The 144,179-nt window shown below is 37.1% G+C and overlaps 1 pseudogene; it reads left to right on the top strand.

Annotated features, from left to right (window-relative positions):
• The first annotated feature begins 51,562 nt into the window (after nt 1-51,562).
• Nucleotides 51,563-105,366, top strand: LOC110217603 (sperm acrosome-associated protein 9-like; annotated as a pseudogene).
• The last annotated feature ends 38,813 nt before the right edge of the window (nt 105,367-144,179 follow it).

Below are 144,179 nucleotides of genomic sequence, written 5' to 3'. Positions count from 1 at the left end.
TCTTATCTATAAATCTGAGTAGTAACTATTCAATTCTCATCTAATTTGTTTATAGTATCCTTTATTTCTAAATCATGTACTAATTTTGCCTTTATCTTGACATATGGTGTAAGCTGTTGCTCTATATCTAGTATAGACCAAACTGATTTCTATTTTTTGCAGCAGTTTTTTGTTTGTTTGTTTGCTTGTTGTATAATAGTGAATTCTTCTTCCAAAGGTTTAGATCTTTGGGTTTATTAAATACTAGATTACTATGGTCATTTACTGCTGTGTATTCTGTACCTACTCTATATCAGTGATGCATGACCCTACTTTTTAGCCGGTATCAGACAGTTTTGATGATTACTGCTTTATAATACAAGTTGACATCTAATAATGCTAAGGAACCTTCTTCCACATTTTTTTCATTAATTCCCTTCATATTTTTTAATTTAAAAATGGATATTTGACAAGTTGACAAACTTTCTAGCATTTTTGAGAAAAAGATCAGAATTCAATGGATATAAATTGGTATAAAAGGTACAGAAAAAATATAAGGAAAACATGAAAGACTAATTATAAGGGGCTCATTAAGGTCAAACTGTTTAATACACACACACATACACACACACACACACATATAAAAGGAGTAGTTATTTTATAAAAATGGAGTGTGAAAGGAAGAACTGATACCAAGAAAACAAGTGGGGTGGAAGATTGATGTTATAAGCTTACTCTCATCTGTGTTGAAGAGGAAACAATGTATATATCTAGAGAGTTGAGAAAACTGAGGACAAGGTAAGGGAGGGATTTTTAGGAGAGTGTATAGAGTAAAATAGCAGAGGTTAGGGAAAGAGGGTAAGGGAGATACTCTTAGAGGGGTGGATATTATTAGGAATAGGAGGGAGAATAGGGAGAACGTAAGGTAACAAGGACAGGATAAAAAAAGAGGCTGAGAAGTAGAATAGTGACTAAAAGTAAGTCAGAGGGAAATTCACAAATGGTAATTGTAACTTTGAATGTGAATAGGATGAACTGAATAATAAAATGGAAATGGATAGCAGAAGGGATTACAAATCAGAACCTGACAATGTGTTATTTACAAGAAACACATTTAAGAATGAGAGATGCACACTGAGTTAAAATAAAGGTTGGAGTACAATTGATTATGCTTCAGCTGATGCAAAACATACATACAAACAAATAAACAAAAAGCAGGGACAGTCATTATGATCTTAGACAAAGTTATGGCTAAAAAAATGTTAATTGAAAGAGATAAACAGAGTAACAACATTTTGATAAAAGGTACCATAGACAATGAAACAATATCAACATTGAATCTACATGTACCAAATATTATAGTATTCATTTTTTAAAAAAAAAGTTAATTGAATTACAGGTGGAAATAGATACTAGTACTATAAAAATGGGGGGTTCAATCATCCTTTCTCAGAACTAGATAAATCTAAACAAAAAAAAAAAGAAAGAAGTCAAGGAAGTGAATGGAATTTTAAATAAGCCTGATATGATAGATATCTGGAGAGAACTGAATGGAAATAGAAAGGAATATGCCTTTTTCTTAGTGGTTCATGGTACCTTTGCAAAGATTGACTAGAGATTAATACATAAAAACTTTATAGTTAAAAGTAAAAATGTTAAAAGAATCATATTCAAATAACAATGAAATAAAAATATATTTATTAAGGGCACACAGAAACATAGATTAGAAACTAATTGGGGATTAACCAACCTAATCTTTAAAAAAAATGGTGGGTTAAAGAATGAATCATAGAAATAATCAATAATTTCTTTGAAGAGAATGATAATAATGAGACAGCATATGAAATCCATAGAATAGAAAAAGAAGCAGTGATCATAGGAAAATCTCCATCTCTAAATGCTTACATTGATAAAATAAAGAAAGAGCAGACCAATGAATTTGGTAGGATTTAGAACATTTTTTTCATATGAATATAGATAGCCTTGATTTCTTTGAAAACTGACTGTTCATATCCTTTGACCAATTATCACTTGGGAGATTATTTGAATTCTTAAAAATTTGACTCACTTCTCTATATATTTGAGAAAGGAAGATTTTCTCAGAGATTCTTGCCAATTTTTTCTCAAATTTTTTTTTTGCTTTTCTTCTAATTTTGGTTACGCTGGTTTGGCTTGGGCAAAACATTAATTTTTTAATTTTTTTTTACCAAAATTATCCATTTTATGTTTCATAATGCTTTCTATATCTGGTCTTGTCTTAAATTTTTCCTTTATCCATAAATCTAACAGGGAAAGTATTCAATGTTCTCTTAATTTGTTTATGGTATTATCCTTTATGTGTAAATCACGTACCCATTTTGACCTTATCTTGTTACACAGTGTGAAATTTTGGTGTATACCTAATTTCTGCCATATAGTTTTCCAGTTTTCCCAAAATATTTTTTTTGTCAAATAATGAGTATATGGCCCCAAAACCTGGATCTTTGGGTTTATTAAACATGGAGGCCAACTTCTGCTTCCAGGAGCCAAGATGATGGAATAAGATATAAGTAGCTCTTACCCTCCCTAATTAACCTCTGAAAACCCAGTAAATATCACCCCAGGAAGTCTCTGGAACAGCTGAACCAGAAGAAAGAAGGGGTGCAGCAGTCAAGTAGCCCAGGTAGCTTGAGGGACTAATGGGAAAGGCCCATCTTGCCCTGGGGGAAGGGGAACAATATAGAACAGGGGGTGTCCTAAAAAGCTAGCTAAAAGCCCACCTCAGCATACCAAAAGGAGATCCTGCAACCCAGGCGGTAGAGCAGGCAAATATCAACACCAGGACCCTCAAGTGCCTCAGTAAGGGTGGGGTAAACAGTGGAAACCAGCTTGGAAAACCACCAGGTGCCTCAGCATTCTTCAGCATCCAGGTCTCCCAGTGCCTCAGCAAAACTAAGGGAGGTACAAAATCTAATAGAAGAAAACAATTTATTAAAAATTAGAATTGGGTGAATGGAAGCTAATGACTCTATGAGAGAAAATATTGGTGAAACAGAAAAAAAAATGAAAAAATATATGAAAATGTGAAATACCTCATTGGTAAAACAAGTGACCTGGAAAATTAGTCTAGGAGAGACAATTTAAAAATTATTTTTCTACCTGAGGTCCAAAAACCAGAGGGTAAAATAACTACAGAAAGAATCCACAGATAACCTCTTGAAAGAGATCCCTAATTTAAAACACCGAGGAATATGGTAGCCAAATTCCAAAATCACCTGGTCAAAGAGAAAATACTGCAAGCAGCCAGAAAGAAACACTTTAAATATCATGGAATCACAGTCAGGATTATACAGGACCTTGCAGCTTCTGCATTAAAAGGCTGTAGGGTGTGGAATATGATATTCAGTAAGGCAAAGGAGCTTGGAATACAACCAAGGATCAACTACCCAGTGAAAATGAGCATGATCTATGAGGGGAGGAGATGGATATTCAGTGAAATAGGGGACTTGCAAACCTTCCTGATAAAAAAGATCAGGGCTCACCCAAACCCCTCCAAATACCTGTTAAAAATGTCTCTAAACAAATTAAAGCAGCAGAACCCACAAAAAGACAGAGAGAAACAAATTTCCAGCCCAAGACAGCCTGGATGGTTGAACAGAAAGATGTATCACACAAGGCTGGGAAAGAAACACAGTTCAGTGTGGACATGCAGGCAAGGCAGGCTTAAGCAAACCTTGAGCAGGCGTCAGAGGACTTAATCATGGGCAGCTGTTGCAGTTTAATGAACACCAAAGACAACTTAGAAGGTCAGTGGGCAAAATCTGTGTCTATGGTGAGAGAGAAGTGTGGGATGTCCTGGCCCCAGTCCCCGAGGCAGCAGCTGCCTCCTGAGCTGCCAGCACACTGACTGAGGGGAAATCAAGTGGCTGATAAGAGGGGGATGACAGGTAGCTCTTTGCTGGTGCTGAGGCTGGATTTACTTGCTTTGCCTGATCTAGGTTAGATCTCTGGGTGGCAGTCCTGGGGGAGGAGAAGTGCTGGTGTGGTGGAGCTTGTAGTGGCTGTGGAGAAAGAATCCTCACAGTTCCAAGACAGAAAAAAGTTCCTGTGATCACTCATAGACCAGAGCATAGGCCAGGAAAGGAGTAAACACCTCACCCTTGATCATAGTCCCTTGGAAGAACTGAAAATTTACAGGTACTAGAAGTATCTCTGAAAACAGTTGTACAAAACCCCCCAAGTTTGGGACAGTATATTCTCCACACTAGGAGCAGACTCTCAAGGAATTGCCTAGGATCATAAGGAAGTAATGCAAAAAGAATCAGACCACAGAATCTTACTTTGGTAACAAAGAAGATCAAAACATAAAACCGGAAGAAGAGAACAAAGTCTAAGCTCCTACATCCAAAGTCTCCAAGAAAAATATGAATTTGTCTCAAGTTATGGAAGATCTCAAAAAGGATTTTGAGAAGCAAGTAAGAGAAGCAGAGGAAAAGCTGACAGTGATACAAGAAAATCATGACAAATAAGTCAACAGCTAGCTAAACGACACCCCAAAAATACAGAAGAAAATAATGCCTTAAAAAAATAGCTTAACCCAAATGGCAAAAGAGGTCCAAAAAGCCAATGAGGAGAAGAATGTCTGAAAAGGCAAAATTGGCCAAAAGGAAAAGGAAGTACAGGAGCTTACTGAAGAAAATACTTCCTTAACAGTTAGAATGGAGCAATCAGAAGTTATTGACTTTATGAGAAATCAAGACACTGTAAAACAAATTCAAAAGAATGAAAAAAGAGAAAATAATGTGAAATATCTCATTGGAAAATAAAAAACTGGCCTGGAAAAGAGATCCAGGAGAGAGAATTTAAAAATGATTGGACTATCTGAAAGCCATGATCAAAAAAAGAGCTTAGACATCATCTTTCAAGAAATTATCAAGGAAAACTGCCTGATATTTTAGAACCAGAGGACAAAATAGAAATTGAAAGAATCCATTGATCTCCTCCTGAAAGACATCCCCAAAGGAAAACTCCTAGGACTATTGTAGCCCAATTCCATAATTCCAAGGTGAAGGAGAAAATATTGCAAGCAGCCAAAAAGAGGCAATTCAAGTATGGTGGAAACACAATCAGGATAACACAAGATTTAGCAGCTTCTATATTAATGGACCACAGGGTTGGAATAATATTCCAGAGGGCAAAGGAGATAGGATTACAACCAAGAATCACCTACCTAGCAAAACTGAGCATAATCCTTCAGGGAAAAAAAATGGATATTCAGTGAAATAGAGGACTTTCACACTTTCTTGATGAAAAGACCAGAGCTAAATAGAAAATTTGACTTTCAGATACAACACTCAAGAGAAGCATGAAGAGGTAAACAGGAAATAGAAATCATAAAAGACTTATTAAGGTTGAATCGCTTACATTCTGTATGAAAAGATATTTGTAACTCATGAGTCATTTGTCAGTATTAGAGTAGTAGGAGGTAAAGAATGTATATGTATGTATGTATGTATGTATGTATGTATGTATGTATGTTTGGATAGATAGATAGATAGATAGATAGATAGATAGATAGATAGATGGCATAGAGTGAGTTGAAGACTAAGGGGTGATAGCTGGAGAATAAAATTAAGGTGTGAGAGAGGATTATAGGGAGAGAAAGAGAAAAGGAGAGGTAGAATGTGGTAAATTATCTCACATATAACAGACAAGAAAAGGCTTTTTACAGTGGAGGGGAAATGGGAGAAGGTGAGAGGGAATGAGTGAAGCCTATTTTCATTGGATTTTTCTTAAGGAGGGAATAACATATGCACTCAATTGGGTATTGCAATCTATCTTGCCCTACAGGAAAATAGAGGGGAAGGGGATAAGAGAACAGGGGGATGATAAAGGGGAAGGGAGATTGGGGGAGGAGGTAATCAGAAGCAAAAGCTTCTAAGCAAGGACAGGGTCAAAAGAGATAGTAGAATAAATGGGAGGTGGCATAGAATTAAGGGAAATATACTTAGTTTTCCACAACATGACTACCACAGAAGTGTTTTACCTGACTACACATGTATAACCTCTGCAAGGCGCTTGCCTTCTCAATAAGGGTGGGTGGGGAGGGAGGAAGGGAGAAAATTTGGAACCAAAGTTTTAAAAATAAAAGTAAAAAAAATGTTTTCACATGCAACTGGGAAATAAGATATACAGGAAATGGGATATAGAAATCTATTCTGCCCTATAGAAAAAATGAAGAGGAAGGTGATAAGGGAAGGGGGGAGAGATAGAAGGGAGGGCAGATTAGGTGAAGAGGTATTCAGAATGCATGCCATCTTGCAGTGGGGGGAGGGATGAGATGGGGAGAAAATTTGGGACTCAAAATCTTGTGGAAGTGAATGTTGAAAACTGAAAATAAAGAAATTAACAAAATGTAATACTAAACAATTAAAAAAAATAGACCAGAGCTCAACAGAAAATTTGATCTTCAAATACAAGACTCAAGAGAGACATAAAAAAGTGAACAGGTCTGAAAGAAACAAAATGTTATTGATAAGGACAAACTATTTACATTCTTATAAGGGAAGATGACACTTGTAACTAGTGAGAACTGTATTATTATTACATCATGTTAAAGAGGTATACATAAAGGGGTGGGTATAAATTGACTTTGATGTAAAGATTAAAAAAAATCAAATCAAGTGCATTAAAAGGATCCAGATAAGTGGATTAATCTGATCTAAGAAAATGTACTGAGAGAAAAGGAAAGGAGGAGGCAGACAAGGGTAAATTCCATTACAGGAAAAGGCACACACACACACACATACACACACACACACACACACACACAACTATTCCAGCAGTGAGAAAGAAAGGAGAGAGATGAGCATTGTTTCAACCTTACTCTAATCAGATTTGGCTCAAGAAGGGAATAACATAATCAGTTAGGCATATAAATCTAATTTGCCCTATAGGCAGTAGAGGAGGGTAAAGGAAAAAGAAAAGGGAATGGGGATGGAAGGAGGGAAGAAGTAGTAAGGGTAAATGGGAAGAAAAGGGAGGGGGCTAATAGAAGGGAGGTAGTACTGCAGGAGGTGGTGGTCAAGAGCCAAATACTAGTAAGGAGGGAAAAGGAGAAAGGAGAAAAAAAATCATAAATTGGAGAAGGGGAAGGATGGAGAGAAAGACATAGATGGTAATCATAACTGTGAATGTGAATGGGATGAAATCTCCCATAAAACAGAAGCAAATACTGAAAAGATTAAAAACCGTAATCCTATAATATATTGTTTACAGGAAACAAATTTGAAAAAGAGTGACATACACAGGGTAAAAGTAAAAGTTTGGAGCACAATATATTATGCTTCAGCTGAAGTAAAAAATAAATAAATCAAGAGTAGCAATCCTGATCTCAGACAAAGCAAAAGCAAAAATAGATCTTGTCAAAAGAGATATGGAAAGAAACTACATCTTGATAAAAGGCATCATAGACAATGAATTAATATCACTACTAAACATATATGTACCATATACTATAGCATCCAAATTCTTAGAGGAAATGTTCAGGGAGATACTGGAAGAAATACACAGTAAAACTATACTACTGGGGTACCTCAACTTCCCCATCTCTGAACTAGATAAATCTAACCACAAAATAAACAAGAAAGAAGTTAAGGAGATTAATAGAATATCAGAAAAGTTAGGTATGGTAGACCTCTGGAAAAAAAATTGAATGGGGATAGAAAGGAATATACTTTTTCTCAGCTCTACATGGCATATACACAAAAACTGACCATGTACTCAGGCATAAAAATCTTACAATCTAATGCAGAAAGGCAGAAATATTACATTCATCTTTTACAGATCATGATGCAAAAAAAAATTATATGTAATAAAGGGTCATGGAAAGAAAGACTGAAAAATAATTGGAAACTAAATAATCTAAGCCTAAAAAAAGTGATTTGGTCAAACAACAAATCATAGAAACAATCAATAACTTTATTCAAGACAATGACAACAATGAGACAACATACCAAAATTTACGGGATGCAGTGAAAGCAGTTCTTAAGGATGTTTTATATATTTAAATGCTTACATGAATAAAATAGTAAAAGAGGAGATCCATGAATGTGGCATACAACTAAAAAAAAACTGGAAAAAGAGGAAATTAAAACCCTCAATTCAACACCAAATTAGAAACATTGAAAACCAAAGGGGAAATTAATAAAATTAAAATTAAGAAAACTATTGAAATAATAAATAAAATTAAGAGCTGGTTTTATGAAAAAAGTGAATGAAGTAGACAAACTTTTGGTTAATTTAATTTAAAAAAAGGAAGAAGAAAACCAAATTACCAGGATCAAAAATGAAAAGTGTTAATCCACCAAGAAGTAAAAGGAAATTAAAACAATACTTAGAAACTATTTTGCATAACTGTATGCCAATAAATTTGACAATCTTCATAAAATGGAGGGATATTTACAAAAACATAAATTACCCAGATTAACAGAAGAGGAAGTGAAATACTTAAATAATCCCATCTCAGAAAAAGAAATTGAATAAGCCATTGATGAACTCCCTAGAAAAAAAAAAATCTGCAGGGCCAGATGGTTTTACATGTGAATTCTATCAAACATTTAAAGAACAATTAATTCCAATACTATGTAGAGTATTAGGGAAAATAGGTGAAGAAGGAGTCTTAGCAAATACTTTTTATGATATAAATACGGTGCTGATACCTAAATTGGGAAGAGTCAAAACAGAGAAAGAAAATTGTAGACCAATTTCCCTAATTTACATAGATTCAAAATTTTTAAATAAAATATTAGCAAACAGATTACAGCAACTTATCACAAGAATAATACACTATGAGCAGTTAGGATTTATACCAGGAATGCAAGACTGGTTCAATATTAGAAAAACTATGATATGATCAATTATTGATCACATCATATTGAAGGTATTAGAATAGGCAAAGAAGAAACAAAGCTATCACTCTATACAGATGATATGACAATATATTTAGAGAATCCTAGAGAATCCAGTAAAAAACTACTTGAAATAATAAACAACTTTAGCAAAGTTTCAGGCTATAAAATAAACCCAGATAAATACTCAGCCTTTCTATATATTATCAACAAAACTCAACAGTGAGATAGAAAGAGAAATTCCATTGAAACTTATTGTACACATTGTAAAATATTTAGGAGTCTACCTCCCAAACAAACCCAGGCACTATATAAACAAAATTACAAAATAGTTTTTGCACAAAGTCAGATGTAAATAATTGGAAAAAGATCAGTTGCTCATGGGTAGGCTAGGCTAATACAATAAACTGACAATTCTACCTAAGCTAATTTACTCATTCGGCACCATACCAATCAAACTACCAAAAAATTATTTTATAGAGTTAGAAAAAATAATAACAAGATTCATTAGGAAGAACAAAAGGTCCAAATATCAAGGGAACTAATGAAAAGAAATACAGGGGAAGGTGTCCTAGCCATTCCAGATCTTAAATTGTATTTTAAAGGAGCAAATATCAAAATTACTTGGTACTGGCTAAGAAATAGAGTGGTGAATCAGTGGAATAGGTTAAGTATGCTAGACACAGTAGTTAATGACTATAGTTATCTATTATTTAATAAACTCAAATACCCCAGCTTCTGGGATAAGAACTCACTCTTTGGCAAAAATTACTGGGAAAACTGGGAAAAAGTATGGCAGAAACTAGGCATAGATCAAAATCTCACACAATACGCTAAAAGTCAAAATGCATTCATTTAGATATAAACGATGATACTATAAGCAAACTGGGACAGCAAGGAATAGTTTACTTATCAGATTCATGGAGAACAGAAGAATTCATGATCAAACAGGAGACAGAGAACATTATGAAATGCAAAATGCATAAATTTGATTACATTAAATTGAAAAGGTTTTGCACAAACAAAGCCAATGCAACCAAGATTAGAAAGAAAGTAGAAAATTGGGAAAGAATTTTTTACAACCAGTGTCTCTGATAAGGGCCTCATTTCTAACATATGTAGAGAATTAAGTCAAATGTGTAAGAATATAAATCATTCCTCAATTAATAAATGGTCAAAGGATATGAACAGACAGTTCTCAGATGAAGAAAATAAAGACATCTATAGTCATATGAAAAAATACTCTAAATCACTACGGATTAGAGAAATTCAAATCCAAACAACTCTGAGGTACCACATCACACCTATCTGATTGGCCAACATGACAAAACAGGAAAATGAAGAATGTCGGAGAAGATGTTGGAAAATTGGAACACTAATGCATTGTTGGTTGAGTTGTGAAATGATCCCACCATTTTGGAGAGAAATTTGGAACTATGCCCAAAGGGCTATAAAAATGTGCATACCCTTTGACCCAGCAATAGGACTTCTAGGGCTGTATCCCAAAGAGGTCATACAAATGGGAAAAAGACCCACACATACAAAAATGTTCACAGCAGCTCTTTCTATGGTGGCAAAGAATTGGAAATTGAAATGATGCCCATCAATTGGAGAATGGATGAACAATTTGTGGTATATGAATGTAATGGAATACTATTGTGATATAAGAAATGATGAAGAGTCCAACTTCAGAGAAACCTGGAAAGACTTGTATGATCAGATGCTGAGTGAAGTGTGCAGAAGCAGGAGAACATTGTACACAGTAACAGCCATGGTGTGCAATGGCTAATATTGATAGACTTAGCCTTTCTCAGCAATACAAGGATCTAAGACATTTCCAAAGGCCTCATGATGGAAAATGCTATCCACCTCCAAAAAAAGAACTATGGAGTTCGAATGCAGATAGAAGCATAGTATTTGTTATTTTTTTCTTCTGTTGTGTTTTGCTTCCTCTTTCTGGTGGTTCTTCCTATTGGTTCTAATTCTTCTTTTCAACATCACTAATGTGAAAACATGTTTAATAGCAATGTATAGGTATAGCCTATATCAGATTCTGTCCTGTCTTGGTGAGGGAGGTGAGGACTTAGGGGGAGATAAATTTAAAACTCCAAAGCTTATGGAAATGATCGCTGATAAATCAAAATAAGTTAATTTTTAAAAAAAGAAAAATAAAGAAAAATAAAAAGTGGAAGTCATTTACGATAATATATATAATATATATTACGATAATCTCTACCACTGTTCTACCACTCTATATCTTAGCCAATATCTGATAGTTTTGATGGTTATTGCTTTATAACACAGTTTGAGATCTGGTATAACTAGCACATTTTCTTTCACATTTGATCTTTTGTTCTGCCAGATGAATTTTGTTATTATCTTTTCTAGCTCTACAGAATGTTTATTTTTTTGGCATTTTAATTTGTATGGCATTGAATAAATACATTAATTTAGGTAGAATTGTAATTTTTATTATATTGGCTTGGCCTACCCATGAACAATTGATATATATATATATATATATATATATATTTCTAATTGTTTGGACTTTATTTGTATGAAAAGTGTTTTATAATTACCTTCATATAGTTTCTTGGCTTACCTTGACATTTAGATTCTAAAGTATTTCATATTATCTACAGTTACTTTAAAAAGTATTTTCTCTGTTTCTGCTACACTTTGTTTGGTAATATATAGAAATGCTGGTGATTTATGTGGGTTTATTTTGTGTTCTGCAACTTTGCTAAAGTTGGTAATTATTTCAACTTGCTATCTAGTTGATTTTCTAGGGTTCTCTAAGTATACTATCATATCATCTGCAAAGTGATAGTTTAATTTATTCATTGCCTGTTCCAATACCTTCAATTTCTTTTTCTTCTCTTTCTGCTATTACTAACATTTCTAATACAATTTTGAATAACAGTGGTAATAATAGGCATCATTGTTTCACCCCTGATTTCATTGGGATGGTGTCAACCTTCCCCTTATTATAGATAATGCTTGCTGCTGGTTTGAAATAATTATTACTTACCATTTTAGAAGGTTTCACTAATTCCTATACTTGCTGTTTTTTTAATAAGAATGGATGTTTTATTTCATCTATTGAGATAATATGTTTTATTGTTTTTGTTACTGATAACTTCAATCATGATGATATTTTTCCTTATAATGAACCAGCCCTTCATTCCATTATGAATCACACCTGCTCATAGTGCATGATCTTTGTGATACATTGCTGTAATCTCCTTGTTAGTATTTTATTTAAATTTTGTAGTAGTATTCATTAGGGAAATTTTTGTTTATTTTCCTTTCTCTCTTTTATTTTTTTCCTGATTTAAGAATCATTACCATATTTGTGTGATAAAAGAGACTTAGTAGGACTCATTCTTTGCCCATTTTTCTAAATACTTTTTATCATTTTAGAATTTTTTTTTAATTTTATTTATTTTATTCTGAACTTAATAAACATTTCTATAACATAGTAGAATAGAAAACAAAAGATAACTGTACATGAAACTGTAAATTTATGTACAGCTGACATGAACAATAATTATTTTGTTAATGTACAAATTACATTAGTTATATTAATTTGTTATTTTTTAAAATGTTGGATAGTATTCACTTGTAAATCTGTCTGACCCTGGAATATCTTTCTTAGGGAGCTCCCTTGATGCCATATTCAATTTTATTTTGGAAGATAGGGTTACTTAATTATTCCATTTTCGCTTCTGTTTAGTCAGAGTTGATTTTATTTTTTGGTAGGTAGTCTTAATTTCACTTAGACTGTTCGATTTACTGGCAAATAATTGGGCAAAATGGCTCCTAATAATTGCTTTAATTTCATCTTCATTGTTAATGAACTCACTACTTTCATTTTTTTTGTGGCTGGTAATTTAATTTACTTCTTCTTTGTTTTTTAATCAAATTACCTGATTGTTTATCTACTTTTTTTTTCATAAAACTAGCCCCTAGATTTTTTTTTTCTTTTAGTCCAATGGTTTTCATACTTTCATTTTCATGAATCTCTCCTCTGGTTTTCAAAATTTCCAATTTAGTATTTAATTGTGGATTTTAAATTTGTCATAGGGGAGCCACTATGATGGAGTAAGAAGTAAATTGCTCTTACCCTCCTTTATTAACCTCTGAAAGCCCAGGAAATATCACCCCAGGGAAAACTCTGGAACACCTGAACCAGAAGAAAGACAGAGTGCAGCAGTCAAGTAGCCCAGGTAGCTTGAGGGAAAGACCCCTCATTGGGGGAAGAGGAGTAAGACAGAATGGGAAATGTCCCAGCAAGCTAGCTGAAAGCCCCACCTCAGCATACCAGAAGGAAATCCTGAAACCCAGGTGGTGGAGCTGGCAAGCACCAACAACTGGACCTCTAAGTGCCTCAGTGAAGGTGGGGGAAACCAGTGGAAATCAGCTTGGAAAACCACCAGGTGCCTAGGCATTCTTTACCAACCAGGTCTCCCAGTGTCTCAGCACAACTAAGGGAAGCAGCACTCCAAGAGGCCCCAGGTGGATACACAGCCTTCAACATCCATTTGAAAGGAGCTGAAGAAATTGAAAGAAAGGAAAGGCCCAGGTGAGCAGGAAATCCCCAGGGACTACACTACTCAATCCTACCCCTAGAATTCCAGTGTTGCTGATTCCAGCACAACACCAGCTGAGCTGCCAGAACCCTACAGACTCTAACTGCCAACATCGGAGGCCCCAGCACACAAAGCCAGCGACCAGACCTTAGGCTCCCAACACAAGAAGCTTGGGTTAGTGCCCTTTGCTCCCCAGCAGGGGATCTAAATTTCTTATAATTTTTTGTGGTTGTTGTTGTTGTTGTTGCAGGCTCATTTCATTGATCTGCTCTTTCTGAAACCATATCAATTTTGGTATGTTGTCTTATTATTGTCAATCTCATTAATGCATTTATTGATTGTTTTTATGATTTGTTCTTTGACCCACTCATTCTTTAGGATTAGATTAGTTTGTTTCCAGTTAATGTTTAATTTATCCTTCTACAGTCTTTTGCAGAATATAATTTTTTATTGCGTTATGATCTGAAAAAGATGCATTTATTATTTTTTTTTTACTTTTCTGCATTTGATTTTGAGGTTTTTATGAACTAATCATGGTCAGTTTTCATGTAGCTGTCATGTACCCCTGAGGGGAAAAAAAAAGTGATTCTATTCCTTTCCATCCCCATGTATTTTTCTTCAGAGGTCTACCATATCTAACTCTTCTGAAATTCTATTTACCTCCTTAACTTCTTTTTTATAATTTTTTTTGTTAGAATTATTGAGTTCTGAGACAGGAGAGTGGAAGTCCCCCACCAGCATAATTTTACTGTATATTTCTTCCTGTAACTCATTTAACATATTTTTTTTCCATATTTTTCATTCTCTTAGTGTTGTTTCATTGTTTCTTGATGTCCCCTGGAGTTATTAGCTTCCCCTTGGCAATTCCAATTTTCATGGAATTTTGTTTTCAGTGAACTTCTATACCTTTATTTTCCCATTCAGTTAAGTTTGCGTTTTAAGGAGTTCTTTTCTTCAGTGAATTTTTGTACATCATTTTCTTTTTGGCCAATTATGATTTTTATTGTCCTTCTTTTCAGTGAATTTTTGTATATCATTTTTTTCCATGTAGCCAATTCTGCTTTTAAAGGAGTTTTCTTCCTTGTATTTCCGCCTTTTTTACCATTTGGAATATTTTGTTTTTTAAGGTGTTGCTTTCCTCAATAATTTTTGTGCCTCTTTCACCAAGCTGTTGACTCTTTTTTTCATGGTTTTCTTGCATCACTCTCATTTCTTTTCCCAATTTTTCCTCTACCTCTGTTATTGAATTTTTAAAATTCTTTTTGTGACCTCTTCCAGGGCATTATACCAAGTTTTGAAACTTTGCATGCACCTGCTTTGATTTAATTGTCATCTCCTGAATTTGTGTTTTGATATTGTCATCAGCATGTTCGTTTTCTATGGTCAGGTTCTTTTTTTTTTTTTTTTTTTTTTTTTACCATTTTTATGACCTATTTCTTGACTTTCAGCTTCATATTAAAGTTGGGCTCTAGTCCCAGAGTGAAAGGGATACTATCTCATGTTTCAATTTTGCTTTTTATCTTGGGAGGTCTGTAAATTTTCACTTCTTCCATGATAGTGTGACCTAAGGACCCCTTCCCCTGCCTCCACCATGAATCATTGCCATTTTTTATTTAGTAAATCCTGTCATGTGAATGTGAATCACTTCTTAGGATCCTCTGTGACTAATTTTAAATAATAATGTTTGTTTTTGCCTTTTCTCTGTATGGTACCAAGTTCTCTAACTAGTGACTGTGAGAAACAGTGTGGGGCACTGGAAAGAGTATTAGATTTGTGGTTAGAGAAGTTGGGTTTAAATGCTCATTCTGCCATTCACCTTAGGGTCTTATCCACTTTACTCTGCTTTTCTCAGACTTAGTTTCCCCTTCTGAAAATTGGGTGTTACGTTACTTGATGTCTGAAATCAACCACTTCTAAATCAATGATACTGATTTTGACAATAACTATGTTTTATGTTTGTTTGTTTTTCTCCACTGGCCCCATCTCTCCACTCTAAGGATTACATTTATGGATATTCTGGACCCCTTCCTCAGAAGAAGTCACAAGAGCATATATTTAACATTGGAATAGGCCTCAGAGATTATCTAGTACAATTATCACTGTAAAGATAGTGAAATTGAGACTCACAGATAGGAAGAGGCTTCCCTAATATCTCTTACAGAAAGTAAATATCTGATGCAGTATTTGGATCTCTGACTTCCTGACAACAAAGTAAGCATTTGACCAACTATTTGAATATATTCTATGAATTATTTGAATTTGTTCACTTTACTTTGGAAATCTCTCCTGGGGTTGAGCTGGCCCACTGGCTGTGTGAATGAAAGCAAGCTCACAGGACCCACTCTAGCAATTCCTTGGCAACACTTCACATCAATCTGCCCTGGATATTCATGACGTCCCCTGTTGCTACATGCACCTCCCCCACTTTGTAATTCCATCCATCCTATTTCATGCTCTTAGAACACTCATCATATCAATGTCACTATTGCTTTTGGAAAGGACCTGACAACTCACAATAGCATCTCTCAAATTTCCCTCCAAACTTGTTCCCAGATATAAGCTTCTTGAGGGCAGATACTTTTTTTCCTGTGTTCTTTATGCTTACTGCACTGCTGGCATATAATAGGCACTTTAGTTATCATTTTTTCATACAGTAACTTATTGCCCTCTTTACTGATAAAAAAAAACCTTTCAGAATAAATTTGAAACTAGAAAAGTCTTTGAAATGATTACTTAAAAAACAAATTCATGGACTTTTATTTTAAACATTCAATATATACAATGGGTTAATTATCAGTTAGAGGGAAGGAAGAATCATACCTAAGGTCTATTTAAGATCTCTTCTTTATAGTTCTTCCAGAGGAAATTAAATTCGATTGAGCTACACATTGAGCCACAAGAAAATAGTCAGCCTGATCAGTGGGATAATACCAGCCAACTAAGGGCTTCCAGGGCTATTCTGATGCCTTGTGCTGCCTAAGTGGGAAAGGAAAGTAGGCATTTTGCCTCCATTTCTAGGCATGAGACCATCATAATTGTGATAAGAGAGAGAGAGAATGAGAGAATGAGAAGGATGGTAGATATAGATATATTATGTGTGTATGTGTATAGTTGGTATCTATGTATATATGTTGTATATCCACACACGTCTATGAACATATATACATATGCATGCACATGCACATTATGTATGCTTATTCAAAATTTGACATTAAATATCCATGTAAATAATTAAATTTGTTAAGTATTTCTTTGCATTTAAAACTATATATGTGCGTGTGTGTATGTGTATATACATATATATATATATATGTATATATACATATATGTATATATATGTATATGTGTGTGTGTATATATATATAATATGATATCCTATTTTAATTTCTTCCCTCTCGGTTGCAATTAGGCATTTTTGTCCATCAACTGCCTTCTTTTTTCCTTTGAAGATCACAGGGAGCAGGCATTCAACTCCTTCAGTCCTGCTCTTATCACCTCATGTCATTTCACAGAAGTCTTTCTGATATCTCTACATTCTGCATACTTGCTTCTCAGCACAGTGCCTTGCACATGGTAGGCATTAAATACATGCTTATTGTATGAATGGTATAAACTAGATTAATGTAATCCTTCACCTTACTTTTCTTCTCATATTTTATTCTACTACCTCTCTATTGTTGGGTTTGTAAGTTGCTTTCACTTATTTTTTTGCTTCATGTATGGTCATGAAGCATTTTAAATAAAATCATGTCACTGATTCATCTATATAACATAATTATCATTTGGTGAATATTCATCAGTTTTTCAGTGACTTTAAGTCATATTTTTTCTATGATGTCTATAATGTCATCCCTTGAGAATTCTTTCACCCTTAGGTATTCCAGAATTTTAGTCTTCTCCTGCCACCAGTTAGTTATCTCTGAGAGCTGCCATAAATAGTCACACCTAAAACTAACCTGGGGATTAACCAATAGCTTGGCCTCCTTGCCATGTGTGGATGCCTTTGCCAGAGCTTTGGGATGTGCTAGTTGGAGTTGATTTACAGTTCCATAGGATTTTGTCAAGCTGATGGAATCCATGAGAGGATGGTGGTATATTTTTAATCATCTATATTCAGAGCTGAAAATTAATTTTTCTATGGTTTTTTTAAACATTCACTGATTAAAACTTAAGCAGCCAAACATCTTAGGCATTTAACTCCGATGTTGTGTCCTCCTCTATCAGAGCAAAATTGGGCACTTTCTCCACACAATAGAAGGAAAAAAGCAATTACTATCAATCAGTGACTAAGCAACAGATTGGAGTATTTAGAAAGACTCATTCAGAGGCAGATTTGCAGCCGTGTTCAGCTCCTCTGATTAGATTCCATAGATTTTAAATTGTAGCTAATTAGCCTGTCATAGGTTCATTAATGGCTCTACTGATTCAGCACTCCCTCACCTGCATGCATATTAAAGCTCATTAGCTCCCTTGTCTCAAATACCACCTGCATTAATCGCTGCTACTGCTACTGCAGCATCCCTAGGACTCTCCAGGGGGCTCTCCTGTCTATCTGCCCCCAAACCTATCTGTCCATCCCCAAGCACTTCAACAGGACCCAAACCATCCCTGGGAAAGTTTGAGGTCAAGGACTTTCACATGGGATCAGAATGCAGGTGTGCAAAGACAGCCAAGTTGTTTAAGGGTAAACAGCAGGATGAACGGAAATATCCAGTAATGTTTGAGCTGGAAGGCTAAACAGGATGCCATTGTATGCCATTCTTTAGTAAGCTAATATTGTGTGTTACCAGTACCCATGCACCAAGAAAGTAGTAGAGTTCTCCTTTAATAATTTTAAATGGTGCCTTAAATATAAGTCAATGAAGAGGAAGTGACTAAGTCTTTCCATGGCCATAAAGTCCCTTTTGCTCATGGAACCTCAGTTTCCTTGTCTGTCAAATTGGGATGGAGTGGCCTAGGTAGTCCCTAAGGTCCCTTCTGGCTCTAAATCAATCACCTCATGAAGCAGAGAAATTTATTTTTACTTAAGGGAGGGGAGCAGCTTGGAGTGGTAGAAAGAACCTTCATTTTCAAATCAGAGAACTTGGGTTCAAATACTTGTTTTGACACTTATGACATGGGACTTTGGCAAGACACTTAATCTATCTAATCCTTAGTGTTCTCATCTATCAAATAATGGGGTTGAACTAAATGACCTCTAAGGTCTCTTCCAACTCACAATCTATGGGCCTATGGCCAAAGGGCTCTTCATCATGTTTGTAGGTTGTACAACAGAATAAAATTATTAAACCCACCCATCCATCCACCCATCCATCCATTTAACAAGAATTTTTTAAGTGCTTATGATATATTGCTGAGAGCTGTGCTGGATGCAGGTCAGAGATAAAATCTATAATGACTTGTTTTTTCTTCTTTTTAAAAATTAAAAGAAAAACCTTATAACAACAGCTTGAGCATTCCAAAGGATGTCCCAAGAGATAAAATCTCCCAAAACAGAAGTGTCCAAAAATTGAGGTAAGAAGGGAGTCTTCCCCAAGATACAGGAAAATTGGGACCTCTTGGAAATTCTTGGCTGTTAGGGAAGTTCCCTCCGGTTGCCATCATTTGGCAATACTTTACTGGGTATTCATTACACAATCTTCTAATAGTGTTCTCCTGGTGATACTTTAATGTTCAAAAAGGGTGTCCTTCCACAAAAGAAAGTACACCATAACTACAACACTATAAATGTAAAGAACAATCATACAAACAATGAAAAATGAAGGCAACAAAATTCCAAAAATTAAGCAAATGTCAAATGAAGGGATATGAGAGTACTCCACCAAGCCACCACTTTATGTTGGTGGGAGCTCCAGATGCGTAATTATACATAGCATATGTTGTTGAATTTTTTTCAATGTATCTATCAAGTTTTCATTTTTCTACCTATTTAAAAAGTACTATTTGTTATATGGGTTGGGTCTTGAGGAAGGGAAGGCTAATTTGAATAACTCTGATGGCATAGGAAACAGAAGATTTGAATAATAACTTTCTAAGTTTGGTCCTTTTTTGATTAAACAAATTGAGGTAGATGAATGTAATCAAATATTATTGTGATGGTAGAGCAATGAAAGTTATAAATTCAGAGAACTATAGGAAGAGTTACATCAATTGATGTATAAAGGAAGGAAGCAGGGGCAGGAAGGCAATAGATATAATTACGAAATCAAAGAAGAAGTACAAAACAATCAAAGGTGAATGGTGTGAAAGTATAAAGAGCAAGCTGAGTTCCAAAGAAGACATAGGAGAGGGCATCACCCAGACTTCTTTGCAGAGCTGTGAGGTCCATGGGTGTGAAACATGGCATGTAACATCAAATTTTTCTGGGTTTGGTTTTGCATGACCCCCCTCCTTATTTTTAAATTAAAAAAAAAAGTTTGTCAGCAGAACTAGTTTTCTGGGAAAGGAAAGGCAAGACATGTGGGGGGTGGAGGGAAACTAGCCTATGTAAAAATAAAACATGTCAACAAATTTGATTATTTTTTTAAAAGTTTTCCTTCCATTACCATTGACAGCTTGGAGCTAATTTCTTTTTTCTTGAAGAAACAAACCACAAAATATACATTCAAAAATAATTTAAAAACCAACTTTCTTTACAGATGTTATTCTCAAATTGAAATGAAGTGGTTTCACAAATCAAAGAGGTGATTTTGGGGACTTTAGTGCATTCAGTACCTGAAAGAAAAAGGAGGGGAGCTGCTTCTATTTAGAGACCATTTCTAATGCTTTGAAACTTTGAAGTGAAGGGACCAGATTTGAGAGGGAACTGTCCTTTACCAAGCTATAGATTATCCTTCCCATATGAAATTTTCCTTTCAAAATGTTATCTACAGATTAAGACCTCTTTGTGTTTTCTTTTCATAGAGAATTCATATATATTAACTGTTTTTTTTTTTGGTTTTTGTTTTAGTATAAGATTATTTCATCATAATTAAGATTATTTTGTTTGGTGGGGGACAAAAGGGAGCGACCTTCTGGAAAGTTAGCGTCTATCTCCCTCTTATCAAAATGACGGTGATAGCAATAATGAGGATGATGAATTCAGTAGTGATGAGAACAGTAACACATGCTTTCTTAAACAAAGTTGAAAGAAACAGAAAAGTACTCCAAAATTGTCTATTACATGACCTTTGCATAATAAACAAGGGGGCACCTATGGTTATTTCAACATATCCTATCAAGCCACATGTTTTCATTATCAGGAATAATCAAACTAATTCAATAGTATTGCTTTTAAGAGGCTAATAATTACCATAATTTGAAATACTTTTTTGAAGGCTCTTGTTTCTATTTTGTATTTAGCGGAGGTTTGACTTTTTTTTTCTCCCCATGATCGATGATGTATTTCCAAATTAAATGTTTTATAGTTGGAAAATTATATGGATGTGCCCACGTCATAATATTGCTTCTTGTATACTGTTTGCTTAAATATGGGTCTAAACACATTCCTTATATTCAGCAATGTGATTTCCCTCTCTCACTAGAAGAGAAAAATAAACATAAGATGGAAAACTGTCCTTTTGCCACTCCTCTCCTCTCACCAAAACAATGTCAGAATCAGCTCCCATTTGATGTAAATTAATTGTAATTAACAGGAAAAAACAATAATTATCATCATAGCATTCTTTGGTGAAAAGAGTACTAGCCTTGGAATCAGGTTCTTTGGACTGTGGACCCACTACATCCTTGCTTTGTGCTTTTGAGCAAGTCATTCAACTCTAAGTATCCCACTGTCTGCAGATTGGTGAAAATAATGAGAGTAAAGACAGCCATAATGCTGTTGGGTGTGCAAAGTATTTTCCATTCAGGAGCTCATTTGAGCCTCCCCATAACCCTGTGAGGTCACTGCTGTAGCCTCCTCACTCTCATTTTATCAAATAAGAAAATCAGTCTCAGGGAGGTTAAATAAGTTTCCATGTTGACACAGTTAGGAAGTGTCAGAAGTCAAATTGAACTCAGATTACTACTATTATTTTTAATTACAAGTCTACTACTAACTTCTTAGTCACTGCCTCCTTTGGAAGGTTTCTGAGAGAATTGAGACTGTGTTTGTCAAGAGCCTTTGTAAATATAATGAACTCTATAAATACAAGCCAGCCACTATTACCATTATCTGACAGACATGACAAAACCATTGAGTCACTCCCCTCTCTTAGGGCTGCCCTAAGTCTTCCAACTAGTTTCTATCCAGAGGATCTTTTCTAACTAGTGAAGATAGTTTCTCATTGGTTTCCAGTCAAGTTATATTGTAAGCAGAGAACAAATTGACCTAAGAGATATTAATTCCAGCTAAATGAATCTGCCAACTGACTCAGAGCACAGTGGGGAGCCATGTGAAATGATGCTCCAACAAAAGAAGTAAAGAAGAAAGTGAAGAAGAAGCCATATATATGAAAGCATAATAACATAAGCTTCTTTCTCTAGACTTATGAGATTTGCAAAGTGCATTATACACACTATTATTTGAGCTTCAAGACAACTCTGTGAAGTAGCCATTATTATTTCCTCCATGTTACAGCTGGGAAAATTAAATCTGAGAGAGGTTTAGATTTTTTCAGAGATGGTAGGGTTCCATGCATCGCTGTTGTACATTCTTGTGCAGTATCACTGGGAGAATCCTGGGTGTTATAAAAGCAACTCTAACTATGATCATGTGTGTGAGCCACTCGGGATCAGTAAAAGTACTTTACTATGTCTCAAATATACCACAGCTGTTTTCTTCCCGCTCCCAATTTTGGCCACGCTCCATGATAATTTTTACAGTCTTCCCATGATCTACATGATGATGAGTTCACTCACCCAGGCACCTTCCTCTACTTATCTGGCACTAGACATTTCTTCATCCGTTTCTATTTTCCTGTTTGGAGTAATAGATTGACCTCTCTCAGAAGTGCTTTTGAGGTTAGATAATGAGCGTGTGTAATGGTCGGGAGCTTGATTCAAACAGTCCATTATTATTATCCACAAATATGAGGAGCTGGGAGTCCTCACCATTTGTGGGTAATCAATTTGTACTGAGCTTCCTCCACTACTGTGGCAAAAATATTTATGATCACATATTGCCATGCTACATGCCCCACATGATATTAATAATCAGAGGGAAATTGAACAAACCTATCTTGGTCTTATCTGTGAATGAAATTTTCAAGTAAAATTTCATCTTAAAATATCTTTGGGTGAAATAAAGTATTTAAAACCGATTTTTCTCATTTGGGGTAATTTTGTGACTAAAAATAATAAAAATCAAATATTTCCTCTACTATGCCCTCTATTCTCATCTCAGATGATGAGGTGGCCCTATTCCTAGCCAAAGTCAACCTCTTTTCGTAGACCTTTATTCCCATCATATCCTAATGGATCCAGGAAATTAAAGCAGTGCTTGTGCCCAACTTCTTACTGTTCTTCAATCTTTTCTTTCCTCTATATCTCTTCCTACCATCTCTAAGCATGATTTATAGAATCCTTCATGAATCCCAAATTGAAAGGACATAAAATGAAACAAAATGATTGTAGGTTTCTACTATCTTTTCACTGGTTGTCTCCCATTTCTTATGTTTCTCTTTTGGTTTCTCTGGTTTCCTTCAAGATTCAGTTCAAATTCCATCTTCTTCAGAATGCTCTATCCAGTAATTCAGCTGCTAGTTCCTTCTCCCTTCAGATTGCTTTCCATACTCTCTCTATTTATCTTGGGTGTACTTGCTATTTTCATGATACTTCCCTCATTAGAATATAAACTCCTTGAGAACAGGGACTTCTTTTCTTTTTCTTTGTATCCTGTCACTTAAAACAATGCCTTAAACATATTAGGCACTGAATACATGCTCTGTGTGTGTGTGCGTGTGTGTGTGTGTACGTATACATGTACATATACATACATATATGCATATATGCATTATATGAGTGTATATATATATATACACACACACATACACACACACACACACACATATATATATGTATACACACACTCTATATGTGTCAGTCTGTTTTATGTCTATGAATGTGTTATGGTCTTCAAAATAATGTAACAAGTTCAATATGCATAGAAATTTGTATAAAATCAGCTATCCTCTATTCCTTGTTATCTATTCACTAAGGTTATGATTAATATATGGCTAGACGATTATTACAAACATTTTCCAAAAAAATGACAAAGTAGAAATATGGCTTAGTAATTGCAATTATTAATATTTATTATTTTACAATTATTTATCATTAGCCATCCTTGGGGATATACTGAAAATTGGTACTTCAATGACATTGAAATTTTGGGTTCTCCAACACAAATTTCTTTAGTGTATAGTTAACCCGATCCATCTGCATTTCCTCTTTTCCTTTTCTTAAATTCTAGCTCCTTCCTCTCATAGAATCATAGGTGATATACAAGTAGAATTCAAATACAGAAGATCTGCAATCTCTGATGAAAGCAGACTGCTTTAGAAATGCGATCATAATAAGTCTTGTTTATAACCCTCACTTATTTCTGTGTAGGTATCTTGGATTGGCCTGCCTTGCTTGACTGTCTAGGCAATTTTTCTACGGATTATTTTTTACCCTTTACCGGTTTTCACCATTTTGTAAGCTAGTGTTACTCCTAGTCTTTCATTTTCGTCATCAATATTGGCTCACAAATGTGGTAACCCTCCAAAGTGGTAGCTGTTGTTACATGTGGCTGCTACATCAACATCAACTTATTGCTGCTCTCCTTGTTATTGCTATTGTTTGCTTTCAAATAAAAATGGTAATTTCTGGATTATTTTGGCTTTCTAGTTGTGGCAAAAATTTACCGAAGAATGGTGGTAATGAGCACCAATGCAGATTTACTCATTTCCCATTGTTGTGATATAAGCAACTTTGGTCAATCAGTTAGTGGGAGAATGCTTTACTTGCATAGGGTCTTCTAATCTTTTCCTTTCCAATTTTATGTAAATGTCTGCCTTGGGTCTCCACATTTGTGCAAAGGTGCTTATTCAGCAGTGACTCAGCTTAAGAATCTCATGTATTGTTTTTGTTTTTTGCCTAATATGACAATTTCATTGTGTTTGTGTGTGTGTATGTGTGATGTTGTTTTGTGCTCCCCATATGTCAAATCTTGCAACTCATTTCCTGAAAAAGGTGATTATGGAATTGAGGATTTAGGCTTCTGTGTCATCCGTCCATTAAACTCTGACTTGTTTCACTTACTAAAATTGAAACATATTTTCTAAAAGAGCTTTGTTCCATCCTCCCTTGTGCTAACTTCTGCTTTGAAGTCAACAAATACTGAGATATATGGAGATTGTTTGGGAAGGTTTCTTTTTCTAATTTTCTCTGGAATTTCTCAATTTCATTTTCCCCAAAAGGTGTTGGTGCATAAGGTGCAACTGTGTTTGTAATTTTTACACCTATATTTCACAGAGAGAAGATAAGAAAGTATCCCTAGAAAAATTGGGAAGATGCTCAACCAGTGGTCTCCTCCCACTCGTGCACTGGAGGTGGCAGAATGGGGAGAAAGGTCAAACATCATCAATTCTAGACCATCCACAAATACAGCTTTAAATGCTGGTTTTCCTAATGCCTAATTCATTATGCTAAAGGGGAAATATTATTGGAGAAAATAAAGGCTATCCATATGGTAATTCTTGCTAATAATGAAATAAGAGATAGAAATGAACAATATCAGAAGTAAAGCATCGAAGTTCTCATTGTTATTATGTAGCTGATATTTTGTGTTAATTTATTTTGATTTATCAAACCACTTCCATAACCTTTTGAGCTTTAATTTTTTTTCACTTTCCCATCCCGCCTCCCTCCCAGATATGGTGCACAATCTGATATAGGCTCTACCTGTGCATTCCTATTCAACATATTTTCACATTAGTTATGTTGTAAGGAAGAATTACAACCAATAGAAGGAACCACCAGAAAGAGGAAACAAAACAGAAGAAAAAAATAGAAAATAGTATGCTTCAATCTTCATTGAAACTCCATATCTCTTTCTTTGGATGTGGATAACATTTTCCATCATAAGACTTTTGGAGATGTCTTAGATCCTTGCATTGCTGAGAAAGGCTAATTCTATCAACATTAGTCATCACACAACATGGCTATTACTGTGTACAACATTCTCCTGGTTCTGCTCGCTTCACTCAGCATCAGACCATACAAGTCTTTCCAGACTTTTCTGAAGTCAGCCTCCTCATCATTTCTTATAACACAATAGTATTCCATTACATTCATATACTACAACTTGTTCAGCCATTCCCCAATTGATGAGCATTCCCTCAATTTCCAGTTCTTTGCCACCACAAAAAGAGCTGCTACAAGTATTTTTGTACTTGTGGTTCCTTTTCCCATTTGTATGATCTCTTGGGGTTACAGACCTAGAAATGCTATTGCTGGGTCAAAGGGGATGCACATTTTCATAGCCCTTTGGGCATGATTCAAATTTCTCTTCAAAATAGTTTAATCATTTCACAACTCCACTAACAATGCATTACTGTTCCAATTTTCCAACATCTTCTCCAACATTTATCATTTTCTTGTTTTGTCATGGTGGCCAATCTGATAGGTGTGATGTGGTACCTCAGAGTTGTTTTGATTTGCAATCCTCTAATCCATAGTGATTTAAAGCATTTTTTTTAATAAGACTGTAGATAGCTTTAATTTCTTCATCTGAGAACTGCCTGTTCACATTCTGTGACCATTTATCAATTGGGGAATCACTTATATTCTTATAAATTTGACACAATTCTCTACATATTTTGGGAATGAGGCCCTTACCAGAGACACTGGTAAAAATTCATTCCCAGTTTTCTACTTCCATCCTAATTTTGGTTGTACTGGCTTTGTTTGTGCAAAAGCTTTTCAATATAATGTAATCAAAACTATCTGTTTTGCATTTCTTAATGTTCTCTATCTCCTGTTTGGTCATGAATTCTTTTCTCCATAAATCTGACAGGTAAACTATTCCTTGCTCTCCCAGTTTGCTTATAGTATCATCCTTTATATCTAAATTATGAACCAATTTTGACTTTATTTCTGTATATGTTGTGAGATTTTGATCTATGCCTAGTTTCTGCCATACTCTTTCCCACTTTTACAAGCAGTTTTCCATCAAATAGTGAGTTCTTATCCTAGAAGCAGCCGACATTTTTAACAGGGAACCATGTTCATATTGTCTTGAGGTCCCCATGATGAATAAAATAACAAAAAGAAAAAAAAAACATAATAATATGTATAATTTATGCACAAACTTCTACTACATAGGATGCCAAGGCAGGGAATGTCCTGCAAAAACTCAACAGGATTGTCTAAACTTTTCACATGTGCCTTAATTTTGAATGCTTTCAATAGGAAGACAGACACTGGGAAGGACAGAAAGAAATATGCCAGAGAACATTATTCAGGATTAACAAATACAAAAGGGCAAAGAAATAGGGCCAGTGCATAAACCTCAAGGTCATCCATACTTTTTAAAAAAGAGAATCAGGAGACAATAGCTAGGAAAAGCACCAAACATAACCCTACCCCCCAAAAAATTAAACTGTTTATGACCCAGGTGGGGTCTGCATGCAGTCACTTTATAGATATTACAGGCAAAATTAACCACAAATTCCAAAAAAAGGAATATTATGAGAAGAAATGATTGGCAATTATAATAATTTCAACCTGGCTTATTCAAACAAGATACTAGCATTAACAGATGGAAACTAGATAAACGAAAAGGCATTATGAGCCATATTTTATAGGATATGCCCCTTTATCACATTAGGGCTTTTCTCAGTCCCTCAGTGATGTGAAGCAAGGGTTAAGACTGACTTCCTACCTGAAGATTTGCTCCTTCTGACATTGAATGGCCTTTCTCCAAATACAGAAAAGTTGTACCCAGACCACTTCCTTCTTTGTTTTTCTTCTTGTCCTTCTGATTTCAAGAGACAAAGCCAGCAGAGTCTTTGAGCTGAGATCCTGGTCATTCCTTACTATTTGTATTTGTTTTATTTTAGTTTTCATTTTTATCACTTTTCTTTCTTACATTACCTTCATTTCCAAATACATCAAATACCTAGAAAGCCATTGTTAATAAGAAGGGATTAAATCTGCCTTGTGAGTTCAGACTCCTAGGTAAAACCCCTCCAGTCCTATAAATGTTGCTAAGGATCATGCCTGGATATATGGATTTCTCAGGACAAAATTGTGCTTCACTCTGCCCTGCATGCCATTCACTATCTATTTTGTATTTCTTTGTTTCTTTTCTTCTTTTTCTTCTTTCCTTCTCTCTTTTTTATTAAAAGAAAAAAGAAGTTCCTCTAATTCTGAAATTCTGGCTTTTTCCACGGTAAAAATCCTCTTAACTTATTGCTGTTATGTGGATCATTAAACAAAGAAACAAAAAGAGAGCAAGAAAGGAAAAGGAGAAGAAAGAAAAGGAGTAGGAAGAAGGAAGGAATGGGTGAGAGAGACAGAAAGAGAAAGAGAGAGAGAGAGAGAGAGAGAGAGAGAGAGAGAGAGAGAGAGAGAGAGAGAGAGAGAGAGAGAGGAAAGAGCCCCCCTCCCTTCCTGCCATGCACAGACTGTGCAAGCCCTTAAAGAAACCTGACCTGAAGGACAGGGCTTTGAAGTCTAGAAAACATGTATAATCTACTTTTACTTAGTCTAACAGGAGAAGTCGATTTTCCATGCTCATGTCATTATAGGCTTTTTTTATTTTGTTCTGAAGATGAGATGTATGGTAGTTGGAGATTACCAATTTGGGATACATTTGAAAGTTGGCTTTGATCTCCTTAAAGCTATCAATCTCAGCCCAGGAAGGAACAAAGAGATAAGAGAAACTGGAAACCTAATTTGCATCCAATACCTTGGGAAAATACAACAGAGAAACAGAGAGCTAAATAACCAGAAAGCCCAAAAGTCCTCCAACAGTGACAGGACTTTTGTAAAACTGCTTGTTTTTATAGCCAAAGAGACTCCACTGTACAGTAGTGAGGAAAAACTTTGGAGCTCAATTACAACCAAGAGCCAACTTATTCTATATAGGAATCATAAAAGGGAGAGTTGTTTTTAGTGCTTAACTACTGCTTTTGTCTTTTGCAACGGGGTCACTGGGAGCTGCTGAAGTGCGCATTTATCTGGACTTTGGAAATATATAAATGGAAATGGAATGTCAGTTCTTGATGGGAAATAAAAAATTTCCCATGCATGTTGAAAGCTTGTTGGAAAAGATTACTTGGGATTAAGCTTTCCAAACTCTTTACATCAGCTTCACCCCAATTTTTCATTATCTTGGAAAAGAAAGAAATTCTCCAGCCAAGATCATAGAATTAGCTAGTCAAAAAGAAGAAATCTTCGGCACAATTCCTATAGCTGCCCATTCATGAGAAGGTAAGGACCAATAATAATCTGTCAGAAGTCTGATACCTCAATATTGCCAAATATTTGTCTTTCTGGGAATATCCAATTGCTTACTCACCCCACCGTTCCATTGCCTAAGCTGCCTACCATCCAGGAAAGCCTCCTTCCTAAGGCCGAATGCCTGGCAATGTTGATAATCTACTTAAATTTATTCATCAGTGATCAGACCTGGTCATACCTTCCCCATCTCAGTGATTCTGAATGCCAGCTATCTTTATTTGAATCTCTATCCTCCACTGCTTGCTCCCTCATTCCTATCCCCCTCCTGGTGGGTCTCCCTGTCACAAAGAACTTCACACTACAGTCCACCATCTATTTAACTTGCAAAGTGATCTTCCTAAATTGTAGGTCTTACTATGTCAACCCCTTAATCAATAAACTACAGTGCCTCCCTATCACCTTCAGGAGCAAAAATAAAATTATCTGTTTGCCATGCAAAGACCTTCACAACCTGCCCCAGACACATACCTTTCTAGTCTTCTTACATCTTACCACCATAAACTCTGTGATCCGGTGACACTGGTCTCCTTACTATGTCTTGTACAACAGACTCCATATCCTGACTCAAGTCATTTTTATTAGCTGCCTCCCAATGTCTGCAATTCTCTATCTCCTCAACTCTCCCTTATTTTTTCCATGCTTCCTTCAAGTCCCAGCTACAATCCTGTCTTCTACTAGAAGCCTTTCCTAACCCCCCTCAACACTAAGGCCTTCACTTTTTTATTATCTCCAATGTACACTGTACATATATACACGCATGTACATTTTCGTACACTACATAAACATATCTTGTTTGTGTGTATTTGTTTGCATGTTCTCTCTCCCATTATATTGGGAGCTTCTGGAGAGCAGGGATACCTTCTGTATTTCTTGGTACCCCCAGCACTTGGAGCAATGCCTGGCACAAAATAGGTACTTTATCAAATATTTTTGACTGAATAAGTGACTGCTGAAAACATAGCTTTGATGCTTTATACTGACAAGAGTAATAATTTTTGTAGTTACTATAAATATCTTGCCTTCTCTATCTATGCCTCCATCTCTATCCCCTGCCTCCAGTATTTCCTGTTCATCCTCTAAGTTATCATTCAGTCTTTCCCCTATGGAGAGAATGCAGCCTTCCATACTCTGCCCTCTCCTTCTCAGCATTTTAGGAAAATCACAGGAAGTGATGAGGCAGTCGGCAGCAATCTCATTTCTGCCCTTCCCCATCTTTACTCTCATCCAAGGCCTACTCCAGGGAGATTTTCTCTATGTAAATACCATGCTAATCCTATGCACTGTCCTCTCTTTTATCCATCCCTCCCTTATGCGGAGGGAGTAGCAGTGCCAAAAGAAAGACCTGTATGTTCTATACCTTTGTATTCCTTGTCCTTCTAGCTCAGGGATCCATGATAGTACAGTTTACTCACTTCCCCCATGCCTTCCTCTGTGTGTTACTGAGCCTCCCTGGGAATCTGGGCAGGAGGAGATAAAAGCCTGGGAAGGCATTTTCCCTAAGTTCAGCACTTCACCTGTCATGGAACAGACAAAAGTATGACTTATTTTTCTAAATGTGCTTTTAGACAAATTTTTTTAAATGGAAGCAGCTATGGCAGGGGGTAGAAACTGAATTAAGAAAAGTGAGAATAATGGCATTGGGAAGAATACTTGTCAATGTTCTCTACAGTGGCTAGACAATCATTTAATAGATAGTGATTCAGTATAGATAGAAATCATTTCTTCTCACTGGTCTGGGAATGGCTGATGTAGTTTGTTTGGGCCTACAGATCCTGGCAGTATTTGCTCTTAAGGTGTTCACTTGACAATATCCCATTTCCTCTTTTACGTAAACTGTTTTTTTATTTCAGTGTAATACAGGATTGCATGATTGCACTATTTCATTCAATGTCATTTGGTGACATCTTTAATTTTGGCTGGTCTGTAGTCTTGAAGTCAAGACTGTGCCTACTTCTTCGTATCAGGCCCACTCAGGGGCCAGGACAAAGCCTTGCATATGTAAGTTCATAGAGATTGAGTGGATAGATGGATGAATGGGTCAATTAAGTCTAACAGACAAAAAAGAGAGAGAGCTCATGGTACTGAAAATGAACATGTGAAAACTCTGGAGAGCCAGGATTCTCAGCCAAGTGGGAGACTTGGCTTTGCTTAGATTTCTCACCCCAAAACTGTGGAGATCAAAACTTGGAGATCAAATAGGATGGCTTATGGAAAGTTCTTTGTCACCTCTAAAATGCTATATAAATGCTATCTGTAGTTGTTATTGTTATTATTATCATTGTTATATTAACTAAGAGGCAGAGCCAGGATGGGCCACCATGGTCTACCTTGAAGCAATGGGGTATTTAAGCTAGTTAGGTAAGAGTTGCATGCAGCAGGAGGCATTGGGAATGGAAATTTAGCCCCAAGACAAGCTGGATTGTTCAGAAGACTAAGACAACACAGGATACAAGGCTAACTGCCATCTCCAGAAAGTTTGAAGGTTTTTGAAGTCCTCTTCCCACCACCAATTTGTACACTAGGTTGCGCAAGGAAGATTATTGCCTCTTTATGGAAGAGCACACTTAGTCTTTTTGGAAGGTGATATGACTTGCTGAAAATCATCCAATTAAAAAGTTACATGTGAGAGACAGTAAGGGGAGAAGGATGAGCTTCAGCTGTCTGTAACAGAGCCCAGCTCACTTCCTCAGGCCCACTGGTGTGTCCTGACTCTATATCTGCTGTAGTTCAGTCATCCCTTGTACTTGGGATATCATCAGTGATGGCACACACCTAGAGCTGTAGAGTTCCCATCATCCATGTCTTCTGATCTTGTGTGACTCTTGTTCATGCCTTCACTGAAATCCAATAGACTGCTATTCCAATTCCTCAGTGCCTTCTTCTTCTGCATCTCTGCACACTACCTTTGCCTCTCTCTCTGCGTATCTGCCTCTCTCTCTCTCTCTCTCTCTCTCTCTCTCTCTCTCTCTCTCTCTCTCTCTCTCTCTCTCTCTCTCTCTCTCCACACACACACACACTCACACACACACACACACACACACACACACAAAATCAGAAAAGGGTAATAGAGCCAAGATGGCAGAGTAAAAGCAGTGACTTGCTTGAGCTCTTCCCCAAACTCCTCCAGAAACCTGTAAAACATGGCTCTAAACAAATTCCAGAGCAGCAGAACCCATAAAAACATAGAGTGAAACAAATTTCCAGACTACGACAACATGGATACTTGATTGGAAAGGTCTATCACATTGGGCTGAGAGAGGAATGCAGTTCACTGTGGGCGCACAAGCAAAAAAAAGGCCTCGGAAAACCTGGAGCAGGACTCAGGGGACTGGATCATGGGCAACTGTGGTGATTTCCAGACTTCTCAACCCACAAATGCCAAACACAACTTAGAATGTCAGTAGGAAAAGTGTATGACCGCTGTGAGAAAGAATTGGTCCCAGCCCTAGTCCTGGCTCAGTCTGAGGGTAGTGGCTGCTTCTGGAGCTCTTCCCATCCACTTAGGGGGAATCAAGTGGCTTATCAGAGGTGGATTGTAGGTAACTCTTTGCTGGTGCTGAGGCAGGATTCTCTTGTTTGGCCTGTGTCTGGGTCACAGTTCTGGGTAGCAGTCCTGGGGTGAAGATGAGCAGTGGTGTGGTAGAGCAAAAGGAAGCTAATGACTGCATGAGAAATCAAGAAATTATAAAACAAAACCAAAAGAATGAAAAAAAAGACAATGTGAAATATCTCATTGGAAAAACATTTCACCAGGAAAATAGATCCAGGAGAGAGAAATTAGAAATTATTGGACTATTTGAAAGCCATGATAAAAAAAAAAAAAGAGCCTTGACATCTTTCAAGAAATTATCAAGGAAAACTGCACTGATATTTTAGAACCAGAGGGCAAAATAGAAATTCAAAGAATCCATCAGTAACCTCCTAAAAGAGATCCCCAAAGGAAAACTCCTAAGAATATTATAGCCAAATTACATAGTTCCCAGGTCAAGGTGAAAATATTGCAAGGAGCCAAAAAGAAATAATTCAAGTATTACAAAAACACAATCAGGATAACACAAGATTTAGCAGCTTCTACATTAAAGGACCAGAGGGCTTGAAATATAATATTCCAGAGATCAAAAGAGATAGAATTACAACTAAGAATCACCTGCCCAGAAAAATTGAGCATCGCCTTCAGGGGGAAAAATAGACATTCAGTGAAATAGAGGACTTTCAAGCATTCTTGATGAAAAGGCCAGAGCTGAATAGAAAATTTGACTTTCAAATACAAGACTCAAGAGAAACATGAAGAGGTAAACAGGAAAGAGAAATCATAAGGGACTTATTAAGGTTGAATTGTTTACATTCCTTCACAGAAAGATAATATTTGTAACTCATGAGACATTTCTCATTATTAGGGCATTTGGAAGGGAAAAAATATGTTTGTATAGATAGGTAGATAGATAGATAGATAAATAGATAGATAGATAGATAGATAGATAGATAGATAGATAGATAGATGACACAGGATTAGTTGAAGATAAAGGGGTGATATCTGGAGAATAAAATTAAGGGTGAGAGAAGATTGTGCTGGGAAAAGGAGAAGGGGAGAGGTAGAATGGGTAAATTATCTTACATAAAACAGAGAAGAAAGGGCCTTTATAGTGGAGGGGAAATAGGGGAAGGTGAGAGGGAATGAGTGAATCTAATTCTCATCAGATTTGGTTTAAGGAGGGAATAACATATACACTCAATTGGGTATGGAAATCTATCCTACTCAACAAAGAAAAATAGGGGGAAAGGGGACAAGAGAGTAGGGGACTGATAGAGGGGAGGGCAGATTGGGGGAGGGGTAATCAGAAGCAAACACTTCTAAGGAGGGACAGGGTCAAAAGAGAGAAGAGATTAAATGGGGGGGGCAGGATAGGATGAAGAGAAATATAGTGAGTTTTTCAGACCATGACTACTGTGGAAGTGTTTTCCATGACTACACATATATAACCTGTATTGAGTTGCTTGCCTTCTTTATGAGGATGGGTGGGGAGGGAACAAGGGGGAAAATTTGCAACCTAAAGTTTCAAAAACAAATGTTAAAAATTGTTTTCACGTGCAACTGGGAAATAAGATATGCAGGCAATGGGGCATAGAAATCTATCCTACCCTACAAGAAAATAAAAGGGGGAGGGGTTAAGAGAAGCATAGGAGATAGAAGGGAGGGCAGATTAGGGGATGGGGTATTAAGAATGCACACCATCTTGGGGTGGGGAGAGGGACAAGATGGTGGGAAAATTTGGAACTCAAAATCTTGTGGAAGTGAATGTTGAAAACTAAATATAAATAAATTAATAAAATCTGAAAGAAAAAAATATGGTAGAAAATTTGTTATTTTTAATTTACTGAAACCCATTTAAACCCATTTTTCTCTTTCTTGTCCCAATGGTGACATCAAACTTGAAAATTGTCATATCCTCTAATCTACGATCATATGACATGGGAAGAATAATATTCATATGAAATTTGATTTCTGTTTCAGCTTAGTGTAACAGCAAGTGCCACACGAACTCTAAGATACATATTTTTATCTAAAGGCAGTCATTTCTAGCTTGGGGAGTGATTTAAAAAGGGGAAAAAAAAGTAAAGTTACATAATAATTTTATATATTGAAAAGCAACAGCAAGATGTACATAGCACATTTGCAGTTTAATGTGCAATCATTTTTTAAAAAATTATATCATGTTATAGAAATGCCTGTTTTATTTCATAAACTAAACATTAAATAATTTAGTTTTGTTTAAGGAAAGCTACATCTGTAGTTTCCCAAGGTGAATGATGATGACAAACTCTTCTGAGTGATTGTGGAGATGCTGAAGAGCCTTCACGTAACTAGCATAATGTCATCCACAAACAGGAGCAGTTAGATGACTCCATGTTCTCTGGTTTCTCTTTAGCATTAGTCAATAATGGATGAACAGAAAGAAGATTGTCTACCTATGTCTATCAAGCCTGATAAAATCTAGAGAAGCTATGAGAACAAAGAACACAGACTGAGATACCCACTTCACAGGAGCTGAAAACTAAGCATGAACAAGGAAGAAAACTTATAGTTTTAAATGTTTATTCATTAATCAATCCATCAACATTTATTAAGTGTCTATGTGTCAGGCGCTGTGCTGTGACCCATGTTTAGTCTAACAGCAAGGAGAAGTAAAGGAATCAACCCACATAATGATAAATGATGTCACAGAAATGATGGCGAATTAGTAGGATGTGGACAATGACTAGACCATGGCTCACAATAGGTCTGCTTATTCAACAGAAACAGGATAGGTAAAGAGAGTAGGAGACCATTACCTATTCATCTAACCCTGAACCTAACACCATTATGGAGGGGAGCAACCCCCATGGGGAAGGAGCCAACAGCTATGCCATAAGCATTCCCAACTGAAGAACAAATGCCAGCAGTTGGCAGGTAAGTTCAACAACCCAGTAATGGTCTAGATCCCTGATCACTTAATCTGCTTCTAGTCCAGCCCTCAGGGGCCCATCAATGAAGGAAGCAACCCCATGGCAAATTCATTGATTTTTGTGATGAAAAGCAAGAGAATATGGATCAGACCAGTGGTGTCAAGATGAAAGAGAAATGTGGATCATTAAACCATACATAGCAACAGCTTGGTAGCACAGCCCTGAGCCTGGAATCAGTTTTAATGAGTTTAAATCTGGACTCAGACACTTATTAACTGTGTGACCTTGGGCAAGTCACCTAAGCCTGTTTGTCTCAGTTTTGTCATCTGCAAAATGGGCTGGAGAGATAAATGCCAAAGCACTCCAGCATCTGCCAAGAAAACCCAAATAGAGTCATGAAGAGTCAGACTCAACTGAAAAACAACTACACAACAACAAACCATATATAAGGATCCCCAAGAGAATAGTACACATTAACATTATCTGTGCTTTCTTGTATTTTTCTTTGTTTTATTAAATGTTTCCTGATTACATTTTATTCTAATTCAGCTTATACTCAAGAATGTTATGGGCACCATGCTGTGTATGTGATCTCCGAATCAGACAAGAATATTTGCAGATGAATATAGAACTGCCTGGAAAGACTCAACAAGTGATTGGTGATAATTCAATGTCAAGGTGGCAGGAGTTTCCTCCATTGATCTTCATCCAGGGAAGCTGTCTTTGGCCCTGAGCTGTTATACTGATAATGTTGTTCTTCATCCTTCAGTTTTGAATAGGATCCATGACATCCCAGGGCAATGTAATGACTCCTGAACAATTGGATTTAAGTGAGACAGAGCTGCATGGTCATGAGCCTTTTTCTTCCAGAGTCATCAAAGTCCAGGGGCAGAATAAAAGTCAAGATGACTGGTGATGGCCCAAGATGCAGTGGAAACCCTTGCTGTCTTTGATGTCTGACCAAACTCTAAGTTCTCCACAATACTTGTTTCAGCCTCCTTCATGGCTATTGGAACAAACTAATCTCTTCAGTCCATTCCACCAGGGGAGGTCTTCACATGCTTGTGGCAAACATTCCCGTAACTCACCAACAGTTTTCATGCCTGTCAGCTACCCTCAACCTAGTGCAGTCCATCTGCTGAGAAGGTTTTAACTGAGTGCGGCTACTATACACTTGCTTCTTGGAGCCACAGGTGAGAGTTGGGTGGCAGGTGGATGCCAAACATAGAAAGCAGCCCTGAAAAGGACTCAGGAGCCCTCACACCAGAGGTGCTAGGCCTCCCTAATAATATAACTCTTAATATAATGCCAACAATAATAATACATAATAACAATAGTAAGTATAAGGATTTTTGTTATTGAATCATTTCATTCTTGTCAGATTCTCTATGGCCCCATTTAAGGTTTTCTTGGTAAAAATACTAGAGTAGTTTGCCATTTCCTTCTTCAGCTCATTTTACTGCTGGGGAACTCAGGCAAACACTTGCCTAGGGTCACAGAACTTGCAAGTATCTGAGGCCAGATTTGAAATAAAGTCTTCCTGACACTAGCGATGGCCCTCTATCCATTGTACCACCTAGCTGCCACAAAGTATAATGATAATGTGTATAATAATACTACATAATATTAATAATGATGATTATTATCATAATTGTTATTAATTATTATAATTGTTATTATTATTATTATAGATATAGAAAGTATGCTCATATGCTCATAATATTTACAGATGATACCAGGCTGAGAGGGGAAATCTAAGTAATGGATAGCAGAGTCAGGATTCCAAAGAAGATTGACCAAGTAGAATATTGGACTAGATCTAACAAGACTGCTTTCATGTGGTCTTAAGCCTATGATGCAATAACCCTAAACCACCTGAGGTTGTTGATCATTGCTTCTTGATGCTTAAATATTCTCACAGAAGGTGCCTGTGATTCTGAAAAGTGCACAAAAATTAGGTGGAGGTTGCAGCTGGTGCAGTGGATAGAGTGCTAAGCCTGGAGTTAGGAAAACTCATCTTCCTGAGTTCAAATCTGGCCCCAGATACTTACTAGTTGTGTAACCCTGGGCAAGTCACTTTATCCTGTTTGCTTCAGTTTGCTCATCTGTAAAATGAGCTAGAGAAGGAAAAGGCAAACCCCTTCAGTATCTTTGCAACTACTCCATTACCTTTGCCAAGAACCACAAATAGGGTCACAAGGAATCAGACTCAACTAAAATGACAGAACAGCACAGCAGAAAAATCAGAATGGCAATATTGCATGGAGGGCAAGGCCACATTTCTATGCATGCACACCTAGAAAAATCTCAAGAGATTTTGCTGTTGCAAAACAATTCCTCTTAGCTGAATTCCCTCATTGGAGCATTACCAAACAATCATTCCTGATCAATAGAAATGTCCCATTAAAATAAACAAATCCATGGGTCAGTTAGGTTGAAATCAATGAAACATTTTTACTAAATGCACTTTTGAATTGAGCTTCAGGGTTCAATGGAGTCTTAATTATAAAAATATAAATAACAAAAAAGATTATTTTAGACAATGGGACTTTAATTAATTAAAGACATATGGCCTGTACAAATATCCTTATATATTTAAAGAACATATAACATATATCAAGGAGGAAATTCTAAGCATTTGATCCTTTTTTATGTCATTATGGTATAACCACTGATTGAATATTTCTAAAACTTCTTAAATCTTGTTGAACTGAATTCAAAAAAGTACTGCCTGATGCAGCTGAGATTTAAAGAAAAAGATGACATTCTACATAAAGCATGTGGTTTAAAAGAGTATCACTTGCTTTCTCTGTGACCTTGGTCTCTTGGAGCCCCCATTTCCTCATTGAGTGGAGATAAAAATCATCCCCAATACCTGCCTCAGGAGATATTTGTGAGAAAGATCATTTGGAAACCATAAATTGGTGTGGAAATGGTAGCTCCCTACAAAATCCGCTGTCTTTGCATATCTCCACTGAAATGGCATGTCTTCTTTCTGTTTCTCAGGGCTGCTGCCATAGTCATCAGACACCACACCCATGAGAGGCTTTGTAACAATAAACCACTAGGAAAATGGATAGTATACTTTGATGTCTTCTCCTCCAGAGCCAACCTGCTAAGCATAAAGGTCCCACAAGGTTCCGTCTTGGTTTTCGCTTCTCCCTCTAAACTATTTTACTTATTGATCTCATCAACTCTTATGGATTTAAGGGCCATTTCTATGCTGATGATTCTCTAGTCTGTCTCTCCTGTTCTAACCTTTCTGCTGACTGCTAATCTCATGTCTCCCATTGCCTTTCAGTCATCTCAAACTGGATAATCAGTAGATATCTTAAATTCAATGTCTAAAACTGAACTCACTATCTTTCCCCAAAATCCTTCCCCACACTTAACTTCCTCATTATGGTTGAGGGGAATGCCATCCTCCCAGCTCCTCAGTCTTGAGATCTAGGTACTATCCTTGACTGCTCACTATTTAAACCCCCCCCCATGTTTAATCTACTAACAAGGCCTGTTGAGTTCAGTTTTGCGACATCTTTTGAGTATATTCCCTTCTCTTCTCTGACACTGCTACCACGCTAGTGAATTCCCTCATCACCTCATAGTTGGACTATTGCAATAGCCTACTGTTGTGTCTGCCTGCCTCAGGTCTCTACCTACTCCAATCCACCATTCCTTCAGCCAAAAAAATTATTTTCTAGATCACATGTCTGCCCATGTCACCCCCTTCCCCTAATAAATAAATCCCAATGATTCCCTATCACCTTCAGCATCAAAATCTGTGTGATGTTCCAAACTCTTTGTGTCTTCATCACTTAGCCCCCTTTCCCTTCCTTATACCTTATTCCCTCCCATTCACTCTTCCACCAGGTGATGCAGGCCTATTTGCTCTGCCATAAACAAGACACTCCATGTCTTGGAGCTGGGCATTTTCTCTGTCTGTTCCACATGCCCATAAGACTCTCTCTCCCCATTTCCATCTTCTGATTTCATTAGGTTCCTTTAAGTCCCAACTAAAGTCCCACCTTCCATAGGAGCTTTGCCTCTCCCTTTTTGTTCCAGTGCCCTCTCTCCTTTTGATCCTTGTGACACTGTGTATTACCTTTTCATGCTTTTTTTTGTGTGTGTGTCTCCATTAGATTGTTTGAGGGCAAGGATAATTAGTTTTCTATCCTTAGCACTTAGCACCATGTCTCAACACATATCAGGTGCTTAATAAACATTTATTGACTGACTGATAAGTAGTCTGACATATTTCTGTATCTTTAATTGCGTGATGAATGAAGAGATGGACTGGAAAGTGGACCCCTAAAGGCACTTTGAAGGCTCCCCTAAGTACTAGCAGGCCTTGCTGCCTCCATCTTCAACTGCCCTTAGCAGGAAAAGGTGGTTGAGGATAGAGTGGCATGAGTGTTAAGCAACATAATCATTTCAACTGATCAAATGGGCTAAGTAGCATAATAATCCATAATACAAGTTATGGCCAGAAAATTTAGCTTCTAGGAAATTGTTATTTTAGTTAAGACAAAGAAAGATAGTGACATCATTGTTATTTTAGTTAAGACATAGAAAGTATAAAGACATCACAAGTGAGAAAACTTCTTGTACCAATGTAGGTTGGTACCTTACTTTAACGTATAGTCTAAGAAAGAATTGCTGTGACACTAACAGGTTAAGTTTCTTACCCAGGGTCATCCATACAGTGTCAGAGATGAGCCTCAGGTCCTCATGATTGTGAGCCTAGCTCTCTATGCTGAATCATAACATGAGATCTTATTTTTATTTAAAATAATATAATAAATTACTAGAAAGTGACTATTACATGCAACAATGTCACAAGAAATATTCCTTGGGTGAGACTTTGAGAATTATAAGGTCTATGTGGTTTGGTGGAGGTTCAAGGAACTGGTAAATTCTCATTTGATATTAATATTCACAGGGATGCAATCAGCATAACAACTTTGTGGGGAGATTTACTAAGCTACAGTCATTTCAATAAGATCAGTGGTAAAGCAAGGATTTTTTTTACCACTACCATTTGATATCAGGCTGGAAATGTTATAGTGATAAGAAAAAAAAATAATGAATAAACTTAGACAAAAAATCACATCTCTTTGCAGATTATATGATGGTACAATTAGAGACCCTTAGACAATTATAAATTAATTGAAACAACTGAACTTTACGAAAATCCTTCCAATAAGATAGGGATTTGCTGGCACCCGAGGCCCCCTAAATTCTAATGCCCAATGGACATAGAAGCACCCACCTGGAGGAAGCAGCAGGACTTGTCCATGCAGGGCCATTCAACGTTGATCTCACATGCAGTTGGGAACATCCTTTTCCCAAAGGCTGCATTGCTGGAACTGTCTTTATCTTTGAATCTGTCTAAGTCAGCACAGTCTTATGGCTTTGGACTTGAGCTTACTGGGACTACTGGTATGTTGGAGCTGAGTTAAACTGTGAGCCTGATTTCCCTCTCTTCACCAGACACTGAGATGGTGAAGGAAGATTATGACCCTGAGGTATTGGGGAAAATAATGGCATTTTTTTCCCTTTGATATATCTTTGAAGTAAATATTCCTTTTTAATAGCTAAGCTGATGTAAGTGAGTAAATGAACCTGGGGTACTTGTACTCCTAAAATTCAGGGGATGCAATTGGTAAAGGCTCTATATAATGGTAGAAAAGATCCCTTCAAAGTACCAGATACCTTTTAAGTGGCAGTGATTAACACGCAACATAGTCAGGCATATATTTCATACTATGATAGCAATGCCACATGTTACATAAGTATAGTGAACCAAAACAAATTCTCACATTGGTCATAACCCAAAATACATGTCTTCTTGTGCTTACTTGTCCCCTCACTTCTGTTAGAAGATGGCTAGTATTCTTCATCATCAATATTCTGCAATCAGAGTTGAGCATTATACAGTAAGGACTTGAAGCTTTTCAGAATTGTCTATTTTTCCAAAGTTGTTATAATGTAGCATTGCTTTGCAAATATTGGAAATGCATTATAATATCAAAATCTGTAGAAGAGAACAATTCCCTCTTTTTTTTTTGTCAAATAATCTTCCATGATCCATTATCCCTATAGTATGGGCTTTTCTACACCAGTGGAAAACAAAGCCTACCCATCCATGCCTTCCATCCTGCTCAAATGTCTACATCTTGCTCTAAATGGGTTGCTGTACTTTCCTCCATGTCTTGGATGCCCAATATTGTGAAAACACTTACAAAGGTATTGGTTTTTCATTTCCAAGACTTTTTCATTTGCTTCCACATGTAATTTACCAGCCAGTGCCTTATAGTAGTTCTCTTTTTCACTGGTCTCGTTGCTATAGCCCCAGTCTATACATTTAGAACTTTTCCCAAGGTTCACATTACATTTATGCCTCCAAATTCTTCTCCTTCCAGTCTCTTCTCTCTGCAACTCTTCCTCCATCTGATTGTCTTGTTTTCTCTCTGAATCATAATGAGGACTATTAGGAACAGGCCTTCTGACTCAGTTTCCTCATTTGTTATAAAAGAATAATAAGACTAGTTATACCTACCTTGTAGGCATGTTGGAAGATAAGCACTTCACATATCTGAAAGTGCCATGGAAATGGGTGATAATAATAATGGTGATGGTACTAGTTATGTGTTTGTGAATGCCTGGGACACCTTGCAGGGTGTTTTTTAGGAGTAGGTGCTCAGGCAGTGGTGACTAGCTTCATATCATGAAGAGGGAGCCTAATGAGCTCTTTCTCAGAACTGCTTTCACTCCACTTGAGGTCCTCTTCAGAAGAGTCTTTACCATCACCACCCCAATTTCTGAAGCCTTCTGGTCTGTTTGCCCATGGTTTTCATTAACCTGTGCGCTTGTCAGCAGTGACCTGAGAGTTGACCCAGCTCCAGGATCAAATGAGATTCAGAACCAGCAAAATAAGTGGGAGAAGGCACTGAATCCAAAAATTAGGAGAGCTTTATTCATACGTCCTGTATTTATTCATACTTCCTGGTATTCATACTTCTTGTAATAAAATATATTGTCTACTATTGAGACAAAATGTAAGGATGAAGCCTCCTGGAATGAAAAAAAAATATATTCACCATCAATGGATAGGACCAAATATATCCCAGACGGATCCTTCCAGTGGGTGTATTTTCTTTCATTTTTTTGAAATGATGAGCAAGTAGAAGCAGCAGCCTTGGGGTGATGCCTTACGGTGACCCAGCTTCTCATGCTAAAGGGGACAAGCATTTGTGGTTCCTGGGAAATCATTGAATGACTTCATTCTACTTCATTACATGGAGAAAAATTCCCCCAAAAGACTGGATTATCCTCATACTTTGATAAATATATGATTGGTGTGTGGCTCAATTAAAATGATGCTTTTAATCACTTTGAAAACCTGAGAGTGCTATGGAAATGCCAGTCCCCGTTACTGATCCCGACAAATGTACCATCAGGGAGTTGCCAACTGAGCCCCACAACAGTTCTGAAGCCTTTGTTGGGAGGGCAGAATGGAAGGCTCAGGGAAGGCGACGTTTGATCTAAAGGGAATAATAGTAAGTCAGATTGGAAAGGCACCTTGAGGTCATTTTGTGAGAAGCATCTGAGAAACAAATGAAAAGGTTATGCTGTGTGAGGATGAGCATGGATCATTGGGAGCATGGAAGCATGAAGGGGATGCTGACAATCCTCTCCTTGAGAAAGCTGAATATTCCAGTTAAAAATAAGGGAGGTCAATATTCAGGTAGAGGAGGAGTAGATTAGGAAGAAGAAATAGCACTATTGGACTATATACCCCCTCCCTTTATCAGTCAAGCTTCTTGAAAAAACTATTTATACTGATTGCTTTGTTTCATTTAATCTCACTCATTCCTCCACCTTCTGAAATCTTGTCTCCAACCAGATCACTCAACAAAATATGCTCTTTTCAAATTGACCAATGACCTAAATTATTGATGGTCATTCCTTGTCAGTGGGTGTATCACACACACACACACACACACACACACACACACACACACACATATACACACACACACATATGTATGCATGTGTGTGTATATGTGTGTATGTATATGTGTGTGTGTGTGTGTGTGTGTGTGTGTGTGTGTGTGTGTATTCAGGTCCCTGGATAATGATTAAACAAAGGAATAGTGGAGTTATATCCCACACACAAATGACTTAGAAAACAACTCCCTACTTGACAAGAACTATTAGGCAAACTGGAAAGAAGTCTAGTATGAATTAGCCTTGGATCAGCCATGTCCCACAATAAACTAAAAATACATATGTGACCCAACTATTATAGATTCTATCATCAAAAATTAAGAGATTATATGTTCCACAGCTGTTGGTAGGAGATGTATTCTTTATCAAATAAGGGTCAGTAACAGCAGTGAAATATAAAATCCAGTATTTTCATTATTTTTTTAATTGAAAAGCTTTTTGTAAAAATAAAAATAATGTACCTCAGATAAGAAGGTAATTAGTAAAATGGAAAATATTTCCATTAAATTCACTAAATAAGTAATATGTGATTATATGTATAAATAAAAATATATGATATATAATTTTATGTTGATATATATACATCCTTCATAGATAGACGGATAATAAATGCATTACACCACTACCTATTTTCCAATACTTAAGTGGATAAATGTTAAAAAGAAATAGATTTCAAGTAAATCGTTCTAATATACTAACATCCTTATGGAAGAATGATCCAAATCACTAATAATAAGGAAAATGAAAATCAAAACAATCTTAAGCTTTCACCCCATACCCAATAAATTGGCAAAGAAAGAGATAGTAAATGCATTTTGGTAGAGTTGTAAATTAGTTCAAATAATGAAGAAAATCCTTCAGAATTATTCAAGAGTGACAGAAATGACTCTAACATTTAACCATGACAGGCATCTACTTGAAGGAGGTTATTCATTAAGAAAAGGAAAGGAAGAATTTCTGAATGCAGAAGCAAAATGGCAGAGGATGAAAAAAAAACTGAGTGAGCTATTCCAACATTTCCCTTAATACAACCTTAAAATAATGCCTCCAATCAAATTTTGAAGTGGCAGAGCCAATAAAAGATCAGAGTGAGGCATTCTTCAAGCTAAGACAACATAGGAGGAACGAGGGAGAGAATTTCAAACAATTTTTTTAAAGTGACTATTAACTTCATTTGCATGTGAATTGAATGAATGTTTTTACATGTAAGTGGGAAATATCTAATGAATAGATCATAATATATTAATTTAAAAAAGAAAAAGTAAAGATTCCATATACACCAAATTATTAAAAACAGCATTTGTTTTTAGTAGCAGGGAACTAGAGCCAAAGTAGATGCCCATCAATGAGGTATTGGCTAAACAAATCAAGGTAGAGGAATGCAATAGAACATTACCATACATTTAGAAAAAATGAAATATGATAACTACAGAGAAGTATTGAAAGATATACATTAACTCACACAAAGGCACATTGGGTTAAGAAAAAAATATACACAATAACAATAATATATGAAAATAACATTGGTTAAAAGTAGAATGATTGTTGCAGGGAGGCAGAGCCAAGATGGTGGAGTAAAAGTAGTGACTTCTTTGAGCTCTCCCACAAACCCCTCCAAATACGTGTAAAAATGGCTCTAAACAAATTCTAAAGCAGCAGAACCCACAAAAAGACAGAGTGAAACAAATCTCCAACCCAAGAAAATCTGGATAGTTAATTGGAAAGATCTATTGTGTTGGGTGGGGAGAAGAACACAGTTCAGCATGGGTGCACAGGCAAAACAAGCCTCAGCAAATCTGGAGCACCCCTCAGAGGACTGAATCATAGGAAGTTGTGGTGGTTTCCAGACTTCTCAACCCAGGAATGCCAAAGTTGACTTAGAAGGTTGATAGGAAAAGTCTGTGATGATGGTGAGAGAGAAGCTCTTCCCAGCCCAGGGACAGTGACTGCTTCCATAACTTTCAGCCTATAGACTGAGGGGGGAATCAAGTGGATGATCTGAGGGGAACTGCAGGTATCTCCTTGCTGGTGCTGAGGAAGGATTCTCTTGCTTTGCCCATGCTTGGATCTAGGTCACAGTTCTGGGAGGCAATCCTGAGGCAAGGAGGTGCTGACATGGTAGAGCTTGCAGTGGCAGTGAAGAGGAAATCTTCCTCACAGTTCCAAGGCAAAAAAGAGTACTTGTGGTCACTCATAAACCAAAGCACAGGCCAGGAAAGGAGTAAACACCTCACGCTTGAGCATAGCACCTTGGAAGACCTGAAAATTTACAGGTCCATAGAAGTAACTCTGAAAACAGCTGCACAAAACCCCCAAAGCTTGGGATAGTACATTCTCCACTCTGGAAGCAGTCCCCTGCCTTAAAAATGAATTTATAACTCAAGTAATTGGCTGGGATCATGAGGTAACCTCACAAAAATGTCAGACCATAGAATCTTTCTTTGATGACAAAGAAGATCAACACATACAACCAGAAGAAGACAACAAAGTCAAACCTCCTATATCCAAAGCCTCTAAGAAAAATATGAATTGTTCCCAGGCCATGGAAGAGCTCAAAAAGGATTTTGAGAAGCAAGTAAGAGAAGTACAGGAAAAACGGGGAAGAGAAATGAGAGTGATGCAAGAAAATCCTGAAAAACAAGTCAATAGTTTGCTAAAGGAGACCTAAAAAATAATGAATAAAATAACACCTTAAAAAATAGCCTAACCCAAATGGCAAAAGAGGTCAAAAAGCCAATGAGGAGAATACCTTAAAAAGCAAAATTGGCTAAATGGAAAAGGAAATCCAAAAGGTTACTAAAGAAAATACTTCCTTAAAGATTAGAATACAGCAACTGGAAGTTAGTGAGAATGAAAAAAGAGCAAGCAATGTGAAATATCTCATTGGAAAAACAATTGACATGGAAAATAGATCCAGGAGAGAGAACTTAAAAATTTTGGACTATCTGAAAGCCGTGATAAAAAAAAAAAGGGGGGCCTAGACGTCATCTTTCAAGAAATTATCAAGGAAAACTGCCCTGATATTTTAGAACCAGAAGGAAAAAATAGAAATTGAAAGAATCCACAGATCTCCTCCTAAAAGAGATCCCCAAAGGAAAACTCATAGGAATATTGTAGCCAAATTCCAGAGTTCCCTGGTCAAGGAGAAAATATTGCAGGCAGCCAGAAAGAAACAATTCAAGTATTGTGGAAACACAATCAGGATAACACAAGATTTAGCAGCTTCTACATTAAGGGACTGGAGAATGTGGCATATAATATTCTGGAGCTCAAAGGAGATAGGATTCCAGCCAAGGATCACCTACCCAGCAAAACTGAGTTTAATACTTCAGAGGGGAAAAAAATTAACATTCACTGAAATAGAGGACTTTCAAGCATTCTTGATGAAAAGACCAGAGCTGAATAGAAAATTTGACTTTCAAATACAAGATTCAAGAGAAACATGAAGAGGTAAACAGGAAATTGAAATAATAAGGGGTTTATTAAGGTTGAACTATTTACATTCCTGCGTGGAAAGTTGATACTTGTAACTCATGAGACCTTTCTCAGTATTAGAGTAGTTGGAGAGAAAAATTATATGTTTGTTTATAGATAGATAAATAGAGGGCACAAGGTAAGTTGAAGATGAAGGGGTGATACCTAGAGAATAAAATTAATGGGTGAGAGAAGATTATGCTGGGAGAAGGAGATAGGGAGAGGTAGAATGAGGTAAACTATCTCACATAAAACAGACAAGAAAAGGCTTTTGTAGTGGAGGGGAAATGGGGGAAGATGAGAGAGAATGACTGAATCTTATTCTCATTGTATTTGGCTTAAGAAAGGAATAACATACACATTCATTTGGGTATGGAAATCTATCCTACCCTATAGGAAAATAGGGAAAGAGGAAGGGGAGAAGAGAGCAGGGAGATGATAGAGGGGAGGGCAGATTGGGGGAGGGGGTAATCATAAGCAAACACTTCTAAGGAGGCACAGGGTCAAAAGAGAGAATAGATTAAATGGGGGCAGAATAAGATTAAGCAAAATATAATTAGTTTTTTTTTCATGACATGACTACTATAGAAGTATGTTGTGTAATTACACATGTATAACCTGTATGGAGTTTCTTGCCTTCTCAATGAGGGTGGGTGGGGAGGGAGGAGGGGAGAAAATTTAGAACCCAAAGTTTTAAAAACAAATGTTAAAAAAATGTTTTCACAAGCAACTGGGAAATAAGATATATTGGCAATGGGGTAGAGAAATCTTTCCTGTGCTACAGGAAAATTGAAGCAGAAGGGGTAAAAGAAGGGGGGGAGAGACAGAAGGGAGGGCAGATTAGAGGAAGGGGTATTGAGAATGTATGACATCTTGGGGTGGGGGGAAGGTTGAGATGGGAAGAAAATTTGGAACTCAAAATCTTGTGGAAGTGAATGTTGAAAAGAAAATTAATACATAAATGGACAAACAAACAAACAAACAAATAAATAAACAAACAAATAAATAAATAAGATAGAAAAAAATGACATAGAATGATTTTACTAAAAAACAGTATACTTGAGGGAAAAGAAGGAATACAAAAGGAAACCAAGAAAATGATGTGGAGAAATGATATAGAAAGAACGTTGAATAATATGTCAGATTTGCAGTAGAAAGATAGAAGAAAAAAAAATAAGTAATATCAGTTCTCCTTAAAATGTGAATAAGAAAACAAATTGACTCCTGTAGTTCATGAAATAATAGAAGAAAATATCCTAGAATTAGTGAAAAAACGGAAAATAATTTATGCCTACCTTGAGAGGTGTGCCCCAAATTCATTGAAACCATAGCAAGTATTATGAATCATTAAGCCTATGATAATCTTATATGCAATGAAAAATAAATACATACATATTAATAGTATCTATAAACGTCAATTTCAATTTGAATTTCGTAATTTTTTTTTTAACAAAAACAAATGACAGGAAAAAGTGGGCTTGAAATATAACACTTTATCTTTAAATCAATTTCTTAGGAAACCTCAGCATTCTTTTCCTTGAACCAGGATGGAAATGTCAAAATGAAAATGAATTTGGACAACTTAGTGTTATGAAATAGCACCCATAGGATCCTGAGGGTTTGTACCCGGACGACAGCAGCTGAGATGAACATAATAAAGTCATAAGAAAATGACATCAACAGCTTTAGTCACAGATGGGAGTTGACCCGCTCATGCTACTGCATGCCCTTTTTGCATATTCCCAAACCAGTACATGCAGAGTAATATTGGACAAATTAGAGAACTGAGTCATCCAGTCCAAAAGTCCCATTTTATAAATAGGGAATTGGAAGCTTATAAAGAGGCAAGCTCCAGTTCATATGGCTAGCAAATTGGAGAGTTAGCATATGAACACAGCTCCTTTCTCAATAAATTCAATGCTGCCTTGCCTGTAGAACATTGATTACATCTAGCATGCTGCTCACACCTTATAACCCAAGTTGTTATAACCAAGGCAAGTACAGAAAGTGGGTCAGCTACATGGTAAGGTGTATAGACTGCTAGGCCAGGAATCAGGAAAACCCTTCTTTTATAATTCAAATCTAGCCTCAGGCACTTATTAGCTCTGTGACCCTAGGCAAATCACTTAACCCTGTTTGCCTTAATTTCCTCATCTATAGAATGATCTGGAGATGGAAATAGCAAACCACTTCAGTATCTTCCTCAAGAAAATGTCAAAAGGGGTCACAAGGAATCAGACACAGCTTAAAAGCAACTGAGAAATGTTCAGAAAGGAGTGCTTGATCTGGAATAAAACAAGTCCTTATGCAAACAATTATTTAAAGAACAGACCTGACCCTGCACATCTGGTCTTTGCCAGTTCTCCTCAGAACTCAGCACCCTCTGCTCTGGTGGCTGTTTAAGGGCACCTAGAAACATGATTTCTAATTCTCTCCATGGCAGAAGCTTGCTCCTGGCCCATAAACCTCTTTGTTCTCTTCCTTTTTCTTTTGCCTCATTTCTCTCACCTTCTCTGACTCTCTTTCACCTTTCTGCAATTTGCCTTAACCCTGATGCTGAGAACTAATAAGGGTGCTGGCATTCACCTAAGACATTGGATAGTACTGTAAAAGTTCAGAGGAAGTGGTCCATCCATATCAGGAGTGAGACACGGCCTTCCTAGTGCTACCTGCCTGCTTTCCTGTGCTCATATCTTTTCAGAAAATTCACAAGAAAGGCTTCTTTTCTTTTCTTGGGAAAGGAGGGGCCAGGGAGGATAAGGACAAATCTCCACAAACACAGACTTCCATTCTGGGGGAAGGGAGCTCTGGGCTTCAGTTTGGAGGTTCTTTTTGACATGCTCTGTGGCATGGCAGTTTTTTTTTTCCTTCTTAGTGCTAAGAAAAATGTTTAATGACCTTAAGGTCAGGAAAACAAATCCATCCATCTGTCTGTGGCACACATCACTGGAATTCTTTGATGTTTGAACAAAGACATTCTAGTAGAAACAGAAAACTCTGTCTTTGTCTTTCTCCTCTCTTCTAATAGGTTATGGCAGGGCAAGAAGGATGGAATCAAAACAGAATCAGCCTCTGTGCTGTTGAACTAACAGGTACAGACTAGCAGGGGATTCTGACCAAAAGAGCTTCATCTCGGGAACTTACACATGTTTGAGATACTAAAAGTGCTCAGGAGTTCCCCAAACTGGCTACGGCACCAACATAGGCTACATCTCTAAACCCTGAGAGTATAGCTATTGAGTCAGCAAATGAGCTGAGAAAACCATCTATTTTCTCAAGGTTGACCCTAGCTACATTTGGTCTTATTTTTTTTCTTGTATTTCAGTTATGATTTCATTAGTATAGGAAATTCCCACTGAATAATTCCCATTGCCAAACCAGATCATCGCTGGTTTTGCAATATATAGTCTTAGAGCATTCCCTATAGTCACTAAGAGGTAAATGGATTTGCCCAGGATCACACAGACAGTGTTTGTTCAAGGTGCAACTTGAATGCAGGTCTCCTTGGTTTTAAGGTCAGATCTCTATCCAGTAAACAATGCTATCTCTCAACCACACAAAGCACATTATTTGATTATAGTATGGGAGGAGCAGGCAGGTTTTGTCATATGATTTGTTGGAGAGAGCACCCACATGGGTGGAATGGCAGATGTGTTGGAGTATCTGGATATTTACCACTAAGAGCAGATGGTCACAATTATAAATAATCTCATCCTTCTAATGCCAAGACTTACCTTGAGTTGTTACAAATACCATATGTCACTTGACCCAGAGAGAAATAGCCCACCTCTTCATGCAGAATTTGACTTTTCCTTCATTCTGTGGTCACACATTTCTTTGGAATTTTGATGTGCCTACCATTCTTTCAGGAGCCAAGACCAAGAGAACTGCTGATATGTAATATAGGACTTGGGATTCATATAATGGAAGGGCATTCTCTTCTGAAGTTAGCATGCGTATGTGTGTGTGTGTGTGTATATATAATATATGTATATACATATATACATATACTCACAAACATACATACACACACATATATGCACACACATATATACATACATACATATATACATATATGTACATATATATTTATATATATGTATAAATATATATGCATACATACATATGTGTATATATATAAATATATACATACACATAAGTGTACACACACAATATATTTCTAATTTAGCTATGGTAAAGTCTATCTTGATTTAGCCAAAAATATCAAGTCACACTCACATTAGAGAATACACAAAGTACTGAAAAGGCGGTTCCAAGGAACATTAGAATCTACCTTGGACACCCCACTTTATAAGCTTATCTTAAAGTACTTTTAGGATTAGTAGGTATATATACCCTGGCATCAAGGTTGCCAGCTTCCTTTAGATAACTATTGGTTCAAAAGAAGAAGCAGAATTAATTTCTTCTGTATTGTTTTTGCATGTTGATCACTGAGTATGCACCTGTGTGATCAGAGCAGAAATGTCTGTTTTTCCACAGGGCTTTCTGCAATGAAATGCACACTTTCAAAAGTAGAGTCCACAAAAGCTGTCGCACAAGAAAATAAGGAAATGAAGTTCTTACTCTCCCTAAAGGAGACCATTACTACTGGTATCCAATGAATCTGTTAAAAATTAAGGATATTTGAAGGATCACTTTAAATTACTATTATTAGTAGTAATAGTGATAGTAGTAGTAGTAGTGGTGGTGGTGGTGGTGGTAGTGGTGGTAGTAGTAGTAGTGATAATGGAACTAGTAGTGGTACTAGAAGAAGTAGTAGTGGTAGTGGTGGTGTTCGTGCTGGTGCTGGCGGTGGTGCTGGTGGTATGAGGAGGACTGGCAGTAGTGGTAGTAATAGGAAGAGAAGGAAGAGGAGGAAGATCTCTGTCCTTTTTTTCCCCAACTTGGAATATGCTACCAATAAACACACCCAGTTTTTCTAATAAAGTGAGTGACTTTAAACAGAAGAAATAAACATTCAACATGGCAGTCAGGTTCTGGGTCCTGAGGTACAGTTTGCTCAATAGCAGGTTATGTTTAGGAATCCACAACAATGTATCATCCAACTGGAGCCCTGCATCTCACTGCTTTGCACTGCCAGTGCCATGTTTCCATGGAAATAATTCACTGAAGAGTGGGGAGGAAGGGGAGTACGTGGTGGTAGATGGGTAGAATGTGCCCCCTCCTACCACAGAAATGAAAGGGTCACCTCATGCTGTGATGAGATGAAATGGCTGTTACAATGGAGCCCTTTAGCTTTAAGACTAAGGGTTAATGATCACATTTGTTAAATCACTTTGAACAGATAGCCCTTTGCCTTTATTTCTCCATAAAGCATTTCTAGTAGAGAATGGCCAACAGGGTACCCATAAGGCCAGTTCCCAGAAGTGCTCTAATTACCTGGCCACGGTGGCCGACTGGGCTGTCAAAGTGCTGCTGCTACTCTGGCACTCGCAGGCTGTCATGTATCATTGTTCGGCAAGTGACGGCAGTCAGGTTATTAGAGGTGTAGACATTAAATTAACAACAGTAGTAAACCTTGTAGCTGCACTCCCCATCTAGGCTGAGCTGATGGAGTGGATGACATGGAATCCATGCTGATAGGCGGTGATGACAGATGGGCATCATTTACCACAATCCATCAGTGGGCAACCCACGTACCACAGCTGTCCCCCACTAAATGAATTAGATCAGGGTAATTAATCTAAGGCAGAAAGTGTTACTAAAGTGGGGCCTAAGCAGAATTAGGAAATAATAAAATCTCTTACTGAAAAAAAAAATGAGAGGGCACATTACATTAACAATTTCAGTGCTGACTTGGAAGGACTGCCAGAAGGATTCACTGCTCAAAGAGGAATAGATGAAGCTCCCTCCTGCTGACAGGATGCAGAAGCACTATTTTATACTCAAATGTTTTTATGCTCAAATTTTATACTCAAATACTTGACATCCCCCATTATCAATAGCCCCAAGGAACGAATCAGAGTCAGGCTTCAACAGAAGGATCTGTTCCTCAACTATGAAGAATCCCATCAGCTTTTATCATTTATGGATACACCGACTAGCACTATTCTTTGGACTAGAGATTCTATTGCTATTGATCCAGATGTCAATTTCCTATTTCAGATAAGATAGATTCCCACACCACCCCTTCCCTTCCTACCAGGCTGCAACTGCTTTTTAGGGTCAAGATTATTTCTGACTTATAGACTTGTCTTGACCCAATTGAAAAGAGGGATACCAGACAGACAGAAAGTCAGACAAAGGCGCAACGAGAAAAACAGAGATGAAAAGATAGGTGAAAGGACACCTGACTTTTAAAATATAGGAAGGGTTTCTTGTACATTTCAATGGATTTGAAAATCCTGGCAGGGAGTTGCTATATTTCACTCTATTTGTCCAATTCCTGCAATGTAAACTATTTTCCTTGTTAAGATAGTTAAGAGAGATTCACAATCAGAGAAGGAAAGGAACCATGTTTTTAGAGAAGTACACATTGGGCAACCATTGCATTAGTCCTTGGGAATTTTAATTTCCAGAATTCTGAACTGGAATATTGACCAAATGAGTGTACTTGCCCTAGCAGAGTACTCTTGGACAAAAACAATGCGGTGCACTAAATCTAGGATGTATTCAGAAAATGAAAGCCATATCAGCTGGACAGACAACCCACTCCAGTGCTCCCCAGGACGTGGGAAGGTGCCTAACTGGGCAGAACACAAACCATTGTGAATTCTTGTTTCCCTTCAGGAAGCCAAACATCCCAAGGATGAGGCACAGTGTGCTCCTCGCATGTGCTTTGTGCATGTGGCTTCCCGGGTTTCCCTGGATGAAGTTGCAGACTTCCTGCCACAGCATCCTGCTCTAACAATCGAGGCCATTGATCAAGCAGCATGTCATCTGCTCAGCTGCATCAGATTCCCTCTAGTGCCCTCTTTCTTTCCTTTTCTTTTGCTGGGGGCCTCCTTTTTTCCTGCCTTTTCTAGGGAGATGGAACGGGCTGATGCTAATTATTATTGCTGAAGCCTGCAGCCCAGCGGGGGATGCCCAAACCCCACCCTCTTTATGGGGAGGCTGGGTAAGCTCCTCCTTAAGTCAGCATACCCCGGCTGGATGCCCTGCTGGCCATGTCAAAAATAGCGGGTGCTCATTGTACTCCCTAGAACAAAGTGCCTCTGGAAGAAGTTACCACATGTGCAGTATCGGATTTTTAAACCTCATTATCTTGATCGTCTGTGATTAGAGCAAATCACAGACTAAATGCTTGTCATATTTGAGGAGTGAAATCGAAGACGCTTATGCAGTAGAGAAGCAGCAAAGCCCAGACTGTGTTGCTCTCCAGCTTCCCTCTCTCTCTCTCTCTCTCTCTCTCTCTGAACAGGCCCACCCACATCTGACACTGAGAACAAGAGTCAGAATTGACCTCCAAGTAAAATCTTCTGACACAAGGTTTGCCTACTGTGGGAAAAATGATGAAACATATTGTTTTAAAAAATGGTGCGCAGGAAAGAATTGATTTGAAATTCCTGTAAAATTAGTCAGCCAATAAACCAACATTTCTTAACTACTGAGGATACAATGAAAATGGGAAAACCAATCATTCCTCCAGGAAGGCACTGCCATTCTGATGGGTGCTATCATTGATTCACTTTAGGATGAACTTTGTGATTTCATCAACTTAGGGAGATTCAGAGAAGGAAACTCTATTGCTCAATGCAGGTCTGCACCTTCCCTGGAACTTAGAGTCTTTAGAAACTACTTTTCCAAGACTTTCAAGGCTTTCAAAGGCTTCCCAGCTTTGGAAATGCATAAAGGGTTCCTGTCGCTAAAGTGTTCTTGTGTCATGTTCACATCCTGACTAGTTCTTTTCGGCAGCTCTTTCTTATAGTTCTGTTTGGTTGTTATTATTGATGTCACTGATGCTATTGTTGAGGTTTAGCTGTGTGGAATTGCAGTTTGCCAGAGAAATAAGGAGCCATTTTTTCAGAAGTAGAATTAGAACTAGAATTTCTTACTTTTATTTCTATAGTTAAAACTCCTCCAGGTTGGTTAGGCCTTATGCAAAACAAAAACAACAGCAACATAAGGGCTGATCAGTGGCCTGACTCTCTGACATAGAACAATAAGCCCAGAAACATCTGAATAGGTAGCCCTAACATGGAAAGTCTTCTTAGCCTCAATAAAAAAATTCTATTTTCCTACTTTAACGGGGACACATTTAAGAATTCCAATTCAAGGTTGGTATAAAGCAGGTTGAATACACATATGAACATTGCCTTTTTGCTCTTGATACATTATGTATCTGATTCAATGACTTGAATACCCCATTCAGAAGGCAAGCATGGCATAGGGCATGGAGACATCCTCAATAACATGTACAATGATATCTAATTTGAGGATTCCCCAACATCATACCATAGGCTTTGTTTACTTATACTTACGTATTCTATCTTTTCATAAAATCACTGGACCCCATGGATTTTAGTATCATCTCAACATGACTCCCAGATCTCTATGTCTAGTTCCAATCTTTCCCTGAGCTTCAGTCCCACATCATCAATTGCCTATTAGGTATTTCAAAGAGAATGTTCCAGAAATATCTTCAACTCAATGTATCAAAAACTAAACTCTTTACTTTCTCTCCTGACCCTCCCATCCTACAAATTCCCTTATTTCTATGGAAATCAATAGCATCCTTCCAAACTCCCAAGTTCATAGCCTTGGTATCATTCTTAGCTTCTCATTTTCTCTCTTCCTACATATCCAATCAGTTTCTAAATCTTTCTGTTTCTACATTCACAAGCTCTCTCACATCTGACCCATTTTCTCCAATCACACAGCTGCCATCTCATTTCAGGCCTTTATCACTTCTTGCTAGATTATTGCATGAACCTCCTAATTAGCATCTCTAAATCACATCTGTCCCAGTCCAGTTCATCCTCTATTCATATAGCAAAAAGTTTTCCTTAAGCATCGATCTGTCTACATGACTCAATCAGCTCCAGTGAATTCGTATTACCTGTAAGATAAAATGGTATCTCCTGTGTTAGAGTTCAAGGTTCTTTCCAACTTGTGTCAATCTATTCCAAGCCTTAATGAACTTTACATACACATATACTCTGTGATCCATCCAAATTGAACTGCTGTCTGTTCCTCTTGCTTGCCACTACATTGGCAATTTCCATGCCTTTACAATGATCATCCTGCTGGAGTGGAACACACCCTCTCCTTACCTCTGCTCCAGGTAGACCTCCTCTGACTTTAAAATGGAGTTCAAGAGCCACACCACTTTCAGAATTAAACCTTTGCTGATGTCCAAAATTATAGTTCTCTCACTCCCAAATGATATCCTTTTTATCTACTCTGTGTGTACCTGTATGTATACACACAGAAGTATACATGTATAGGAATACATACACATGCATGTGTGTATATATTCATTTTATATCTGTTTATGCTTGTTTCTCGTTAGAATATTCTGTTACTGACAACTAGGGAATGTTTCATATTATTTGTATTTGTATATCCAGAACCTCATAGAGGAAATCTTGACCTGGGGTGGGGGAAGGAAGACATAGAGGCAAGAGATAAAATTTTCAGTTTTTGGAGCAACTAGTGATCCAGTTGATTAGAATGGCTAAGTCAATGAAGAGAACACTATGAAATGGATTGTAAATGCCATGTAGAGGATTTGATATTTTATCCTAAAGACAGATCAGAACCACTGAAGCTTTTTCAGTAGTGGAGTGACAGGATCAGATTAATTTCTCAGGAAAAATCAGTGTGGTAGTCCTTTGGAGGATGAATCAAGAAGGAGAGAGACTGGAGAGATTAGAAGCAATGAACTGCCATATTCAACTTCCATGCCTTTCATTGCTGATGACATCATTTTGTCCACTTCTTGGCTTTGGAGTAATTAGGCCTTTTATCTTCACCTCTTTTACTCACTGTTATTGTCTAGCTTTCTTCAAGGTTCTGGCCTCAAAAATAAATCTTTGAATTGAGGTACCCTATTGATTAGACTCTAATAACCAATTAGAGGCAGCATTTAGATTTTTCTCATGCAATAAATTTTATACCTTATAAAATATAACATGTTGTTCCATGAGAACAGTGTGGGTATCATTCACTTCTTGATGATTTTGGAACCATGAAGCCTATAATCTAGCAAACCTTAATGTCTTCAAACTCTTCCACTAGAAGCTTGGATGCTAACTGTGGTACAATTCTGTGCTCTTCTGGATGAGCTTTGACTTTTTTACTGAAAACAAGTCTTCCACATCATTTCCCAGTTATTTCCAAACCATGATCAACATAGATAGACTTCCTTCTCCATCCCCCATTCTTTCTCCCCTTTATGTATTATATTTCCCTACTAGAATGAAGGCAACAGAATTTAGAGCAACGTGATCAATACGATAGAGGCCTAGGCCTTTTATCTGATCCTTACAACCTCTCAAATCTCTAAAAATAAGAATTATAAACAAGAGATAAAGCAAATTTCATTTCTCCTGTGTTCTACAACAGCAAAACTACTAAAGAGGTGAAGATTCAAAAAACTAACAGGAGAGAAATTGAATTCCTAATTTCTAGCATGTTCACTCAGCACCTTACTTTCTTTTTTAAAATTTTTAAAATTATTTATTTTAATTTATCAACAATCACTTCTGTAGGCTTTTGAGTTTAAATTTTTCTCCCCCTCCCTTCTCACCTCCCTCCCCAAAATGGCTTACAATCTGATAAAGCCTATATATATACATTCCCATTAAACATATTTTCACATTAGTCATGTTTTAAGGAAGAATTAGAACCAACAGGAGAAACCACCAGAAAGAGGAAACAAAACAAAACAGAAGAAAAAATTAGTAAATAGTGTGCTTTGATCTGCATTGAAACTCCATAGTTTTTTCTTTGCATGTGGATAGCATTTTCCATCATGAGACCTTTGGAGATGTCTTAGATCCTTGCATAAATGTGAAAATATGTTTAACAGCAATATGTATGTTCACCCTATATCAGATTGCAAACCATCTTGGGTAGGGAGGTGGGGATGGAGGTGGAGAAAATATTTGAATTTCAGAAGCTTATGGAAGTGATTGTTGATTACTAAAAATAAATTAATTTTTTTAAAAAAGGGGAAAAAAGGTTCTCCTAAGAACTGCTTTCCTTATATCCCATAAGTTTTGGTATGTTGTCTCATTATTGTCATTCTCTTGAATGAAATTATTGATTGCTTCTATGATTTGTTGTTTGACCCATTCATTTCCAGGATTAGATTATTTAGTTTCCAACTAGTTTAGTCTATGTTTCTGTGGCCCTTTATTACATATAATTTTTTTATTGCATCATGATCTGAAAAGGAAGCATTTAATATTTCTGCCTTTCTGCATTGGATTGTGAGGTTTTTATGTCCTAGTACATGGTCAATTTTTGTGTACGTGCCATGTACAGCTGAGAAAAAAATATATTCCTTTCTCTCTAATTCTATTTGTTTTTCCCCAGAGGTCTATCATACCTAATTTTTCTAATATTCTATTCACCTCTTTAACTTCTTTCTTGTTTATTTTGTGGTTAGATTTATCTAGTTCAGAGAGGGGGAGGTTGAGGTCTCCCACTAGTATAGTTTTACTGTTATTTCTTCCTGTACCTCCCTATACTTCTCCTCTAAGAATTTGGATGCTATACCATTTGGTGCATATATGTTTAGAAGTGATATTACTTCATTGTCTATGGTGCCTGGTGCCTTTTAGCATGATGTAGTTTCCTTCCTTATCTCTTTTGATAAGATCTATTTTTACTTTAGTTTTGTCTGAGATCAGGATTACTACCCCTGATTTTTTTTTCCCTTCAGCTGAAGCATAATATATTCTACTTCAGTCTTTTACCTTTCCCCTGTGTGTGTCCCTCTGTTTCAAATGTGTTTCCTATAAACAACATATTGTAGGATTATGGTTTTTATTCCATTCTCCTATCTCCTTCTGTTTTGTGGGAGAGCTCACCCCATTCATATTCACAGTTATTATTGCTATCTGTGTCTTTCTCTCATTCCTACTTTCCTCATTTATGCTTTCTTTCTCCTTTCTCCCTTTTCCTCCTCACTAATGATTTACTTTTGACCACTGACCTCTTTCTATTGGCTTTCTCCCTTTTCTTCCCCTTTACCCTTACTACTTCTTCCTTCCCTTCTAACCCCCACCTTTTCTTTCCCCTTTTTCCTTCTACTGCCTATAGAACAAGTTAGATTTCTGTACCTAACTGATTATGGTATTCCCTCCTTGAGCCAAATCTGATAACAGTAAGGTTCAAACAATGCTCATCTCCCTCCCTCCCTTCTTTCACTCTACTGTAATACGTTTTCATGCCTTTTCATGTAAACTAATTTACCCATCTGTGCCTCCTCCTTTCCTTTTCTCCCATTAAATTCCCTTAGTTAAATCAGATTAATCCACTTACTTAGATCCATTTAACCCACTTGATTAGATTTGTTTTATCATTACATCAAGGTAAATTTATACCCATCCCCTCTAAGTATGCCTCTTTAAAAAGGTACAATAACAATACAGTTCTCAAGAGTTACAAGTGTCATCTTCCCTTGCAGGGATGTAAACAATTTACTTTTATTAGTAACATGATGCTTGCAAATCAAAACAACTCTGAGGTACCACATCAGACCTATCAGATTGGCCAACATGACAAAACAGGAAAATGATAAATGTTGGAGAAGATGTGGGAAAATTGGATCACTAATATATTGTTGGTGGAGTTGTGAAATGATACAACCATTTTGGAGAACAATTTGGAACTATGCCCAAAGGGCTACAAAAATGTTCATACCCTTTGATCGAGCAATAGCACTTCTAAGGTTATATCCCAAAGAGATCAAACAAATGGGAAAAGGACCCACATGTACAAAAATATTCACAGAAGCTCTTTTTGTGGTGGCAAAGAATTGGAAATTGAGAGGATGCCCATCAATTGGGGAATGGCTGAGCAGGTTGTGGTATATGAATGTAATGTAATACTATTATTCTATAAGAAATGATGAACAGGCTGACTTCAGAAAAACCTGGAAAGACTTATATGGTCTGATGCTGAGTGAAGTGAGCAGAACCAAGAGGACTTTGTACACAATAACAGCCACATTATGAGATTGCTAATATTGTTAAACTGAACCCTTCTCAGCATTACAAGAATCTGAGATGTTTCCAGAGCCTCGGATGGAAAATACTTTCCACATCCAAAGAAAGAACTATGGAAGTCAAATCGCTATCACTTATTTTTACCTTCTGTTGATTTTTGTTTCAACTTTTTGACAGTTCCTCCTATTGGTTTTAATTTTTACTTACAACTTCACTAATGTGAAAATATGTTTAATAGGAAAGTAAATGTAAAGCCTATATCAGATTGTGCACAGTCTTGGGGAGGGTGGGGGGAAAGAAGGGGGAGAAAAATTTTCAACTCAAAAGCATATGGAAGTGGTTGTTGATAAATCAAAATAAATTAATAAATTTAAAAATAAATAACATGTTGTTGTTTTTGTTGTTTTCTGTCCCATTTACCTTCTTATGTCTTCTTTTGTCTTGTATTTGAAGATCAAATTTTCTGTTGAGCTCAGGTCTGTTTGTGAGGAAGGTTTGGAAGTTCCCTATTTCATTGAATGTCTATCTTTTCCCCTGAAAGATTGTGCTCTTTTTCACTGAGTAATTGATCCTTGGTTGTAATACAAGCTCCTTTGCCTTACTGAATTTTGTATTCCATACCCTACAATCTTTTAATGTAGAAGCTGCAAGGTCCTGTGTAATCCTGACTGTGGTTGCCTGATATTTAAATTGTTTCTTTCTGGCTACTTGCAGTATTTTCTCTTTGACCTGTTAAATTTGGAATTTGGCTACTACATTCCTTGATGTTTTAATTTGTGATCTCTTTTAGGATGTGATTGGTGGGTTCTTTCCATGGATATTTTATCCTCTGGTTCTAAGACCTCAGGGCAGATTCCCTTGATGATTTCCTGGAAGATGCTGTCCAGGCTCTCTTTTTTTTTTCCATCATGACTTTCAGGTAGACCACTAATTTTTAAATTGTCTCTCCTGGATGTATTTTCCAAGTCAGTTGTTTTACATATGACAAACTTTACACGTTGATCTATTTTTATTTTCATTCTTTTGTTTCTGTTTAACTTATTCTTGCTGTCTCTCATAAAGTCATTAACTTCCATTTGCCCAATTCTAATTTTTAACAAATTGTTTTCTTCTTTAAGATTTTGTACATTCTTTTCTATTTGGCCCATTTTATATTTTTAAGGAATTCTCCTCAGTGAGTTTTTGTGTCTCCTTTTCTGTTTGGCCAATTCTGCTCTTTAAGGAGTTGTTTTCTTCAGTTAATTTTTATACTTCCTTTTCCAAGCTATTGATTTTCTCTCATTTCTTTTCACAATTTTTCTTCTACCTCTCTTATTTCACTTTTAAAGTCCTTCTTGAGCTCTTCCAAGAAGGCTTTTTAGGCTTCAGACCAGTTCATATTCCCTTTTGAGTTTGCAGAAGTGGGTTGTTGACAATGTTGTCCTCTTCAGAATTTCTGCCTTGGTCTTCACTTTTCCCATAATAACAATCTGTAGTACATTTCTTTTTGCTTGTGGTGTTTGCTTATTTCCTGGCTCCTGGGAGCAGGGGGCACTGACTCTAGCTTATTGTGTTAGGAGCCTGGGGCCTGATTACTGGCTTTGTGTGGTGAGGTCCTAGTGCTGGCAGTTGGAGGGTGCAGGGTTCTTGCAGCTTACCTGGTGTTGGGCTGCAATCAGCAACTCTAGAACTGTAGGGGTAGCATTGGGTAGTCTGGCCTCTGGAGGTGGGCTTCTCACCTAGGCCTTTCTTTCATTTTGCTTTCTTTGGCTCCTTGCAGATGATTGTTTTGTTGCTGTGGGAGGTTTCTCTGCCTAGGCCTTTCTCCCTTACAGTGCTTCCCAGAGTTTTTGTGAAACACTGGGAGACATGGCTTCTATAGAACCCAAGGCTCATGATGTTTTTTCCAGCTTCTTTCCATTGGTTCTCCTGCCCATTCTGAGGCACTCAGGGGTCCTGGTGTTGGTGTTTGCCTGCTACACACATGGGGTTCAGGATTTCCCTCTGGTTTGCTGAGGTGGGGCTTTCCACTGTCTTGCTGGGACACCTCTCTTTCTGTACTGCTCCCATTCTCCCAGGGCAAGAGGGGCATTTCCCATTAATCCCTCAAGCTATCTGGGCTACTGGACTGCTGCACCCTGTCTTTATGATGATTCAACCATTCCAGGGTTTTTCGTGGGCAATATTTTCTGGACTTTCAGAGATTAAATAGAGATGTTGAGAGCAACTTACTTCTTACTCTGCCAGCTTTGTTCCCAGAATTGGAATTCTCCTCAGCACCTTATTTTCCACAACCTTTCCTCTCTTCCTGTCAATGCCTCAGTAAATCAAAAGGCAGAACTTGTCCTTAGTATAATCACATTGAGGCAGTATTCAATGCTAGAACAAAGCTCAGCCAGAGAAGCAAAGACAAAGGAAACTATAGGAAATTTATATGTAGTCATGTGATATTCTATGCAGCCTGAGGGGGAAAAAACCCTAGAACCCATATGAGGTCAGTTCTATGACCCTAGACCAGATGTGGTGAAATGCTAACTATCCAGTATAAGAGGAAGATTTTTGATGTTTAACCCCTATGGAAAATGCCATCAAAGAAAAAAGTCAGACAACGAATGTTAAAGAAAGTAGATAAAGCAATAGGGAAGATATTAATAACAAAAAGGAACGTGGCTCTCAGATCACAGAAAATAGTTTAGACAGATTTGGGAAAAAATACTTCCAGACACCTGAATGGACACCTGATGAATTAGAGGAACCTATATGTTTTCAAGAGAACATTCAACTACAACAACAAGTTCTTAGAAGTTTAAAAAGAGAAATAAAAATTATGAAGGTAAAATATATTGTTTATATAGCAGAAATAATTAATACAAAAATAAACCCTTGAAATCATGATTGTAAATTTCACCAAGAAAAACAAAACCTAGAAAAACTAATTAAGAAGTCAAATTCACTGAAGTGAAGGGCAATCTGAAATAAGAATAACAAAGAGAAATAATATTAAGAGCAATATGATCTCCATACATGTAAAATATCAGGAAGATAGAACGTATAAAGACAACTTGAAGGTGATAGGTCTCTCAGAAGAATATGACAAGTTGAAAAAACTCAATATCATAATGCAAGTAAATAATACAAAAAATTACCTCAGAATTTCTGAACACAGAAAACAAAGTGCACATTGAAAGTAGGTACATATTGCTTCCAGGAAAAAAAAAAAGTGCTACAAATTGGAAAACACATAGTAGATACATTTAACAATTGACTCAAAGAAAGACATTTAATAAAAAGTAAAAGAACTTTGAAAATACAAGACTATTCTGTACCAACCAAAAACCTCTAGAGGAAATAGAATAAGATTTTCTGAAGAGTGAAAGAGTTCTAGGCACAGCCCAAACAAGCTATCCTGGAAAATTGATCCTAACCATTGATGGGGGGAAAAAAAGATGAATATTAAATTTATAAAAAATATTTTTTGAAACATTATCAGAAAAAAAAACAGAGCTATGTAATCTCTTTATTTCTCAAAAAATAAAAATAGAAAGGGAAAATAAATATAGCAACCAAGAATAACAGAATGACATAGAAACTGTGAAAAGATTTCTTTCTAAAACTTACCTGAACTGATGCTGAGTGAAGTAAGCTGAATCAGGAGAAGATTGTACACCATAGCAGCAACATCGTGTGATGACTGACTGATAGACTTTGCTCTTCTCAGCAATACAATGATCGAAGACAATTCCAAAAGAATCATGATGTAAAAGGCTATTCACATCCAGAGAAAAAATTATGGAGTCTGAACACAGATGGGAGCATATATTTTCTCCTTTTTTTTTCTTGAGTTTTTTTCCCTTTTGTCCTGATTCTTTTACCACATTACTAATGTGTAAATATGTTTAACATGACTTTACATGTATGAACTATATAATATTCCTTGATGCCTTGAGGTGTGGGAAGGGGAGAGAGAGAGAGAGAGAAAGAGGGAGAAAAAATGGAATTCAAAGTCTTAAAGTGACTGTTGAAAATATACGTGTAATTGGAAAAAATAAAATATGAAAAATATTTCTTTCTAAATTCATACAAGAAAACAAGATGAAAGGAGAAGTCAAATAAAAGAGAGCAAAGAAACAGTTTGAAAATTAATGGACTAAAGCTCACAACACCCTGAGTATAGGTGAATCCATAGTTTTTACAAGCCTAAATTACAAGATGGTAGAGAGTATCAAAGAAATAATCGGAGGAAGAAGTTGGGGGAAAAACATATGATGTATGCTAATGAAGTCAAGGCTAACAATGAATATAAAATAATCCTCATAGTCTCTCAAAAAAAATCTGTAGGATAATAGGTGAGGAGGCCAATGCAGACATTGTAAAAGAGAACAGAAATGAGGAAATCTTATTTCAGTGTTGGAAGAAAATAATAATGATGGCTGTTTCCATGTTGGTCAGAAAAGTATTGAGTAATTGAGAGATGGGGACCTTACAATAAATATAATCTACAGGGATTTGGTACTTAGATCACTCATTCTGTCACATGACAAAGGTAATGAAAGCTTTTGGGGAAACCAAAACCTAGAAGAGTGGGAGAACATACATATAAGGAGGAAATTCCATAACAAATAGAAAAAAAAAGTCTGTGGAAAGGACAAAAGTAAACAAGGGACTGAAAAATCAAGGACATAGGAAAATTCTTTCTATGAGCCAATTCCCTCTCTCTCACCTGCAGAAAATGTATTTTAGAAGTGAGACCAAACAGAATGAGAGGGACAGTGGGCTATATAAACTAATCATATAAAAGTACTTAGAAGTGAAATTCTATAGTAATTTTAATAGCATGAAGAACACAGAGACTAAAGGGAAAAAAAACCAGCAGATAATTATAAGGGCTAGGAATCAAAGACTAAAAAGCTAGAACACATTAAAAAAAAGATCAATAATTGAGAGAAAAAGGAATGAAACTGCTTCGGTTTGTTTTAGAAAAGGGTAGGAAGAAATGAAATTTTAAGGACAAGTTGAAAGGAAGAAGAACCATAATTTTATTTCACTATGTAATTGAAAGGGGAAAAAAGATCAAGTTGAGGAAGAATTAAATAACTTAATAAGAAGAATTAAGTTAAACAAAGCTCCAACATCAGAAAATTGGGTAAAAAAAATGGGAGTGGGTTGAGGGGGAATGAGAATCAGTGGGAAAAAGGTTACCTTATTAAAGTAGATTAAGCTAATTTACACTCATGAAAAAATGCTCTAAATCACTATTGATTAGAGAAATGCAACTTAAAATAACTCTGAGGGACCACCTAACACCTGTCAGACTGATTAATATGACAGAAAAAGAAAATGATAAATGTTGGAGAAGATGTGGAAAATTGGAACACTAATGCATTGTTGGTGGAGTTTTGAACTGATGTAACCATTCTGGAAAGCAATTTGGAACTATGCAAAAAGGGCAACCAAACTCTGCATTCCCTTGAACCAGTAATGCCACTACTAGGTCTATATCCCAAAGAGATAACAAAAAAGGGAAAATGAGCCACATGTACAAAAATATTTATATCAGCATTTTGTGGTGGCAAAGAACTGGAAATCAAAGACATGCCTATCAATTGGGGAATGGCTGAATAAACTCTGGCATATGAATGAAAAGGAATACTATTGTGCTATAAGAAACGACGAGTAGGTGATTTCAGAAAAACCTGGAAAGACTTGTATGAAATGATGCTGAATGAAGTGAGCAGAACCAAGAGAACATTGTACATAGTAACAGCTATGTTGTGCAATTTTCAACTTTGATAGACTTAGGTTTTGTCAGCAATACAATGATCTAAGAAATTCCAAAAACTCATGATATAAAATGCTATCCACATCCAGAAAAAGAACTATGGAGTCTCAATGCAGATGAAAGCATTATATTTTTCTCTTATTTTGGTTTTTTGTTTTTGTGTTCTTTTTTCTTTCTCATGCTTTTTTCCATTTTGTCCTGATTCTTCTTTCATGATATGACTAATGTGAAAATATTTTTAATATGATTTACATATAACCTGTATTGGATTGCTTGCTGCCTTGGGTGGGGGAGGAGAGGGAGGAAGGGAGAAAAAAATGTGGAACTCAAAATCTTATACAAGTGAATGATGAAAACTATCTTTACGTGTAATTGGAAAAAATACTACTAAGTGGGGGGAAATGAAGAGAGAAAAATAAATAAACAATTTTAATAAAAAAGTAGAATAAGCTAAAATAACTGATGTGATTAAGTGCTATATATACAGAGGAAGAGAGAAAAATTAAAATTTGGGGAAAATAGCAGAGACAAACTGGAGGAAAATATAAGCTGAATTATTATAACTTTAAATGTGAATGGATTAAATAATCCAAAAATGGGGAAAAAGTGAGGAATTGAATAAGAAAAGAACCCCACTAAATCTGTTTTCATAAGAAATGCCAAAATGTATATCAATATTAAAATAAAATTAATAAAAGAAATGCAATCATGCTATCAAAGGAAAAAACAATATTCATAATATAAAAGGGGTAAAAAAAGAAAATACTTTATGCAAAGATTAACCAGATAACAAATCAATACCAGTATTAAACTTTCATTCTCAGAATATCTTACCATCAAAATAATAAAGGAAAAAAACTGAGTTTTTTTAAAAAAGACATAGACAGTAATATAATACTTTCAGGTGATTTCAATATCCTTTACTCAGTTTTGGATGACTCCAAAGGAAATATTAAAAAAAGAGAGAGAAAATATACAGTTTGACATATTACTGGGGAGACTATATCTAAAAAATAGCATCTTCTAAATGATACTACTAATAACATACATATTTCTCAGTACCAGACTGACCTTTTACAAAACCTAAAGATATATTAGGGCAAGGGATTTTAAGAACAAATGTAAAAAGGCAGAAATACTATACATATCCTTTGTTGATCATGACACAATACAAATAGTGATCAGTTGGGGAGCACAAACAAAAGATACAGGGTCAAAATGAAACTTTATATTAAAATTCTAAATAATGACTTGGGCACAGAAAAATTATAGGAACAATTAAATAATAAACATGAAACATAATACCGAAATTTCTGGGACATTAAAAAAAATCTTGAATGAGAAATCATATCCCTAAAACACACATTCAGATGATAAAGAGATGATTTAAAAAATGGATATGCATTTAAAAACTAGAAATTCAACAAATAAACAAGGGCAAATTAGGCTCAATAGATGATATATTTAAAATAGAGTAGATATACATAGACTTTGTTCCAAAAATCTGTAGAATTGGCAAGATGAACAAAACTGGTTCTTTAAAAAAAAATCTAATAAAACTGATGTCTATAAAAAGAAGCAAGAAGGAAATCAAATAATCAGACTAGCAAATGAGCAAAATGAAGTCACAGTAAAGCAGAAGAAAGAAAAAAACATCATCACAATATATTCTATGCAGTTATCAGCTAACAAAACTGGGGTCATTAAATAGAGGGATACCTCCAAAAATGCAAACTACAGAAACTGGCAGAAGACCAAATAGAAATCTTAAATAACACACTCTCAGAAACAGAAACAGAACTAACAATAAAGGAATTACAAGAGAGGGAAAAAAACTACTTTTTCTAGTGGATTCACAGAAAGAATTCTATCAAACCTTTAAAGAAAAATTAACACAAATATTTTGCAATTTATTCTCAAAAACTGAAAAAGTAGGCATCCTATATATTTTTTTTAAATGAGGAAAATATAGTCCCAATACCTAAGTAAGGGAAAGGTAGAGCACAGAAGGAGAAATATAGACCAATATCATGAATGGATATTGATGCAAAGATTTTAAATAAAATCCTGTCAGACAGACTGCAGAGATTTATTTAAGAAATCTTTCATCATGATATTCTAGGGATTCAAGAATGGAAAATAATTAACATTAGTGAAATAATTAAAATAATTAATCATATTGAAAACAAAAATGATGAAAAACTATACAATTGTCTCCATACATGTAAAAATAGCCTTTGACAAAATACAATAGTCATTTCTGCTTAAAATTATACAAAGTATAGCTTTAGAGGGACTCAATATCATAAAAAAAATCTATGTAATCAAAAAGCAAGCATCATATGCTTTTTTGCAACCTCTGAATAAATACAGGAGTAAAGTAAGGATATCCACTCTCTATACTGTTATTGGATAAATAACAATAGCTACTTTGAAAATAGCAATAATTCTAACAACAATAAGATAAAAAGAGAGCAATGACACAAAGATAGGGAAAATGGAGATAAAATTATCCCTTTTTGCTGATGATATGATGTTATACTTGGAAAATCCTGGAGAATCAGAAAAGATGTTAAATGTATTAAATGAGACAATAGCGTCTGCAAAAGTGTTAGCTTCAAAATAAGCCTTCAAAAATCTAATGAATTTCTATATAATAATAAAATGTAAGAGGCAATAACAGAAAAAGAAATACCATTGCAAATGAATATAAAGTTTCTGGGAATGAAACTATTAAGTTTCTGGAGAGGAATCTAGAAAATCATTTTATTTACATACACACACATATATATGTATATGTGTATGTGTGTATATGTACATAGATAGATAGATAGATAGATAGATAGATAGATAGATAGATAGATAGATAGACAGATGGGCAATGTCAATATAACAAGAATGGCAATATTCTCACTTAATTTACAGTTTTAATACTCTACATCAATCAAATTATGAAAGGAATGCTTTATAAATGTTGGTAAAATAATAACAAAATTATTTCAAAAAATAAAAGGATCTAGAATCAAGGGAAATAATAAGACACATGGACAAATGGAGGAGAGAACTTTCAGAGCTCCAAGTATATGACAAAGAAGTCATTATCCAAAATATCTTGTATTATTTCAAAAACTCATGGGAAGATCTAGGGAACAGACTAGACAAGTAAGAATTAGAAACAATATTATTTAATATCATTTTCATTTAGTGAAACAAAAACATACATCACTTAGGAAAGAATTCCTTATTTGATTAAAAATTAATAAAAAAAAAAAAGTCCCCAGAAAATCAGAAAGCAGAAAGGCTGGCAAAAATTAACTTCAGATGAAGACCTTATACCTCAATACTTAATACATTCTAAACTGGAATAAAACCTTATTATTAAAGATCATACTATTTAAAATGTTATAAGAGAAGCAAAATAACCTCTAACACAATGGAGAGCATAATCAAAAAAGGGATGTAGACAGTTATGGAAGATAAACTTTGACCACATGATACTGAAAAGCTTCAGCACAAAATTAATGCACTTAGGATAATGAGTAAAGTAGTCACATGGAAAATATCTTTGTATAAATTTCTCTGATAAGAATTTGCTATCCAAGATGTATAAACAAGCAGCAAATATATACACAACCAAAAGCCATTATGCAATAAATATATTTATCAAAAGACATGAAAAAAGCAGTTCTGAAAAGAAAAGCATACTATTAACAGCCATATAAAAGAATGCTCTGAATCACTATGAAAATAAACAAAAATCAAAACATTCCTTAGGCTTCTATATACACATGTACTGCAAATTTGAAAAAAAAAAAATGACAGAAAGATGGGAATAGTCAATGTGGCAGGAATTATGGGAAGTTAAGCACTCTGGTGTATTATTAGTGGAGTTGTAAATCAATTCTGAAAGGGAATTTTTGATTGTGTAGTTAAAGTCAGTATAATGTCCATAACTCCTTGAAACAAAGTTTCTATTAATTGCACTTACATCCCAAGTGGGCCATTGATAAGAAGAATGTCCCAATATACATTGACATGTTTATAGAAGCATTTACTGTGAAAACAAGGAATTGTAAAAAAAAAAAAAAAACAATCCATTGGTTGGAGAATGGCTAAACAAATGCTGACACATGGTTGTAATGGTTTATTCTTGGGCTGTAAGAAATGATGAATGTGATGAATACAGAAAAGCCTAGGAAGAGCTGCATGAACTGATGCAGAGTGTAGCAAACAGAGCCAGAAAAAAAAATAATGTACAGAATGACTACAATATTAATAGAAAATGACCAAAAAATCAAAAATGAATGTTGAGAAATAATAAAGAAGTAAGACTTAAAAGAAGCTAGGAGAAGACATCTTCACCTCTTGTGCAGAAGGTTAAAGATCCTCTTTTTTTTTCTTTTTTTGGCCTTAAAAAGATTATTTGTAATATAGAATGGCCCTCTGGAAGGGAGTCAAATGTGTGTTGGCTCAACTTTCTAAGTTAGCAAGAAACTGTTCACATTTCGAGAAATGATTTAATATATTGACATTGTCTTCTGATGTTTGTCATGCCTGGCGCTGCCACTTCTGTTGAGTACTAATGTTTAGTTTGGAGAGGATAAAGCTATGACCATTCCAGAACTCTGTGGAACAGATCTACTTCATCACGCTCACATCCTGTCTCTTCTCCTTACAATGACATAGTCTATTAAATGTCAATATTTCCTGTGAGGGTGCATCCATGAAGTTTTATGGCATTTAGGTAATTAGAAGACAGTGTTGGTGATGAGAAGGTCATTAGATATACAAATCTTCAGTAGTAAGTGACTTTTTTTTTTTTTGCTTTCTGACTCCATTTCTCCTAAGGGCTCCCTGCTATGTCTGACACTGCCTACTGTGGCAGTAAAGTATCCAGAATTACAAATATATTCTCTTTCAGCACATCGATTATGAGTGACTCCAGATTTCATAAAATTTTTCTATGACCTTTTCAGGGCTTATGATGATGGGATCACTGACTGTTGGTGATAGCATGGTGTTTTCCTGCATGTGGCCATCACATTGCCATGAGCCTCTCATTCACTCCTGTTGGGAGGCATGAAGCTTATTGACTACATCAGTTTTAATTTTAAGACCTATTTCAGTTTCACAACACTCCCCTTCACTGTGGCCACTCCAGAAAAACAAACAAACAAACAAACATGTATCCAGCTCTGACTTTAATAAGCTGGCCTTCATTTGGCAGCCTTGTTTCATTCAAGGCTGCTATTTGGATATAATACTCCCTGAATTCTCTCACAACAAGACCTGTTCATCTCTCAGATCTACTGGATTTCTTGTCATCCATAAGCATGCACACATTGCACGTACCAAACTGCAAAAAAAAAAAAAAAAAGCTTAGAGGGATGCAGGATTATTGGTTCAGTAAAAAAGGTAGATGAAATTCTGTTTTCTGCCGATAGTAACAATCCAAAGTACTTTTATCATGCCCTAAAGGTTATTTATTGGCCAAAGACCTACGTTGCATCTCACCTACTCAACACTGATGGAGCCACATTGATTAGTGATAAGGACATGATCCTAGAGAGATGGGCTGAACACTTCCATGGTATTCACAATAGAACAATGTTGATGCCATTGACCCTTTACCTCAGGTTGAAGTCAGTCCTTCTCTAGCTGAAGTTCCAACTGAAGAAGAGGTTTTGAATGTCTTTATGCTCCTCTTGTGGGGCAAAATTCCTGGTGCTGCTTGAATTCCAGCTGAGATTTACAAGGCAGGGGGTCTACTGCTCACTAAAAAAGCTGACTGAAATTTTCCAGGTTATATGACAAGAAAAAGTTATCCCCCAGAAGTTCAAGGATGCCTCTACTGCCCGTCTCTATAAAGGAAAAGGATATAAGTTGTCTTGTGACAATCACAAGGGGGTCTCTTTCTTAGTCATTGCTGACAAGAGTCTTGCCAGAGTCCTCCTTAAGAGGATGATCCTTCACGTGGAAGATGGTCATCTACTGAGAGCCAGTGTGGCTTGAGAAAAGGCCTAGGAATGGTCAGTATGGTGTTTACTGCCCAACACCTCCAGGAGAAATGCCAGGAGCAGAACATAGGTTTGTCCATAATGTTTGTTGATCTAACCAAGGACTTTGATACTGTCAGTTGTGAGGGCTGGTGGAAAATGATGTCAGAATGTGGTTGCCTGGAGAAGTTCATCAATATTGTCTGACATTTCCATAGTTTCACGCTTGCACAGCTCTGGATAATGGACAATACTTGCACTCTTTGCCAGTCATTATTGGAGTGAAATAGGATTTTGTGCTTGCTCCCTTTTACCTTCATGTTTTCAGAAATGTTGCCAGATACCTTCCACAAGGATGAAATGGCATCAAGGTCAGACAGCACGATGACAATCGTTTATTTAACTGAAAAGGCTACAAGCCAAGCCTGAAGTGGAGAGTGGGCATGCAAATTGTTGTCAAGATGATTGTGCACTCAATGCAGCCTCTGAGGCTAGGATGCAATAGCATATGGATCAGTTCTCTGCCACTTGTGCTAATTTTGGCCTAACAATTAACTCCAAGAAAACATAGGCTCTCCACCATCCCGCACCATACCATCCAAACATAGAACCATCAGTTATGGCAAATGGAGAAATGTTGAATGTTGCAGAGAATTTCTCCTGCCTTAGTAGTATACTTTCCAAAGGTGCACATATAGATGATGGTGTGTATGCACAGATTGACATAACTAGCTCAGTGTTTGGGACATTCCAAAGGGAAGTGTGGGAAAGAAGAGGTATTAGGCTGACCACCAAAATTAAGTTCTACAAGAGCCATTGTGCTGACCTCATTGTTGCATGCCTATGAAACCTGGACGTTATGCCAGTGCCATGCCAGGAAAGTGGAATGTTTCCATTTCAATTGTTTTAAGTAAGATTCTGAAGATCACGCAAGATAAGGTACTAGACACTGAGGTTCTTTCTTGAGCTGAACTGAGAAGCATTCAAACTCTACTACAGACAGCACAACTCCTGTGAGCTGGCCATGTTGTTTGAATGCCAAATATACATTTTCTTCAAAGGCTACTTTATGGAGAACTCACACAGGGCAAGCGTTCACACGGTGGTCAGAAGAAGAGATACAAGGACACTCTCAAGGTCTCTCTGAAGAACTTTGGAATCAATTGCATGACATGCAAGAGACTGGCATAGGACCACCCAGCATGGTGTGCTCAAACTAAAGAAAGCACTGTGTTCTATGAGTGAAATAGAATTGTAGTAGCTCAGAAGAAATGAGATATGCACAAATTCAGTCATCTCCACTCCAAATGTTCACATAGACTACTTGTGGATGAGCTGTGGTAGAGTGTTCTGGAGCTAATATTGGTCTGATCAGTCACAGTCAGACATCACTGTACCTTAACTCCAGCACAGTAATGTCATTTTGGTCCTCTTTGAGAATGAAGGACAACAACACTACTCCTCTCAGTGGCCAAAGTGCTCTGAGTCAAAAGCAAATTCTCTACTATTCCCTAACAGAAAGGAACTGCTGTTCTAAAATTACCAAGAGGAGTGCCCTGTGGCTCTCATTCCTGTCTACCAAAGATCAAGAGGAAGTTATCCAAGGGCTCTAAGGAGCAGGGACAGAAATACACCTCTAAATCCGTTTTCCCCATTATTAGTAACAGACATGAAAGTTTGGCTCAGTCATGTTTTTGTCTCAATTTTGGAATGATGGAGAAAGAAAGATCTTATTATTTCAAAGAAGTTCTATGACTGATTGATGCAGATTTCCATATTTTCATAATATATCAAGAAGCTACACTGTTCTGGGGAATAATATTGGAAGTGCAGATATTCTCCTGCTTCTGGCTAAACTTTCCATTAGCTCTTCAGCTATGAGGCAAGGAGGAGATAAGGGAATGCATTTTCAAGTGTGCTTTTCAATAGGTGTTTCGGTTTAGAACTTAGAAGTTGAAATCAATAGCTAGAAACAATCCTGGCTCATGTTTGTGGACAATTTTGTAGTTTAAGAAGCACTTTTCTCTAAACAATGCTGTGAGGAAGACAGTACAGTGAGGCTCACTGAGGGCTGGTAACTTGTCCGTGATCACACAGCTGGGAAAGGGGCAGGTGTCCTTCTGAGAGTCTTCATCCTTGGTTTATAGTTTCTGAGGGTGTTTTTCCCCCTTTTATTTATTTTGAAACTCATAACTAGCCATAAAAAACATGCAATAGAGAAACCTAAAATCACATAACCTTTATCATTTTAATATATTAAATTAAACAATGTCTATGTTCACTTTAACAAAATAATAATAGGTGGTGGAGCCAAGATGGCAGCACGAAAGCAGTGATTTGCTTGAGTTCTCCCCCAAACCCCTGCAAATACCCATAAAAAAAATGGATCTAAGCAAATTCTAAAGCAGCAGAACCCACAAAAAGACAGAGTAAAACAAATTTCCATCCCAAGACAGCCTGGATGGTTGATCGGAAAGGCATACCGTGTCAGACGGGTAGAAGAGCTCAGTTCAGCATGGGCACACAGGCCACAAGGAACCTGGAGCAGGCCTCTGAGGAAGGAATCACAGGCAGCTGTGGCAGTTTCCAGACTCCTCAATCCACTAACGCCTAAGGCAACTTAGAAGGTCAGTGGGATAAGTCCGCTTTTGCAGGGAGACAGGTGATAGGTCAGAGCCAGCTCCAGAGTGCACAGCGCAGGTGCCAGGGCAGTGGCTGTGTTCTGAGCTTCGGCCCACAGACTCAGGGGGAATCAAGTGGCTCATCAGAGGGGGACTGTGGGGATCTCTTTGCTGGTGCTCAGGCAGGAATCTCTTGCTTTGCCCGTGCTTGGATCTGGGTCACAGTTCTGGGTGGTGTTTCTGGGGTGAGAAGGAGCACTGGCATGGTGGAGCTTGTAGTGGTGGTGGAGAAGAAACCCTCCTCACAGTTCCAAGAGAGAAAAGAATGGTCGTGGCCGGTCACTCAAAGACCACAGCACAGGCCAGCAAAAGAGTAAACACCTCAACCCTTATCATACGACCTTGGAAAAACTGAAAATTTTCAGGTCCCTAGAAGTATCTCCGAAAACAGTATTACAAACCCCCGAAGCTTGGGACAGTACATTCTCCACATTGGAAGCAGACTCCTACCTTAACAAAGAGTTTAAAAATCAAGTAATTCTCTGGGATCATGACCAAGCAGAGCAAAAAGAGTCAGACTATATTATCTTACTTTGGTGACAAACAAGAACAAAACATACAACCAGAAGAAGACAACAAAACCAAAGCTCCTACATCCAAAGCCTCCAAGAAAAATATGAATCCACTACAGACCTTGGATGAGGTCAAAAGGGATTTTGAGAAGCAAGTAAGAGAAGTAGAGGGAAAACTGGGAAGAGAAATGGAAGTGATGCAAGAAAACAATGAAAAACAAGTCAACAGTTTGTTAAAGGAGACCCAAAAGAAATACTGAAGAAAATAACACCTTAAAAATAGCCTAACCCAACTGGCAAAAGAGGTCCAAGAAGTCAATGACAAGAATGCCCTAAAAAGCAAAATTGGCCAAATGGAAAAGGAAGTCCAAAAACTTACTGAAGAAAATACTTCCTTAAAAATTAGAATAGAGCAATTGGAAACTAGTGACTTTATGAGAAATCAAGACACTGTAAAACAAATTCAAAAGAATGAAAAATTAGAAAACAATGTGAAATATCTCTTTGGAAAAAAAAAACTGACCTGAAAAATAGATCCAGGAGAGAGAATTTAAAAAATTGGACTATCTGAAAGCCATGATCAAAAAAAGAGCCTAGACATCATCTTTCAAGAAATTATCAAGGAAAACTGATATTTTAGAACCAGAGGGTAAAATAGAAATTGAAAGAATCCACTGATCTCCTCCTGAAAGAGATCCCCAAAGGAAAACTCCTAGGAATATTGTAGCCAAATTCCAGAGTTTCCAGGTCAAGGAGAAAATATTGCAAGCAGCCAGAAAGAAACAATTCAAGTATGGTAGAAACACAATCAGAATAACTCAAGATTTAGCCACTTCTACATTAAGGGACAGGGCATGGAATATAATATTCTGGAGGGCAAAGGAGATAGGATTACAACCAAGAATCACCTACCCAGCAAAATGAGTATAATACTTCAGGGGGAAAAATACTCATTCAGTGAAATAGAGGACTTTCAAGCATTCTTCATGAAAAGACCAGAGCTGAATAGAAAATTTGACTTTCAGATACAAGACTCAAGTGGAATATGAAGAGTTAAACAGGAAAGAGAAATCACAAGAGACTTATTAAGGCTGAACTGTTCACATTCCTGCATGGAAAGATTATATTTATAACTCATGAGACCTTTGTCAGTATTAGGGTAGTGGGAAGGGGAAAATTATATGTATGTATAGATAGATGGATAGATAGATAGATGGAGAGAGAGAGAGAGATAGAGAGAGAGAGAGAGAGAGATGGATAGATAGATGGCATAGCATGAGTTGAAGATGAAGGGGTGATATCTGGAGAATAAAATTAAGGGGTGAGAGAGGATTATACTAGGAGAAGGAGAAAGGGAGAGGTAGAATGGGGAACATTATCTCACACAAAACAGAAAAGAAAAGGTTCTTACAGTGGAGGGGAAACAGGGGAAGGTGAGAGGAAATGAGGGAATATTATTCTCATAGCATTTGGCTTAAGGAGGGAGTAACATACATACTCAATTGGGTATGGAAATCGTCTTACCCTACAGGAAAATAGGGGAGGAAGGGGACAAGAGAGCAGGGGAATGGTAGAGAGAAGGGCAGATTGGGAAAGGGGTAATCATAAGGAAGTACTTCTGAGGAGGGCCAGGGTCAAAAGAAAGAATAGAATAAATGGGGGGGCAGGATAGGATTAAGGGGAATAGAGTTTTTCACAACATGTCTACTATGAAAGTGTTTTGCATAACTGCACATGTATGGCCTGTATTGACTTTGTTTGCCTTTTCAATGAGGGTGGGTGGGGTGGGAGGAAGGGAGAAAATTTGGAACCCAAACTTTTAAAAACACATGTTAAAAAAAATATTTCCACATGCAGCTGGGAAATAAGAAATACAGGAAATGAGGTACAGAAATCTATCCTGCCCTACAGGAAAATAGAAGGGGGTGGGGAGAGATAGAAGGGAGGGCAGACTAGGAGAAAAGGCATTCAAAATGCGTGGAGGAAAGGGCAAGATGGGGTGAAAATTTGGAATTCAAAATCTTGTGGAAATAAATGTTGAAAACTAAAAATAAATAAATCTATATAAAAAGAAAAAAAACATTTAAAAAAACAAAATAATAATAACAGTATTAATAATATACATTGCTGAGTTCCAAGTCCCTTTCTGAATTCTTCTGTGTTACTTTTGATTTCGTTATTGCTTTCATTATCCTGTTATCATGACAACAGGTACAAACATGTATTGAGTTATTTTGGGTCATTTTTCTTTTCCTGTGATTCTATATGTCAATTTCTTTGCACAATTCTATTCTAGTGTATTCAGAGACCACAGTGTCTGCAGAGAATATTCAATCACCAGACTTATCATTGTTTCCATTTTTTTCCCATTGTAAATTATGCTACTTTGAATGGGAGATTTTATATGCATTTACAAATATATATATAAAAATATGAGTTTGTATATACACACACACAAACATATATACACATAATGTATATATTATATATGCCTCTGTGTGTGTATAAATCTATACACATGCACATATACATACACATGTAGAATATCTGTATGTATACTTATCTATGGAATATATGTATATGTATATATATATATATATATATATATATATATATATATATATATATATATATATATATATATATATATATATAACCTCTAAGTGTTTTTGTATAAACAGATGCATACATATTCCATATGTAGGTAGATATATGTATTTGTATACATGTATATGTGTGTGTGTATGTATTGACCCTTTGAGTAGGAAAACAGATATATCATATATAGAGAGAGATATGGTATATGTGTGTGTATGTATACACACACATATACACACACCATAAATATGTATATATACATACACATACACAGATATACCATATATATATATATATATATATATATATATATATATATGTATATTCATATATACAGATATATGCCTGTGTGTATCTTTACACATATATGTATGCATGTACATGCATGTATATGTGTATATTCATTCTCCCCTCTCCCTGTCAAAGGGGTCAGAGGTCAAAGGCATGAAGATCTTTATCCTATGAAATAAGACTCTAAATCGCTATCATGTTTTTATTTTTAAGATGTTTGTAGCACCTCACAATTTTTTTTAGCTTGCTTTTCCATAGTTCCCAAAGGATTAATTTCCAAGTGAAGAGATTTTATTTTATATCACCTTCATTTCTGAATATATTATTTTGCCTTGCCCTGCCAAATGAGCCCTCCCTAGTAACAAAGAATGAGAAAACAGGAAGGAAAAAAAAAAAGACTTCACCATATTCAAGAAGAGCACCAACGAAGCCTGAACATATATGCCATGGTCCATATCAAGTGTTCCCCTCTCTGAGAGGATTAGGAAGGGAGGGAAATTTGTCCAACTCTTCAAGTTTCCAGCTTTGTTGTTATTTAAAATTGTACAGTTTTCAGTTTCCCTTTGTTGCATTGTGGTTTTGTAAACCATTTACATTATTAGAGTCATATATCTATTTATTGTTGTTGTTGTTTTAAATACTTCATATTGTACCAGGTCATGTACTGAAAGGAATATTCCCATGCCTCACTGAGTTTTTCATATTTATGTTTTTTCTCTAAATTTTATAATAATCAATTATATTTCTATACCACAATTTCTTTTGTCATTTCCCCTCTCAATGAAAGTCAACTTTGTAGCTCAAAATAATGAATTGTATCATTTCAAAGTCCCGTTGTTCATTTGAGGGCCATCAGGTGGCATATGTCATTATTGTTTCAATGTACGTTTCTCCTATAAGAAGAAATTTGCAGTTTTTATGGTTACTCATTTTTTTCTTTCTTTTCAACTGCTTTTTCATGTACTATTTGGAAAATAATCTTGCTTTGATTAATGTGCGAATTACTAATATGTTTTCCATGATACATTGCATGACCAGGATCTCTTGTGGTGATAAAGGCCTAATTTGCTTCCCTTTTATTCTATCCACATGGCTTTTAATTGGCCACAGACTTTTTTTTGACATAAATCCATCAGTAATTCTCCCCAAGTTTCTTCTATTAGTTGATTAGTTAATACAACCTCTACAATCATTATAAATATGTCACTTTATGTATTTTCATAATTCTTACATATAGTTAAGACATGTACTTGAAGTTTTCTTCAGTATGTTGCATGAGGTATGGATCAAATACCATTTGTTGTCATAGTGCTATTGGATTCCTCCAACAATTTTTGATGAACACTCATTATCTTTCCTAATGCTTTGTTAACTTGAATTTATCAGGAGTCTGCTCCATGGTCTTGGTGCTTTTCAGTTCTCTATTCTCTTAAACTGATTCTTTTCTCCTCCCCACCTGAACTACCAGATACTCTTTATAGGTAGTGACTGACAGTATAATTCAAGATCTGGAAGGCTAGATCTACTTTCTTCTTTTTATAGTTTCCCTTGATTTGCTCATAAATTTTCATCTTTACATAAATCTTGTTCCTATTTTATGCTACCCTATGAAGTAGTTCATTGGTGTTTGATAGGCATTTCAGTAGATAAATTCATTTTGATGAGTTTCATTAAATTAAGGAATTTACATAGTATTGTTTTATTTACTATATTGGATTCCCCTAGTTGTATACATTAATGATTTCTATAATTATTTAGTTATTCCTTTTTTCTCTTAACAGAGATTTTCTTTTTAGGTATTCTAACTAGCTTGGATTAAATCAAATGAGTTAAAAAAAGCTTTTATTATTCCCCTAATATGTGCAAAGACTCTGCTGAGACAAGGTATAAAAAGAAGAAATCAAAGCAGTCTCTCTTCTCAAAGAGTTCACATTTTGATGAAGTAGAAAACATCTGTAAGAGATTTCAGCTACAAACCAGATAGAACAGTCCTCTGGTTATTAGGGTATAGAGGCAAATGGTATGATAATGAAATGTTTTCAATGTTATTTTCATTGACAAAACTTTATCATTTTCTGATGTCAAATCATCTGACAGTGTGGAGAACTTGGTAATATTTTCTTTTCTGGGGCTTCAGTCACTGTGGTTGCAGAAGTTGTCATACCTACTTAGGCCATTGAAAGATCTCATTTGCAAGGAGGGGGGAAGTGTTGCTTCCTTGGAATATGAGCCCTGTAGTCAAGCTTGTGGTAAAGTGGAGTTGAATATTTCCATGGCTCTTGAGTTTATCTCCTTATTAGGATGTGGCAGGTACTGGTTGTGGCAGGGTTAATGTTGCCTCTTCTCTACAATGGTTGCTTCAATTGATGATGTCTGATGGATAAATCTGTAAACAAAGACAGTGGGGAATAGAGGAATGGAGTGCTGCTATGCCTTGGACCCTTAAAATCAAGGCCCTGCCCTGTGTCTATCAGGGTCAAGGAGAGGTAGCAATTAACATGCTTTGACTTATCTGTCATCTCCTAGCTCATACAAAAGATAACTTGCAGTCTACACTGGTTTACCTGCCCTATCATGCCCTAGTTGATCAGTGGCTGGTGTAGTGGTCATGGAAACATGGAAGACTAGTCTCTATAAAGTGTTTTTCACTCTGTGTTGCTGAAGGTCCCACGGCGTGGGCTAACTCTAAAGTATTTGATGCATTTTGTGTTTATTATAAATTCTCTATAAATTTCTCCTTGTATTGGTTAAAAAGGTATAGAAATGATGAAGATTTTTGTGGCTTTATCTTATATTCCATGGAGGCAGCATGTCATTTTGAATAGAATGTTTGACTTGTCATCCTGTAGACATGAGTTCAAATCCCGTTTCTAAAATTTAGAATCTGTATAATGATTTGTAAATTCCTCAGCTGATATTTGCTATAGGAAAATCCCTAGGATTTATTGATTAAATTATATGAGAGCTTTGTTAAGCATTTATGGAGGAAGTTTTCACACTTGGGATTAATCCCATTCACAAATCCCAGATCTCTTATATTTCACTTTTCTCCTCTGCTTCTCTCTTCCTGAAGCGAGTATTATAAGTATTACTTTGAATAGTTTTAATGAATGTTCTCAGCGTAGCATGTATAAACTGATATATACATGGATGTATAGATTTGTAAATATATATTCATATATACATACATATTTCAATACAATATGTTTGTATGTGTTTGTGTAACACACACACCACACACATGTCCAACTATACCTTTGGGCATATATGAGTCTATTTACATCTAGACCCAAATGAAAAAAAAAACTCTGGAACAATGAATGCATCAAAAATAATCATAGAAACTACAAAAAGCACTTTTAAAATAATAATGGCGAAACAATAAAAGACTTTAAAGATGAACCAAAGGAATGAAAATGGATACCTAAATTGTTGCATTAAAAATAGGGCAGAACCAAGTCCATTGCAATCCTCAACATGCATGGATTCAACGTTCAATGTGTTTGGGCATGTGCCAGTTGGCAAAGACCCAAATTAAAGAATGGCAATGTTCCTACCTTCAAGGAGCTGGCATTCTACTATGGGTGTGGGAGAAGGATTAAAAAAAAAAAAACTTCAAGACATGGTAAGCTGAGCATTTTACCCTGATTTGTAGACAAAAACATATAATAACATAAAACCCAATGACTACTGAATTGAGTATGCAATTGGAAAAAAATAAACCAACAAATTAATGATATGAAGATATATACAAAAAATATCTTGGAAATTAAATGTGAAATAAAAAGAATTGAAAAGCATGAACTAATAAAGGAAAAAGCTATTTTAAGAGATGAATAAAATTTATAAACCACTGCTGAGTGTGCTTATAGAAAAAAAGAGGTAGACCAAATTATGAAAATAAAAATGAGAAAGGAAAACTTGAAACAAATTGAGAGAAAATAAAGACATTATCAGGCACTACTATCCTGAATAATGTAGCAACAAAAATAAAAAAAAGCATAAAGTGGATAAAGAACTACGATGGTAGAATCTGTCTGATCAAGCAAACCAATTCAGTGCTCCAATTCAATACATATTTTCTAAGCATACACAGCTTGCCAGTAGCTATGCTGGGGGAATAAAAACAGAGCAGAAATAACCCTGTCTTTACAGGGCTGGCATGATAACAGTCCAGGACAGCATCTACACAGATAAATAAATCCATAACATTTCTACTGCAATTTAAGTCTTGCAAAGCAGTCTACAGTCATCATCTTACTTGATTCCCACAACAACCCACTGAGGTAGGCACTATTATTATCCTCATTTAAGATATGAGGAAAATAAGGCTGACAGATGATAAATTACTTGCCCAGGAAGACACAGGCAACAACTGCCCAAGGCAAGATTTGCATATCAGACTCTCTAACTGCAAGCAGCTTCTGCATCCACCATGCTACTGAGATGCCTCAGATTAGAGCTAGAAACATATTTGAAAGTTAATAAGCAGAGACAATAAAGCCATGGAAGCTAATAATGTCACCAAGAGAAGAAAAAGGGAAGAGAAGTGGGCCAGGGAAGAACCTCCGAGGATGCTTATTCTTAATGTTCAGGAAGTAAATTAGGATCACCAAAGGAAACTGAGAAGAAATAGTCAGACAGGAAGGACGAGGTCTAAGGCAGAGCAGCGTCACAGAAGCCAAGGCAAGAAGGAAGGAGCAGGTAATATGGCCCAAAGCTGCCATGATAGCAAGAACGCTGAGAGTTGAGAAGAGGCCACTAGGGAGGGCACTGTGATCACTGGCAGTCTCAGGAGTGTTAGGACTCGGAGTATACCCATGGCAAATCTCAAGAGAGGTAGGAGGAAAGAAACATGAGTCAGTTAGCAAGCTTTTCAGTGTGTACTGCATCCTAGGTACCTCACTAAGCACTAGGGATGTAAACAAAGGCAAAAGTATGGTCTCTGACTTGAAGGACCTTTTCCTATGATTGAGGAGACAACATGTACTATATATTCTACACTACATATACTATATATATATGGTTGTGTGTGTGTGTGTGTGTGTATATATCTATATATACAACATATATGATATATACTATATTATATTTTCTATATTACATAATGCATATATAACATAATATACGAGAGAGAGAGAGAGAGAGAGAGAGAGAGAGAGAGAGAGAGAGAGAGAGAGAGAGAGAGAGGAAGAGGGAGGGAAGGAATGTAGGCTTTCATAATCTCTCATTGTGACTACTGCAAAAGTTCCTAATTGGTTCTCCTGCTTCTAGTCAGAACCTTCTCCAATCCACTTTCCATATAGCAGCCATTTTTTTGTTCATGGATCAATAATCATTTTTTTCCTTGATTATCTGTTTTTAATAGCAGTGATGTCTGTGATTTCCCCTATGGTTATTTTGTATCCTTACCCTGATCTCTTCTGCATAGTTAGTAGAGGCCAGTAATTTTATTTTCTATTTTTTCAGATGTTCTGCATTGTGAACTTCTCATCTCAAATGTTTTTCTTCTTATACTTTACATGTTTTCAATGTGATCAGTGCTGGTGGATGTTCAGGGATTGGTTCACCTTGAAAAGTGTTAAGTTTCCCCTCATCCAGGGTCTTCCAACAAAGGTTGGACTCTCACTTGTTGACTGTGTTCAGAACAACAACATGAGTTCTAGTCAGTGGACTCTGAGGTCCCTACAGCTTGGAGATGCTATGCTTCTGGGATTTTCTTTTGCAAGTCAAGTTGTCCTTCTATAGCCTGAACTCTTTTGTCCTTGGTCACAGGGCTATGCAGTCCAATAGGTCTTATTTCTAAAAGAAGGAAAGCCTGAACCTTTTTGATTCATGATCCAATTTAGATTCATGCCTACTTTTTGAAACAAATGGTCATAGATATATATCACATCTCACTTGTTCACAGTCCAGCCTCAAGGAGGCTTACTTGGTTACACTGAGTGGCAGGACTTTTCCTTCTAAGACTAAGATAGAGAAGGATTGCTTTCATTTCCACTTTTGTCTTCTAAAGCACAAACACATTTTTCACCCTTTTGAGCATCCCAGTGCACTGCCAAAAAGACAAGGTAATATGGTAGAAGGAAAATGCAGGGGCCTTTTGTGTCTACCTCATCTGCTTGCCTTTGTCAAATACCCCCCATTTATAATGGTCAGACTGTACCCTGTAGGAGACCTTCCAAATCAGGGAGCTTCAGAGGTCATGCTAGGAGGAGGTACTCAAAGGGATCCTACAAGAAGTCCACCATAATCAGGTTATTAAATGCCAGTCCCTCATGCCAGGAACAATTATTGGTGAGAATAGCTGTTGTTAGCTCTAAGAAGCATGCCTAGTCACATTTTGATGAATCTTATACTGTCAATTAATTTCAAGGTACTGTAGATAAAGGATCCCCAAATTATCCTTCTAGCACCAAAAACAAAAACAAAAAACTGATTTCTTTAGGCCAGTCCTCTTCATCATTTGGCAAAACTCTCCAGGATCAGCCTTCATCTTTCCTACCTACTTCTCCAATTTCTTTACCCCCAGTTCATTCTCATACCTGCTTCCTTTACTCCAAGGACACCTCTTAACTGTAAGAAGAAAGGTCAGACCTATTAACTGAAATAAGTGTTTGTAAAAGAGAGTATTGTTCCATGTTGATTGTCTGTGAATCGCAGGAAAGCACTGGGCTCAGGAAGCAAATCTCAGCCTTATACCCTCTCTCGCAACATGGAGTCTTTCAGGCACATGTGATGATCATATATTGCTTGGTAGAACCCCTTAAAAGGCCCTCTGATTGTTAGCATGTGAGGCCAAAGTCAGAGACATACATGGTCACTAAAGATGCTCATCCCTTTTGTAGAAAATTACCTGCATAAAGGTCAAATGGAAGGACAAAGGTGGAATAGTCTATATGGCTCTGTCCATAGATGGTAATGTGCTGATCCCTTCTAGGCCCAGAACATCCCAGGCCATCAGGAGGAAGATCCACAATCATTTGAAAAGTCAAACTACATTTAGCAAATATGAAGTGGATGAAAGATACCTATTATTAAATCTCTAACATATAAGTGAATATCCAATCTATTGACTTCATCCATAGGCCCATCTATTTAGGCAGGAGTTGTACATGAAAAGTGATCTAGGTCCATAAGTGAGTGGGGGAAAGGGTGGGAAAGGAAAGTTGAATTCACTGGGAATAGTATAGCACTTTGGATAATACTATGCAACTCCTTAGGCAAACCATCTTTTTTTAATGCCAAGGTGCTTCTGGTGACATATGATTTCAAGATAAAGAAAAAGGAAAACCCCCAAAAATCAATCTTTTAAGGAGAGTCTAAGTTCTTAGGTGAGCAGCTAGGTGGCACAGTGAATGAAGTGTCAGGCCTGAATTCAGGAAGATACATCTTTCTGAGTTTAAATTAGGCCTTAAACACTTACTAGCTATGTGACCCTGGGCAAGATACTTAACTCTATTTACCTCAGTTCCTCATCTTCAAAATGAGCTGGAGAAGGTAATGAGAAACCACTCCAGTATCTTTGCCAAGAAAACCCCAAATGTGGTCAATGAAGAGTTGGGCACAGTTGAAATGACTGAACAGCGACAAAGTTCTTAGGAGTTGTAAAGGAAAAAAAGAAGGGAAGTGGTGAGCTTATTCATAGTGCAGTATGTTTCAGCTCATGAGCTATGCCCAAGAAGTGAGAGAAAGAAATTAATGGATGGATGGAAAAGGTGGCCTGTATCTGGGTCACATGGATAACAGATGGCCATCTCATGTGCTACATTGGAATCTAGCAAGTATAATATGACCTAGGTAGGGCCATCAACATGGTGGGTAGATTCTCCATAGAGGTCATATGAGAGAATATTGAAGATCCCACAGCTTAAGAAGATACATATATGCTACGATATATTCCCAGGGAATAGGCAGACACATTAATGAAATAAGGGATCCATTAAATGCGCAAAGCATTCTGATATGTAAACCTTCTGCTCCTCTGTGAGTCGGCCCCATGTGAGCACAAGAGGTTCAGTCTATGTGTATGTGATAGGAAAATTGATGCTGTAGATGTTCAATGATGAATCTTGCATAATGGCACACATCTTCTCAAGGACACCCTCATTCCCGTGCACAGACATGCTTGTTTTCAGAGAGCTTTCTCAAGTCGAGACAGTGACACTACGGCGGGAAGAGGCTTTAGGTCATAAAATTCTATCAGTCTACTGCTGCCGATCAGCTACTGCTCTGCAACTGAGCCTTTCAAATACTTGCAGGGAGTATTGAGAAGGTAAGTGAGCTGATCAGGGCCACACAGTCAAGATGCTCAGAGGTGGGATTTGAACTCAGGTCTTCTTGACCTTGAGGCCAGCTTTCTCTCCACTACCAAGCATTATCATAAAACAAATGAAAACACAGGTCTGTAGACTTTGTGCCTTACAAGTGTCTGTGAGAAATAAAAACTATTACTACTACAATGACAATGACAATGTCAACCATTACAACAACAACAACACTCCACTTCTGAGCTCTGAGTATTTCCTCTTGCTGGCTCCCATTCCTAGAACACTCTTCCTCCTCTGCTATAACTACCAAATTCCCTGACTTCGTTTAAGTCCCAACCAAAATCTCACTTTCTACAGGAAGCCTTCCCCAATCTCTCTTAATTCTGGAACTTTCTCTTTCTTAATTAGATCCTATTTATCCTGCATGTAGCTTATTTTGTATATATTTGTTTGCATGTTTTTCCTATTACATGTAAGCTCCTTGAGGACAGGGAATGTCTTCTACCTCTTTTATACTATCCCCAGCACTTAGCACAGTGCCAGTCAGATAGGAACTACTTAATAAATGCTTAATAAATAAATATTAATCAGTATTAATAATAACACTGCTAGCAATAGCTAACATTCATATAGAACCCTAAGCCTAAATACTATGCTAAATGATTGATAATTATTGCATTATTTGATCCTCACAACAACTTTGAGAGGCAAGTCCTATTATTATCTTCATTTTATAGATAAGGAAACTGAGGCAAACCAAAGCTAAGTAACTGGCTCAGGGTCACATTTGAATTCAGATCTTCCTGACTGTAGTCCTAGTGCCCTATCCACTGAATCACCCAGGTTACAGAGAAGAAAATACAGAAAACACCTTTGGTTTTAGAATGCCTGTTTTATAGGATCAGATTTCTAGAAATACAAAGGTCTAAATTTGGGGGACTTCCAAAGGACGCATCAGGGCCCGAGTCTATCCTCGCAGAGGGGACAAGGGGCACACTGGAATTCTTTGGTTTGCTTTCATCCTTATAAAGACATATCCTCATTCATGGCAACATTCTGATCCCTAAGGGAGGAGCTAATGACCTCCCCTGCACAACTCTGCGCTTATACAGGTCAGTCTGCCATTTCCTGAGGCAACCACTTTCAATAAAAAAATGAAAACAAAAGCAAATATTTATGAATCTTCCTTTAGTCACATGGAAAGTCATGTGGGAAAAAAAATCTAGATTTTCAAATGGGACAAAAAATCTTCTCCACCCAGTACACATAACACACATACACACACACTACACGTATACACATTCCACATGCATGCACGCACACACACACACCACACACACGCACACCACACATACATACACTACACACACACCACACCCAAATACACACATACATATAATCACACACATGCACACAAATACAAACATACACACACACACACACATGTCCCAAGATCAGTTCCTTTATAGTACATATCTTATACCATCCTCCAGAAAGAAATATTTCATGACATTGTTCTGGTTCAAATGAGAGCAAACTGACTGACTAATTGCATTATACCAAGGCTATGCACATGTCTTCTGGGGTCAGCTTGGTTTTTGTTTATGGGATAATTTCAACTCAATTAACATTTAGGTGCTGCAGTAGAGAGAGCAGCAGGTCTGGAGTCAGGAAGACCTGAGTCCAAAGCTAGCCTCAGACACTAACTGTGGGACCTTGGCCAAGTCATTCAGCCTCGGTGTCCTCATCTGTAAAATGGCAATGACAATAAAAGGACCTCCTTCCCAGGGCTCTTGTGAGGATCAAAGGAGGTCATATCTGTAAACCTCTTAGCACACTAAGGGCTGGCACATAACCTGTGCCATACAAATACTAGTTGTTGCTATTATCACTTCTTTTTATCATTCAGGGCCCATTGCAGGTTATGTACAGTGTTAGGTCCTGGGGTACCAAAGACGACCACAAAAATGAATCCCTGCCCTCAAGGAGCTTCCTTTCTATTTGTACTGGGGGACAGGGCAGAACATGCCCAGAAGTAAGTACATTTCAGATATAGACTAAATCCAAAAGGAGAAGGCCTGGGAACGAAGGCTTGAGCGGTTCTTGCAACTTGAAAGCCACAGCTTGGCATCCCTCCTCATCTACAGCCTGCATGGGTGATGTTGGGTTAGTCATTTGATAAGTTAGTGCCCAGGCAGCTCTCTAATAGGAAAGCTAAAGGTCGGGAGCCCGGACAGAGTCATCTGGGCAGAGGAAGATTCTTGGTCAGATTGCAATAGATTGTATGCCATTCAAAGGTAAGCTCCTTGGCGGTAGGAGGAAAGTATGGAAGAGAAGCAGTGTTAGACTGACCACCCAACTGAAGGTCTACAGAGCCACTGTTCTCACCTCACTGCTGTGTGCCTGTGAAACCTGGACATTCTACCAGCCCCGTGCCAGGAAACCGAATCACTTCCATCTGAGTTGTCTTGGGAAGATTCTGAAGATCATCTGGCAGGACAAGATACCAGACACTGAGGTTCTTTCTCAAACTAAACTGCCAAGCATTCAAACTCTACTGCAGAGAGAGACAGAAACTGAGGCTAAATGACCTGCCCAAGGTCACACACACAACTCCAATGTTCTGACCACATTATTCAATGCCAAATACATGCTTGCCTAAAAGACTATTTTATTGAGAACACACACAAGGCAAGTACTCCCATGGAGTTCAGAAGAAGTGATATAATGACACTCTCAATGTCTCTCCGAAGAACTTTGGAATCAATCACATGACATTAAGACACTGGCATAGAATTGCCCAGCATGGTGTGCTCAAACCAATTCGGGGCTGTGCTCTATGAGGGAAGCAGAATTGCAGTAGCTCAAGAGAAATATGAGATGCAGAAATTCAGAGACATCTCCACTCCAAATGTTCATGTGGACTATGCCCTACCTGTGGTAGAGCTTCCAAGCTCATAAGTCTGATCAACCACAGTTAGACTCCCTGTACCTTGACCCCAGCATAATGAGATCAATTTGTTTTTCTTTGAGAAGAAAGGACAAACCATATCATACCTTCAGGGCAGGAACTGTCTTAGACCTCTTTTTGGCCATCTTAGCACAGTGCCTGTGACACAGTAGATATTTAATAAATACTGATTGACTGATTGATTGATTGACTGATTCCAGGAGCTCCCTCCCTCTAGAATGAAATCACAGGTCAGAGCCAAATAAAATAAGTCCAGGGTAATGGCACTCTTCAGAAGCTGATGGCAAGAAAGAGTAAAGCCCCAGGCAGGGGGTACTGCCCATGCAAAGGCCTAGAGGCAGGAGGTGAACTGGAAGATAGGAAGAAGAGAAAACAGGTCATGTTAGTCCAGTGAGCAGTGCACTCATGAGGAAGGAAGAGGAAGATGAAAAAGTTTGCTGAGATAGGAGGAAGGCCTGCGATAGAGAGGTCTTTAAACATGAGGCTAATGAGTTCTTTAACCCTAGAAGCAATAGGGAGCCCTGGAACTTCTTCAGCAGGAAGAGGCCAGTGCCTGCTCAGTGATCTAGAGACATTTGGCAGCTGGATAGAGAATGGGTCACAGTGAGGAGAGGCTAGAGACATGAGCAGTTCTTTAAGATGAGAGGAAAAAACGTTGAGTTCTTTGTCTTTGTAAAGTTTGGTTTCTGTTCTATCTGAGGCTAGAGCTTGGTGGAACACAACTGATCCTCCTCTAGTTGCCCCAAAGCTCCCAGGGCATGGAAGCTGAATTGAATGACTTCTCACCTAACTTGTATTCCTTGGGATGGAAACTGGCCAGCTTTTCTCCAGCCCCCATCAGACAAATTGACCCAAGCTCATCAATGAGAAAGGTAAAAAACCACCAAGACATTGTCACAACAATGGGCCAGGGTGCAGTTACCCTGGATGTGGACCACCCAATGCAGGGTGAACTCAGAGTGAAGCAGACATGCTTTGCATGCCCCAAAGCAGAGGGGAGTCATGCTAATCCTCCTTACAGTTTGAGAAACTGGGCCAATATTTATGTCAACTAAAACAATCTCACTTGGGTCAAATTGTAGTTTTGGCTCATTTTAATAAGTGATTCTAACCTTCAAGATGAAGGTGTATTGGACAATCTGGCCTTCTAACAAAGATGGTTTCATGCAGCATTAGTTCAATGTTTCAGCTGACGAGGGCATCTAATTCATGTTTGCTGAGTAGAATCATAGTGTCTAAGTCACTGAGATCAAACTTCCACTCAGTAATAGCATCCCTGGTGGTGTTCCGACTCTAACCCTAACCATTAGATCACCATCCCCAGAAATGAAGAACTTACTATTTCATTGGAAATTTGGGCCAGTGTGGGAGAATTCTAATTGTGTGTGAGGGTGTGTGTATGTGTAAACACACAAACACATACATACGTATATATGTGTATGTATGTATATATGTAATATATATATATATATATATATACATATATATACATATATATATATATATATTCACTTCTCCGCCTTCCCCTCCTCCTTTTCTTCCTCTTCTTCCTCTCCCTCTTTCCCCTTCTCTTTTGCTTTCTCTACTTCCTTTCCCTAATGCTCAGGAAAAAGTAAATGCTTATTAAACAGTTTCTATTTATTTTCTTTTCTTTCTTTCTTCCTCCTCCTCCGCCTCCTCTCTTACTATTCCCACTCCTCCTACTCCATATCATCATCATCATCATCATCATCACTATCTTCTTCTTCTTCTCCTCCTCCTCCTCACTGAATGCATTGAAAATAGAAAAATTATTAAAGGTTAAGGACTGCATTTTTTCATTATAAATTTCCTTTGCATAGTAATGAAAAATGAATAAGCAGATTAAAAACTGATTTAAAATTTAATCCTTAAATCTCTTCTTCAAGTGATTTCAGCCTTCAATTAATAAGCCAAGATTTTAAAATTTCATATTAAGTACCACAAGATTTGTGTTATTGTCATGGCTGTTGTTGCAAATAACCTCAGGATAGTTAACTCTAAAGACGCAAAGGCCCTCTGGATCTAACTTTAGTGGGAAATGAGATCAGTTGGGGGAGAAAGATGGCATTAGTCTGAATATCACTGAGAGTGTCACACTAGCTTATTTCTCCAAAGCAATTATTTATCAGGAAGAAGCTACAAAGAGTGAATAAATGAAGAATTGATCAGTGAGGAATGGCTTTCTGAGACACATAATGATTTGGCCAAACACTGTGTGTAGTGCGTGTACAGAAGGCAAAACCCCAGACAAACTTTAAGACAAATGCACATCTGGTGGCAGGATTAACCTTATTTTTAAACTGATTGAGGGAAAGATTGAAGATCAAATTCAGAACATAGTAGATGGAAAGGCTCACTGAAACCTCCTAAGGCATCTGAGAAGCAGTAAGAACCACTTCCTTTCTACTGGCAGTAGGGCAAATTCTGGCCATAGAGGAAGAATTTAGGGAGAAGAAGCCAGCCTTTATTCAGAGATCTCCAGGTATTTATGGAACATCTGCTCACTGCCCTACTTTATGCTAGCCTTGAGAGTGTGTGCAAGCAGAATCAGAGCATGCTCCTTTCCCTGAAGGAGATGCCAGCCCATCTGAGAGGACACTCGTGAGAGAGCAGTGAAAAACAGCATTTGTCAGAATAGAACCAGAATAGAACCAGAATAGATCACCTTCTTTACAAGTTGAACCCTTAAAGTCAAATTTTATTAGTCAAAACCCCATTTTATAGATGAGGAAACTGAGGTACTGAAGTATTAAGTGACTCGCTCAGGATCACAAAGCTAGTCAGGGGAATATATGGGACTCTTCCAAAGTAGAGCACATTTCAGTACATCATGCTGCACCCTGAAGCAAAGATCTATCTTAAAAATAGCAGTATTTTTCCAGTAATGTTTTATGATTATAAATCACAGAGGACTATAATCTCCAGAGTTTCTCCATCTACCCCATTTCTTTATCCTGATCCCCAGTCACACATTTCCAGTTGCCCAGGGGACATTTTAAACTGGATGTGCCATAAGTAGAAACAGCATATCCATACTGGAACTCATTGGCCTTGACCCCAAACTTACCACTCTTCACAAATTTCCTATTTCAGCCAATCTGGTGACAAACCTTCCACTCACCAAAGTTGCTGCATTTTCATTATTCTTGGATCTTCTTTCTCCCTCCTTTCTCCCTCCCTACACTGAATCAGCTGCCAAATCCTGTCCTTTTGATCTATTTTTTTTATTTATTCCATATGCTTTTCAGTTGAATATTTTTTTCCCATTCCCTCCCCCACCTCCATCCCCAAGACGGCACACAATCTGATACAGTCTTTACATTTACATACCCATTAAACATATTTTCACATTAGTGAAGTTGTAAGTAAAAATTAAAACCAATAGGAGGAACCATCAGAAAGATGAAACAAAACTCAATAGAAGGTAAAAATAAGTGATAGCAATTCGACTTCCATAGTTCTTTCTTTGGATGTGGACAGCATTTTCCATCCCGAGGCCTCTGGAGATATCCTAGATCCTCGTAATGCTGAGAAGGGTTCACTTTAACAATTTTAGTCGTTGCATGATGTAGCGGTTATTGTGTACAAAGTTTTCTTGGTTCTGCTCACTTCACTCAGCATCACACCATATAAGTCTTTCCAGGTTTTTCTGAAGTCAGTCTGTTCATCATTTCTTATAGCACAATAGTATTCCATTACATTCATATACCACAACTTGCTCAGCCATTCTCCAGTTGATGGACATCCTCTAAATTTCCAATTCTTTGCCACCACAAAAAGAGCTGCTATGAATATTTTTGTACATGTGGGTCCTTTTCCCATTTGTTTGATCTCTTTGGGATATAGCCCTAGAAGTGCTATTGCTGGATCAAAGGGTATGCACATTTTTGTAGCCCTTTGGGCATAGTTCCAAATTGTTCTCCAAAATGGTTGGATCATTTCACAACTCCACCAACAATGTATTAGTTCCAATTTTCCCACATCTCTCCAACATTTATCATTTTCCTGTTTTGTCATGTTGGCCAATCTGATAGGTGTGATGTGGTACCTCAGAGTTGTTTTGATTTGCATTTCTCTAATCAATAATGATTTAGAGCATTTTTTCATATGACTATAGATGGCTTTAATTTCTTCATCTGAGAACTGTCTGTTCATATCCTTTGACCATTTATCAATTGGGGAATGGCTTGTGTTCTTATAAATTTGTCTTAATTCTCTATATATTTTAGAAATGAGGCCTTTATCAGAGAGACTGGTTGTAAAAATTCTTTCCCAATTTTCTACCTTCCTTCTAATCTTAGTTGCATTGGCTTTGTTTGTGCAAAAACTTTTCAATTTAATGTAATCAAAATTATCCATTTTGCTTTTCATAATGTTCTCTATCTCCTGTTTGGTCATGAATTCTTCTGTTCTCCATAGATCTGATAGGTAAACTATTCCTTGTTCTCCCAGTTTACTTATGGTATCAGCCTTTATATCTAAGTCATGAACCCATTTTGACTTTATTTTGGTATATGGTGTGAGATTTGGGTCTATGCCTAGTTTCTGCCATACTCTTTTCCAGTTTTCCCAGCAGTTTTTTTCAAAGAGTGGGTTCTTATCCCAGAAGCTGGGGTCTTTGGGTTTATCAAATAATAGATTACTATAGTCATTGACTACTGTGTCTTGCATATTTAACCTATTCCACTGATCCACCTCCCTATTTCTTAGCCAGTACCAAGCAGTTTTGATGATTGCTGCTTTATAATACAATTTAAGATCTGGAATTGCTAGGCCACCTTCCCCTGCATTTCTTTTCATTAGTTCCTTTGATATTCTGGACCTTTTGTTTTTCCAAATGAATCTTGTTATTATTTTTTCTAACTCTATAAAATAATTTTTTGGTAGTTTGATTGGTATGGCACTGAATAAGTAAATTAGCTTAGGTAGGATTGTCATTTTTATTATATTAGCTCGGCCTACCCATGAGCAACTGATTTTTCCAATTATTTAGATCTGATTTTATTTGTGTGAAAAGTGTTTTGTAATTGTGTTCATAGAGTTCCTGGGTTTGTTTCGGAGGTAGACTCCTAAATATTTTATAATGTCTACAGTAAGTTTAAATGGGATTTCTCTTTCTATCTCTTGCTGTTGGGCTTTGTTGGTAATATATAGAAATGCTGATGATTTATGTGGGTTTATTTTATAGCCTGCAACTTTGCTAAAGTTGTTTATTATTTCAAGTAGTTTTTTACTTGATTCTCTAGGATTCTCTAAGTATATCATCATGTCATCTGCAAAGAGTGATAGCTTTGTTTCTTCTTTGCCTATTCTAATGCCTTCAATTTCTTTTTCTTCTCTTATTGCTAAAGCTAAGGTTTCCAGTACAATATTGAATAACAGTGGTGATAATGGACATCCTTGTTTCACCCCGATCTTATTGGAAATGCTTCTAGCCTGTCCCCATTACATATAATGCTTGCTGAAGGTTTTAGATAATGCTATTTATTATTTTAAGGAAGACTCCATTTATACCTATGCTTTCTAGTGTTTTTAATAGGAATGGGTGTTGTATTTTATCAAAAGCTTTTTCTGCATCTATTGAGATGATCATGTGGTTTCTGTTGGTTTTTGTTGATATGCTCAATGATGCTGATAGTTTTCCTAATATTGAACCAACCCTGCATTCCTGGTATAAATCCTACCTGGCCCTAGTGTATTATTCTTGTGATAAGTTGCTGCAATCTACTTGCTAGTATTTTGTTTAAAATTTTTGCATCTATATTCATTAGAGAAATTGGTCTATAATTTTCTTTCTCTATTTTGACTCTTCCTGGTTTAGGTATCAACACCATATTTGTATCATAAAAAGAATTTGGTAAGACTCCTTCTTCACCTATTTTCCCAAATAGTCTATATAGTATTGGAATTAATTGTTCTTTAAATGTTTGATAGAATTGCATGTAAATCCATCTGGCCCTGGAGATTTTTTCCTAGGGAGTTCATCAATGGCTTGTTCAATTTCTTTTTCTGAGATGGGGTTATTTAAGTATTTTACTTCCTCTTCGGTTAATCTGGGCAATTTATATTTTTGTAAATATGTATCCATTTCACTAAGATTGTCAAATTTGTTGGCATATAGTTGGGCAAAATAATTCCTAATTATTGTTTTAATTTCCTCTTCCTTGGTGGTAGCTTCACCCTTTTCATTCTTGATACTAGTAATTTGGTTTTCTTCTTTTTTTTTAATTAAATTAACCAAAGGCTTATCTATTTTATTGTTTTTTTCATAAAACCAGCTCTTAGTTTTACTTATTAGTTGAATAGTTTTCTTAATTTCAATTTTATTAATTTTTCCTTTGGTTTTCAATATTTCTAATTTGGTGTTTAGTTGAGGATTTTTAATTTGTTCTTTTTCTAGTTTTTTTAGTTGTATGCCCAATTCATTAATCTCCTCTTTTTCTATTTCATTTATGTAAGCATTTAGAGATATAAAACTTCCCCTAAGAACTGCTTTCGCTGCATCCCATAGGTTTTGGTATGTTGTCTCATTATTGTCATTCTCTTGAATGAAATTATTGATTGTTTCTATGATTTGTTGTTTGACCCAATCATTTTTTAGGATTAGATTATTTAGTTTCCAATTATTTTTTAGTCTATCTTTCCATGGCCCTTTATTACATATAATTTTTATTGCATCATGATCTGAAAAGGATGCATTTAATATTTCTGCCTTTCTGCATTGGATTGTGAGGTTTTTATGCCCTAGTACATGGTCAATTTTTGTGTATGTGCCATGTACTGCGAAAAAAGTATATTCCTTTCTATCCCCATTCAGTTTTCTCCAGAGGTCTATCATACCTAACTTTTCTAATGTTCTATTCACCTCCTTAACTTCTTTCTTGTTTATTTTGTGGTTAGACTTATCTAGTGCAGAGGGGGAGGTTCAGGTCCCCACTAGTATAGTTTTGCTGTCTATTTCTTCCTGTAACTCCCTGAACTTCTCCTGTAAGAATTTGGATGCTATACCATTTGGTGCATATATGTTTAGTAATGATATTACTTCATTGTCTATGGTGCCTTTTAGCAGGATGTAGTTTCCTTCCTTATCTCTTTTGATTAGATCTATTTTTGCTTTTGCTTTGTCTGAGATCAGGATTGCTACCCCTGCTTTTTTTACTTCAGCTGACGCATAATATATTCTGCTCCAGCCTTTTACCTTTACCCTGTATGTGTCACTCTTTTTCAAATGTGTTTCCTGTAAACAACATATTGTAGGATTATGGTTTTTAATCCATTCTGCAATCCTTTCCATTTTATGGGAGAGTTCATCCCATTCACATTCACAGTTATGATTACTATCTGTGTCTTTTTCTCCATCCTTTCCCCCATTTATGCTTTTCTTTCTCCTTTTTCCTTTCCCCTTCACTAGTGTTTTGCTTTTGACCACCGCCTCCTTCAGTCCCTTCCCCCTTTTATTATCCCTTTCCCTTTTCTTCCCCTTTAGTCTTACTGCTCTTCCCTCCCTTCTTTCCCCCCTCCTTTTCTTTCCCCCTCCCTTTTCTTTCCCCTTTTCCCTCCTACTGCCTATAGGGCAAGTTAGATTTCTATACCTAACTGATTATATTATGCCCTTCTTGAGCCAAATCTGATGAGAGTAAGGTTCAAACAATGCTCCCCCCTCCTTCTTTCCCTCTGCTGTAATAGGATTTTGTGTCTTTTCCTGTAATGTAATTTACCCTTGTCTGCCTCCTCCTTTCTCAGTACATTTTCTAAGATCAGATTGATCCACTTATTTGGATCCATTTAACCCACTTGATTAGATTTTTTTTATCATTACATCAAAGTCAACTAATATCCACCCTCTTTATGTATACTCCTTTAACAAGGTGTAATAACAATACAGTTCTCAAGGGTTGCAAGTCTCATATCCCTTGTAGGGGTTTAAACAGCCCCCCCTTATTAACAACATATTGTATCCTTCTGTCCTATTTACCTTTTTAAGTCCTTCTTGAGTCCTGTACTTGAAGATTAAATTTTTTTGTTGAGCTCTGGTCTTTTTATCAGGAATGTTTGGAATTTTCCTATTTCTTTGAATATCCACCTACTCCCTTGAAAAAATGATGCTCATTTTTGCTGGGTAGTTGATTCTTGGCTGCATTTGCCTTGGCTCCTTTACCTTATGGAATATCATGTTCCATGCCCTGCAGTCTTTTAATGTAGAAGTTGCAAGGTCCTGTGTAATCCTGATTGTGGTTCCATGATATTTAAATTCTTTCTTTCTGGTTGCTTGCAGCACCTTCTCTTTCATCTGGTAATTTTGGAATTTTGCTATTATATTCTTGTTGTCAATTTGGGATCTCTTTCAGGTGGTGATCGGTGGATTCTTTCTATGGTTATTTTCCCTTCTGGTTCTAGGACTTCTGGGCAGTTTTCCGTTATGGTTTCCTGAAAGATGCTGTCCAGGCTTTTTTGCATCATGATTTTCAGGTAGTCCAATAATTTTTAAATTGTCTCTCCTGAGCCAATTTTCCAGGTTGTTTGCTTTTTTTTTTTTTTTACTGATTAGGTATTTTACATTTTCAACCGTTTTTTCATTTTTTTATTTCTGTTTGACTGAGTCTTGCTCTCTCATAGACATTAGTTTCCATTTGTCCAATTCTAGTTTTTAACAGATTGTTTTCTTCTGTTAGATTTTGTACTTCCTTCTCCAACTTGCCAATCGTGTTTTTTAGGGACTTGTTTTCTTCAGTATACTCTTCTGTTAGTTTTTGTCTTTCCTTCTTCAATTGGCCAATTGTGTTTTTTAGGGGACTTGTTTTCTTCAGTGTATTTTTTTTCCAACTGGCCAATTGTATTTTTGAAGGACTCTTTTACCTCTCTCATTTGACTATTAAAATCCTTCTTGAGCTCTTCTAAGAAGGCTTTTCAGGCTTCAGAACAGTTCATATTCCCTTTTGTTGTTGCAGATGTGGGTTAGTTGACAATGTTGTCCTCTTCAGAATTTCTGTCTTGATCTTCAGTCTTCTCATTGTATGAATCTATGGTACGTTTCTTTTTACTCGTGGTGTTTCTTTATTCTCTGGCCTTTAACGAGATTGAGCTCTCCTGCTGGGGAACAGAGGGTACTGACCCAAGCTTCTTGTGTTGGGAGCCTAGGTCTTGATCACTGGCTCTGTGTGCTGGGGCCTGTTATGCTGGGAATTGCAGGCTGTAGGTTTCTGGCAGCTTACCTTGTGTTGGGCTGGAATGAGCAAGGCTGGAACTTTCAGGCAATTCTAGGTTGCCTGCTTTTCCTTTGCTTTATCTTTCTTCCACTCCTTTCAGATGGGTGCTGCAGGATGTTTATCTGCCTGGGGCCGCCTGCAGTGTTGTCTCCCTTGGTTCTGCTAATGCACTGGAAGATTCCTTTGTGGTGGAGTGCGGAAACTCCTGGTGGTTTTCTGAGCTGGTTTCCACCCAGTTCCCCCGCCCTTACTGAGGCACTCGAAGGTCCAGGTGTTGGTGTTTGCCTGCTCTATCACCTGGGTTTCAGGATTTCTTCACAGTTGGTGGCTTCAGGGTTCCTACACCTCACCTGGTGTTGAGTTGGAATCAGCAAGGCCGGGGATTTAGGAAGCCTTTAGGTTGTTTTCTCCACCTTCTTTCAGATGAATGCCATAGGTTACTTGTCTGCCTGGGGCCCCTTGTGGTTCTGCCTCCCTTATTTTTGCTGAGGCCCTGGGAGACCCGTTTGCTGGGCTGCTGCACTGCTGCTCCTCATCTTTCTTCTAGTTCAGGTGTTTCAGGGTTTTTTTTTGGGGGGGGGTGATATTTTCTGGGTTTTCAGAGGTTGATAGGAGAGAATGAGAGTGACTACCTTTTCACTCCGCCATCTTGGCTCCCCGGAAGCGGAACTCTCTCCTTTTTATTTATGTGGTATGTCTTACATCGGTCCTCTTGAAGAAGGAAGGACAAAAATAACAACAATGTTGTATATGCCTCCCCTTCTTTCACATTATATAGCCTCCACCCTTGTTTAGGCCTTCAGCCTCTCTCCTCTGGACTATCACAACAGCCTTGTAATTGGTCACCTTGTCTCTTGCCTCTCCCCACTCCAACCAATCCTCCACACCGCTCACATATTTTCCTAAATCAAAGTCCTAAGCATATAACTTACAGTGACAATTCAGTGAATTCTGACAGTTCAGTGTTGCCTTCATGATCGAATATGAACTACTCTATTTGTTTTGTCAAGCCCTTCATATCCCCACTCCAACCTACCTTTCTAACTTTGTTGTAAACGACTACCCCTCTCAGCACTCTGCAGTCCAGCCATAGTACATATCTTGCTGTTCTTCTTACATGATAATCTAGCTCCTCACTCTGTGCCATTTTCCTGGCTAACTTCTGTGCCTATAACACACTCTTTTCATCTCTATTTCTTAGAATCTGCTTTTGCCCCTTCATACTCACCTCAACTATAGCCTTCTACGTGAAACTTTCTGTTTCTACATTTTTTGCTGATCCCCTTTCCTCTAATTCCCTTGTATTGATTTTGCAAACATTCATATGTGGCCCTGTCTCTCATAATACAGGGTAAACTACATCAGGGAAGGGACTTTCATTTTTGGCTTTGTGTCCTAATTACATAGAACATAGTATACCTTTAATGTTTTTGTTTTTGATTGATTGAATGAATAAATGATTGGGGATTGACCAAAGAGTAATGTTGAAGCACATGGTAAAGGTGAGCAGATCCAATACCTACAGACAAAGAATTATGAGGGAGAACAAGGGTAAAACCATCTTCCAGGTAATTTGCTATCTAAAACAAAGATATGTTAAACATTTGGAAACAATGAGAAAGAGCTTGCCCTCTTACTCCACTGCTACCTTCACAATCTCAGGAAAACTTGAGGAGGGTCACTCCTGTCATAGGTGGCCCACATGGGGCATTTACAGAGAGACATGGCCAATAATCACAAATGGTGGCAGCAGGCATGAATGAAATGCAATCTTTGTCTCTGGAAGGAACACCAGGCACACTGAAGAGAGTGTAGACCCCCTGAAATCTGATTGTTATCCTTAACCAACAATGATAGGACCATCTCAATGGTCCTTTACAACTTGCACAATATTGAACATGTTATCTCATTGAATCATAAAAAAAAAGGATAAATCAGAACACAAAAATGAGGGGAAAGACTTTCTCATTTTCTTGTAACTAGAGATTGTTGGGAAACAAGGAGACCTCACAAATGTTTCCATTCCATTCGGCCTCGAGTCTTTGCACTTGGGTCAGAGGATGCTGATGCAGTTATTAATTTTATCAAAATATTCAAACAATATGACAAATGACTCTCTGCTTTCTCCTGCTTGCCTCATCTTATCTGTACAGATTGAAGAGTCTCTCTAGAAAGGCCTGGGCCTGATGTATTACCAAACCCATGAATTACAAAATGATATCTTACTTTCAAGGGGGAAGGAGGTGAGCAGAGTTGCATATAATCCACAGTCAAGTATATTCCCTGTCACTTCTATGCAGTTCCAGGAAGGGAAACTCCTTTAAAAGCCTCTCCTGGGGCACAGAATTCAGGCAACACAATGGACATCCATTGCTTTCAGGAATTTTTTTTTTGTACTTTCAGGAATTTTGCTTGGAATATTTTAGCAAGAAGCCTTGTGTCATTAAAGTACAGGTCCAAGAGAGAAAGCCTGTCCCTGTGCAAGGAATAACATAAACAATCATAATGGGCAAAGTCAAGGATGCTGAAACTGCCCTAAGACAACCCTGGAGCCTTGAATACCTAAACAAAGAGATGCAGGGGTTGTGGTAGAAAGTACTGGGCTAGAAATTTGACCACCTGAATTAAAGCCCCAATAGCTCATTCTCCAGCCTAGGAGAATTCAGAGTGGCTCAGCCTTTTGAGAGTCAGATTCTGTAGAAGCAGCTAGGTGGTGCTATGCACAGAGCACTGATGATGTAGAATTGGGAACACTGAGTTCAAATCCCACTTTAGGCATTTACTAGCTGTATAATTCCTGGCAAATCACTTAACCTCCCTTTTCCCCAGTTTTGGTTTTAAAGTGGGGATAATAATAATAGCACCTGCCTCTGCAGGATTGTTGTGAGGGTCAAATGAGATCATATTTGAAAAAAAAAAAACAGCACTTACCACAGTTCCTAAACCATGGAAGGTACATTATAAATGCTTATTCTCTTCCTGTCTCTTTCATCTGTAAAATGCTAAGATGCCTGTTGTATTTAAATCATTATTGTGATGCTCAAATAGTTCAGAGTACATAATGACCTCTGGGGAAAAAGGACACTTTCCAGGTCAGCTGTTGTAATGGGCCAAACACTCCAGCTGGCCCTCATCGCTGTTGGCAGAAAAACTCTTTATGAAAGGTTATGTGGTTTGGGGGCAAAAGTGCTAGCTTGGTGTTCAAGGGCCTGAATTCAGATCTTCCCTTTGTCTGTGACTACTGAGGTGAACTTAGGCAAGTTGTTTCCCTGTTCTAGGTCCCAAATTCTGTGACTTGGAAAACGACTTGTAAAATGTTCCCCTAGCTAAGCTGAGATCCCCAAGGCACCGAAGTCTTTTATGATTTGATTTTAGTCCCATAAGAACCCCCAAAAGAAGATGCTAAACATCCTCAGGACCTATCCCCTCATTTTGTAACTTGAGGAGAAGGAACACCAGAGAGGAGCTGAGTGAAAGATCAGCATGGGACTGACTTGGGCCATCTAATTCCACTTAGATATCAATCTGATATACAACACAGATAAGCTATATGAACAAAGCAAGGGGATAGTGCTTGCATGTAAAGAAAGTCTGAAAAAATACCCCAGAGCAAATGAGGAGAAATAAGTGTCAAGTTTTAATTTAAAAATAGAAATATGACCCCACATGCACATACATTGTTACTATGTTCCTATAAAACTCCCTTTTTAATCTCCACTAGATGCATCACTTGGAGACAATTACATAGGCAGGCAGATTGTGGCACCTAAAAAAATATTCTAAATTATGATTGATTAGAGAAGTACAAATTAAAATAACTCTGAGGTACAACTCATACTCATAAGATTTATTAATATGAAAGAGAAATGAAAATGACAAATGTTGGAGAAAATGTGGAAAAGCAGGGACACTAGTATATTGTTGCTGGAGTTGTGAACTCATTCAACCATTCTGGAGAACAATTTGGAACCACAACCAAAGGGCTATAAAACTGTGCATACTCTTTCACTCAGCACTACTAGGTCTGTATCCCTAAGAGATAAAAGAAAAGGGAAAGGGACCCATATGTACAAAACTATTTGTAGCAGCTCTTTTTGTGGTGGTAAAGAATTGGAAATTGAAAGGATTTCCATCTATTAGGGAATAGTTGAACAAGTGATATATGTGTTATAAGTTATATATAAGTGATATATGACTGTTATGGGATATATTGTATTGTAAGAAATGACAAGCAAGATGATTTAAGAAAAACCTGGACTTATATGAACTGATGCAGAGTTAAGTGATCAGAAATAGAAGAACATTGTGCACAGTAACAGCAATATTATATAATGATCACCTGAGAAAGAGTTAGCTATTCTCAGCAATACAATAATCTAAGATGATTCCAAAGCACTTACGATGAAAAATGCTATTCATCTCCAGAGAAAGAACTAATGAACTCTGAATGCACATTGAAATGAATATTTTTTTCATGTTCTTTATTTTTCTTGCTTTTTTGCAATATGGCTAATATAGAAATAAATTTTACATAATTTCACATGTATAATTGATATAACATTTCTTGCCTTCACACTGGGTGGGGAAAGAGCAAAAGGGAGGGCAAGAATTAGTAACTCAATATTTAAAAAATAAATTAAAAATAATGATAAATATATGTGCTTTAGGAAGAGAAATTGAACAGATCACAAATGAGCTTCCTAAGAGAAAAGCACCAGGACCAACTGGATTTATAAGTGAATTCTATTAAACTTTAAAGATCAACAAATCCCAATATTAAACAATTTGGAATAATAGGCAAAGAAGGGATCCTACCAAATTCCTTTTATGAAACAAATATGTTACTGATATCTAAGTCAGGAAGAGTAAAAACAGAAAAAGGAAATTCTAGACCAATTTCATTGATGAATATAGGTGTGAAAATCCTTTAAAAACTAGCTAAAAGATTACAACAATATATTATACAGATGATACATTATGATCTAGTGAGATTCATACTAGGAATGCAGAGACGGTTTAACATAAGGAAAACTGTTATCATTATATCAATTATATCAATAATAAAAGTTTAAAAAATCATATGATTGTATCAATAGATGCAGAAAAAGCTTCTGATAAATTATAACACTCATTTTTATTAAAAAAAAAACACTGGAAAGTATTAGTTTAAATGGATTTTTCCTTAAATTGAAAGACAGCATTTATTCAAAATCACCAGGAAATATTATTTGTAATGGGGATAAATTAGAAACATTTCCAATAAGATCAGCTGTGAAACAAGAATGTCAATTGCCACCAATATTATACAATATTGTGCTGGAAAGCAATACCAATGAGAGAAGTAAAAGAAATAGAAGGAATCAGAACAGGGAATGAGGTAATAAAACTATTTCTTTTTGCAGAAGATACAATGATATACTTGGAAAATCCCAAAGACTCAACTAAAAAGTTAGCTGAAACAATTAATAATTTTAGCAAAGTATCAGGATGTCAAGTAAATGCACATGAATCATCATCATCTTTATATGTCAGAAACAAAACTCTAAAAATATACCCCATTTAAAATAACTGTAATCTAGACAGTATAAAATACCTGGGAGAACACCTGCCAACACAAAGCCAGGAACTATATAAAGAAAATTAAACTATATAAACAACATTATATATGTGTGTATATATGTATGTGTGTATATGTATACACATGTACGTATATATAAACTTTTTATGCAAATAAAATCAGATTAAAATAATTAGAGAAATGTTGATTATTCATGGATAGGCCGGGCCAATAAAATAAAAATGGCAATTTTTCCTAAAGTAAATTTATAATATTCAATGCCTTCCCAATTAAATTATCATTTTTAATGAATTAGAAAAAATAATAAAACTCATTTGGAAAAAAAATCATTTGGAAAAGTCAAGAATATCAAAAGAACTAATTTTAAAAAGTAAAAGGAGAAGATTTAGCAGTACCAAAGCATAAACTATATTATAAGACAGTAATTATCAAAAGCATTTGATACTAAGAAATAGAAAAGTAGATCAATGAAACAGCACACATAGAATTTGCAACAACAAATAACATAATAACCTTGTATTTGATAAGCATAAAAACTTAGGATTTTGAGATAGGAATTCATTATTTGGTAAAAATTTGGGGGGGAAATGGAAAGCAGTATGGCAGAAACTGGGCATAGACCAATTTCTTAAAACATTTACTAAGATAAGGTGAAAACAGATACATGACCTAGATATAGAGAGATTTTAAAAGAAAATTAAGACAAAATAAGCACCAGTGGGGTAGCAGCAGCTCAACTGACTCCAGGCAGTCTGGCCACAATTTCTGGACATGAAAGAAAAGATTTTATGACTTTTTAAATAACCTGCAAATACAACGGATGAGGTGAACAAATTACTCAGGAACATCGAACAGACTTACAAACTTTTCCAGCAGCAGAAGTTCACTTTTATTGCTGCCTTGGAGCACTGCCAGGAGAATGCTCACGACAAGAGCAGACCCATCTCAAGCATCGGTCAGGTGCAGAACTATATGGACCATTATTGTAACAATAGTACCGACAATCGGATCCTTCATATGTTCCTAAAACTCTGCACTGAGTTGAGCAAGCTATGCTAAAAATTTGAGTCCCTTCATCCTGGCACCCCAGCCAGCAACAACATCTTGGAGAAATGCAAAATCCTTGTCAGCCAAAGCAATGATCTGAGCTGCCTCCAGGCAAGATACCCGCATGATGTGGTCAACCACTTGAGCTGTGATGAGGCAAGGAATCACTATGGAGAGGAGTTGTGAGTCTTATTCCTGTGACATCCGACTTAATGAAAGACTGGATAGCCCACTCAGAGAAATTACCACGAAAAGCTACTCAGCATGTGAGTGACCAGAAGGCTGAAAAGAAGAGTGCAGGAGGCAAACTTAGCTGCCATTCCATTGCCACAAAGACTCTGGCTAGGAAAGAAAGAAATAGGGACCCTAAGAAACATTACAAAGCTAGAGGGAAAAATCAAAGGACAGTTTTCATTCCTCCCTGGAGACCACCTGGTGGACCTAACCTTCACAAATTAAAGCCAAACACTTTAAAATGGTGAAGTTGGGGGTGGTTTCTTATTTACTTTGGTATCCACTAAGTTCTCCACTTCTATTGCCTCCTTACCCCCATAGTCTCTGTAATATCTTGACTTGAAAATGGGCTGGCCCAGACAGTATTATGAGCCACTTCCCCCTTCCTTTTCCCTCTTACTCCAACTTTTCCCAGCCTATGACTAAGGTCACATACCAACAGAAGCAGGTCTCAACTTAGATGAGGAACAATTAGAACAAGTGGTGTAATGGAAGGAGCTCAGGACTGGGAGTCAAGGGACTTGAATTTAGTCCACCTTTGCTACTAAGCAGTTATATGACCTACAAGTCACTCTGGGCTTCAGGTGCGGAGGCTCATTCTATGAATAGATTGGAGGAAAACATGATGAGGGGGATGGTATTCAGAATAAGGGGAACAGGGTGGCTCCACTAAAACTTTGTGAGCTGCCTCATCTTGGTCTAAAATTCCTCCCTTCCCATACAGGTGAACAAATAGGAAAGCAGGGAGTAAAGTTTTCCCCATCTCCGCATTTGACATACCTGGTGAGTCAAATCACCTGGGTTCTGTTCTCTACCACATGACTACCATGTACCTTTAGTCAAGCCACAGTTTTTCTCTGCCTTTAGTTACTTGCCTGTAAAATGAAGATGCTCCTTTCCTTCTCACTTTACAGAAATTTATGTGGTGTCTGTTGTGCTGATCTTCTAAAGTGCTTTTAGTTCTTTGGAGTAAAACTAGTAACTGAATGGATCAGTTCCTACTACCTATTCTCTATTCCTACTACTATGTCATATTAGCAGATTAACACTGTTTCAGAATCATTTGTGGTCCAACTTTTTTAAATGTGCCGCTAGCATCAAGTCTTACCAGTACTGATGTCTGACTATTGATTGTCCCTTTACAGGGGGCAACTTAGATTCTGTACTCATGCTTCCTCAGGGGAGAAACTCAAGAATTAAAGTGTTCCACCAGCTAAAAAAAAAAAAAATAGAACATAAAACACATTACTTACACACTTATGCATCAGTGAATAATTTGTGAATAAACAAAAGATAAAGAGCAAAGGTAGGTGCTAAATGGATCATTTTGATTACTTTAAATTAAAAAAGGTTTTGTGTAAATAAAACAAATGTAGCCAAGATAAGAAAGAAAGCAGAAAATTGGGGGAATTTTTTTTTATAGTTTCTCAGATAAAGGTCTCATATCTCAAATATATAAAAAATTTTGTAAAATCTGTAAGAACATGAGTCATTCCTCAGTTGATAAATGGTCAAAGAATATGAACAGGCAGTTTTCAATGAAGAAATTAAAACAATTAAAAATCATAGAAAATGCTCTAAATTCACTGCTGGTGCAATTGTAAACTGATCCACTCATTTTGGAGAGCAATGTGGAATTATGCCCAAAGAGTTATTAAACTACCTCTATACCTTTTGACCCATCAATAGCATTACTTGTTATATTTCCAAAGATAATTAGTGGAAAAGGAAATGAACCTACACATTCTAAAATATTTACAACAGCTCTCTTTGTGGTGGCAAAGAACTGGAAGTTGCAGAGATGTCCAAAATTTGGGAAATGGCCAAACAAGTTATGGTATATGATTATGATGGAATACACCTGTGCTATAAGAAATGATGAACTCTATGAACTTTGAAAAACATAGAAAGCCTTGCATGAAATAATGAAGAGCAAAATGAGCAGGACCAGGAGAATGTTGTATACAGTAACAGCAATATCATTTTTAGAATGCCTTTAAGGAGGTTCTGCTTCCAGGAGCCAAGATGGTGGAGTAAGAAGTAAGTAGTGACTCTCACTATCCCTTATGAACCTCTGAAAGCCCAGGAAGCATCACCCCAGGAAAACCCCTGGAACAATTGAACCAGCATAAATACAGGGTGCAGCAGCCCTGTAGCCCAGGTAGCTTGAGGGATTAATGGGAAAGGCCAGTCTAGCTCTGGGGAGGGGGCAGAGTACAGAACAGAAGGCATCCCAGAAAGCTAGCTGAAAGCACCTCCTCAGCATACCAAGGGGAGAATCTGAACCCCAGCTGGTGGAGTAGGTAAACACCAACACCAGGACCCCTAAATGCCTCAGTAAGGGAGGGGACCAGTGGAAACCAGCTGAGAAAACCACCACATGCTGCTAAATTCTACAGCAGCCAAGTCTCTGAGTTACTCAGCTAATCTCTGGAAAGTCCAGTTCCAGAGGGGGAAAGCCCCAGAAGGAAAAAAACGTCCATCTGCAAGGATCTGAAGAAAGCTAAAGGAAAGGCCTGGTTGAGCAGGCAACCTCCAGAGGCCAGACTACACAACCCTACCTCTAGAGTCCCAGTGTTGCTGATTTCAGCCCAACACCAGGTAACCTGTGAGAAACCTACAGCCTGCAACTGCCAGAATCAGAGGCCTCACCACACAAAGCCAATGACCAGGCCCTGGGCTCCCAACACAAGAAGTTTGGGTCAGTGCCCCTTGCTACCCAGCAGGAGAGCTCAATCTTTTTTAGGGCCTGGAAATAAGCAAACCCCATGAGTGAAAAGAAAAATATTATAGATTCTTATTATGGGAAAAGTGAATATCAAGGCAGAAATTTTGAAGAAGACAACATTGCCAACAAACCCACATCTGGAAACTCAAAAGGGAATATGAACTGCTCTGAAGCCCAAAAAGCCTTCTTGGAAGAGCTCAAGAATGATTTTAAAAGTCAAATGAGAGAGGTAGAAGAGTCCTTTAAAAATACAGTTGGCCAAATGGGGAAGGAGGTACAAAATCTAATAGAAGAAAACAATTTGTTAAAAATTAGAATCAGGCAAATGGAAGCTAACGATTCTATGAGAGAGCAAGAATCAATCAAACAAAAAAAAAAAAAAAAGAAAAAATAGATGAAAATGTAAAATGCCTCACTGATAAAACAACTGACCTGGATCATAAATCCAGGAGAGACAATGTAAAAATTATTGGTCTACCTAAAAATCACTATGAAGAAAAGAGCTTGGACAGTATCTTTCAAGAAATAATAAAGGAAAACTTCCCTGAGGTCCTAGAACCAGAGGGTAAAATAGCCATAGAAAGAATTCACAGATCACCTCCTGAAAGAGATCTCAAATTGAAAACACCAAGGAATTTTTATTAGCCAAATTCCAAAATTACCAGGTAAAAGAGAAAATACCACAAGCAGCCAGAAAGAAACAATTTAAATACCACAGAAACAGTTAGGATTGCACAGGACCTTGCAGCTTCTACATTAAAAGATTGTAGGGTGTGAAATATGATATTCAGCAAGGCAAAGGAGTTTGGATTACAACCAAGGATCAACTACCCAGTGAAAATAAGCATGATCTTTCAGGGGAGGAGACGGATATTCAATGAAATGGGGGATTTCCAAACCTTATTGATAAAAAGACCAGAGGTCAACAGAAAAGTTTAATCTTCAAATACAAGACTCAAGAGAGACATAAAAAGGTAAATGGGTCAGAAAGATACAATATGTTGTTAATAAGGGCAAACTGTTTACATCCCTACAAGGGAAGATGTCATTTGTAACTCTTGAGAACTGTATTGTTACTACACCATGTTAAAGGTGTATACATAAAGGAGGTGGATATAGGTTGACTTTGATGTAATGATAAAAAAAAATCTAATCAAGTGGGTTAAATGTATCCAAGTAAGTGGATTAACCTGATCTAACTAAGGGAATTTAATGAGAGAAAAGGAAAGGAGGAGGCAGACATGGCTAAATTAATTTACAGGAAAAGGTGCAAAAACCTATTATAGTAGGGGGAAGAAGAGGGAGATGAACATTGTTTGAACCTTACTCTCATCAGATTTAGGAATAAGATAAGGGAATAAGATAATCAATTAGGTATGGAAATCTAACTTGCCCTGTAGGCAGTAGGAGGGACAAGGGGAAAGAAAATGGAGGGGAATAGAAGGGAGGGAAGAAGCAGTAAGGGTAAAGGGGGAAAAAGGGGAAGGGGCTAATAGAAAGGAGGAGGGACTGAGGGAGGCAGTGGTCAAAAGGAAAACACTAGTAAGTAGGGAAAAGGAGAAAGGAGAAAGAAAAGCTTAAACAGGAGTGGGGGAGAAGGATGAAGAGAAAGACACAGATAATAATTCTAAATGTGAATGTGAATGGGATGAATTCCCCATAAAATGGAAGCAGATAGCAGAATGGATTAAGGAACATAATCTTACAATTTGTTGTTTACAGGAAACAAATTTGAAAAAGAGGGACACTCACAGGGTAAAGGCAAAAGGGAGGAGCAGAATATATTCTGCTTCAGCTGAAGAAAAAAAAAACAGGCACAGCAATCTTGATCTCAGACAAAGCAAAAGGAAAAATAGATCTTATCAAAAGAGATAAGGAAGGAAAGTACATCCTGGTAAAAGGCACCAGGCACCATAGACAATGAAGTAATATCACTTCTAAACATATATGCACCAAATGGTATAGCATCCAAATTCTTAGAGGAGAAGTATAGGGAGGTACAGGAAGAAATAGACAGCAAAACTATACTAGTAGGGGACCTCAACCTCCCCCTCTCTGAACTAGACTAATCTAACCTCAAAATAAACAAGAAAGAAGTTAAAAGAGGCGAAAGAATATTGGAAAAGTTAGGTATGATAGACCTCTGGAGAAAATTGAATGGGGATAGAAAAGATTTGCTTTTTTTTCCTTAATAGTACATGGCACATACACAAAAATTGACCATGTACTAGGACATAAAAACTTCACAATCCAGTGCATAAAGGCAGAAATATTAAATGCATCCTTTACAGATCATGATGCATTAAAAATTACATATAATAAAAAGTCATGGAAATTTAGACTAAAAATAATTGGTAACTAAATAATCTAATCATAAAAAAAGATTGAGTCAAACAACAAATCATGGAAATAATCAATAACTTCATTAAAGAGAATGACAATAATGAGACAACATTTCAAAATTTATGGGATGCAGTGAAAGCTGTTTTTAGGGGAAGTTTTATATCTTTAAATGCTTATATAAATAAAATAGAAAAAGAAGAGATCAATGAATTGAGCATTCAACTAAAAAAACTAGAAAAAGAACAAATTAAAAAACCCCAATTAAACATCAAATTAGAAATGTTGAAAACTAAAGGAAAAAATAATAAAATTGAAATTAAGAAACTATTGAACTAATAAAACTAAGAGGTGTTTTTATGAAAAAAATAAAACAGATAAACCTTTTGTTAATTTAATTTTAAATAAAAGGGAAAAAGAATACCAAATTACCAGTGTCAAGAATGAAAAGGGTGAATCCACCACCAAGGCAGAGGAAATTAAAACAATAATTAGGAACTATTTTGCCCAACTGTATACCAATAAATTTGACAATCTCAGTGAAATAGCTTCATATTTACAAAAAATATAAACTGACTAGATTAACAGAAGAGGAAGTAAAATACTTAAATAACCCAATCTCAGGGGAAAAAAATTGAACAAGCCATTGATGAATTCCCTAGGAAAAATCTCCAGGACCAGGTAAATTTACAAGTGAATTCTATGAAAGTTTTAAAGAACAATTAATTCCAATACTATATATTATATTTGGGAAAATAGTTGAAGAAGGGAGTCATACCAAAATCTTTCTATGATACAAATATGGTACTGATACCTAAACCAGGAAGAGTCAAAACAGAGAAAGAAAAGTATAGACCAATTTCTCTAATGAATATAGATGCACATTTTTTTAATTAAATATTAGCAAATAGATTACAGCAACTTATCACAAGAATAATACAATTTATACCAGGAATGTAGGGTTGGTTCAATATTAGAAATTCTGTCAGCATAATTGATCATATCAACAATAAAACTAACAGAAACCACATGATCATCTCAATAGATGCAGGAAAAGCTTTTGATAAAATACAACACCCATTCCTATTAAGAGCACTAGAGAGCATAGGAATAAATGGAGTCTTCCATAAAATAAGTAGCATCTACCTAAAACCTTCAGCAAACATCATATGTAATGCGGAAACAGTAGAGGGATTTCCAATAAGATTGGGGGTGAAATAAGGTTGTCTATTATCACCTTTATTGTACAATATGGTACTGGAAATGGTAGTTTTAGCAGTAACAGAAGAAAAATAAAAGGGAGTTATTAGAATAGGCAAAGAAGAAACAAAGCTGTCACTCTGTGCAGATGATATGATGATACACTTAGAGAATCCTAGATAATCAAGCAAAAAAAAAAAAGAACTACTTGAAATAATAGACAACTTTAGGTACATTGCAGGCTACAAAATAAATCCACCTAAATTATCAACATTTGTATATATTTCCAACAAAGAGCAACAAAAGAGACAGAAAGAAAAATTCTATTCAAAATTGCTGTACACATTATAAAATATTCAGAAGTCTAAATACCAAAACAAACAAGGGAACTATATGAACACAATTATAAAACACTGTCCACACAAATAAAGTCAGATCAAAATAATTGGAAAAACCTCAGTTGCTCTTGGGTAGGCTGAGCTAATATCATGAAAATTACAATTCTACCTAAGCTGCTTTACTAATTCAGTGCCATACTAATCAAACTACTAAAACATTGTTTTATAGAGATACAAAAAATAATAATGGGATTCATTTGGAAAAATAAAAGTTTCAGAATATCAAGGGAACTAAGGAAAAGAAATGCAGGGGAAGGTTGCATAGCAATACCAAATTTTACATTGTATTATAAAGCAGCTATCATCAAAACTACTTGGTACCGGCTAAGAAAAAGAATGGTGGATAGGTGGAATAGGTTAGGTATGCAAGACATAGTATTCAATAACTATATTAATTTACTATTTGATAAATACAAAAGACCCGAGCTTCTAGGATAAGAACTCACTCTTTGACAAAAAATGATGGGAAAACTGGGAAAGAATATGGCAGAAATTAGGCATAGACCAAAATCTCACAATATATAAAGAAATAAAGTCAAAATGGATTCATGATTTAGATATAAAGGCTGATAACATAAGCAAACTGGGAAAGCAAGGAATAGTTTGCCTATCAGACTTATGGAGAACACAAGAATTCATGACCAAATAGAAGATAGAGAACATTACAAAATGAAAAAATGGATAATTTTGAATACATTAAATTGAAAAGATTTTGCACAAACAAAGCCAAATCAACCAAGATTAGAAGGAAAGTAAAAAAATTGAGGAAGAATTTTTACAACTCGTCTCTCTGATAAGGGCCTAATTTCTAATATATATATATATATAATATATATATATATATATATTATATATATATATATATATATATATATATATATATATATATATATATATATATATATACATAATTAAGTCAAGTGTATAAGAATACAAGTCATTCCCCAATTGATAAATGGTCAAAGGATATGAACAGCCAATTCACAGATGAAGAAATTAAAGCCATCTATAGTCATATGAAAAAATGCTCTAAATCACTATTGATTAGAGAAATGAAAATCAAAACAACTCTGAGGTACCACATCACATGTATCAGAAAGGCCAACATGATAAAACAGGAAAATTGTAAATTTTGGAGAAGATGTGGGAAAATTGGAATGCCTTTGACCCAACAACAGCATTTCTAGAGCTATATCCCAAAAAGATCATACAAATGGATAAAGGATGCACATGTACAAAAATATTTATAGCAGCTCTTTTTGTGGTGGTAAAGGATTGATACCCATCAATTATGGAATGGCTGAACAAGTTGTGGTATATGAATGTAATGGAATACTGTTGTGCTATAAGTAATGATGAGCAAGCAGACTTCAGAAAATCTGGAAAGGCTTATATGGACTGATGCTAAGTGAAGTGAGCAGAACTAGGAGAATGTTGTACACAGCAGCAGCCGCATTGTGGAATGACGTAGCCCTTCTCAGCAATTCAAGGGTCTAAGACATCTCCAAAGGTCTCATAAAGGAAAATGCTATCCGTATCCAAAGAAAGAACTATGGAGTTTGAGTACAGATCGAAGCATATTACTTGCTATTTTTTCCTTCTGTTTTATTCTGTTTCCTCTTTCTGATAGTTCCTCCTACTTGTTCTAATTCTTCCTTACAACATGACTAATGTGAAAATATGTTTAATTAGGAATGTATATGCATAGCCTATATCAGACCATGTGCTGTCTTGGTGATAGAGGTAGGGATGGTGGGGGAGAAAAAATTTTAAAACTCCAAACTTGTGAAAGTGATTGTTGATGAATCAAAATAAATTAACAAAAAAAGAAAGAAATCTAAAAAATAATGATTTTGAGCAAATACATAATTTTGACTATACCCAAATTAACTCTAAAATACATATGAAGAAAGATGCTATCTGCATCCAGAGAAAGAAGTGATAAATAGAAGTATGTATAGTATAATTTTACAGACAAGCATCTATTTATAACTAATGGTAGCTATCTCTTGTGTGGGGAGTGGAGAAAAAAAATAAATTTACCTTATAACTTTGTTACATATTTGAAAGGGATAGCAAGCTGTACATAGTAGATTTACAGTTTCACATTGCAATCATCTTTTTATTATAATATGTTGTAGAATTTTTTTATTCCATAAATCAAAAGAAAAAAATAAACCTATGTGCTGGGCACTTTGCGAAGTGTTTTATAAATATTGTCTCTTGATTTTCACAATGACTCCATGAGGTAAGCTCTATTATGATCCTAATTTTACAGTTGAAGACCCTGAGGTGCTCAGGGTATCTAACCTACCCATCATCATACACCTTATCAGTGTCTGAGGCCATTTTGTACTCTGGGCTTCCTCACTCTGGTCCCAGCACTCTAACCCACTGAGCCACCAAGTTACCTTCATTCAAATTCCTACTGTATCTCTCCTCCCAATCTTAGTAGCTCTTCTCACAGAAAAACAAACAAAGAAAAGAAAAGAAAAGAAATAAAAAACCAAAAACTTTGCAGCCCGACAAATAGGATCCCCACTTGGAGGCCACTTCCCTCAGAGAGCCGTCTCGTCTTTATTAAACTTTGATTTCTAGAAGCTTTCTGATAGGGCAGAAATCACTAAATGTTTTCCCCTCAGACTGCAAATTGCAAAGAAAATATCTTCTTGCTATTTTCAAGTGCTAAAAATGCCATAAATCCTCCCTTTATTTTCCTTTTTTACTAGCCTGTGGTAACACGAAGCAAGGAATTTGCTCAGGTTGTCTCTGTTTATTGTACTCATGGGAGAAGGAAGATAATTAGCTTAGCACTTTTCAGTATCAATTAGATTGTCCCCCTTTAGTCTGGGCTTATCATTTCTCCCTCCTCATCCCAAAGAACCCTGGTACTACATGAGTGTGTGTATATATATATATATATATATATATATATATATATATATATATATATATATATATATATATATATATGTTCATGAATGCATGGAAGTGTGTTGTGTGTATTGTATATCACATGAGCATGCTCCAAGTTTGGGTTCCAGCCTCCCTTCCTTCTCTGGAATCTTCAGCACTTTGGCCAGCACTGACCCCAAAACCACTGCCCCCAGACACTGTGCCTCCCAAACATGCTGACCATGTGCAGTTATGGTCCCTTGCCTACTTCCATCTATCTGAGAAGCCAAAGAAGCTTGCTCTATTGTGGATTACTTTGATTCTGTGACAAACTCAGAGGGTGCCAACTATTTGCTACACACAGTGCTGAGTTCTGCGAATATGAATAAAGGGGTGTCTGGCATATACACAGTATACGTAGGGCAAGGTGTGTCCACATGGAGACTCTGGGGTCCTGCTTCCAAGAGTTTTAGGATAATGTGTAAGAGAAGTGTTTGCGTGGCCTGTGGAACACGTGTAGACATTCTGTAAATGGGTCTAATCTGCTAACCAGTTGGTGAATTGAAGCCCTAGTTGGCTTCCATCATATCTCTCTTGCCTCACTCTTTTTGGATTTTCTATTTGCAAACTCAGTGAGACCAAAATTTGTAGCCTACTCCTCCCAGAGACTGAATTGGTATAGGGAAGAGTATGGCCCTAAGGTGATGGGGAAACATTGTGTATTTTTTTTCTTGCTGTATCTCTAAGTTAAATGTTTGTTTGTTTGTGTGTTTTTTAAAGCCAATTATTATTAAGTGGTAGAATATAATTGAGGCACTAGCATCAGCCCCTACCACTGGGAGAAGCACAATTGATGGGGACGTGAGTTAATGGCAGTAGAGAAGAGATAGACCCCCCCAAACTGCTTAGGTACCCCAGCACCCTGAGAGGGGAATCAGCCTGCCTGATTCTGGGAAAGGGAGCCGGAGTAATTTGCCTCACGAATACAATGCCTGCTACAGTAACACAAAAATCAAACAGCCCCTGCCCTCGGGGACCTTCAATTCCACTGTGACAATACGTGTACATAGACAAGCATGGAACATGGCTACAGAAACTCACACAAAACATTGCAAGAAGGAGAACACACCACTGACTGAGTTGAAAAGGAAAGGTCTCCTGCTGGAAACTGGACCTAAACTGGGCTCTGAATGAAGCCAGGGATGCCTAGAAGTAGAGGTGAGAAGGCAAGTCCATCCCACATCTAGAGGAGTACTAGTGCAAAGTGAGATCTAGAAAGCAGACCGTCATCTAGCAGGTGCTGTTGCCAGGCTAGTACCTGCTAGCACGGGGAGCCAAGAGCTCCTTCCCATAGACCAAAGAAGGAACCTGAGTGCTGACTTTTTCTACTGTTTGTGCCTGTCATCACTGAGTTATTGCACAGTGTACAAAAAGGGAGTTATCATTTTTTCCCTCCCAGTACTTCTGTCCTTTGGACTAAGATCAGAATAATATATCATTGATTCTCTTAAACATTTATCAGCTTTGTATTATTGACCTTTCTACTGACATTTTCATGAACAGTTTCAGCATCTAATCTTGTCCTTTGCTGTTGCTATGATTTCATCCATATGGACACTTGCTTTACTAGTGAGATTGCAATTCTTACACACTTTCTCAATTCAGGCCAATTGTGTCCTTGTTTTCCTACAGATCCTTCAAGGAAGTTTCACCCAACATCCTGAAGGCTTTCTCTTGTGCTTTGACTATTCCATGGGGACTGAGGCATCACTGAAAACATCAGCAGCTGCCCTTTCTCTAGCAGCATGACTAGCTCATTTCCTTTTCTGATAATACATGTCCTGAATGGTGCTTTGAATGGCCGTATCTTGCATGAAGACATCAGTAACTATTTATAACAGTTCATACATGCTTGCCAAAGATCTTTAAATCAGTTTATTAATTGCTCACCATTTTGATTTTTCCAGATTATGGTATTACATATATCAAAACCAGATAGTGTCACTGGGAAAAAATGAGTGTTAAAAAGGCAGACTTTGGTGACAAAATGAAGCCAAATTAATGAATACTTTGTCCAACAGAATCCAGCTGGATTTTCTTTTAACTACCACTTCATTAGTGGATCCAGCATGCTGTCAGATGGAAAAACCTTGCCAGATTGAAGATGGTAACTCAGTGGGATGCCTAGTCATTTGGATCTCAGAATCTGGGTATTTGGCATTCTTTAGCTTATTTTTCCTTTCCATGTTGGTGGAACAGAATTGACATAGAAGTACTACAAATGATTTAGGGAGGCTTTCCAGTTTGCCAAAAGTAAATGCAAACTATCTCCACGACATTTGCAAATGGAGCTTTCTGACAAGCTGGATACCCCTCTAGAAAGGGGTCATCCTCCATCACATCAGAGGACCCTCTGGTGAGTCTTGGTCACTCTACTTTATTCTTTGTTTGATGTGCTTTGGACAATGGTATCTCCATGTTTATAGAAAGTTTGCATATGAAATAAAGTATATTGATCTCTAACGATATAAATTCCATGAGGAAGACTCCTCTGTTGACTAGCTCCTCTTTTTTGTTCCTTTCTGCCCCTTTTCCTGTCTTTGTAATGCCCTTGGGACTGGTCAACAAAACTCAAAGTCATTGAGAGGGAAGTAGATGACACAGGTTTGGAAAAAGCATGACATAGTACAAACAGTGGTCTGTAGCCTTTAAAAATGTTTTCAGATAAACATATAAGAGGGAAAATATCACCTTTTATATTCAAGAAGCAGAGCTGTACAGGATATGATCCCTGCCTTCAAGTAACTTACCATCCTAGAAGAAGAAGGAAGCATGAGGCCAGTTATTTGCAATATGAAATAGCATATGAGGGACTCAGTGATACATACCGAGAGACATGGAATTGTCACATTGATGTTGCTTCTGACACTGTGGAAAAAACCCTAGAGTCACAAATTGAGAATTGAAAGATATCTAAGAAGACATCTATCCTGCTGTTCTTATTTTAAAGATAAGAAAAATTGAGAACCAAAACAGTTTAAATGGCATTGCTCATACTTGCCCTGGACATATTCCTAATATTTCTCCCACTGGTGGACCACTGCAGGGCTGAGTTAATCTGATTGGTGAAAACTTACTACACCCGGCAACTGAGACTCCAAACCATGCTCTACTCAGGCAATTCTCTCCCATGTCATCCAATAGTTTATTATCAATTGACTAATATTCTCCCAATTGTTTGATACATCTACAAATTATGAAACAATAGAATATCTAAAGAATAAAAATTATGAAGGACCCAAAGAGCAATGGAAAGATGAATCATGGACCACAATTTTACCATTGATATTTATGTGCAAAAGTTTGTATAAATGGTATCTTGAAGGGGATGTATGATCAGAAAAGGAGGAAGACTGACTCCATGGCAACAGTGAGGGGTAACAATCAGAGTTGTGGATATTCATAAAGTACTCACAATTTTGTGAATTAACTCTACATACTCTCCTGCCTTCAATCTTCATAATATCTCTTAGAGATAGGTGTTGCCATCAATATTTTGAAGTTGTTTAAATAGCCGAGATAATGTAAAATGAAATGGTCTACATGTGGCCATATGGCTGGTGAGTCAGAGGCAGGATTTCAAGCCAGATGTCTCCTGCCTCCAGGTTCAGCACTTTTCTTTCACAATAATGACTGCCTCCTGAGAACCATCCTGGTACCTATGGACCTAGTGAAAGCCCATAAGTACCCTGGATATCACCCTGTGGAAAATTAATAAAAGAATAGGGATATCACCGAGGCTAAGAAGGTAGGGGTAGGCAATCTTTTAGAGCAAAGAAGGGTGTGGCCATAGTAATGAGGTCATGAATCTATGGCATCCTCCAGCATATTCAAGTGCAGTGTAGTGTTTTCTTTTCTTTTCTTTTCCCTCCAGGAAAAACAATCTCCACCTCATCTCTCCTTGGTGTAAGAAATGAAATGTTCAAAACAGTGGAAACTCCAAAGGATAAAAGTAGGCCATGACAAATGGGGTGATTGCAAGAATAATACTATGTGGAGTAATTAAAGAATTGTAAAAGGCAACATATAAGCAGATGCACACACACACACACAAACACACATACACATATACATGCATGCACATATACACACATACATACACACACACACACGCACACACACACACACACACACACACACCCCACATAAACACTCACAAAGAGGTCCTGTGATTCAACTCCCTCATTTTACCAGCAAAGAAAAAAGCATGGAGATATTAGGTGATTTGTCAAAGATGCCCCAGTATCTTGGTATCATAACTTAATCTAAAGGTCTTTTAACTCTGTCCATGGCTATTTCTACTACTCCCTCCTATCTACACATGTCTTATGCTACAAGCCAAATTAAATACTTGCTGCAAATACTTGGAATCTGGACATGTAGTCATGCTCTAATCATTGATTCTCATCATGGAATTAGATGGATGGGCTCAAATAGTAATGAGGAAAAGGGAAAGAGTGAGTTTCTTTGGGCATCTTAATTTCACAAATATATTTTCTTTCTACAGTAAGAAAACCTGAATAAATCACTAAACGCTTTAGAGAGTCAAAAATGGACTGACATTCTAAAAAGTAGTTTCCTCTTCCTTTGACATTTTCTAAAGGCCAAATGTCTTGAGTCCTCTATTTGTTTTGCATTGGCAAAGTCATAAATCAAAAAGCAAAATCAGCCACACCCAAATAATGGCTACCATCTTAGACCTGATGAATGGTCTGACCCAATCCCCAAAATTTTGCAGGTTTAACCCTCTTTTTACTCAAAACCAATCAAAATCCATTATCTTTGACACTGAGATATTTTAGTTGAATAAGGAATGACTGAGTGAAGAAATAGATAATTTTAAGAAAGAGAATGCCACTGTGAGTTCTCGGTGATTTGTGTTTGGGTTAGATTGTCAACAGTGAATAACAGACTCCATTCTCCAGCTACTTACCCATCCGTAGCAGTAGGGAAAAGTGTGCCAAACCCTCCTTTGGAGTGTTGAAAAGTGTGTTTTGTTAATAAATACTTGGTCAGGGATATCTATCAGTTGGGGAATATCTAAACAAATTGTGGTTTATGATTCTGATGGAATACTACTGTGTGTAAGAAATGATGAACCATCATTTTGATCGACCAATAATGAACCAGTTGAGTTTAGAAAAAACATGGAAAAAAACCTGCATGAAATAATGAAAATTGAAAGGATAAGAACCAAGAGAATGTTCTATATGGTAACAACAACATTGTTCAAAGAATGACTGTGAACAACCAAGTTATTCTGAGTGCTACAAATACTTAAATCAACGATAACACACCATGAAAGAAGATGTTATGCACCTCCAGGGCAAGATCTGATCAAAATAAATTGTATTGTATGGTTTTAAATATAATTCTAAAACTGAGTTAAATGGTAGCCTTCTGTAGTGTAAGGTGGGGAGGGAGGGAAACAGTTTGGAATTAAAATGTCATAAAACTAGGTACAATTAAATTAAATAAATAAAAAGGAAAAGGGGAGGGAATAAATTGAATTGGGTTGGCCGGGAAAAATAAAAGAAAGAAAATACTTGGTTATTGGCTTGACTCTAAGGGAAATTCTTTCAAGAACAAGTCATGTGTGTGGTAAAGATCAATGCATTATTAGACTCTGATGGCCAAAAGAATTGGCAGAAACAAATACTTTTTTTAGACAATTATTGTTTGTCCTTCATTCTTGAAGAGGACCATGACATCAGAAAGGTGATGCCATGACTTTCAAGTGAATTGGGGTTAACTGAGGGAGGGCTGTGCAAAGTCACCAGCCTCATTTTCTCCTCCTGAGCCATCTGGGTCCAGTGGCCAGATATAGATCAGGATGACTGCAGATAGCCCAGCATACAGTGGAAGACCTTGGTCTTTGTAAGCTAAGGTCTTTAAGAGGTCTCAATTTGACTGAGGCACCACCAATTCAGTGATTAAGGTTAGGTAAAAATGAGACAGAGAATGGCCTCTTTTACCTATTCAAAAAAGTAAATTAAAATCAATCTGGGAGGGGAAAACTCTCAGGGTTTTTGGCCAAAACAGAAAAAAAAATTTACTTTCACTCGGATCCACCAGGGCCCAAACAATGACGGAGTGGGCTTGGGCTAGGATCTATTGTTGGACAATCAATCAGATTTTGAAAATTATTTGTACTTAAAAATTCTAGGAATCATTAAATCAATGGCCATCTTCCTGATCATCTCCTGCGCACTGTTTGGGGACTCTACTATCTTCCTCATGGCATCTTACATTAGCTTCAATCACTTACTCATTCAACATCTATTGAGTACCTACTGTCTAGATCACACTATAGCTAAGGTTTGAGGAATTCTGTGTCTGTGGTGGAAGGGTATTGGGGAAGAGAGAGGATATAAAAGAAGAAAAGGACAAAGGCAAGATTCTTGCTCTAAAAATGCCATCAGCCTTTGAGTGCCAACAAGCTGAGCTCTTATCAACTTTTTCTTGCTTTCCTTTCAGGCTACATACATATGAAGTAACACATATAAGGGATATATCTACTCAGGATATACACAAGCAGAGAGAGATAGAGACAGACAAAGAGTTAGAGAGAGAGAGAGAGAGAGAGAGAGAGAGAGAGAGAGAGAGAGAGACAGAGAGACAGAGAGATAGAGAGACAGAGAGAAATGACATATACATGCCTCTCATACTTATTGCAGGGCTGTCCATCTAGGCATACTGTCTTTCAACCTTTGCTGGCCTTGTCAGGTACGTGATCTTTCCCAAGCAATGTTATATTGTGCTGAAGATCTTGTTACTCCATCCCATGTCTGCTCTTTCACTGAGCATTTAGGGTTAGCGCTAGTGGTTGGTGATTTACTGCCTGCTTCAAATGTCTGGCTTCAACTAGATTCCTGATTCCAGGTGCTACCTCTTCCATAGAGGGATAAGAGTGGGTTATTGTCTCTATTTTCAGCCAGACACCCAGTGACTTGGACCTGGCTTTTTGAAGGAAGGAGGTCCTTCACACACTCAATATAATCTCAGCAATTTTCCCCTTAAAATGAAGGTTTACCACTCCCTTACCCTAGGCTCTGTCCAACTTCATCCATTTAATTAAAAAGCTTTGTCTCCAGGGGCCAAACTCTTTTGGAACACATAACAACCAGTGTGGTAATTAGTACCTACAGACATTTAACATGTTTTACATATTTTTTTTCCTGCAGCTCACCTAGGGCACCCTCCCAAGTCTCAATCAAATTTAGGCTTAAAATTTCTTGTAAATTCTGCTTAATTATCTAATGGAGATTCTGTTTCACTAAAAGACTTTTGTTGGACTCTGCTAAAGAAGTTATCAAGGTTCCAGACACCTCACTTTCTCCTCAGCACTTTATTGCTTGAGTCTCATGAAAATGAAAAGAGAGGAAGATAGTCAAGGAACAGATTTCCTAGAAGTTGAGGTTATACTCACTACAATGGTTTTTGAAAAACATGTTTTTGGGAGGGGACATAGGTCCATCTTCCCTTCCCCATTCATCAAGAGAACTTCAAAAGTTTGGAAGGATGTGTGTTTCCCATAGGCATCAGCAGCAATGTTCACTGGAGTTGGTAGCAAATTCCCAGAGCAAAGGGACTAAATGGAAAATCTGCATCAGGAACTGAGAGACACATTGAGGGAGGATCTATGCTGTACAGAAGAGAGTGTCGGGCCTCCACAAGGGTATGATGTCACAGTCCATGAGAAAGCTACTTCTTTAGGACTCAGCCAAGAGACTAAAAGATTCCCAATGAATAACAGTTGGGAGTTTATTCTTTGGACACATGTGCTTTCTTCATTTGAGGCCACTTGTCCCAGGTTTCTTCTCTGTTCCAGGAAATGGTTTGTCCATAGTTTGAGATTGTCTTAAAACTACTGCTCTTGCTACAATTTCTTAGCATAGCTTTCTTTTGTACAATGAATGCATGCCCGTATGTAAACCCAGAGATTAACATTTTGGGGAGTCCTACAATAAAAATTAGGCTTTGATAAGACAATGCTCTATTGCTTAGTATTGTTAGTTTTGTAATTGACTTTTCTAGACCTGTTTTTTTTTTTCATAAAATTTCGTACTCTTTATTTCCTGATAGATTTATTTTATTCAAACAAATTCAGACAAGGAGAAATTTCATGACTCTTTCAAGGCCTAAATGGCAAGTCTTTGATTTTAGAATAGGAAGAAAAAAAAAGTGAGGCTCATTCATCTCTCACATTTCCCAGCATTTTCATTCTCCTTAAGGTATAATGCGTCTTGACTTGCTAGGAATATTGTTTCCTTTTTTTTTCAGGTATGGATTGAAATAGAGAGTTCTCAATATTTATTTTCACAATGAGAGTCTAAGAATCATAGGGCTTTATATTTACTCTCACTAAGGGTTTTATTTTTAAATTATATTCAGACCATCATTGTAGCCTGGCAAAAACCTTGCTATCCTGACTTTCTGAATCCAGTTGGTGACCTCCCCCTCTCAGATTTGTACATGTGCAGAGTGGATGAAGATACTCTTGATGCCTTTCTCTGAGTCAAGGATTGAAGACCACCATGCCACACAGCCCAAGTTAAAGGACATGTCTACAGAGAGTTTTCATGGATACCCCCTCCAGATTGAAGCAAAAACACAATTAACGAAGACCTAGTGAGGATCTACACTGTGCTATGGTTAGGAGATCAGGGGATAAAAATAAAGGTGCCCTCCTGCCCTCCAGGAGAGTTTTCTGTTGAGTTTTCCTTCGGTTTAGTTTGGTTTGGTTTGTTGCAATCCCACAGAACCAATCCCCTGACAAGAACCAAGACTCAGGACCTTCAGCCAATATTGCAGGAAGGTGTTTGCCCAGAGCCCTGAGATCCTATGATATTTTGCATGAACTCAAACAAAATTACCTGGACCTTACATAGGGAGTGCACAGGCAGAGAAATCATCTAATAATTAGGCCTAGGCCTTTATTTTGCAGAAGAAGATGTAGAGTCTTGAAGAGGAAAAGTGAATTAACCAAGATCCTAGGCCTAGTGAGTAGAACAGTCAGGATTTTAACGCAGACCCTCTGATTCCAAAGACAATTTTCTTTTTGCTTGCCGATGGCTGCCCAAATGCACTAAGAAAGAAGTTGTATGGACCCAGGGATAAAGGATGTGTGATAAGCCTTGTTCTTCTCAGGTTCATTTGATGTTTTGCTTCTCCCCACCCCCAAACTCTCCAATAATCTACATGTCCCTGCATTGATCTCACATGGATCCAGCCTGAATGTCTGACAGAAGGAGAGAGATAGCTTCCTGAGTTCAGATACTCTAATGGCTGAGACCTGGCCCATGAGAAAACAGCCCATAATGCATCACTGAGATCTAGGAGACTTTCAGAAACTTTATAACCATCACAGTGGCTACCAAGACTGTTATTCAAATAAAGCCTCACCTTTGTGTGGTCATACTTTTCTAAGGCATCACATACCCTTTTGATTTTCTCGCATTCCCTTATAAATGTGAATGTGTACTCTCCACTAAAGGCCTAGACCTCAGGGTCTAGGAATTTCCTGAGTACTGAAGGAGCTCTGAGTTCAAATCTTCTTCCCTTTACAGTCATCTGTGGGTCTGCAGGCCATTCAAAAAATGCCAGATTGTTAAAGCTAGGAGAAACCTCAAAGGGCCTTAACCCTGTTTAGCAGAGAAGAAGATCTGCTCAGTGTGGGCCAGTGTTTCAAAGGTCATCATGGGAGAGCAAATTTGGACATGTTGGGTTTGGCCCCAGAGAGGTGGACAAAGGAAATGGGCTGAGACTTTGGAAGAGACTAATTCAGACTAAAAGAAATACATAAACGAAAGAAAAATATGTGTGTGTGGGTGTATGCATGTGTGTGAATCTGTGTATATATGTGTATGTGTGTGTCTGTGTACATATATATATATATATACACATATACATATATACACAAAATATACATATACACATACACACATATAGCATATATGTATATATGGATGTATGTGTGTATATGTATGTATGTGTGTATCACAGTGCTCTCCATGAGGAGGCTGGGCTGCCTCCACAGTGGGAAGGGGAAAAGGGAAGGAAATGGAGTTGGGAAGGAAGGAAATCAGCATTTATACCAACTATGATGTGCCAGGCATGATGCTAAATGACTTACAGATGTTATCCTGTTTAATCCTCACAACAATCTTAGGAGGTAGGTGCTGTTGCTATCCCCAGCTGAGGAAACTGAGGCAAACAGAGATTAAATGACTTGTTAGGGGCACCCAACTTCATTCAAGATAATCATTTGCTGGGTGGGAGACAGTAATATTTTCTTTCATGTATGAGTTGGATTGGATAAACACCTAAGACCATTCTATTTATGAAATTCTGTGATTCACTTTATGAACAAGTTGAGAAAAAGACTATTTAAGTGGCTTGGCTAATATGGTAACCTGGGTTCTGGAATCCATGAAATCTGTTTGTATTCATTTGGAAAACTTTAAGGGAAAAGAGTGGATAACCCTGTCATGCTCTTTCTCCATCATGCAAGAGCACACACACACACACACACACACACACACACATACATACTTGCACACATTTCAAGTTATAGCCATATATGACTGAGGTAGAAAGAAGCTTAAGTTTATATATAAATGTAAATGTTGTAGGAGAAAAGAAAGGAATAACCATTTTTTCTCTATTAATTCATTTATTTTTAGTTTTCAACATTCACTTCCACAACATTTTGATATCCCAATTTTCTCCCCATCTCATCTCATCCCTCCCCCACCTCAAGATGGTGTGCATTCTGAATACTCTTTCCCCTAATCTGCCCTCCCTTCCATCTTCCCGGCTTCTCTTAGCTCCTTCTCCTTCTATTTTCCTGTAGGGTAGGATAGACTTCTATACCTCATTGCCTACATATCTTATTTCCCAGTTGCATGTGAAAATAATTTTTAACATTATTTTTAAAACCTAGGGTTCCAAATTTTCTCCCTTCTCCTTCCCCCCCCATTGAGAAGGCAAGCAACTCAATACAGGTTATATACATGTAGTAATACAAAAAAACTTCCATAGCAGTCATGTTGTGGAAAACTAACTATATTTCCCTTCATCTTATCCCTTCCCCGCTTTATTCTGTTCTCTCTTTTGACCCTGTCTCTCCTTCAAAGTGTTTGTCTCTGGTTACCCATCCCTCAATCTGTCTTCCCCTCCACCATCTCCCTGTTCTCTTATCCCTTCTGTCCGTATTTTCCTGTAGGGTAAGATAGATTTCCATAATCAGTTGAATGTGTATGTTATTCCTTCCTCAAGCCAAATCCAATAAGAATGTGATTTACTAATTCCCTCTCACCTTCCCCCACTTCCCCAACACTGTAAAAGCCTTTTCTTGTCTGTTTTATGTGAGATAATTTACCCCATTCTACCTCTCCCTTTCTCCTTCTCCCAGCATAATCCTCTCCCACCCCTTAATTTTATTATCCAGATATCACCTGTTCATCTTCAACTCACCCTGTGCCCTCTATCTATCTATTTATCTATCTATCTATCTATCTATCTATCTATCTATCTATCTATCTATTTTCTATCTATCTATCTACACATATATTTTTCCCTCCAATTACCCTAATACTGAGAAATGTCTCATGAGTTACAAATATCATCTTTCCATGTAGGAATGTAAAACATTCAACCTTAATAATTCCCTTATGATTTTTTTTTCTTTTTTACCTCATCATGTTTCTCTTGAGTCTTGTATTTGGAAGTCAAATTTTCTATTCAGCTCTGTTCTTCGGATCAAGAAGTCTTGAAAGCCCTCTATTTTACTGAATATCCAGTTTTTTCCCCTGAAGGATTATACTCAGTTTTGCTGGGTAGGTGATTCTTGGCTGTAATCCTATCTCCTTTGCCCTCTGGAATGTCATATTCCAAGTCCTCTGGTCCCCTAATGTAGAAGTTGCTAAATCTTATGTTATCCTGATTGTATTTCCACAATACTTGAATTGTTTCTTTCTGGCTGCTTGCAGTATTTTCTCCTGACCTGGGAACTCTGGTATTTGGCTACAACATTTCTAGGAGTTTTCCTTTGAGGATCTCTTTCAGGAGGTGATTGGTGGATTGTTTCCATTTCTAATTTACCCTCTGGTTCTGGAATATCAGGGCAATTTATCTTGATGATTTCTTGAAAGATGATGTCTAGGCTCTTTTTTTGATCATTTTTAAATTCATTCTGGATCTATTTTCCAGGTCAGTTGCTTTTCCAATAAGATATTTCACATTCTTTTCTGTTTTTTTTTCATTCTTTTCATTTGTTTTACAATGTCTTTATTTCTCATAAACTCACTAGTTTCAAATTGCTCTATTCTAATTTTTAAGGAAATATTTTCTTCAGTGAGCTTCTGCACTTCCATTTTTATTTGGCCAATTCTGTTTTTTAAGGCATTCTTCTCCTCATTAGCTTTTTGGATGTCTTTTGCCATTTGGTTACGCTATTTATAAGGTTATTTTCTTCAGTATTTTTTGAATCTCCTTTAGAAAACTGTTGACTTGTCTTCATGATTTTCTTATGTCACTCTCATTTCTTTTCCCAAGTTTTTGCTCTACTTCTCTTATTTGCTTCTCAAAATCCTTTCTGAGCTCTTCCATGGACTGAGAATGAGTCATATTTTTCTTGGAGGCCTTGGATGTAGGAGCTTTGACTCTGTTGTCTCCTTCTGGTTCTATGTTTTGATTTTCTTTGTCACCACAGAAAGAATCTATGGTCTGACTCTTTTTGCACTCCTTGCTCATGATCCAAGCCAATTACTTGAGTTTTTAAGTCTTTGTTATGGTAGGGGTCTGCTTTCAGTGTGGAGAATGTACTGTCCCAAGGTTTGGGGTTTTTTTCTGCAGCTGTTTTCAAAGATACTTCCAGGGACCTGTAAATTTTCAGTTCTTCCAAGGTGCTATGATCAAGGGGGAGGTATTTACTTCTTTCCTGGCCTGTGCTATGGTCTATGAGTGACCACAAATACTCTTTTCTAACTTGGACCTGTGAGGAGGATTCGCTGTACACCACCACTATGAGCTCCAGCACTCCAGAGCTCCTATTTGCCCCAGGATCACCACCCCGAACTGTGACCTAGATCTAAACACGTGCAACGCAAGAGAATCCTGCCTCAGCACCAGCAAAGAGATCCCTACAATCCCTCTCTGATCAGTCACTTGATTATTTCTCTGCCTGTGGGCCCAGAGCCCCAGAAGCAGCCACCACCCAGGAGCCATGCCAGGACTGGGGCTAAGACCAAGCTTCTTTCTCACTGGAGTCACAGACCCTTCCCACTGACCTTCTAAGTTATCTTTGGCATTTGTAGGTTGAAAAGTCTGGAAACTGTCACAGCTGCCTGTGATTCAGTCTCCTGAGGCCTGCTCCAGGATTGCTGAGGCCTGGTATTTGCCTGCATGCCAATGCTGAACAGTGCTCCTCTCCCAGCCCAGTACAATAGACCTTTCCAATCAACCATCCAGGTTGTCTTGGGCTGAAAATTTGTTTCATTTTGTCTTTTTGTGGGTTCTCCTGCTCTACAATTTGTTTAGAACTGTTTTTTTTTTAAATTTTATTAATTTATTTTGATTTATCAAAATTCACTTCCACATGCTTTTGATTTGAAAATTTTTCTCCCTCTTCCCCCCCCCCAAGATGGTACACAATCTGATATAGGCTTTGTATTTACAGTCCTATTAAACATATTTTCACATAAATGAAGTTGTAAGTAAAATTTAAAACCAATAGGAGGAATCATCAGAAAGATGAATCAAAACTCAACTGAAGGTAAAAATAAGTGATAGTGATTCGACTTCCATAGTTCTTTCTTTGGATGTGGACAGCATTTTCCATCTCAAGGCCTCTGGAGATGTCTTAGATCCCTGTAATGCTGAGAAGGGTTCAGTTTAACAATTTTAGTCATTGCATAACATGGCTGTTATTGTTTACAAAGTCCTCTTGGTTCTGCTCACTTCACTCAGCATCAGACCATATAAGTCTTTCCAGGTTTTTCTGAAGTCAGCCTGTTCATCATTTCTTATAGCAAGTTAATATTTCATTACATTCACATACAATAACTTGCTCAGCCATTCCCCAATTGATGGGCATCCTCTCAATTTCCAATTCTTTGCCACCACAAAAAGAGCTGCTATGAATATTTTTGTACATGTGGGTCCTTTTCCCATTTGTTTGATCTCTTTGGGATATAGCCCTAGAAGTGCTATTGCTGGATCAAAGGGTATGCACTTTTGTAGCCCTTTGGGCATAGTTCCAAATTGTTCTCCAAAATGGTTGGATCATTTCACAACTCCACCAACAATGTATTAGTGTTCCAATTTTCCCACATCTCCAACATTTATCATTTTCCTGTTTTGTCATGTTGGCCAATCTGATAGGTGTGATGTGGTACCTCAGAGTTGTTTTGATTTGCATTTCTCTAATCAATAATGATTTAGAGCATTTTTTCATATGACTATAGATGGCTTTAATTTCTTCATCTGAGAACTGTCTGTTCATATCCTTTGACCATTTATCAATTGGGGAATGGCTTGTGTTCTTATAAATTTGTCTTAATTCTCTATATATTTTAGAAATGAGGCCTTTATCAGAGAGACTGGTTGTAAAAATTCTTTCCCAATTTTCTACCTTCCTTCTAATCTTAGTTGCATTGGCTTTGTTTGTGCAAAAACTTTTCAATTTAATGTAATCAAAATTATCCATTTTGCTTTTCATAATGTTCTCTATCTCCTGTTTGGTCATGAATTCTTCTGTTCTCCATAGATCTGATAGGTAAACTATTCCTTGTTCTCCCAGTTTACTTATGGTATCAGCCTTTATATCTAAGTCATGAACCCATTTTGACTTTATTTTGGTATATGGTGTGAGATTTGGGTCTATGCCTAGTTTCTGCCATACTCTTTTCCAATTTTCCCAGAAGTTTTTTTCAAAGACTGAATTCCTATCCTAGAAGCAGGGGTCTTTGGGTTTATCATATAATAAATTACTATAGACATTGACTATTGTGTCTTGCATATTTAACCTATTCCACTGATCCACCTCCCCATTTCTTAGCAAGTACCAAGTACTTTTGATGATTACAGCTTTATAATACAATTTAAGATCTGGAATTGATAGGCCACCTTCCTCTGAATTTCTTTTTATTAGTTCCTTTGATATTCAAGACCTTTTGTTTTTCCAAATGAATCTTGTTATTATTTTTTCTAACTCTATAAAATAATTTTTGGTAGTTTGATTGGTATGGCACTGAATAAGTAAATTAGCTTAGGTAGGATTGTCATTTTTAATATATTAGTTCAGCCTACCCATGAGTAACTGATGTTTTTCTGATTTTATTTGTGTGAAAATAGTTTTGTAATTGTGTTCATAGAGTTTCTGGGTTTGTTTTGGGAGGTAGACTCACAAATATTTTATAATGTCTACAGTAAGTTTAAATGGGATTTCTCTTTCTATCTCTTGCTGTTGGGCTTTGTTGGTAATATATAGAAATGCTGATGATTTATGTGGGTTTATTTTATAGCCTGCAACTTTGCTAAAGTTGTTTATTATTTCAAGTAGTTTTTTACTTGATTTTCTAGGATTCTCTAAGTAAATCATCATGTCATCTGCAAAGAGTGATAGCTTTGTTTCTTCTTTGCCTATTCTAATGCCTTCAATTTCTTTTTCTTTCTTATTGCTAAAGCTAAGGTTTCCAGTACAATATTGAATAACAGTGGTGATAATGGACATCCTTGTTTCACCCCCGATCTTATTGGAAATGCTTCTAGCCTGTCCCCATTACATATAATGCTTGCTGAAGGTTTTAGATATATGCTATTTATTATTTTAAGGAAGACTCCATTTATACCTATGCTTTCTAGTGTTTTTAATAGGAATGGGTGTGTATTTTATCAAAAGCTTTTTCTGCATCTATTGAGATGATCATGTGGTTTCTGTTGGTTTTTGTTGATATGCTCAATGATGCTGATAGTTTTCCTAATATTGAACCAACCCTGCATTCCTGGTATAAATCCTACCTGGTCATAGTGTATTATTCTTGTGATAAGTTGCTGCAATCTACTTGCTAGTATTTTGTTTAAAATTTTTGCATCTATATTCATTAGAGAAATTGGTCTATAATTTTCTTTCTCTATTTTGACTCTTCCTGGTTTAGGTATCAACACCATATTTGTATCATAAAAAGAATTTGGTAAGACTCCTTCTTCACCTATTTTCCCAAATAGTCTATATAGTATTGGAATTAATTGTTCTTTAAACGTTTGATAGAATTCGCATGTAAATCCATCTGGCCCTGGAGATTTTTTCCTAGGGAGTTCATCAATGGCTTGTTCAATTTCTTTTTCTGAGATGGGGTTATTTAAGTATTTTACTTCCTCTTCGTTAATCTGGGCAATTTATTTTTTGTAAATATGTATCCATTTCACTAAGATTGTCAAATTTGTTGGCATATAGTTGGGCAAAATAATTCCTAATTATTGTTTTAATTTCCTCTTCCTTGGTGGTAGCTTCTTTCTTTCTTGATACTAGTAATTTGGTTTTCTTCTTTCTTTTTTTAATTAAATTAACCAAAGGTTTATCTCTATTTTATTGTTTTTTCCCATAAAACCAGCTCTTAGTTTTATTTATTAGTTCAATAGTTTTCTTAATTTCAATTTTATTAATTTTTCCTTTGGTTTTCAATATTTCTAATTTGGTGTTTAGTTGAGGATTTTTAATTTGTTCTTTTTCTAGTTTTTTTAGTTGTATGCCCAATTCATTAATCTCCTCTTTTTCTATTTTATTTATGTAAGCATTTAGAGATATAAAACTTCCCCTAAGAACTGCTTTCTGCATCCCATAGTTTTGGTATGTTGTCTCATTATTGTCATTCTCTTGAATGAAATTATTGATTGTTTCTATGATTTGTTGTTTGACCCAATCATTTTTTAGGATTAGATTATTTAGTTTCCAATTATTTTTTAGTCTATCTTTCCATGGCCCTTTATTACATATAATTTTTATTGCATGATCTGAAAAGGATGCATTTAATATTTCTGCCTTTCTGCATTGGATTGTGAGGTTTTTATGCCCTAGTACATGGTCAATTTTTGTGTATGTGCCATGTACTGCGAGAAAAAAGTATATTCCTTTCTATCCCCATTCAGTTTTCTCCAGAGGTCTATCATACCTAACTTTTCTAATGTTCTATTCACCTCCTTAACTTCTTTCTTGTTTATTTTGTGGTTAGATTTATCTAGTGCAGAGAGGGGAGGTTCAGGTCCCCCACTAGTATAGTTTTGCTGTCTATTTCTTCCTGTAACTCCCTGAACTTCTCCTCTAAGAATTTGGATGCTATACCATTTGGTGCATATATGTTTAGTAATGATATTACTTCATTGTCTATGGTGCCTTTTAGCAGGATGTAGTTTCCTTCCTTATCTCTTTTGATTAGATCTATTTTTGCTTTTGCTTTGTCTGAGATCAGGATTGCTACCCCTGCTTTTTTTACTTCAGCTGACACATAATATATTCTGCTCCAGCCTTTTACCTTTACCCTGTATGTGTCACTCTTTTTCAAATGTGTTTCCTGTAAACAACATATTGTAGGATTATGGTTTTTAATCCATTCTGCAATCCGTTTCCTGTTTATGGGAGAGTTCATCCCATTCACATTCACAGTTATGATTACTATCTGTTTTTTCTCCATCCTTTCCCCCCATTTATGCTTTTCTTTCTCCTTTTTCCTTTCCCCTTCACTAGTGTTTTGCTTTTGACCACTGCCTCCTTCAGTCCCTCCCCCTTTTATTATCCCTTTCCCTTTTCTTCCCCTTTACTCTTACTGCTTCTTCCTCCTTCTTTCCCCCTCCCTTTTTTCCCCCTCCCTTTTCTTTCCCCTTTTCCCTCCTACTGCCTATAGGGCAAGTTAGATTTCTATACCTAACCGATTATGTTATGCCCTTCTTGAGCCAAATCTGATGAGAGTAAGGTTCAAACAATGCTCCCCCCTTCTTTCCCTCTGCTGTAATAGGATTTTGTGTCTTTTCCTGTAATGTAATTTACCCTTGTCTGCCTCCTCCTTTCTCAGTACATTTTCTAAGATCAGATTGATCCACTTATTTGGATCCATTTAACCCACTTGATTAGATTTTTTTTATCATTACATCAAAGTCAACTAATATCCACCTCTTTATGTATACTCCTTTAACATGGTGTAATAACAATACAGTTCTCAAGGGTTGCAATTGTCATATTCCCTTGTAGGGGTTTAAACAGCACCTCCCCCTTATTAACAACATAATGTATCTTTCTGTCCCATTTACCTTTTTATGTCCTTCTTGAGTCCTGTACTTGAAGATCAATTTTTTGTTGTTGAGCTCTAGTCTTTTTATCAGTAAAGTTTGGAAGTCTCCTATTTAGTTAAATATCCATCTCCTCCCTTGAAAATTGATGCTCAGTTTTGCTGGGTAATTGATCCTTGGCTGCTTTCCAAGCTCCTTTGCCTTATGGAATATCATTTTCCATGCCCTGTGTGGTCTTTTACTGTAGAAGTTGCAAGGTCCTGTGTAATCCTGACTGTGGTTCCATGATATTTAAATTGTTTCTTTCTGGCTGCTTGCAGCAACTACTTTTTCATCTGGTAATTTTGGAATTTTGCTATTATATTCATTGCTGTTGTCAATTAGGGATCTCTTTCAGGTGGTGATCAGTGGACTTTTTCTATGGTTATTTTCACTTCTGGTTCTAGGACTTCTGTGTGTAGTTTTCCTTTATGATTTCCTGAAATATAGTGTCCAGGCTCTTTTTTTTCATCATGATTTTCAGGTAGTCCCATAATTTTTAAATTGTCTCTCCTGAATTGATTTTTGGTTGGTTTACCAATAAGGTATTTTATGTTTTCATCTATTTTTTTTTCATTTTTTTGTTTCTGTTTGACTGATTCTTGCTCTCTCATAGAGACTTTATTTTCCATATTTCCATTTATTTTCCAATTCTAGTTTTTAACAGATTGTTCTCTTCTGTTAGTTTTTGTAGTTCCTTCTTCAATTGGCCAGTTGTGTTTTTTAGGGACTTGTTTTCTTCAGTGCATTTTTTTTTCCAATTGGCCAATTGTATTTTTGAAGGACTCTTCTACCTCTCTCATTTGACTATTAAAATCTTTCTTGAGCTCTTCTAAGAAGGCTTTTTGGGCTTCAGAACAGTTCATGTTCCCTTTTGGTGTTGCAGATGTGCATTTGTTGACAATGTTGTCCTCTTCAGAATTTCTGTCTTGAGCTTCACTCTTCTCATAATATGAACCTATGGTGCGTTTCTTTTTTACTCATGGTGTTTCTTTATTCCCTGGCCTTTAAAGAGATTGATCTCTCTTGATGGGGAACAGAGGACACTCACCCAAACTTCTTGTGTTGGGAGCCTAGGTCTTGGTCACTGGCTTTGTGAGGTGAGGCCTCTTATGTTGGCAATTGGAGGCTGTAGGTTTCTGGCAGCTTACCTCTTGTTGGGATGGAATCAGCAAGGCTGGAACTTTCAGGCAATTCTAGTTTGCCTGCTTTTCCTTTCCTTTAGCTTTCTTCAGCTCCTTTTAGATGGGTGCTGCAGGGTGTTTATCTGCCTGGGGCCCCCTGCAGTGTTGTCTCCCTCATTTCTGCTAATGCACTGGGAGATTCCTTTATGATATAGAATGCCAAGGCATCTGGTGGTTTTCTGAACTGGTTTCCACCAGTTTCCCCCCACCCACCTCACTGAGGCACTTAGAGATCCAGGTGTTGGTGTTTGCCTGTTCTATCACCTGGGCCTCAGGATTTCTTCACACTTGGAGGCTGCAGGGCTCTGACAGCTCACCTGGTGTGGGGCTTTAGGAAGCCCTAATGTTGCTTTCTTCACCTCCTTTCAGGTGAATGACGCAGGGTACTTATCCGCCTGGGTCCCCTTGTAGTTCTGCCTTACTTAATTTTGCTGAGGCTCTGGGGGGACCCATTTGCTGGCTGTTGCACTGCTGCTCCCCGTCTTTGTTCTGGTTCGCCTGTTCTAGGTTTTTTTTTTTTTTCTGGGGTGATATTTTCTGGGTTTTCAAAGGTTGGTAGGGGAGAGTGAGAGTGACTACCTTTTCACTCTGCCATCTTGGCTCCTAAAGCTGTTTTTTTTTTCCTGGTATTTGGAGGGGTTTAGTGGAGAGCTCAAGCACATCACTGCTTTTACTCTGCTATCTTGGCTCCATCCTTGGAGTCAGTATTTGTTGAGCACCTAGTCTGTGTCTGGCCCCGTGCTAGACATTTTGCAAAGATCTCATTTGAGCCTGACAACAGCCCTGCAGATGGGTAGTTATTACCTCCATTTTATAGTTGAATAAACTGAGATTAACCAAGGATAAGTGACTTACTCAGTGTCTCACAGCAAGGACATTTCTGAGGCTTCATTTGTGCTCCAGTCTTCCTCATCCCATGCCAGGGTTTGATGTGCTACATCACCAACTAGCTCATGTCAAAAACCAAACAAACAACAACAACAACAACCTGGAAAGATTTGTATGGGCTGATGCTGAATGAAGTGAACAGAACCAGGAGAACACTGCACACAGTAACAGCCACATTTGGTGATGACTGACTTTGACTGACTTAGCTCTTCTCAGCAATGCAAGGATCTAAGACGTCTCCAAAAGTCTCATGATAGAAAATGCTATCCACATCCAGAGAAAGAACTATGGAGTTCGAATGCAGATCAAAGCATACTGTTTGCTCTTTTTTTCTTTCTGTTTTATTTCCTCTTTCTCGTGGTTCTTTCTATTGGTTCTAATTCTTCCTTACACCATGACTAATGTAAAAATATGTGTAATGGGATTGTATATGTAGGGCCTATATCAGATTACATACCATCTTGGGGAAGAAGAAAAAAATTTAAAATTTGAAATCTTATGTAAGTGAATGTTGAAAACTAAAAATACATTAAAATTTAAAAAGTTAATGTTTAAAACTAGAAATTAATAAATTAATAAAATTTAAAAATTTAAAAATAAAATTAAAAAATAATGTTACCCATGAATAGAATAAGAGAATGATGAAGACTCATATAGATGATATTTCTAATGCACTTTCCAGTTTGTAGAACACTTTCTCCACACTGTCTCATTAGCTCCTCATCACAATTATGTGAATATGTTCCAATGTGATTCCTTTGTTTGCTGATCAGCAAACTGAGGACTGGAGGAGAGGTTAAGTGATTTGTCCGGGGTCACACAGATATGTGGCTGAGGCAGGATTGAAAGCTAGATCCTACTGATTTGGGCTCTAGCACTGAGAGGAAATACCAGGATGGAATAAAAGAAGCACACCTGTGTTAGCCAGTAGAAGAGAGAGAGAGAGATGGGGAGAAAATGGGAGTCAGTAAAATACTGGCTGAATTGAGTGGAACAATTGGAGCAGAGAGCAACCAGGGATCAAGACCTCCTGAGAGAATGGTGCTGAGGTCAAGGTCATCCCAGGACTGAGGCTAGATCCCCTGATGCTCTCTCTGTCACCTGCATTCTGAATAACTTTCAGCTCAATTACCCTGGGCCTTTCTTACTTATAGGTGAAGTAGGTCATAGCTCCAGGGAAACTGAAGGTTCTAAGCTATCGCACATCTCTAGGTGCAGGCCTTAAAAAAGAAAAAGGCCACAAATGGGCAAGGGCTGCTCAACAACATTCTGGATTTCATTAGATCTTAGCTTTACAGTTGTAAGAGACATTAAGAGTCATCTACTCACGTTCCTCTTATTTTACAGATGAGGAAGCTGAGGCATAGGAAGGAAAAGTGATTTGCCCAAAGTCACACAGACAGTAGGTTTCATAAATAGGATTATATTCTGACTCTAGGGCCAGTGATCTTTCCACTGTACTGTCTCCAACATCATCTTCTATGCATTCACTTATTTCTATTATGGCTGCCCTTTGCTCCCAATCTTACCCCTACACCCAGACTGTGGTAAAGTTGAAAAAGAAATAAAACCAGAAAGATAAGTCAAATAAGGTTGAAAAGACAGATAGCTTTTGTGTTCTGAGGGTTGAAGATGATCAATTCCTACATCATCTTCCTGGTATACCTAAGCCAGCTAAGATGGCCTAGAGTGTCCCTATAACAAGAAATGAACATGGAGGCTCTAGTGTCACATAGAGAGGTCAGGCCTATGGTTTGTCCAATGTACTCTCCTGCTCAGTGCAAGCAGAATCCTAGTGCAGGATGGCCAGGGCTGGGGAAAATGGCCCTTAGGAAGGAAAGGTAGCTGTGTTCATTGAAGAGACTCAGATCCACCCACTGCCTCTGGCCTGGCCCTAGTAGCCCAGGATTCTACCCATGTAATACCATACTGCCCAGCTATTTATATGACATTTATTAAACACAGTTTAATGGTGATGACATTTTAATCTAATTCATCAATTTAATAGTTTTCCTGAAAATGTTCCATTGACTCAGGCACTCTGTTTCTTTCCTATTCTCTCTAATAAGTTTTTTGTTGTTCATTTACTATTAAAGAAGGGGTTCTTGAAACACTGTGCTCAATCTAGAAAAGTGTAACATCAGGAAAAAAAACATTATCATTAAAATGCTCTTCAGACTAAAAAGTGGTGAGCAATTATAATTTTACAGGATTTTTTCCCCCCATTTGTCTCAATGACAGTAAATCATTGGGCCCAAGACAAGCATTCATGGGAATCCATGTCTTTATGCCAGGGGGTCATCTTTGGAAATGCAGCTGTACATTAATATGAGGTTCCAATTTATAACATATATTCTTCCCTAAAAAAAAAATCTTTAGGATGGTCCATCAGCCGAAGAGCTTTAGCTCCAGGTCTCTCTGCTAAGCCAGTAGAATATCTCAGATAAAATAATGGCTGAATAAATGATGCCATACAGAATCTTAGACTGGCCAATGGGTACTGTGGGTGCTGACTTTCCTATTCCAGGAATGTACATTTGTGGAACCCTCTATTTGTACCTTGTTCTGAAGCTTGAGTAGGGCAGGGAAGGGTCTCAGTACATAGCACAGGGTCTGGCATAAAGAAAGCACTTAAAAATGCTCATTGGCTTTCCATGACTTAATTCTCACTCTTAGAGTTTGCAGCCTTGAGGATTTTCTGGAGACAATATGTAATATTTTTTCTCTTGGGATTTCATTGTCTGTGTTCAGATGTTCTGGACAGTTATTTTCTGTTATCTCCTTCATTGTGGTGTTAAGGTTTTTTTGTCTTGTCATGTTTTTGAAGGAAACCTGTGATCCTTAGGTCACTTCTACTTATTCTGTCCTTGAGATTCATATTTTTTTTTCCCTTCCATAATGACCATATTTTCTTTTAATGTTATTGTCCTTTGCATTCTTTCTTCTAGGTTGTCTTTCACTTCGGTGCACTTGCTTTACCAATCTATTGTTGTTTCTTTTGTTTCTTTGGTGAGGTTTGAAATTACACATCCTAGGTTTTCTATTCTGCTCATTATTTTTTGCTGGACAAGACATGAATTCTGCTCTCATTATTCTCAATTTTCTTTTAAACCACCAAGGGACAATGTGTTGTAGTTCCACAAATTCCGTAGGGTTGCTTGTCTCATCAAGAGTTGGGTCATTTTCCTTAATTTTTTGGTATTTATATTCATAGATGCCCGAACTCATTTACTAGATCTGAAGCCCATATTTCCTTCTGTTTTTACTGGGTTTTTTTTCTCCTTTAATTTATTTGCTTATGTTCAAGGTTTTTAAGATGCCTTTTTCCCAGAGTATTTGGCACTATCAGTCTCTGCCCCTCCCAACCTTTCTTATTTCCCTAATCATTCACTACCTGACTCCTCCTGTGATTGTTGTTTCCTTGAGGACTAGATCCCAAAAGGTATTAGCCTTATCTCACATTGGGCAAGTCATAGTTCACCAGCCTGGGTCTCTGCCCCATTTCACTTTTGGGGTGTTAAACCTGTCCACAACTCTTTTTTTCATGTGTTGTAAAATTCTACACAGCTCCCCATACACACAGTGTTCCATCCTAGTAACCTGTCCTAATCCTTCTCTTCCTTAGTTCTCTGGTCCAGTACCATCAGTTCAGAGCCAACTTTCTCTGGCACCAGTAGTTCAGTTCAGTACTTCATAGCACTGGTGCTCCCAGGCTGAAGCCCCTAGAAGGCTTTTGTTCCTGAAGGTCTGTGGCCAATCTGGTTGTTAAAGCAAATTTCAGTAACTTGAAGCTGGGATCTCAATTGCACTGGAAATTTGGAAGGGGAATGTGGTAGTTATGGCTGTAAGCCTCTGTTGTGTCCTTGGGTCTGCTAGTGTAGCCTTACTACTGGAAGTATCAGAGGTGAAGTGCTGAGTAAGCTCAGGGTCTATGAGTTTTAGTTCCTGGGTAGTTTTTTAATCTGTCTTTTAGATTCTATGTGTCCCAAACCACAGACAAAGCCCAAATTTCTTTATCTTTGGCACATAATTTCTGTTTTAGAGAAGTCTGAGAATTTATGAGAATTGGAAAAAAATATCTAATCCACTGTCTTGTGGCTCTGACCCTCAATTTATTTTTTTTTAAATATTAATGTTTTTGTTTTTAGTTTTCAACATTCACTTCCACGAGTTTTTGAGTTCCAAATTTTCACCCCATCTCACCCCTCCCCCCACCCCAAGATGGCATGCATTCTGAATATCCCTTCCCCTAGTCTGTCCTCTCTTCTATCTCTCCCCCCCTTCTCTTATCCCCTTCTCCTTCTATTTTCCTGTAGGGCAGGATAGACTTCTATACCCCATCTCCTGTATTTCTTATTTCCCACTAGCATAAGAAAACATGTATTTTTAAACATGTTTTTAAAACTTTAGGTTTCAAATTTTCTCTCTTCCTTCCTCCCCACCCACCCTCATTGAAAAGGCAAACAACTCAATATAGGTTATACATGTGCAGTTATGCAAAACACTTCCATAGTACACATGTTGTGAAAAACTAACTCTATTTTGCTTAATCCTATCCTGCCCTCCCATTTATTCTGTTCTTTCTTTTGACCCTGTCCCTCCTCAGAAGTATTTCCTTCTAATTATCCCCTTTCCCAATCTGCCCTCCTCCCTATCATCGCCCTGCTCTCTTGTCCCCTTCTCCCCCTATTTTCCTGTAGGGTAAGACAGATTTCCATACCCAATTGAATATGTATGTTATTCCCTACTTAAGCCAAATCCCATGAGAATAAGATTCACTCATTCCCTCTCACCTTCTCCTGCTTCCCCTCCACTGTAAGAGACTTTCTTTTCTGTTTTTTTATGAGATAATTTACCCCATTCTACCTCTCCCTTTCTACTTCTCTGAGTATCATCCTCTCTCATCCCTTAATTTTATTCTCCAGATATGACCCCTTAATCTTCAACTCACCCTGTGTCCTCTATCTGTCTGTCTATCTATCTATCTATCTATCTATCTATCTATCTATCTATCTATCTATCTATCCATACATACATATAATTTCTTTCTTTCAACTACCCTAATACTGACAAAGGTCTCATGAGTTATAAATATCATCTTTCCATGCAAGAATGTAAACAGTTCAATCTTAAAAAGTCTCTTATGTTTTCTCTTTCCTGTTTACCTCTTCATGTTCCACTTGAGTCCTATATTGGAAAGTAAAATTTTCTATTCAGCTCCGGCCTTTTCATCAGGAATGCTTGAAAGTCCTCTATTTCACTGAATTACCATTTTTTCCCCTGAAGGATTATACTCAGTTTGGCTGGGTAGGTGATTCTTGGTTGTAATCCCATCTCGCTTGCCCTCCGGAATATTATATCCCATGCCCTGCTGTCCTTTAATGTAGATGCTGCTAAATCTTGTGTTATCCTGATTGTGTTTCCACAGCACTTGAATTGTTTCCTTCTGACAACTTGTAATATTTTCTCCTTGACCTGGGAACTCTGGAATTTGGCTATAATATTCCTAGGAGTTTTCCTTTGGGGATCTCTTTCAGGAGGAGATCTGTGGATTCTTTCCATTTCTATTTTGCTCTCTGGTTCTAATATATCAGGGCACTTTTCCTTGATAATTTCTTGAAAGATGATGTCTAGGCTCTTTTTTTGATCATGGCTTTCAGATAGTCCAATAATTTTTAGATTTGCTCTCCTGAATCTATTTTCCAGGTCACTTGTTTTTCCAATGAGATATTTCACATTGTTTTCTAATTTTTCATTCCTTTGTATTTGTTTTACAGTATCTTGATTTCTCACAAAGTCACTAGCTTCCAATTACTCTATCCTAATTTTTAAGGAAGTATTTTCTTCAGTAATCTTTTGGACTTCTTTTCCATTTGGCCAATTTTGCTTTTTAGGGTGTTTTTTCTTCTCATTGGCTTTTTGGACCTCTTTTTCATTTGGGTTAGGCTATTTTTTAAGGTGTTATTTTCTTCAGTATTTTTTTGGGTCTCCTTTAGCAAGCTGTTCACTTGTTTTTCATGATTTTCTTGCATCACTCTCATTTCTCTTCTCAGTTTTTCCTCTACTTCCTTTACTTGCTTCTCAAAATCCCTTGTGAGGTCTTCCAAGGCCTGAGACTGATTGATATTTTTCTTGGAGGTTTGGATGTAGGAGCTTTGACTTTGTTGTCTTCTTCTGGTTGTATATTTTGATCTTTTTTTTCACCAAAGTAAGAAAATATAGTCTGATTCTTTTTGAGCTGCTTGCTCATGATCCCGGCCAATTACTTGAGTTTTAAACTCTTTGCTAAGGTAAGAGTCTGCTTCCAATGTGGAGAGTGTACTGTCCCAAGGTTCAGGGGTTTGTATAGCTGTTTTCAGAGATACTTGCAGGAACCGATAAATTTTAAGTTCTTCTAAGGTGGTATGATAAGGGTTGAGGTGTTTACTCCTTTCCTGGCCTGTGACCACATGTACTCCTTTTTGTCCTGTAACTGTGAGGGGCTCCTCTCCACAGCCACTACAAGCTCCTCCACACCAGCACTCCTCCTCACCCCAGGACCATCACCTAGGACTGTGACCCAGATGCAAACACGGGCAAAACAAGAGATTCCTGCCTCAGCACTGGCAAAGAGATCCCTGCAATCCCTCTCTGACCAGCCACCAGATTCCCCCTCAGTCTTTGGGCCAGAAGCTCAGAACGCAGCCATCACCCTGGCACCCATGCTCTGTGCTTTGGAACTGGCTCTGACCTAGCTCTTCTCTCACCGAACAAACAGACTTGTTCCACTGATCTTGTAACTCGTCTTTGGCATTCGTGGATTGAGGAGTCTGGAAACTGCCACAGCTGCCCGCGATTCAGTCCTTTGTGGCCTGCTCCAGGTTTCCTGTGCCCTGCATGCCTATGCAGTGCTGTGCTGTGCTCCCAGCCCGGCGCGATATACCTTTCTGATCAATCTTCCAGGTTGTCTTGGGCTGGAAATGTGTTTCACTCTGTCTTTTTGTGGGTTCTGTTGGTTCAGAATTTGTTTAGAGCTATTTTTTATGAGAATTTAGAGGGGTATGGGGGAGAGCTCAAGCAAGTCACTGCTTTCACTCTGCCATCTTGGCTCCGCCCTCCCAATTTATTTTTTAGATAACATTTTATTTTTCACCCAATTATATGTAAAACAATTTTAACGTACATTTTTTAAGTTTTGAGCTCTTAATTCTATTCCTCCCTTCTTCCCCTTCCCTCCCTGAGATGGTAAGCCTTCTGATATAAGTCATACATGTGCAATCATGTAAAATATTTTCATATTAGTCATTTTGTACAAGCAAACTGGAAAAGAAAGAACAAAAAGAAGGAAGGAAGGGGGGAGAGAGAGAGAATAGTATGCTGTAGTGTGTATTCAAATGACATCAGTTCTTTGTCTACAGGTGGGTAGTATTTTTCATCATGACTTCTTTGGGACTCTCTTGGATTATTGTATTGCTGAGAATAGCTAAGTAATTCACAGTTCTTCATCACTATTGCTATTACTGTGTACGATGTTCTCCTGGTTCTGCTCAATTCACTTTGTACCAGTTCATGTCAATCATTCTTTTTTAAAACTTTATTTATTTAATTTTTAATTTATGGAATAAAACAAGCATTGTCACAACATAGTAATAATAAAAAGAAGATTGCATACAAAACTGCAGACTTAATATGTACAACTTCCTTTTAAATATATAATAAAGTTATCTTGTAAATTTCTTCTTTTTTTTCCTTCTCCCCACCCCCGAGATGGCTACCATTAGATACAAGTGTGTATGTGTAAAATTAGTCTGTACACATTCTATCAGTTCTTTTTTCTGGATACAGATAGTATCTTCTTTCATGTGTCCTTTGTAATTAATTTGGGTATTTATAATAGTCAAAATGAGTTATTTGCTCAAAGTTGTGCCTAAAAAATAATGTTATTACATTTGCTTGGTTCTACTCATTTCATTATTTTATGCAAGTCCTTCCATGTTTTTTTTCCCCCCAAGCTCATTGAGTTCATCATTCCTTATAGCACAGTAGTATTCCATCACAACCATATACCACTTGTTCAGCCAGCCTCCAACTGATGGGCATCCCTTCAATTTCTAGTTCTTTGCTGCCACAAAGACAGTGGCTATAAATACTACAGAATATATAGATTCTTTTCCTTTGTCCCTAATTATCTTTAGAAATAGATCGGTAATTTAATAACTCTTTTGTCATAATTCCAGATTTCTCTATAAAATCATTGGATCATTTTGCAATACCACCAACAATGAATTGGTGTCCTCGCCAACATTTGTCACTTTCCCCTTCTATCATTTTAGCCAATCTGGATAGGTATGAAATTATACCTAAAGGTAATTTTAATCTGCATTTCTCTAATTAATAATGATTTAGAGCATTTTTCCCTATGACTATAAATTGTTTCCATTTTTTCATTGGAAAACTGCCTACTCGTATCCTTTGACCATTTGTCAATTGTAGAATGACTTGTATTCTTATAAATTTGACTCAGTTCTCTATATGCTTGAGAAATGAAGCTTTTTATTAGGGATAACTTTATTAGAGATATTTTTCCCCCAATTTTCTTCTTTCTTTCTAATTTTGGTTGTGTTGATTTTGTTAGTGCGAAATATTTTTAAAAAAATTTATATAATCAAAATTATGAATTTTACAGTTTGTAATGCTCTCTATATCTTGTTTAGTTCTGAATTCTTCCCTTATTCATTGATCTGACAGGTAAATTTTTCCATGCTCTCCTAATTTGCTTATGGTATCACCATTTATATCCAAGTCAGAGGTGGGGAACCTACAGCTTTGAGGCCACATATGGCTCTCTAGGTCCTCAGGTATGGTCCTTTGACTGAGTGCAAGTTTTATAGAACAAATACTTTTATTAAGGGGATTTGTTCTGTGAAGTTTGGATTCAGTCAAAGAGCCACACTTGAAGACCTAGAGGGCCACATGTGGTGTCAAGGTTGCAGTTTCCACATCCCTGGCCTAAACTGTGTGCCCATTTTGACCTTATCTTGCTATATAGTGTTTCTAACCCTCAC

This window comes from Phascolarctos cinereus, unplaced genomic scaffold (genome assembly GCF_003287225.1).
Source record: "Phascolarctos cinereus isolate Bilbo 61053 unplaced genomic scaffold, phaCin_HiC Scaffold_1;HRSCAF=81, whole genome shotgun sequence".
NCBI lineage: Eukaryota > Metazoa > Chordata > Mammalia > Diprotodontia > Phascolarctidae > Phascolarctos > Phascolarctos cinereus.
This window is presented reverse-complemented; position numbering and strand designations above follow the sequence as displayed.